This window comes from Simochromis diagramma, unplaced genomic scaffold, assembly GCF_900408965.1.
Source record: "Simochromis diagramma unplaced genomic scaffold, fSimDia1.1 OVJJ01000107.1, whole genome shotgun sequence".
Lineage (NCBI taxonomy): Eukaryota > Metazoa > Chordata > Actinopteri > Cichliformes > Cichlidae > Simochromis > Simochromis diagramma.
In genome coordinates, this window is record NW_024387209.1 from 1,324,014 (window position 1) to 1,467,560 (window position 143,547).

Here is a 143,547-nt window from a genome sequence, read left to right on the forward strand (position 1 = left end):
AAAGAATTAACACATAATGAACCAATGGAAGCATGAATGCTTGTAACAGGGCAGGCCACCATGTCTAAATCAGGGCTCGTCCTGTTCAATTAAAACACTTCTAATGTCGTACTCTTAAACAAGTAAGTGTGCTAATGAAAGAATCAAAATTAATGTTTACAATCTATTTATAATAGATAGTCACAATGGAAGTATCATTATTGCAAATGTTTTCATTTTCCTGAAGTCTATTTTTCATTCAGTCTTCACAAAAAAATACCTGTTATATTATTATTGTGATAAACAAGGTGTTTGTGGTTGTGAGTAAATTAAATGTTAAGTGGCACGAGTGTCAGTCATCTGGCTGGTAAATTTACTAACCAACAATTGTCAAATTGTATTACAGCTAACTGGCTAACGTTAGCAAAAATATTGACAGTAAACTTGCTAACATCATACATGATCTTCTGTTTGTTGGTGAGAGACAACAATAATACACTCACCAGCCACTTCAACAGTTTGTTAATACAAATCAGCCAATCAGTTGGCTGCAACTAATTGCATTTAGGCATGTAGACATGTTCAAAACAACTTGCTGAAAATGAGAAAAATGCTTTGTTGATGAAAGAATTTGGACGAGACTGGTCAATCCCGGCAGCACGGTGGTTAGCACTGTTGCCGCACAGCAAGAAGGTCCTGAGTTCAATTCCAACACCAGGCCGGGGTCTTTCTGTGTGGAGTTTGCAGGTTCTCCCCGTGTTTGCGTGGGTTCCCTCCGAGTACTCCGGCTTCCTCCCACCGTCCAAAGACATGGGGATAGGTTAATTGGAAAATCCAAATTGCCATTAGGTGTGAATGTGAGCGCGAATGGTTGTCTGTCCTTGTGTGTTGGCCCTGCGACAGACTGGCGACCTGTCCAGGGTGTACCCCGCCTCTCGCCCTATGACAGCTGGGATAGGCTCCAGCGCCCCCTGCGACCCTGAAAAGGAGAAGCGGAAGCGAATGGATGGACTGGTCAATCCCCTTGGAGCTAATAGGGAGACAGTAGTAACTCAAGTAATCACTGATCACATCCAAGGTAGCAGAAGAAGGAGAATACAGAAGAGCATTTCTGAATGCACATCAACAGATTGGGTGCCATTCCTGTCAGCTAGGAAGAGGAAACTGAAGCTACAGTTTCACATAGGCTTACAAAAATTCCACAATAAAAGACTGGAAAAACTGTTGCCTGCTCTGATGAGACACGCTGCTGTGAGATTCAGATGGCAGGGTTAGAATTTGAACAATATGAAAGCATGGATCCATCCTTCCTTATATCAAAGGTTCAGACTGGTGGTGGTGGTATAATGGCATGGGGTTATTTCCTTGGCACTTTTTCTAAACACCACAGCCTACGTGAATATTTTTTGCTGACCATGTCCATCCCTGTATGGCTTCTTCCAGCATGATAGCACAAAGCTCAAATCATCTCAAACTGGTTTCTTGAACACGACAAGGACTTCATTCTACTCAAATGGCCTCTACAACCATCAGAGCATCTTTGGGATGTGTTGGAACGGGAGATTTGCATCATGGATGAACAGCTGAAAAAAATCTGCAGCAACTGCAGTATACCAAATAAAGTGATCGTTGGATATAAACTATAGTAAAACTCTCTTTATATTCAGGCAGTACCACAAAATGTCAAAGTCACTAAATAGTCCATTATATAGTCAATAGTGAGTAATTTAGTTCTTATGTCAAACTCAAGGATGAATCCGTTCTACCATCCTTGATATCAATCTGCACCATAACTCAGGAGCTGATTTCTCTACCAGTTTGAAATTGTGCCGAGCTCCTGACTGGAATTTTGTTTGAAGCATCTCTATTTTACAGTTCACCACATTATCAATAAGTGAAGCATCGGGTGCTGTTGTGACTATAACTTACTGTTCAATCATGATCAACTGTATTGGCAAATATCAAAATATGGTCATGCATAAATAATATGGAAACACAGCAGAAGGAAAAAAAGACAAAATAACTTACATTTAAGTCAGATTAGTTTATTTATATAGCTCTGTATCACAAAATACAAATCTGTACAGCCAACAAAAGCCTCCATCCTTAGACTCTTGATTTCGATGAAGAATAGGAAATAACACCTCAAAAGGAAACATGGAGGAAAACTTGACTGATTGGTGGGGGCACCCAACCACAGGGCAATATTTGGGGTCTGACGAGTATCTCGTGTTGGTTCATTTGGGACATCATAACAACATAACACACAGTAGCCATTTTCTCTTGAGACCCCTCGGGTCGTTAGGTTTTAAATTAGGGCAGCAAACAGTAAGTTTGATGTTTGCATGAGAAGACACATTTCAGTCTAAAAGTTGAGTAGTTAGAGCTTTTATGTATTAAAGTAATTGTGTTTTATGCTTAATTTCTCAACATTTTTATGTTACAAAATAAAATCTCTGGAAATAAAGAAAAATGTTAACTTACCATAAAAGTTTCTACACATGACTGAGGTGGAAACTTTGTGCAGCTATAATGAGATTTTCAAACATTGCTGATCTCACTTCATTTGCATTTTTAATGCTATACATTCCCCTAAATCTGTCTTTTAAAGTGCTTTAAGATTAGCAAAGGTAAAGCGAGTAACAGTAGATTTTTTGTGTCCACTGTTAACACTGGACATTGCTTAAAAGGTTTTTTAAAAATAAGTTTGACTTCATTGTCTACTTTACTTAAAAGATTCAATACTATGATGAATCAGCAGCGGGAATGAAAAGTCCGTGGAGGTCCATGTGGACAGTGGTGGGGATGGAGGCTCGGGCGATCTCCTTAAACGTTTTGGCATCGAGCACGAGCATGAACGGAGAAATGCTGGGATCCGCAGAAACAATGGATGACAGGATGACTCCTGGATAAGGAAAAAATACAATGGAAATACACATTTTGCTCTATGCACATCAACCATTATTGTGGTTTCTAAATATATAAGTTTGTGTGCTTGACAGCGTAGCTCTCACCATCATCTTCCTCCACAGCTCCGGGAGATGCGACGAACACTGGCTCTGAAGGATAGCAGTCTTTCTGCACCCATTCAACGTGTTTCCTTTCAACGATGTCAAACTTGGCGATCTGTTGGGTCATAGTGTTAAAGTAGCAGACCTCAACAACCTTAAAATAGATCATCCTAATTTTGGTTCAGGCATTCACTGTCCTCACAGATTTGAGTATTCAGCACCATACTAGGCCAACAGTAACTGACGTTTTCACTTTATTCGTTTGAAAATGCTGACTGAATGATTTAGTTTGATTAGTCTAAGATTAAGATTAAGATTGTTCATCCTCATATGTGCATCTGTGGAAGTTATAGTGCATAAAATACAGCCAGCGTCGTAGTTGTTTCTAGCACTTGAAGATACCTATTGTCGTTTTCATGTAAAGAAACAGAATTTGCGTTACTGACTGATATTCAATTCAATTTTCCTACAAAACTTACAAAACTTTACCCAAAGCTGCCCCCACCCCCATCCCCCTGTTTCCGATGTTGAAATGGAGGCCTGGACCATAATTAATCCATGAAATTGGGTACATTTAAATTGGAGGGACCTTGCTTTAATTCATTTGAATGCTTATTGAAATGTTTTGCTTGTCTTGTCCTACTTTCATATAGGTCATTTAAGGCTGGAAGAAGGAGCTGGTTAATGCTTTGTCTCTGGCTTTGCATTTTACGCAAGTTGATCTTAAGGGAATCCTACTTAAAAACAAAATCCATACCATTATTTTTTCAGGCGTAAAACTGGTCAAACTCAGGACTTTGGGGTTCATGTCTTAGACTAGCTGCTTCATTATTACCATGAAATTTCATTTTCAGATGCTTTATGGACGCATTTTGACAATTTAAAAGCTTGATTATTTGAAATGAGCTTCCTCCAAGTGACAACTGAGCTCACCCTCAGAAAGAGTGGGGAGCTTGGATGCCCACATTAAAAGGAACTAATTGAGGTGGTTTAGTCATGCATCCTGGGCAAAAAAGCTTCTAGGTGCATGCCCAACTTGGAATAGACCAGCAGGCAGAACCAGGTCGTGCTGGAGAGAATATTTCTCTCAGCTGGTGTGGAAAAAGCTTGATATTCCCCCTAGGAAGGATGAAGGTAGTGGCCAGTAGAGCGAGAGCTCAACTGCTTAGACTCCTACCCTTATGACCCAGGCCCCAATAAGAAGCAGAAGATAGAAGGATAAATGTTTAGGAAAAAAATCACATTTGGTGTCCAATGTTAACTACATGGAAATGTGGTTCATGTATGTATAATTGTTCACCCCAAAAGCAATGTAATTGATTTAATAAATCGATAATCAATAATGTTGCTTCACCTTGTTGGGATGAGGAGACCACTCTAGCCTGGAGCCATAGAAATATCTGTACTTTTTAGCGTTGAATTTGTAGTTGATCCCAGGCAGCTCCAAACCTTGAAGAGGAATCAGACTCGTTAGGTGGATCAGACAGCGTTTAATGACAGTCACTTTGTGAATGACTAACCTATAAAAAGGGTGTCTGGCTGACAATAGATTGATCCGTCCTCCTGCAAAATTGCCTGAGCCGTTGTGTCAGTCAGAGTCACCAGATTAGATCCCCTGGGAGACTCCTGAAGAACAGGCACATTGTTATTTATTGATGAAATAGAATGTAAGTGTGAGTGAATCTTCACTAAATACTAACTATACCTTGTTGATGTTGAGCGGAATAACAAATCTTTGGCAGGATGGTGGGGAGAAGCTCTTATGGCTCTGGATGAAGTTGCTAGTCTCTTTTTTGATGTTCTCCAGGTAGAACATGTTGTACAGGTTGCTGTCCTTGTAGCTGATCAGGTCAAACACCACATGGCCGTCATCCTCATAGGCATTGATGTGGTGAAAAACCACCAAGGCATCGGCATGAAAACATGTGGAGATTTCCTTTCCTGTTTTTCTATTGATGATATGAAAAAAAGTCTGGAAAAGAAAACAGGTAACAGTATTACGGAAAACCTCAAATACCTGTTATAACCAGAAATGTACTAATCCATTGTTTTTTGGTTTCTTGGGAGACTTCAAATCAGCAATGAGCAATTTCTTGTTGTGGAAAATTTAAATCAGAGTCTAGTTTTACATAATAAGTAAATCCAGCAAAATAGAAAATGACAAACTCGGTATTTGCAGCATCGCTTCTATTCTGTGTTATCTCATATCTTAAGATGATTTAAATTTGTATAAATAATTTTATACTATGTTAGTGGTGCTTTTGTGCAGCGTACTTTTGTAGTACACTGTTGCCTGTTCTATTTTTGATGGCAGTGCATGCAATTATTTGGTTGGTTTCCTGGCATTTGTTCAGGCTAGAATAGATCTGCAAAAAGAAGATCTGCAATTTTTGGTACTTCACCACTGGCTTCATTTTTCAGCCCAGACGTTTCTGCTTGGTTTTAAGGAGGCAGCATGCTTTAACAGAGTGATATGTAACATTTCATGTTTTTCAATTTGTTGTGTGTGTCAGAACAATGAGGCGACTGCTGAATGTTACAGGTGTTACAGGAGTGATACATCTCCTGTTGTCACACCTGCAGGTATCAGGCTGTTGTTCTCCTTTATCTCATAGTGGACAGAAACAATTTTTTGGAGTGGCACAAATAATTTGTGTGGCGTCAAATTTGATGCAGAACAGCTGATTGTTCTGTAAATAGTTTGAAATGTTTATTTAAAAAACCGCCTTGGCTGCATTTTTAGGTAAACAGCTGCAAAAACCTTTGTTGTTTGCATAACTCAGTTACTTTTTTGAAAACAACTATATAATTAATTGCCCAACATTGGTCATTATACACTGTATTTTGCAGACAGAGTTACAGGACTCTCTCCCAGACCACAGACTCATACTCATAATACAAGTCAGAGCTTTATAAAAGAAAAGAAAGTTGTATTTTCAAAATTGGAGTTCAAGTTATTTTTACTTCCAATAGTGTTAACTAGTGGTGTAACGGATCACGGTTGATCCATAATCCGAACCGATCCCACTCCACGGTTCGACACGCACGTGATATGAAGATTCGAAAAAGAAGGGAAAAAAGTATGTGTATGGTGTGGGTGGTCAGTCTGTCAAGCCATAGTTATGATCAGCGCTAGCGGTCCAGGTGGAGGAGCAGAGGAGTTTGCGGCATTTAAGCAGCCCTTTGCTGCCCAATCCGACCGGGCTAAAGCTATTACAAAAGCTACTGGGGTGTTTAGCTGCAGACGGGAGGTCATATTCCCTTGTGCAAAACAAAGGGTTTAAACTATGATGAACGTGCTTGAGCCACGCTATGATGTCCCGTTGCGCGTCCACTTCAGTGACAAGATCGTACCGTAATGCTGTAATTTGATTATTTTAATAAACCATGTGTGACCACAGTGCACACGTCTGCTGTTGCTCACAGTGGTCCAAGGGACCGCTCAGGGAGTTAGTGTGTTCGTTTAGACACATGAAAAATTAGAGGGAACATTGTTTTTCTCTGAGTAGATTTTTTCTTAATAGCTTAAATGACAACTTATATATAATTTCACTATTAGGAGTTGATAAAAATGTGGAAGACTTACCATATCATCTTGATCAAATTTGAGGCAGCCTCCCCAGTTGACCCCCCTGAAGTAGGCAGTGGCAAGTTTGACAATATCCAGTTTGAAAGGTTGCTCCACAAACACAATGTAGTTCTCAGTCATGCCAAAGCTGTGGAAGTAGCTTGGAAAAAGTGAGGAGCGAAAAGGGACTGAACAGATCTGCTGCACTTTCCTCAGCGCTGACTTTTTGTGATTTTTATCTGAAACAGTCAACACAGTGTTGTAAGCTTTACTTTAATTGCTTGTTACTCTGTTCACTTGTCTTCATTTCTTGATTTTAAAAAGGGAGAACCAATAATTTAAAAATCATTAATGAAGTAAATGAAAGTAAATGAAGCAAATGAAAATAAAGTGAGCTACTGTGACACACACTTTGTAAATGATAGTGTAACAGTTCATATCAACTGTCTTCTTTGAGAGGTCTGATTGTGGTGTCATAAATCAATTAAACCTAAGTTGTAATCAAATGAATACGTGGCTCATGGAGCACACAATGACAAATAAGTAACTTTACTGCTGTGCGTAGGTTTACTATATTCTCAGAATGATATCTAATTACTGCTAAATAATTTATCTTGAGGATTTAAAGTTTAGGAACAGAAATAAACAGGACAGAATGAATTACTGCAGACACCTGAGGCATCAGCTGGGACTTTGAAGATCATATATTTTGGCTGGCCAAAACCAATAATAGCAGTCCCCATATTGTACGTATTGCCCTCCTCATCGTAGTGTGGATGAGCCGTTGCTAGGTTCAAGGCAATGTGGTTCCTGTAGTTTTTCTGAAATTAATACAGGGCAGTACATTTGAGGAAGGACAAATCTTTCACAGAGATGCTTGTTGCCATTATATCCAACTGTGGTGCTAAACGAAACTCATATAGTTACTTTTTACCTTTGGGCATTGAACAGTGGACCATTTAATGAAAACCTGAACCTTTTTAAAATGTTCCCAGGCAGAATGTGCAGACTAACTTACCCTGCCGATAGTTTCCAGGGTGTTAGGGTCAATCTGATTTATGTAGTTGACCTCGGAGGAAGCGTAGTAGTCCTGACCATAACGAATTATGTTGATCAAGTTGTTGTCAGTAAAGTCAGAAATTACATTCTGGAGGTGTGTGAATGCCCTGGTGAGAGAGCGTGGAAGGTTTTTTTGGGGCACACAGCTGAAATAATTCAGTATTGGTATACATTCCTAAGAAAACAAATATCCAATCAACCAAACGTCTTTAGGTAATGGTTATGCAAGTAAACCTCTTACTAACCCAGAGAATTGCATTTTGCACTTTCATGAACTGATGAATTGAAGCAGATATTCTGATTTAAAAAAAATAAACATCAGAAAAACCTCAAGTGTCTTGGTTAGTCTGTCCCAGTTTACTTAAAGTGGTCTGTACATATCTGAAATCATCAAACCCCAAATGGACCAAGACCACAAGACTTGTAAGGTTTGATTCAGATTTCTATGTTCATCCATCCGTCCATCAGTCCATCCATTCATTTAGCTCTTGTTGTATGCTAGGTAAACTAACACAGAACTGTGATATCCATCCATGATAAATTGAAGCAGAGACTTTAGATGTACTACACTTGGTCGGCTCCAGATTTAAAATCTCTTATGTCTACTAAACATAGAAAGCTAGAGTGGACAAAAGCTGAATGGGCTGAACTTGAGCTTTTTAAGTCTGTTCTGGACTGAAACTAGAAAGATCTGAAATCTGAGTATTATATATTCTGTAAGATCATGATCTGGATGGGCTTTACCTGGAGAAGATGTTTTTGCAAGGATCAGGGTAGATCATGGTGCCAAACTCAGAGACAACAATCTTGTTTGCCTTGATGTTTCTCTTATAGGTGTCGCTCTTCAGAAACTTACTTCTGTAAGTCACCTCACCTGAAATAGCAATATCAGAACATTGAACATATTCAGCAGTTACATGGACAACTGACAGTCAACAGTTAAATGATGCTGAAGGTTTATCAAAGTCTGACCATTGCTGAAGGTGAAGCTGTGGATGAGCGACAAGCCGTCAAACCAGTGGTTGTACTCAGAGTTACCCACGGAGAAAAGCCCAGGCCCGTTCCTCAGCAGGGTGCCCTGCAGCCAGGAAGGGACAGATCCTGCAGGTCAAAGGTTACAAACACCACTGTTAATGGGCTTTAAATCCATTCTTAACACAGAAGCTTTGTGAAAGCAATCTAACCAAAAGGTCCATTGTGGAGTTGTGGAACTTTTTTATCTTACTACACATTTGGGGTTTGGATTACTGTGAAGTGATCAAAAGGTTGTAAACTCCTAACTTGAAATTTTAATGGACGTTAGGTTAAGAAAGAACTGTTAACCTGAAGAGCTCAACAAAAATAAGTGATAGAGGGCCACAATCCTAATTTCAGTGATAACTGAAGCAAAGTCAGATCCACCAGAAATTAATTTATGCAAAATTAAAGCCCCATGTGTCCTTTAAATATCTCCATAAATCCATGTTTTAAAGATACCACAGTCATGATTCTTATATATAAAATGGGAAAATGGTTCTGGTTAAGGTATTGATATAAAGGAACATTTGTATTGAAGAATTTTCACTGTGAGGTAATTTTGGAGGATAATGAAATGTAACTACTAATAAACTACTCCATGATTATAATCATTAAATGGTCAGCAACTCCAGTGCCACACAACAGGTAAATAATAATAATAATAATAATAATAATAATTATAATAATATATACAGAACTTATGACTTGAGTCATCCATTCAGTCTGACACATGCAAAGCACATACAACAAACATCTACTCAGGATTTCCTCTATATGACCAATAAAAGCTGCAAAGTTTCTAATTTAACATAAACAAAACATAACAACAAATGAACATTATAACTCTGGAGGCAGATGCTAGAAAATACTTTATTCTACAGAGACTTAAACCTACACTTGCAACAAGTGGAGGTTCAAGTCTTCAGAGTTTGGCACTGCTCCCTGTTTGCTATGCATTTATCGGTGTCACATTCTACTTGGTGCAATAGAATATGTTGGTAATGTCAGCAGACAGTCTATTTAAACCTATTCTAACCTTTTGAGCTGTGTGTTTTCTTTTTGTTTGTTCAGGTGGAAACCTTCCAAAAGAGCAAGGTGAATTTATTAATGACTCTTTAAACCAACAGACTCAACATTTTACAAACTCTTTAATGGTTCAAACTTACCTATCACTTCGGCTTTCACTGGCTCTGGAGTTTCACATCCATTTCTTGAAATAATTGACTGCATGCTTTTCTTCCTGAGCTACAAGCCTCCCAGAGTGCACTGCTCCGATTGAGTCCCACCTCTGATTGAAAACACAGACAGCAGCTGACTACGTGATACTTGCAGGCTTCAGGAAACATAAGTGCAGCTGATTATGTAAGTGAGCTGGAATGGACTTTACTCGGCTTTTCGTAATAAAAGTCTGCCTGTTGGCTTACTTCAAGCACCATTTAGATGTTAATAACTGGGCTTATGTTGTCCACAGCTACATTACATTCATCAAATCAGACAAATCAAAACAACTAAAACATAATTTTTAACTATATTTTACATTTTTATTTAATTTGATCTATAGGCTCTGTCACTTTTTTGTTTTTACACAAAATTCAATTGAAACAACATATTTTTTTATTTAAAAATCCAAACTTATTTGAATGTTTTATACTATCACTATATCTCTAAACTGTCTTATTGCCAATTTTTCTTTCGCGTCTTAGCTGGATGAATCTTTAAGCTCAGGTCTGATTGATAATCTGTAAGCCAGTGATAAGAATTCTCATTATCTAAATATGAACTGTAAATTGCTGTGTTGTTCAATAGTTATGTCTAGCTTTATAGCTAGAAATATATATTTCACTTTTACAGTTTACTAAGAGGCATGACTTTGACTAACAGCAAACATTTGGATCTTTTTGGTTTAGAAACAATAATTGTTTACAGTTGATTACAGCATTAGGTGCTAATTAAATCATTGCAGCACTAATCATCATAATCCAGCTGAAACACATTTTGACTTTGTACACTATAAAAAGTCCAACACATCCTGTTTATCACCTCCACCTGCGTGTAATGTAAAGTAACAGATGTAATCTAAATCAGTTTACAACTTTACAAATGCTCTTATCGGGATATTTCTCCAGGTCAGAGTGTGTCCCGGCACTGTGTCCTAGAAATCACTCAACCTAGAATAATACATCATAGTCTAACACCTATTAGAAGCTTTGACTCAGCATTTGATTGTTATATAATGAATGACACGATTTAATCCAATCTACTTAGATTCTATATTTACCTTTTTTTCTCCTTTACATCTGTTAAATAGCTACTTTGCAGATTAAAATATTCATTCAAAATCAGAACCTCATCTTTTGGTATATAAACATCATTACAGTGATGTAATGTAGAAATGTTTTGTATATAGACCCTACTTTCACAGATGCATCAGCTGTGGACCAATACCTAGATTTGAATAAACAATTTGGCTGAAATTGATGGCAAGTCATCGGTTAGTTGAACCTCAGATTCAGGGGTTCCTGCAGGACCATTGGGTATCAGGCTTGTTGTTGTAAGCTTTGGTCTCTGTACAACTGCAATGAAAGCTTCATCTCCATCGCTTGCTATAAGGCCTATTTGTTCCTGGTAGACAGTGAACAGTCAAGGTATGGAGGATGTCACATTTTCAGATTCTTATCTTTGCGTTTTGTGGAGGATGTAGGTCTGCTGTCTTCAACAAACAACGACTTCCACTGGGTCGATGTACTGGGATGGTAGCAGCTGACTGTAAAGTTGTTGAGTTACGAATCAGCACCTCCAACTCTGAATTCATTGTTTTCAACTGGAAAAGAGTGCAGTGTCTCTTCAAGTTGTGAGTGAGAAGTATCTCAGGTCTGTTCATGAGTGAGAGGAGAGCGCAGTGAGATATTGACAGACTGGTTACTGTACCAGTCTGTTGTGGTAAAGAGACCAAGATACCTCTTGTGTGATTTTTATTTTAGCTTGTCCAACTGGGAGTAGACCACAGGTAAGACCAAAGACATACTGTAGAGATTACATCTCTCAGAGGGTGGCTGGAGAAAGTCTGAGATTGGCAGAAAATGGATGGTGGCCTAAGCAGATGCTGATACTTTGGTGCTGCTTTTTTAATTTATTTTTTGTTGTTAGTTATTCAGCCTTTGCATCAGAACAAGAAATTAAAAATAATAATTACTTACAATGTAAATAGAGAGTAACTTCTCACTCACACACCAATGTCTGACTTTCTTATGGCTACATCAGGGGTGTCCAAACTTTTTTCACTGAGGGCCACATACATAAAAATATAGGAGGGGCTGGGCCACTTAATAGAAATTAGGTATATAACCTTAACTTTAGTGTTAGAAAGTTAGAATAATCACTTAAAAGTGGTCAAATGTTATATTGTTGAATATAATTAAAGACAAAACTGCCTTCACCACAGCTTTCCATAAATGGATCTTTATTGATTTATTCATAAAAAGCTTTGGTAGCTCATTCTCAGAACAGCAGCCTCAGATTTCTTCTTAGACAGAAGATTTACAGAACAGAGAAAAAAAAAAAAAAAAAAAAAAAAAAAAAAACACAATAAAGGGGAAAATTGTCACAGATTTGCAAACCCCAAAAAACGTTGAAGCTGTTTGTGGTTTGGGGGTGTGGGCCACTCCAAAACCGCTTTGACCTTTCCAGGATCCGGTCTCAAGTTCCCCTGCTCAATTATGAATCCAAGGAAAGAAACAGTGGTTACATGAAACTCACACTTTTCTGCTTTGACAAAAAGGCGGTTTTGCAACAATCTTTGTAACACCAGTTTGACATGTCTTTCGTGCTCTGACACTGACCTGGAGAAGATGAGTATATCGTCTAGGTAGACGAAAATAAAGTGGTTGAGGAAGTCTCTGAGGACGTCATTCACGAGGGCTTGGAAGACTGCCGGGGCATTTGTTAATCCAAAAGGCATGACAAGATATTCAAAATGTCCCAGATGGGTGTTGAAGGCCGTCTTCCACTCATCCCCTGCCCTAATGCGAACCAAATGGTAAGCACTCCGGAGGTCAAGTTTACTGAACATTTTCATCCCGTGGAGAAGCTCAAACGCCGAGGTCAGCAGGGGCAGCGGGTATTTATTCTTGACAGTGATTGCATTCAAGCCCCGATAGTCAACGCATGGCCCGAGGGACTTGTCCTTCTTGTCCACGAAGAAAAATCCCGATGCCAAGGGAGAGGTCGATGGCCGAATGATTCCTGCAGCCAGTGCGTCAGTAATGTACTCCTCCATGGCTTCTCTTTCTGGCTGTGACAGGCTATAGAGTCGGCTAGTAGGCAACGGAGCTCCTGGTAACAAGTCAATGGCACAATCATAAGGCCGGTGTGGGGGAAGAGAACGAGCACGATCCTTACTAAACACCTCCACTAGTTCATGGTACACTGAAGGAACTGCTGTTAGGTCCAGAGGAGTCTGCGGGGGTGACGCAGAGGAGCCAATGGATGGGATGGCGGATTTTAAGCAAGTCATATGGCAACCCTCCCCCCCATCTAGACACACAGCCCGCCTGCCAACCAGTGGGTTATGCTGCAACAGCCATGGATAGCCCAGAACCAGAGGCGTCAGCGGAGCTTTGAAAACAAACAGACTGATTAATTCAGTGTGATTTCCAGACAAACACAGGGTGACTGGTTCAGAAACATTGGTGACATCAGGCAAACTCTGTCCGTTCAGAGATGAGGCTCAAAGAGCATGGGGCAGAGGTTCAATAGTTAGGCCCAGTTTCTTAGCGAGTGATGCATCAATAAAACTCTGTTCGGCCCCTGAGTCTATCAAAGCCTTGAGTGAGTGAGTGGTGGTGTGAGCTTAGCTGGTAACAAAAGATGAGGGGAATGAGAGATGTTTATTTCGCCCACCAGTACCCCAGTTTCTACTGGCGGGCACGCCCTTTTGCTCGTGCGGGGCAAACGGCGATTAAATGTCCGTGACGGCCGCAGTATAAACACTCACCAGCCATGAAACGGCGCTGCCTCTCCGTTGGTGTAAGCCGGGCACGTCCAATCTGCATCGGCTCCGCCTCGCCGGGGCTCACATCCATCGAGGCCGGCTGTTGTGGTGAAGCAGCACTACCGGCAAAAATCCCAACACTGAGCGGAGCACTCTGGGAAACTGAGTGTCGCGTCCCACGGCACATTCGCAGGCGCTCGTCAACATGAATGCACAGGGACATTAATGAGCTGAGAGATGATGGTAATTCCCTCGTCATGAGCTCATCCTTCAAATCCTCCGCAATATTGTTGAGCAGAACCTCCTTTACTGCCTCTTCTCTCCACCCGGTTTCTACAGCGAGAATGCAGAAGTCAACCGAGAAGTCAGCCATAGTGCGTTTACCTTGTTTCAGATTTAGTAGACGCTGTGCAGCAGCAGAGGGCCTGCCATCCCTTTCAAACACGCTTTTGAATTCAGTCAGGAAGTCGAGGTATGAGATATTCAGCAGGGTTTTCAATAGTGCCTGAGCCCACTGGAGCGCGCGGTCTCGTAACAGCTGAACAAAGAAAGCAATCCGGGCACCGTCGCTGGCATACGTCCTGTTCTGCTGGCGGAAAAACAGGGAGACTTGGGCAAGAAAACCCGAACATTTCTCCAGCTCACCTGTAAACGGCTCGGGGCTTGGCATCGTCCTCCCCGGGGCCTCTAGCCAGGCAGCGGGAGGGTCGGGGGGTGCAGCAGCGGCCTGGGGACTCGGAGATGGAGAGGGACTTACACGCGGAGATGAGTTTACGCTCGGAGAGGGCGAGCTTACCAGGGGTGTGCGCTGGGCGAGAGCCTGTGTAAGGGCGGAGAGCTCTTTATTGATATGGTGGAGCATCTTCTCGTGCCGCTCCAGCAGGGCTTCCTGAGTGAGGAGAGCCCGTTGAACAGGGTCAGAATCCGCTGAGTCCATAGTGGCTGGATCGTTCTGTCACAGATTAGTAGGCAGAGGACTCACTCGCAGGACTCTGAAGTTTAGAGAGAAGGTGAGGGTTTATTTGCAATGTGACACCAAGTGAGAATATATACATATATACAGTGGAACAGATAACACGGGGCTCCAGGAAGTAGGGCGGGGTCCGAAGGGAAGGTCCAAGACGGGGGTACACACACACTCTTCTTCCACTTGATCCGTAACTCACTCAAAATGTCCACACCAAAAAGCTCACGCTCACTCACACACATCCACAGAAATCCAGACGGCAGGGAAGACGGGCAGGGAGTCTAGAAGGCCTGTACACAGAGAGGAGAGGGGGGAACAATGTCAGGAGGAAACTCTAGGAGATCAGAGGAACACTTTCATAGGCTAGGCTACACTGACGCTTGGTAGCATGACAATCCAGCAAGGAAGCAGCCTCTCTTGCCATCTTAAGTAGTCTGCCAGGATCAGTGTGAATGAGCCACAGGTGTGTGTTCAGGGTGGGTTCAGAGGCGGGGAATCAAGGTCCAGTTCCGCCCTGGTGGGAGAGGTTAAGACAAAAAATACACACACACCACGACCTCTCCAGATCTTGAGAACCATGACAAAAATGGGACGGGTACATTTCAAGCTTGTTATTTTAGTTATTAGACTTAGCAACACACCTATTAACGTTCGTTTGAAACGATTATCAACATTAACAGACTGAATTGGACCTAATAACAGGAGTCCATATAATTTTAGTAAATTATTCTGGTGAGTATCAGCTGCGCTGGGTATGTAAATCGGGCCACCCAGCTGCGGTGCTGATCGCCACTTGTGCCAAAAATCCGGACAAATGTCACTTGATCAAGGAGCAGATCTGCATCAGATGAGATCAGCTGACTCTGCGTGTGCGTGCGCTGTGCACAGTGGTGTGTTAACAAGAAAAACGCATATAAGAAAGTGGTGCGCATTATTGATATTTGAAGCATGTGTACCTGCACGTGCATGCTTATTAACACACGGGTACTGTTGAATATATTTTTACTCACCTAAAGCGCTCGTGCTCTCGTCCACTCTCCGCAAAAAAAGTTAGCAGCTGTGCGGTGTCTGTGGCATCGGTGCTCTCATCGCATGCGATGGAGTAAAAATCAAAAGCACAGCTTTATCAGACAGTTGCAGTTTAATGTTGGCTGACGAGTCTTCGATGCGTCGCACAACTGGATTTCTGGACACGCTGACGTTGTTCAAGTCCTGCACTTTTTCCGGGCACATTATTTCGGTGACTTTAACGAGGCCGTGTTTTATGAGGTCTCCATCTGAAAAAGGCTTGCCATGTCTTGCCATGAGTTGGGCGACCTCATAGCTGGCTATTGTAGCCTTTTCCTGGACAATTTGAGCACGAAAAATATACTGTTGCTGACCCTGCAGGAGAGCTACGCTTTGCTTTAATTTCTGCTCTCTCCAGTGTCGGATGCATAGGCCTGATGTTTGGTTTCATAATGAGCTCGTACATTATACTCTTTCATAACTTCCACAGTTTCAGATCAAACAGACACACGTCCCCTTGAATTCTTTGAAGAAATATTCACTCTCCCACCGTGTCTGAAATTTTCTGCATTCACTTTCTACCTTTCGCTTCTTTGGTTCTGCCATGTTTAGTAACTGGGGGGTAAATTTCTTATGTGATTGTCCTTTTTGGTGGAGCACCTGCCTTGATCAACAGAAGCTCCCCCTGGTGTTAAAACTAAGAAGTGCAATACACTCCAGCAAAAGTTGAAGTGCGGCCATATTCTATTCTATTTATAAAATTACTTGCGGGCAAGGGCGTAGATTTGGTTTTGGCATTGGTGGGGACGGATGATTCAACCACCGAACCCTGCCCTGTTTCTCCCCCCCCCCCCCCTTTTTTTTGTCTTTGCTTCTTGATAATAAAAAAAAAGGAGAAATATACTTGCCTACATATGCTATTCTACATGCTTTTAAACCATTTAAAATTACAATTCATAGTTTTATATGTGAATTGTATAATGTTAAATTGCTTAAGTATTTTAGACTTTAGTTTACTTCAGCCATATTCCATATAAATCAGGTATCATACAAAAATAAAAATAGAGTCATGACAATAAAAGAATATGACTTAAGAAATTAACAACATTAGTTCAGTTACAGTACACCAACATCTGTTATACATTAGCACTAAGGGAACACTGAATGACCTGCTGGTTTTTGTCCATAAAACTACTCATCTAAGATGACCACAAAGTAAAGGATCTCTCGGCAAAAGTATGCAACATTTTAGGCACTATTGCTCCTATCAACTCAGTGAGCTGGGATCTTTTATTCTAAACATGAACTACTGTTACAGCAACAGACACGGACTATTGGTGTCAACTCAATGTCCGCTATGTGAAGGAGCCAAACACATGCCTGCTTCTCTTGCTAACTGAGATAAACTGCTGGCATATTGGTTTTACATCTATACTGTCCAGTGTCTCCTGGTGGACATACAGCAGCATTGTTTAATCCCATTTGAGTCATTGTTGACCTTAGCCATGTTTTTAGTCTTCTGAGAGCACTGAAGCTTCTTTCAGCCTCAGTACATGCGTTTTATCCTCAGATTAAAATTATTACTATGTGCTTGATGTGCCTCACCTTTGGCCCTGGCTCTTCCCCTCTGACTGCACTAGGACATATTGCCACATGATAAAATAACACATTGATTCGTGCCATATAAAAAGTGAGACGTGTCAATTCAGATTCTTTGTCAAACAAACACTAATGAATCAATTTACACCAGCAGCCTAACAATTGTTAATAATTATTTAGTATTAACTAGTATTTAATAAATACTAGTTAATCTATAGCACCAAATCATCAGTCACCTGTGACCTTGCCTCTTCACCTCTGTCCGAGCTACAACATGGCACAGCTGCCTCTGTCACCTGATAAATAACAGTGAGGCATTCCAAATACATGCAGTCACACATGTGCTTCAAATACAGTCATGAACCACCAGGTCATCATCCAACTTGACCTGTGATCTTGTATCACCATTGCTCTCTGAGCTCTGTGTTGGTTCTTCTGTCACCTAACAAATAGGACATACATGACAATAAGAATAAAATGTGTAGCTGCTTCAGTGTTTCTGTCAATTTGTGCAGATCTTGACTCATCAGTAATGTTTGTAGGCTGAGTGCATTTTAAAAACAATTTTTGCAAACTGCACTAAAAGGTGGAATATTTGCAAAATCATAACTACTTCATGATATTTTGTCTCAAAAATTAACCCTATGAATATGTCAGTACCATTGACTGTAGAAAACATGGACGACGCGACAGCTCCCCAAAAATGAAGCCAAAACGTCTCTATCGCCCCCTGGTGTCTGGCTACAGTATAGGTCATAAACCCCACCTCCTCCATGTTAGCGGATGGGACTGGGGTCAGACTAAAATAAATTAATTCTCCTTAGATAATTTTTTTCCAAAGATTATTTCTTTTGTTTTCAATAGTTCTCATCACGCTGATTGATGTTCAAGGGGTCTCCTTCCCCATAAGTTTGATTCTAATGATTCTACCGCGGTGATGTTAAATTGGGGTGAAACGTCATCATAAGAGCTTTGACTGACAGCTGCAGTCACGGAGAAACTTGCGTATCTCTGTTCGCGAATAGCAGATAGAGCGTAGGCTCTGAGAGGACGCACAGCGTTTACGCTACGAAAACACGACCGAGTGTTTTAACCTGACAGCCAGAGGTGTTCTTCAGTAAACTGGACTACCCGACAGAAGGACCCGAGGCCCCGCTGCACTTTTTCGGTAAATTAAACGTGTTTGTAAGCTAATCCGTAACTACCGTCCTTAGCTAGCTCCTCCTGAGACCTAGCTAGCTAAAATGAGCACTCGGCTGTCAGGGTTCGTTTAGCTGTGCAGGTGAATGAATTTACTAAAGAAATTAAGAGAAACGCCCCAGGCTGCTCAGTCACTGGCATAATACAAAGTGATGGCGAAACCTAAAAGACGGCGTCATGTCTGCTCCCTGAAGCAATCTCATAACAGTTTCAATCTATTTCAAGCCAGTTAGCACATTTCTGTTATGAAGTGCAATCATTTTTTGGCAGTAAACTTTTAAATCCTTTTATTATGAATATCACATTCTCAGATTTTCAAGAGAGACCAGACCAATAGGGCAGCAGAAATCACAAAAATAAATAAATAAATAAATAAATAACAGTTTTATGAAGATTAAAACGGTAAAAAAAAAAAATAAAAAAAAAAGAAGACTGGAATGATTATGATGTATAACACAGAATATGTATAATAACAGAGTTATAAACACACCTAGAAAACACGTGATACTTTTATTTCATCTATAACCTCTGTGCAAATTTTGTTGACTGCAAAGTGTTTATGAATATGTTTTTAAAAGCTGGTTATCTGACTGTCAGTTAATTGCAATTTAAAAGAAAGCTGATTTTTATTATTCCTAAATGGAAAAAGTCCATTATGAATTTTTGTTATGAATTTCATTTATCAGTCCACCTCCTCACTGCTCTTTCCCGGTGCAGCAGCCAGAGCTGGATCAAGCAGCCAGATGGATTCTGGAGGAAGACTAACTGCAACAAAGGGTCTCTGGGAGGCTGCTCAGGCACAGCAGCTGAAAAATCAAAGATGAAATAAAAACTGGACCTGATCATGGTGCTGGATGAGACAAAAAGTCTAGATGATAAACCAGTGTATGAATTGGTAACACTGATTATAATGATCATGTTTAGGTGGAAACTAGCGAGCTAACTTCCTGCTAACCTCTAACTCAGTTAAATTGAATAAACTCTGTTTTCATGGATGCCTGGATGTTAAACGTAATTGTTAAACCTGGTAAAGCAGCAGCGCTGATCATTTTATTAAAGATGAAAGAAGTTAAACCGTTTTTAGCTCTCAGTGATCCCTCAGTGTTCGTTTGACTTTGGGACCTGAAATATGGCAGCTTTTCACTTACACATTTTTGAACCACTCATTCATAGAAATAGTTTCCAGTCAAAGATCTGGACAGATCCACCAAGTTCACAGTAATTTTACAATTTTCTGCAGCGCAGAAAAAAAAACCCCTGAAAACATCACACCTCTGAAGTAACACATTGTGATTCATGTACAAACAACACACAATTATTGTAGATTCTTCAAAGCCTCCTTATATTCAACACTTGGGTAGGTGGTGTTATACATGCCCTCACAGCACCGGCACATCAATCATCCTATTTTCACCTTGTCACCTTCATTAAGCTGCTCTTTTTCTACAGAAGGCCCACCGCATGCATGGGGGGGAGGGGGGATACCGTGGGCCAGGGCTGTGGCATCTAATGGCTGGTTGTCAGTGTCCTTTGGAAAAGCAAGTGATTGTCCTAAAATCAGATGTCCCGGGCAGATTGATCTAGTTTGCCATGCTGGCAAAAGACCAATACACCAAGACAAACAGCCAGTTATGCTTTTTACACAGACAGCCCATTTAACCAGGGAACTTGACACAATGTATTTTTTTCTATCCTCTGTTAAATAATTCTACAAGAATTATTTAACTAGAAGAATTGTTGTACCACACATTAAAGTTTCAAATCAGTGAAAAAGCAATCGTGCCAAAGAAATGTGATGTGTTTGTTTAAGATGACTGCAATTATGGTATTAACAGAAAACACACATCTCTGTCTCTTTTCTTTTCTGTTTAGTGTTTCACTTACCTTCTAAACTCACCAAGTACTTGCACAATCCTGAGGTTTTTAGAAAAGAACATCCCAGATTAAATAAGGAGGAGATACAGACATTAAAACTAACCTTTATTACTATGATACAAAACAATATTAATGAAGTTGTTAAAATTGGTACTTCTTACACACACACACACACACACACACACATATACACACACACACACTCAGCTCATTACAAGTGTTTAAAAGTTTGAGTTGTCTGAAAAACTAAAGAAAGAAAAACACAAAAATGTTACAATACAAAAGTTGGAACTTTATTAACACCCAGAAATACAAACTGATGGGTTGATAAATATCAAGAAGACAGTACATTTCACATAAAGACTGTGCATCATTTTAAGATGAAAAAATGCAATATGGGGTCAACCAGAGGATTAATAATCAAAACTAAGGGATTCTGATATTAATACTGTACCGCCTCGAATCTCACTATAAGTTACATCTGTTGAACTGACTTCTTGCTAGCATTTCCAAGGAAGTCAAGATGAAAAAAATAAAACCTAAAAACAGAGGGTCCAATACATTTAACAGGAATTTGTCAAAAAGAACAACAAAAGTACTGACTGTTAATTTTTTATTTTTGACCCTGTAACTCAGTTATTAGTTTGAAAATAAATGTTTGTATTATGTCTTCATAAAATACTGTAAAGCTTTTGACTCTTAGGGAGTCGGGAGCTACATGACAGATGTTATTTTGAAAACTTGGATATTTGCTGTTTACCAACCGTAAGTCTGCACAACAGAAATATTGTTCTGAAACACATTAAAATACACAAGTGAAAGATGATATCTGTAATTAGAGCTGCCACGATTAGTCGAAGAGTCACGATTACGTTGACTATCAAAATCGTCGACGACTAATTTAATAGTCGACGCGTCGTTTGAAGCTTTGTAAGGTCACAAAAGACGCAGGAATAAGTAGCAGGATTTAAGAGTGTAATAACGGACTGAAACAGAAGATGGCAGCACTGCATATACAAGGATGCCAGCTGCCGTTAAACCCCGAAGAAGAAGAAGTAGCTTTGTCCCAGAATTCATAGTGCAGCCCAGCTCAGTTTCCAACAATAGTGGCAGCTAGTTAGTTTTAATATTACTCTTATTATTCTTTATGGGTCACAAAATAAACGTTTAACATATTTTCAGGCGAGACTGTAACTGTGTAAACCTCAAATATCTGCTCAGTTTATCAAGACACCACATATTTTCAAAAGCGCTCTGACGTTTTCGGAGACGTCTGTTACCCACTAGCTCGATAGCGAGCCGGGGGCAAGGCTCACTAGAGCCCGTGAGAACACCAGACTCCCGGCAAATCGTTTTCAAACCCACCGCCGTCTTTCGCTACTCAGGTTAAACATATATAGGTCACTTAGATAACTTAAAAATGTTATTGTTTGGCTTTTTTTTTTTTAGTATTTTATTTGTTCCTGAGTAAATCGGTTTGGCTGAGATTAAAGAGATTAAAGTTATAGTTTCTGTAAGCAAAGCAAAACTGTTTATGTGAAAAACTGTAAAATATAATTTCAGTGTTCTTTTTACATTTCATAAGAGTAAAATCCTTGTAGGAGTAAATGTATCCAAGCTTCTGACAGATGTGACAGATGTTTAACTTATTGTTGTTTACTTGTAGTGTACAATAAATAATCAAAAACACAGGATTATTCTGCAATGCTTCATTACTCATTAATGTTACAAATGTTGAAAGGTAAAAGTGTTCAATAAAATCCTAAATATTGCAAAATGCTGTAAGAACTCAGTTCTTCTTTCGCTGCTTTAGGACACATCCCATTATATTGACTACTGTACACACACTACTTAATATTTAAGATACAAAAAATACTGGTTTCTGTGCATGCATCTGCAGTGAAGGTGTGTGTGGTTTTGCCATGCAGCTTTTACTTACTTAGGCGCAATCAAGCACTCTTCTTCATTTTGCCTACCATGAAGTCAAGCCAAAGAAACAAGAAAAGAAAAACGATTTTTCTGGTATGAAGTATAACAGTTCCCTGAACTACCTCTGATAGTGTCCTCATCGTGATAATATTCCCTTTATTTATGATTAGTAATCTTTATCTTCAGAGGTGTGGGTGACAGTTTTAGTGTTTGCTTTAAAAACCAAAAACCAACAAAAACTCAAAGCAAAAACTTGATTGAATATTTCTCTGGACAAGAGGTCCTTGGATCGCCTCTCCGTTGTCTTTGTTGAACGCAATGAAGGCAGTGAAAGAATGGCTCACTCCTGATTGGACACTGAGCTGCACCACCTTCTCTTTCACTCCTCCACCTTGCTGTCCTCTGTGCTCTCTCTCCTCCATCTCCAGAAAACAAATCAGTCTGAGCACCAAACCTGTGGACTGTTAGTCTGCAGATAAGGAGGAAAACACACAGAATTCTCATGTTTGTCATTTTTCATACCGTATTATTATAGTATATTAGTTTACCAGTCCAACAGATTTATGTTCCCAAATGTATTAGCTCTTTATTATTTCTTTCTTTTCTTTACTTTGAAATTATTACAATCAGAACAGACAGGACTGGGGGATGGGGAAAGAGAAAGATGAAGAAAAGAGAAGTTGGGAAGAGGCTCAACAAAAGGAGATGGAAAGCAAACAATAGGGGAAGAGAGACACAGAGGGAGAAGACACTAAAAATCTGTTTGATCACCTGCTGGGAAAATAAAAACAAGCAAAAAGAGAAAAACACAGTAGCGAAACCACAACAAAAACCAACATAAGCACAAGTAAATAATAAATATCTCCACATCCCGGAGCGGCCTGATCGAGCCACAGGGGCCACCGGGAGTGAGCCAGTACATACCCATACCCAGCTTCTCCTCTCAGCCCTTCTGCCCAAGATGGCGAACAGAGAAAAGGGGTGTGAAGACTCCATAACCATTGACTGTAGAAAACAGTCAAATGGTCAGTACCACTAGGATGAAATTATTGTGTCACCAACATTTTAACGTTAGACATATAATTTTAACAGCCTCTGTAAACTAATGTCCTGGCTTGCTCGAGGCTGCAGTTTTCTCTGACAGTTTCAATCAAAATTAGAAACACTACTCTGGGAGACTGAGATAACTAACAGTGCTGCCTGTTCAGTTAGTTTCCAAAACACGTTATTCATGGTTACATACAGTTTTAGACTGATGTGGGCCAAAGCCTAGCATAGCCTGTAACGTTATTGTGACGGACACATTTTATGAGTGAACTTGACTTTAAGCGACTTACAGGTTTCTTTGAAAAAAACTTTCTTATATCCAGGATCTTCCTTTTTGCTGCCGTCCTCCTCGCAGCGCAGGTTTGCCGCTGCTAAAACTAAACAGAGCTCCCTGAAAGGCACAGCCAATCACATTGGCCAGATTTTGTCACATGACGTAGGACTCCAGTAGAGAACGTAATTTAACTCTTTCTGCACCGCTGGGTGAATGAGACGTTGACAGATCGTTTTTTCTTTCTATCGGGTTTGTTTTTCTTTACTCGCAGAGATCAAATTATTGGTGGGGACATGTCCCTTCCGTCCATGCCAAATCTACGCCCTTGCTTGCGGGCCAATTAAAAATGGACCGCGGCCGGAGTTTGGACACCCCTGGGCTACATCCATTTTTTATATGCAAAATATAAATGGTTATAATGTATAAATGTAGTAATTGATCCATGTATTTTAATAAAAAAAAAGAAGTCCAGATGAAGAAGCCACATACAGACTGTTTTGGATGAAAAATGACGTTTATTACAAACACAGAGAGCTGTTAGCAGTCAGTTAGCAGCTGTTAGTTCTGTACAAATAACACTGGTTGATTGGTTAGTTGAGTTTGCCAGTCGGCAACAAGGCTGGGTCTCAAACAGCACCCTATGCCTTTGTAGTGTACTATTTTTCATCCTAAACCTTAGTACACTACCTTTCACCTCAAACCATTCATAGTGCACTGATTTCTAAGCTGTGTGCTATTTCCAAACTTATAACACCTCTATAGTGCACAGTTATCCATCTTAAACCTTTAATCATGGTCCACATTTTATTTTAAGCTTTACTTTGTAGCACCTTCATTGTGAAATACATTTAACTTTCAAACTCTTCATAATGCACAGCTTTCCACCTGTTGGAGTTCCTTTTGAAATGCTCGGCAATCAAATCGAAACCCTTCTGGTGCACTCCGAGTTCCAAAGTTGTGACCTTGCTCATGTTTTAAGCATTTTGAACACTATAATCATTTTTTTTTTTTTTTTGCATTGACAGTTATCACACTGACACAAAATCCTTTGCCAGCTCTGTAAAAGGAACAAAGTGGCATCTGTTTTTAAGGGTCATTCACCTGACGAATGTCATGTTGATGTTAAGTAGCTTGAAGGTCTTTAAGGACTCGATATTAACTTATATTTTAGACAGTCATAATTTGTATTTGCATGTTTATGTGAAGAAGTGGATGTTGGTATTTATAATGACTATTACAAGACATTAACACTGTCTTTTTCTGCTTTTTCACTACAAACTTGGACATTTGTGTAATTTGTTTCCAGTTTCCTGAAAAGGCCTGCTGCTGTTTAGTTGCAAATTAACAAGTATTTTGAAGAAACCAGTTTATCCCCAATTATGAAGGAAAAAGAGTAACTAATCATCATATTCAACATTTTAATAATAATAATAATAATAAAAGAAAATTCAGTATCAGGGAGTATGAGAAATAGTTTGTATACTGACATCTGTTTCCTTAAAAAGATGAGAAACAGTAGATTGGTCACACTATACTGTTTTGTTTTACTGTTTCTCTTGTGAGAAATCAGCACTATAGAGTTTTATCAGTCTAAAATACTAAAGAAAAGAATTTACACTGCTGAACGGAAGCTCAGATACAGCAGGGATAACCGCTAGCAAGGATGTTTTTTTTTTTTTTAGAGAACAGATGTCAGTTTATTAACTATTTTTCAGCCAGTATACAACAGGCAGACAGGAACGCTTCCCCTCATAATTACAGCCACGAATTACAAACTGTTTAACAAATGTGATAAAATGTTGTGTAATTTGCAGCTAAACGTTAGATTTTTAATATAATATTTAAGAGATTTGACACAAAATTACCCAGTAAAGTAAATGTTGCCAAACAGCGTAATATTTAACCCAAAGTACCATCTTGAACCAGAAAGTTATGGACAATCTGATGTCCACCATTCAGCTTAGAAAAATATTTGAAACAGACTGAATCAAAGCTATGCTGCCAAACATAGTTTGACATTTAGTAGAAAGCCAGGTTTGCAGTAGCTGGGACAAAAAGTCTAATGAATGTCATAGTCAAGTGCCATCGGTGTGTGTTGCCCTTTAAGAAAACATTAGGTTTCCTTCAAGTCTGTCTTAATATACTAGTCCCAATCACATTCCATATGCACATTAAGAGAAGCTTTAGTAACATATTTTCCTTTGAAACCTGCACAGGAATCAGGTGTTTCTTGGTTTCTGTTGTAGCTTTTTTTTTTTTTTTTTTTACCAAAAAAGATCCCAAACAAATTTAATAATCTGGAAATGCTACAAGCTACCTATTTCATTGGGCATTTATTGTTTACAAATGCAAATACAGTTTAAACAGCTAAATCATAGATGGTTAATAGTTTTGAGATTTGTATTCTGTATTTGATTTCTTGATCCTTAAAAAATGATCCAGAAAGGACAGACTGAGCTTAAGCTATATGCGTATATCACCATATGTTGATGATGTGATTCTGTTTTATTACCAAATTACACAAATCACTTCAAACCCACCCTAAAGGTCCAGCTAAGTGACTTCAAAATAACTAAGGTGAAACTTTGCAGACAGCTACACTATAGTCATCTGTCACTCAACAAGGCCCCACCCCTAATAACGCAAACATTAAGCCTTAATGCAGTTTAAACATGTGAGTTATGAACTAAATTCAGCCCCATACAATTGTTATAAAGGGGGAAACTAGACCAAAACTGTTTTCTGTAGCAGGCGGAAGTTGGACATTTTAACATGGGAGACTAAGTATAGGGACTCATTTTTGCAGCATCAAGTGGACATTAGAGGAACTGAAAGTTTTGTTAGTGTCATTATAATTCTGCTAACAGAAACCAGAAAGCTGTTGCCAACAGGTTGTACATTTTTAGATCAGTTTAAAGAAGTTATATTAAGATAGACTTGAAAGAACTCAAACTTTTCCTTTAACACCAGTTAAATCATTCATAGTTTGCTTCATAGCACACTATCCTCCACCCTAACCGCTCTTTAGTGCACCTGACAGGCTGCGCAGCTCCTTAAGGACCGGGGTGTTGTCTGAGAATGGCACCAGAGAAACAGAGAGAGACAGAGAGAGAGGTAGAGAGAGAGAGAGACAGATAGAGAGAGACAGGTAGAGAGCGTGCTGAAGGTTACAGCTTCGGTTTTAGTAGAAACAGACAGTCACAGTAGGTTGGGCTGCTGAGAGACAGACCGGTTCAGTGTCCACAGTACATAGAGTAGCAGTTGGACGTCTGGTCTATATACAGGAACGAGAAATGCATAATCAGAATATCAAACTAACCAAAGCTGAGGCCGCCTTGTTGACTGGAGAAAGACAGAGAAGGGGCGGGGCGGGAGGAGGGCGGCAGCAGCTCTGGTTTGCTATAAAAACCAACCAAACGAATAAACAAACAAAAAATGGTGTCACCGCAAACACAACGATTCGTCATGGCAACGCTACACCGGGACACCACCTAACTGTCGGTGGAAAAACACACACACACACATAGGACGGCGTTACTAACACACGCACACACACGCTCTCCCTCGCTCTCATGCACACGCACGCAGTTATTAATATGACAAACATTTTCTCTCATTTTTTTTCTCTCTATTAAGGTGAAAAACAGATTCTATTATTCTTAATTATCTTCATAGTAATCTTCATCTGCATCTTCATCATAGCATTGGTGTGTGTATGAAGTGTGTGTGTGTGTGTGTCCTCAGTCTCTTTATACACACTATTAACAGAACGACGCATAGAGAACTCAGTTCTGATTGGCTGATAGGTCTTTTTGCCTCTTCTCGTCCAGGAGGCTTTCATTTATTTATTTTTTTGACTGTCTTTTCTTCCTGGAGTCCCCGTCTGGATGGTGGTGATGATGACTGTAATGATGGTCATATGACCTTCCCTTCCACTGACCCACGGAGAACAGTTTGTGAAGTCATAAGAGTGGGTTATTGGTTGCTTGGACCCTGACGGCAGCGTCTGATAGAACGAGGTGAAGAGCTGTGTTCTGGCTGAATGTTAAAGCACCAGGAATGAGGGAGGATACTAACAGTACCTGCTGCTGGGAGAGTGTATGTGTGTGTGTGTGTGTTTAAAGTCTAAAATGCTGAACAGTAATCAGGGTCTGAAACATGTCAGGAAACCTTCAGAGCATAAATGATGGCAGTGTCTACCTCTCCAGTTCCTAACCCTCTGATGGGTCACAGCACTGTTACATAAAGAGACAACAATGGAAAAAAATGTTAAGGTAGAGATTACTTTGTGAAAGAGAAAACTCTGAGCTGGTCCTGAAATCTGAGCAGGATGCCTGTTGAACTCCTCACTTTTGGGTTTTTTTTAAGCCTAACTGAGGATGGACACCAAACTCTCTGGAGAGATTTGTTGTCTGTCGTAGGAAAACCTCAGGAGGCCCCCAATAAGAACTGGACCAGCCGAGATTAGTCCATTGACTCTGGAGTCTCTTGACACCATTGACAGTCAAAATGGAGGGAAATGTTACTACTGCTATTTGTGCTGTTTTGCTGAATCGATATGGTTCAACTTTATTACTGAAGAAAGTGATGGAGTCGGTTATGCTTTGGAAGGAAGCAGTTTTCCTTATAGTTTCAAACACCGCAATCCACTCACTGTATTTGCATGAGAAACACGAGGCAAATCTTTGCTTTCCATTTGGATTGAGTTCACCACAAAGACCCACTTATATCCCCCACGTGTGAACAAGATCCTGAGATTCTACATCAATCAACTACAACTCAAACACTATCTGTCCTTTTCTATTCATAGCCAACTGTGAATAGTGACCAAAGAGAGACCAAGGACCAATATTGGATACGAGTATCCAAGTATGCTCCAGCTCCACTGTTACACACTTTGAGGATCCATGAAGTTGCTATGGAGGGTTGCCCCTTGGACCCAGATGTAATATTAAGGATATTCTGCAATGCTTAAAACTTTCACATAATTCCTAATGATTGTTTCTGAAAAATCTCATCAGGTGAGAAAATGAGAAAGTGGAGGAGACATATTTTTGTCCAAAGTGTCAGACACGCAGACATTGCCATCGTCATGTTTACCTTTTTGCTGCACAAATATTTCCCAACATGCTTTTGACCCATTTTGCATTTAGTATTTGGAGTGCTGTCATTGTGTTTGTGTATGTACTAATAGTAAACCAGATTCTGACCCTGCTGCCAGTGTGTGTTTGTTCATGTGTATATGTCAGTGTGTGTTGAGCACGCTGCGTGGCACCCAGCCCTCGGCGGCTGGCGAATCGCTGTTGGCCGGCCGATAGACCAGACTCTGACCCTGCTGGTTGGACGCCAGAATCTGAACCTTCTCCCCCCGAAACACAGAGATCTCATCCTCCCGCACCGCCACGAAGTCCTGCAGCACCAGAACCAGTTCCTGAAGGGTCAAAGGTCATATGGTCTGATGTAAGAAAGTTTTTCAAGAACTTATGGTACACAAGGAAAGTGAAAGGAGGGATTCAAACCTGATCTTCCTGTTCACTGTCAGGAGGGGGCTGAGTTGCGTGACCGTTGGGAGTTGGCGGTGCAGATGGCGGCCTTCCTGATGACAGTGGCCGTGTCACAGAGATCACACCCTCCTTCCTCTGATACTCAATAGGAGACTGGAGAGCTGTGGGCACAGATTAGATGTAGTATGGATATGCATGAGCTGTTTCAGTGAGATTTAAGGTGATTTATAGAGATCTAGGAATGTTGGAGGGTTGTTCACAAAAATGATACTTTTGATTGATTCAAGGAGTTTTCAAGGAGGTTGTAAGGAAGACATTTTTGGGAAATTTGGAAATTGGATTCATTTGGCATTAAACAAAGATTAAACAGCTTGCAGAGGATTTGAGACTTCGGAAGGTATTCTAAGATTTCAAGGGTGACTTAAGGGGGGTTTATGTTAACACAAGCCCAACGTTACTAACATAACAGAGATGTTTAAGGGTGGTTTGGGGAAATTAAGGCTATTTAAATATGGTTTAAGGATATTTAGGGTAAAACAAAAAGTATTTGAGGAATATGAGAAAGATAATAAAAGATGTTCCATTGAGATTCAGTAGCATTTCAGTTGAATAAGAGATTTCAAAATCAGTGGTGATCCAATGACAATGAAAGGGAATTTTCCAAGGAGAATTAAGGATATTTTAGGACAGGTAACGTAATGGATATTTCAGATATTTCAGGAATGTTTTTGACAAGGTTTTTACCTGACAGGAAGTTGTTCTGGGCATCCAGCAGGGAAGCAATGGTCTCTACCCAGGTCATCTTTATGCTGGCAGAAGATGCCTGGAGCGTGAAGCGCTCCGCCGACCCACGAGACCACAACACAAACTTACAGGGATCACCGTCCACGCTGTCCTGCATTGCCAGATAACTCACCTGAACACAAACAATAACACAATTACTCCTAATTCAGACCTCAAGACGGTGTCGAGTCTAAACAGTGCTGACCAGTCTGACCTTTATGCTGTTCTTGAACTGGTATCCTGGGTTGTTGGAGCCTTTGCGCAGCAGTTCGCTAAAGATGATGATCTGCTCGAACAGAAAAACTCTGCGCTCTTTGCTGCGAGACAGAACGCCTCCGTCCTGCTCCCAAACACAGAAAGTCTCCTGCTGCAGCAGCTTCCCCTGAGACGTTAGCTTTCCCTGGAAAGCACGAGGAGGTGAGTGAAGAAAGAAAGACAGATGGATAAGAGTCCAGGTACCCTGCAGCAAACTTTACATTTCCAGGAAATCAGCAAAAGTAAATTGTGTACATGCCTCATATATGTCATTGTTAATTGTTTGTATTGTGCTTTCTACACACATTTCTAATTTTTTTGAATTAATATGTGCCTGAAACAGGTAAATTGCACACAAACTACTTGAGAAGCTGTTGTTGTAGAGCTCGGTAGCAGCACCCACAACAACATTATTATGCCGTGTGTGCTGTTATCAATGTAATATGGTGTTCCTCTGGGTTCTGTTCATTGTCCTTCATCTCTGTGTGGCTCAGTTCTGCTTTTTGTCCCATTTTGTGTTAGTAGACCAAAATGCAAACTTAAAATTTGAAATATTATCACATTTCTTTCAGAGCTTTCAGTGTTAATTAGCATGAAATCAATTATGTTACTATGTTGTCCTAGTGACAACAAATTGCTAACAAAACAAATCAGCCGGACAGGTGGACAGACAGGTGTACCTCGTATCCCTGCAGGCGTCCCAGGTTCATCATGTCATTGCAGCGTTTTGGAACCAATGACATCAGCTCCACCGCTTTCTGTACACAGACCACACACACAGTTACTAAATATTACAAAAGTTTGTGTTAGTCCTCAGGGCGATGATTCACCATCTCATGTAAATCATTTATAACGATCTTCACTATGCCAGAAGCAGCAGCAGCTCTTTGCTGTCTCCTGCTAGTTGGTTATGAGACAGAAACAGCTGTCTGCTGAAGAACAAAACTCTGTTTGTTGTCTATTAGAGTTTTTTTTTTTACAACTCTTAGCAAAGCTAAAAAAATAAATATCTATTTTTTACAAAACATTTAACAAAGTTTAAAAGTCACAAGAATTTGAATGAAAATATAATAAATTCAGTAAATAAACTGTTTCCCAGAATGTAGATCCTTTGTGCCTTTGTGTATTATCAGAACAGTTTGTGGCACAACACAACTGTTTTTATATTATCAAACTAAAACTGATCAATAACAAAAAACACGAACAAAGCTGTGGTTCAGTTGTTTGATGTTTCTGAAAGCTTATGAGATGATTTACAGAAAAGGAAAGCAAAGAAACAAAACTTACCTCAATCTCCTCACAGTCCAGCCCTGCCTTCGACGTATACTTGAGGAAATCCTGATGAACAAACAGAAAAAATATAAGTGTTTGAATGTCAGCCAAAGTCCTAGTGTGTCCTTAAAGTGTAACATCAGAAAATATCTTAAAATACACGCTGGTATGATGAACTGATGAGTTTATCTCTGATTTCTCACAAAAAGCTCTACCCAAAAGTACAAAATTTATGCCATTACAAGGAAGGCTGTCATTGTAAACCAATCAGAGCGCACAGGTAATAACTGTTAAGGGAGTTAATAAAACAACCCACACATTTCTTGCCTGAGTTGAGTCCCAAATAATTTCTGAGTCTAATACTAAACCATGTCAAATCATGGCTAATTTCAAAGACAACATCAGAATGAGTCAATTCAAGTCTTGAGGTCGGCTCCAACTCAAAAACAACAAATCCCAAGTTGCATCCCGAGTTGTGTCCTGAATCAAGTCCCTCAATAAAACTCCAGTAAAAACTCCACCTGACCGAAGTTCTAATCCAAGCCTGGAGCAAGAGCCAATAGGTCTGTGCGATATGATCAAAATCTCATATCCCGATAGAAGACATTTCTCATCCCGATAACGATATAATTCACAAAATAGTGCATTTTCTGTAAATTCTGTGAATCTCTGGCACTCGATGCGTTTTCAGCTGGGCGTCCTGTACCTGGAGTGGAGTGTTTTGACCGATGCATGAAACTATATTTATTTTTAGTTGTATTTTAAGTTGTATAAGTTGTATTACATGACATGACATGTTGCGAGAAAAAGCCTTTTCTAACGTTTGAGTCTAAGGTTTATTTTGAGCACCTGACGGCTCTTTTTTGCTTCTCATCTGTAAACTCTCTTCATACTTTTTCATGTAACTCTTGCGCTGGTAGAAGAAAAAATTCACACTAGTGAAATTTAATTTCTTCATCCGATATATTTTGCCCTGAGAGCCAACCAGTCTATAATCAAGATCAGCACCTCCGGTCAAATTCCAAATTTAGCTTGGTTTTTAGTTTTATGCCATTGTCAGGGAAATACACAAAACCCTAATAACCCTAATAATAAAAGAACCTTTGTACCACATTTAGCTACTGGGTAATTGTCTTCTATGGTCTCTGGGCAGATGCATTTTTAAGCAGGATATAAAATACCCAAACTTACTCCACAGATACCAGCAATTCCATTGTAACATTCAGGTTCCACCAAAAATGCATTAAATATATTTTAAAATCAATGTTTCATTTAAGCAGTTAGTGTAAACACAAATCATGTTGACAGGTTCTTCACAGACCTTGAGCAGCAGCTGGTATTTGGTGATTCTCTGGATTGGTTTGATCAGATAATCACTGATGGACATCCTGCAGCTGATCTCATGCTGGATTTCCTACAGACAGACAGGCAGAGACAGAGATAGAAGGTCTGGTTCAGTTTCAGTTTTTGGCTGATTTTTACTATAGCAAGGTCCATTCAAGAACGTGCATTTTAGGAAATCCTGCTCTTTCGATTTTTTTCCCTTTTTTAACTTTTAAGATAGTAATGTTTAAAAAAAATCAGGAAAGGAAAAATAAAAGAAACTATTACAGGTTGATTTGATTATTTGTTTATGGCTTGGTGAACTGAAAACAACTTTCCATTGATGTGGATAATAAAGTTATTCTATTCTATTCTATAAGATAATCATAAAAAAAAACAACAGAAAAGAATAGCCAAGTATAGAAATGAAAAAAAAAAAAAGAAAAGCGACGCATTACCTCGAAATAGGTCTCGTACTCAATGACGATGAACTCTGACCTTGGCTTATTCTGACAGTAAACCACATACATGTGTAGACGACGCTCCTGTAAAAAACAAGAAAGTAAAAAAGAAATAGTTGTATTAGGTCTTCAACACATCCTGAGTCAAGTCCCAAGCAAATAACAAGAAGTCCTGAGTTCTGTGATAACTCAAATCCTATGTAAAGACAACAACTCGAGCCAAGTTCAACCTCAGGAGCAAGTCATGAATTTAGAATTGAGCCCCATGTTGTTGTAGCTTCTGAGTTATTCAGCTCATGCTAGACCTTGACTCTCACCAGGTACTGGAACACAAACTTGTTTGGGACCAGCGAGGAGGTTCCCTCTAAGGCAGAAGGGAACAGGAACACACAGACGTAAACAAAGCTCTTAGAACATGTGGTTATCCTAACTGGGCCTTCATCAAATCAGTGAAAATGCAGAGGAAAGAATGCCAGACACCAACTAGGGAGAAACAGAACGACAACAACTTTTTCTGTTCCTGTATCATGTTTATTGGAAATTTTCTCCAAGCATGGCATCCCAGTGCACTTCAGACGTAGCAAATCTAGCAGACAAAAACTGGCTCATTGCAAGGACAAAACTCCTAAAAGCAAGATGAACAACATGGTATGCAGTGCAGTGAGGAGGGCCTGGACCCTTTTATAGAAGAAACCAAACAGCCACTCTATAAATGTATGGTACAACATGGAGGAGTCATCTCAACAGGAAAAGACTCACCTGCATTTAAAAAACATTGGTCACTCTTTCCAGGAAACCACTTTGGACTAGGAAGACATGTTCCCAGGCACGTCAACCCCCCGCTCACTTCAGTAGGTCACTGATGGTTTGAGGCAAGGTCTCACAGTGGTTTCAGTGGTAACCCCAGATCATGGTAATGATCCACATCTTTGTTCACATCTTAGATCATGTGAATATTCAAATAATCAATTGTGGGTCTAAGCCAGGACAAACAAGTCAAGTCCTAATGCAGGGACAAGCTGAGTCTTAAGTGGACAATTGAGTGAAACTTTGAACAAAGTTCTAAGCCAAGCCATAAAAAGTAATGAGCCAAGTCCTATTTGAATCCTGATTCCTATCTTGAGACAAAAATAAATAAATTGAGCCCTGAATCTAGTTCTAAATGAAGCCCAAAGTCAAGACAAATGAGTTCTGAGTTGAGTCCCTGAGGTCTCAGGTCAGAGCCATGCTATATATTCTGTTTTGAACAAGTCATTTTGTTTGTAGAACTCACATGTCTGATGAAGAGGTCTGCGAGCAGGTCGTGATTCTGAATACAACGCTCTAACTCCACCAGGAAGAAGCTGAAACAGAAAAACACCCAGTGAGCATCTTTGTGTATATAATGAAGTGTGTTTGTTCACGTGTGCATTTGTGGCACGGACTCGCGGTGCCAGTCGTAGATCTGCTGGATATTGCCGAAGACAATCTTGTCTTTTCCTCTCATCTCCTCTGGAATCCCTCTGACCTCCAGCCGGGACATGAAGCCCTGAGAAACGTCAGCAGAGAACATGTCGTACGTTTAGATTGACATTTGTAGGGTCTTTTGGGTGGAGCGTCAGTAGGTCCTTTCTTTCAGTGTGATGTTTGTGTCTCACCTCAACTATCACTCCCAGATCTTTTACATAGTCCTTCTCTGATTGGACCATCTCATTAACGACAAACCTGCACACACAGAACCACAAAATTCAAGTCTCCTTAAAAATGCATTCAAAACTTGGACTTTGTAATAAATTTGGGTTTGTCTTACATGCGTCCTCTTAGTGCTTTATTTCTCTGCTCCGTGTCTGATTCATTTGATCCCTGATCTGAGTCTAGAGCCTGAAGAAATAGAAAAGGCTGAAATTAAAAGAGTTCTGTGTAACCTCAGAAAACTGTAATCTTTTATTGATGACAAGAAAACAGCGTGAATACTGTACACAGTTTGAAAGCTGAAGGCACCGCCTTGTACTTTTAAATACACTAGGAATCACAAGCAAGCCAGTAATCTGATAGTGTTCTATTGAGGCGATACGTTACTATGAGATCTTTAAGATAAGATGGGGCCTGATCAGTCAAGACCTTATATGTGAGGAGAAAGATTTTTAAATATAATTGTGGATACAACAGAGAGCCAATGAAGAGAAGCCATTACAGGAGAAATATGGTCTCACAGTTTTCTTGCTGCAACATTGTGGATAAAATGAAGTCTTTTCAGGGATCTTTTAGGACAGCCTGATAATAATTGCAATAGTCCATCATAGAGGTAACACATATTGAACTAGTTGTTCAGCATCACTCTGAGACAGGATGTTTAGAAATGTCGAAATACAGCAAGAAAAAAACAGTACGACATCTCTTACAGTGTGCCTTTACGGACATATCTGGTCAAGATTCCTAACAGGAAGCCATGGTAATGCCATCCAGAGTCAGTATCTGCTTAGACACCATGCTTCCAAGGTTTTTAAGACCAAGTTCAGTAACCTCCATTTTTCCAAATTTAGATAAAGGAATTATATGCCATGGAGGCTTTCAGGCCTTGAAGACATGCCTGTAGTTTAATTAATTGATTTGTATCAACTAGTTTCATAGGTACCTACAGCTGGGTATCAACTCCAACAACGAAAATGTATGCTGTTTCCTAAGAATATTACCTGTATGTATACAATGAAAAGTACCGATCCCAACACAAGAACCTACAGAACTCCATGAGTAACTCTCTTTAGTAACACGAAGAAACTGAAATGTACCAGATGGATATGACCCAAACCAGTGCAGGGTATTTATGTAACTATGAGGTCCACTGGCAGGAGACATATGAGGATCACTGGTATCTTCCACTAGTGCTCTATCTGTGCTGCATGCAACTCTGAATCAGGACTGAAAACTCTTCAAATAAACCACTCTTCTGTATAAAAACATTTAGTTTATTTTTGTAGTTATTCAAAAAGTTTTCTGAAGAGGTTTTTTACCTCGTGACTAAAGCAGCAAATACAATATTAAGAAATTTATGGCACATTCATCTTCAGCCATTAAACATTTCTAGCTTTAAACAGAGCCACTCTTACCTCAGGATTGTTAGGGTCTTTGATGATCTGCATTGGGGGTGGTAGAGGGGTGTGACTTTCTTCCTCTGGCTCCTCCTCCCCACCACTATGCCCTGCCTCCTCCTTCCTCGCCTTCTACATAATTTAAGAAGCAATTAGTTTATGTTATCATTATTACTATTTTGTGTCTTTAACCCATCATTTGGATGGGTGTCTACACACCATTTGCGCATTTCCTGTGAGGGGTGTGGTCATCTCTGTCCTGTTGTCCCGCCTCCTCGTCCTGATTGGCGGTTTCTTCTGTCCATCTGCTTTTCCCTGACTCAGCCTCCGCACCGGACTAGTCAACCAGCGCTGCAGCAACAGTTAATGTAGTTACCGTTATTGATGCCACTGAGTATTGTATCACCAAGGCTACGGTTCATACAGCTGGTACAAATAGGACTAAAAACTCAGGAGTCCAGAGTTACCTGTGATACGAGCTTCATCAATGTCACCCAGCACGTTACAAATGTGTTCATCTGGTTTTAAACTACATTTTAGTTCATAGTGTGCTGATAGGATGTGCTGAGAACTGCATGAATCCAGTCCAAGTTTAACATATGAAGAGCAATTTGTGGAGATTTTCTTGATCTACAGAAGGTTTTCCACTATCTGTTTTTTAAAAGAGCTTCTCTTAACTATTTAAAACACAACCTTAAAATAAATTTTGGCTCTTCACCAACAATTTTACTTTTCTTTTATATATTTTTTAACACTCATTTATGCACAAAACAAGATTCAGCTATGATTACACATCAACACTCATACAATTTAGACACAATGATAAAAACTGAGGAAACATTTCCTGTGAGCTAATGCTTCCAACTTTAATAATCCACTACATTTAAGGGGGAGCTATTTAAAGTTACAGTATCAAATGCTCATTTTAACCAAAGTTTCAGATTTCATGTAATGATGTGAACATATGCAAAAGTAAATATTATGAACCCAGAGCTCAATCCTTATGACTGCTCTGAATGCTGTGTTTCCAAAATGACACCTTGGCAGCTCTGGATGCTGCCCCCTCAGCAAGTTTTCAGAAAGATGCCCAAGTAGAAGTAAAAAAGTTTGTGGACTGATGGGAGACAGAAGCTAAAGCAGACTGTCTGAGACACAAATGAACTGCTTTTCTAAGACAAAGAAGGATTATTTTTAGCTGTGAATAATGCAAAGCCACTGGAGTGGAGTCCTAGAATAAAAACAAACACAATAACTCCTCTTTAGTATTTTTGACCATAAACCACAGCATTAACAAATCACAACAAACACACAAAGTGCATATCTGCAACCCACAATTAAGATAACTAAAGCCCTCTGACTGTAGGTTAATATCCCGGCCAGAATCAACTGAATTCGTTTTTATGGTTTCGTTTTTGTTTTCATGTTTTGTTTTCAATCAGTTTCATTTTCGTATAATTTTTATTAGTTTCAGTGTTACTTTTAGTTACGTTGTGATGACCTGGTTCATGTTTGTCGAACTGTAAGATTTAAAAAACATTCAGACCAACAATAGAAATATTTGAGTCAAAGCCATGTAGACATCCCACTCTCCACAGATGAACCAAAGCCTCCTCAAGCTGCTTTATGTTAACACATTTGACCCAAATTCTCCCATTTCAGTTCACAGCGAGCTGTTACCTTTAGAGTGTTCCCGGTTCCAGAGCCGCTCCGCTTCGCCCCCGGTGAGCCCACAGCGCCTCCTGCTGGAGCCCCTCCCACTCCAAACACTGTGGGAGAGGTGGCACCTGAGAGAAGAAAAGGCAGGGAGGGGTCAGAGGTGAGTTTTAGTGCAGTCTTTTCTGAGTGCAATGGGTAATCAGAGTTATTACTGTGGTCTCACTTTGGCTAGTAGTCTGAGTCTGGAGGCCTGAACTTTCAGAGCTGTACAAACTCGACTCTGCAGACACAAAGAAAAACAGATTATCAATCAATCAATCAATCTTTATTTATAAAGCACTTTTCATACAGAAAAAATGTAGCACAAAGTGCTTTACATAGTTAAAAGCAGCCCACCCCACCCTCCAACTCACTCCCCACACTCTCAATACACATATATCCCCCCACCCCCACCCACACACACATACACACACGCGCACACTTAAAGAGTAAAAATTGGGCTGGGCTCGCATGAGCCAAGTGAGGAAACATTATAACAGAGAGCCGTCTGCACCGGGAGCCGGTCACAGACCGCAGCCTCCGGGCTGGGCACACAGCAGGAGGGAGGCCAAGGAGCCCCCCAACCAGGCTGAGAGGACCCCAGAGACCAGCAGCCACGGTCAATAACAGCCCCGGTGCAGAGAGCGCCCTCCGAGGAAACACTGGAGATATGACGCAATACGATATATACAGGGTAAAATGATAAAATAAATAAGATAAATAAGAACAGGATACAATATAAATATAAATATAAATAGAGTAAGAAGATTAAAAAATGAATAAGAATAAAATCAAAAAATATTAGGTAAATCCTAAATTAATAATAGAATAACAGGATAGAATAAATAAGCATAAAAAATAAATAAACGCTAAGTAAAAGCTAAATTAAAAAGGTGGGTCTTGAGCCTGTTCTTAAAAACATGTACGTTCTCTGCGGCCCTGAGCTCCTCCGGCAGGCTGTTCCACAGACGAGGACCGTACCACTGAAAAGCTGCCTCTCCGTGAGTATGTGTCCTGACTTTAGGGACAATCAAAAGGTCAGTACCAGAGGACCTCAGGGTCCGCGAGGGTTCGTATGGTAAAAGCAGATCTGAGAGATAAGAAGGCCCAAGACCATTAAGACATTTAAAAACCAATAAAAGAACTTTAAAATCGATCCTGAAACACACGGGGAGCCAGTGCAGCGATTCTAAAACCGGTGTAATGTGGGCCCGCCCTCTGGTCTTCGTCAGCACACGAGCTGCCGAGTTTTGCAAAAGTTGTAAAGTTGAAATATTCTTCTTAGGAAGACCAGAGAGCAGGGCATTACAGTAATCAATGCGACTGGTAATAAAAGCATGCATCAGCATCTCCGTGTTGGCCCGAGAGAGAATAGGGCGGACTCTGGCTATATTATCAGCCGAGCAGGGTGATATGACCAAAAATATTTATCACGATATACATTTGAAAATTTGTGATAATGATATAACTGACGATATAATTGACACTAGACAAAATACTTTACAACTCCACAACTTTATTAGTGGAAAAAAAAATCAATGTATTTTCACTAAACCAAGCAGCTGTTTTTTATGTGCATTAAAGTTATATATAAAAAAACAATCAGTGCAAATGCAAATTCCTTGCTGACAGTTTAACCAAAAGGCGTTTTACCCACATTCTATCGCAATATTTCATTTTCTTATTGTAGCCCAACATTATACCGGTATTACCGTGAACGGTATGCTATGGCCCAGCCCTAATTATCAGACTGTTAACAAGAAAAAACTGGACTGGAAATACCAGAAGGTGTGAGGTTAAATGAGAAAAACAGAAACTACTGTGAAGCCCGAAAGACACAAATAACACAGTTTCTTCTTCTTCTTTAGCAGAAGACTAAAAATTGTTGTATTAAGTTATATGAACACTTCTGGAAATCTAATTTCATGCTTTTTAAGCCCTCAACAAGGAAAATTTAACAACCTTAACTCAGCAAAAAAGCATGCACACCAGTCATGAAAGATAGTTGGTTTCTTTGAAGTAAGGAGGTATGAGGGACTTACTGATAGCTAGTTACCCTAGCTTAATTTAATTTTAATAGAATCTTTCGTTTAAACCTAAAGTTTAAAGTGATTCACAAGTAAAACCCTAAACCACACAGAAAAGTGAGCAAAATAACAAAAAAGGCACAGAGACAGGACTCACAAAGAACCTGACGAATGAATGAATAAAGTATTAGCATAAAACTACAAACACAAACAAAAAAATCTCAAAAACTAGTGCATTAGTGCATTACAATATGATTTTGAAAACAGACCAATAAAATAATATTACATGTAAATATATGTGAGCATCTATGACTTAAAAGTTAATGCTTTACTTGTGAAAGTACAAAAACCTGCAAAATAAACAATAAATAAATATACAAACTGAGATTAAAAGAATCCAGTATGTTCAGCACACATGAAATAATGAATAAAAGTGATTAAAGATGACTCCATTAATAACAATTAATAAATGCAGACACACTGATTATGATAGATTAGAACTGATATTTATTTTAATGACTTAAAATCAGCTGTAGAGTAGGTGTGTGGTATATTTAGATATACGCTGCCTTATTTGACCTCAGACAAGTTGTTACAACACTTTGCAGCCAGCAGAGCCCACTGACGGCAGCGTTTTACCTCAGAACAATTGAACTCCCGCTGCCTCCGCTTTGGTGAACCACTAAATAACAGTATTTAGTGCAAGTAACTCTGACACATGAGATCTACTGGAATCAATATTTTACTGTAGAAGGAAGAGTTTGGGCACAAAGACTTCTTTGAGGGTGTTGTTTGAAGTTTTTCCCTTAGTTTATGTTTGAATGAGAATAATTAAATATTCAAAACGACCCTGGTGGAATTTTCTAACTAAGAAGCAGCTTCATGTAGTTATCTTGCATTGTGTCCAAGACTAAAGTTTATTTAATTCTTATGTAATGGGACAATGTTCACTACATTTACTGTACCCCAAACTAAAGTCATTAGTTAATTATTTCTTTTTTATGGCCGTCACTGAGAGCAGACAACCTTCTGATGACATTTTTCAAGACTTCCCGTCAGTGTTTCCATGTTCTGATTCATGCACGTGTATCAGATAATAACAGCAGCCCACGTCACGAGGTTGGTGGTGTCGGGGCAAATCATTTCAGATTTTCAGAGACCCGAGTTCGAATCATACACGCAACAGATTTTTACAAATGATTTGTATTTTTGCAAAGATGTTATTTTGTTACATGTAACAAAATGTAAAATGTTACTTTTTTATGGAATCTGGTCAAATGAAATACATTCAGGTTACACTGAGCACATTTTCCTTAAAGAGTGAGCATTTGAATAAATAAATATTTGACTGATTTTGTGTATTTCAGTTGTGTTTTACCCAGAATTATTTTTTTAAAGGTGTTATTACTTAAAAATATGACTTTCAGTCAGGTTTAGGCATTACAAACTCCTGTGTTGGATTTACAAAAAACCCCCGCTTGTTTGGGCTAAAATACAACTTCCAGATCTTTAAAGCTTTATTTCTTGGTTGCCGTGGTGATGCTTACCCGCTCTTTCTGGACAAAATCCATGCGTTTGACATTAAACTGGGTTTCTTATTGAAAGGTGACAATCGTCTCCATGCACACAAAATAAAAGACTTGAATCTGACAAATGGTTGAATGTTGCCCCTCGGCAAGCTTCCAGAAGTCCACCAATCAGAAGAAAGTGTGGAAGGGCGACATCAAAGACATAGGAACAAAAACATCTTGTTCTGGCACATCCTGATCAACAGTTTTGACCATACATTAGGAAACTTTGCTCAGTCAAAATTATATTAACCTGGCAGGTGTGGATGGAAACAGGCATTCATTTGCTTGTTCTCTCAAATTTGGTTTTATGTTGATGAAACTCTGCTGATTTCCTAACATTCATGTGGATTCAGTCTCAGTGTAAAATCATGCTTTACAAACTGTGACTGTCTGACATTTTTGTTGTTTGCCAGCTGAAAACAACAGCAAGAGATTCTTATTACGGACAGACCTCTGCTGATTATTGTGGATATGAATATGGCTGCTTAAAACTCAAACAAATCCACCAGTTAGTCAGTCTGATTATTGTAAAATAATCACTGAAGGACACACACACACACACACCTACTGTCTGCACTGTGTTACTTTGTGTGTGTGTGAGGTCTTTCATACAAAAAAGGAAAACCTGCGTGTCCTGTTCACGACACACACACACACACACGCATATTCACACATCGTTCACATTCTTGCAGCGCTGTTTGCTGTAAAGGCACACACACACACACACACACACACACACACACACACACACACACACCTATTACTTATTAACCATTGCACACCCATATATTTTCTCCAACACCCGTCACTCTCTCTCTCTTTCTGTCTCTCTCTCACTCTCTCAGTGTGAACCCACCTCGCTCGTCCTCTCGCTCGTGCACAATCCATTCCCAAATGCCTGAACAATCCCAGCATGCACCTCTGCCCCGCCGCATGCTTCCACATCAGTCCATTCAGAGAGATATTAAGAAAGAGGCAGACTGACTGACAGAGGTGTTTCTCTGTTCTCAGCTGAATGACACTAAACAAGAGTCAGAGGTCTGGGGGTGGAGCCACAGCATCTAAACCCACAGAGGGTGGGTTTAGATGCTGTGGGGGAGTGGCTTATAGAGTAATAGTAATAATAAACTAACACAAATCAATTACAATGATAAATGTAATAAAATAAATAACCTATGAATGAAAAGAAAAAAACTTAAAATAATTTAAAATAAAAATAAGAGAAGTAAAAATAAAATGGTAGAGTAATAAAAGTACTACATAAAATCAAGTGAAATATAAACAAAGTGAGAAAAAACACTACATAAAATGAATAAAATATAATAATAATAAAACCAAATTAGAAAATTATAAAAAAAAATTTTTTTTACAATAGGTAAAATGATATGAAAAATAAAACAAGTTTATTTGGAACAAAATATAAAATAAAACTCCATAAAACACAAAACAAAGCATGAATAAAAATAAACACGAGTGCTAAAAAGGAGTTTATTTTTAACTAAAGCTTCTATTGTTTGTAACGAGGAAGAACACCCAGCGGGTCGCCACACACACACACACACACACACACACACACATACACATACACAGTCAGGATGATAAACTGTAGATTCCTGTCTGTGTGAAACTCCTTCAGGTCAATGTTTAACCATGTGTGTGTGTGTGTGTGTGTGGGTGCGCATTTCAAACACCTTGCCAAACCAGATTACAGATTAAAGTTGGGACAAAGTTGCCTCACAGGTCGAGGCCACGCTCAGTGCTGTGGTCAGTTTTCTGTTTCCACTGAAACTACATCGGCATTTTTGTTCTGTGTCATGTTACTCATAGTAAAAACGATTAAAAAGGCAATATGTGTTACTCGACATTGTCATGATCCAGAGTTTGTGACTTCGTGTTTATGTTTTAGTAGTTATTATTATTCTGGGTTTTGTTTTCATGTTCCTATGTGTTCCCCAGTCTGTGTGAAGTTTTTGCGTTGTGTCATTGGGTGTATGTGTTTCCTGTTTTATTTTGAAGGTCTGCGTCTTATGTGAGTGTTTTCAGTTGCCTCCCTAGTCTCGTCACGTTAATCACTCCCAGCTGTGTCCCCCACCTGTGTGTGTTCTCCCTGTGTTCTCTGAGTGTTTTTAAGTCTTGTCTTCTGTCTTAGTCGTTGCTGGTTCGTCTGTGTTGTTTCCCCTTGGTCTACCTGCGTCTCTCCGTATGTATTTCCCCGGACCTCCCTGCATCTTCGTTTCTGGTTTGTTTTGTTAGTTTTACCCAGTTTAGGTTTCCGGTTTCATGTTCACCCACCATTGCTGTTTGTACCCACTCCTGTAAATAAATACTCACCTGCACCAGAGCTGCCGCCTTTTGGGTCCTTTCTACAACTCCACATGTCTGCCACACCGGACGTGACAGACATGACAAGTCTGTTTCTCGTTTTGTTATGTATTGAAACTTGTGTGAAGTATGTTAGCTGCTTGGATTCATTTATTTTCCTTCTGTGGAGTACTACTTATGTTGAGAGAGTTGAAGACACACATATTTCTGTATTACACCTTCTTCCAGCTGTTTATTAGATTTATAGTGTGCAAATTATGTATTAATGCAATTTGCACTGCTCTCTGGCACAATGAGAGTTTTACTTTTTATTCATTTTTAACTTAAACTAATTTTATTTTGTTTTCTTTGGGGGTTTTTTTTTTGGTATCTGTAAAACAGTAAAAGGCCCTACTATGCATCTGTGGTGCTTTTATTTTTATTCATTGTAGACTCCATCAATAAAGCTACAATAGATGACTAGTCACTCCTGTTACAATGAAGTCTGTGTGTTGGCTAATCGTAAAAAATCTACACAGCCTGTGTTTGTTGTCTGATGACAAAATTCACGAAATTATAACACACTTCTTAGAGAATACAGTGAATTTTCAAAATAAAATGTTCAGTACAGTGTCCCCTAGAGACAAAGCACGTATAAACTCCAAAACACGTACAAACTCCAAAACACAACGGAAGTGCTCCAGGACGCTAGGGGCAGTGTTTTGGAGTTTTGCAAAAAAAGGCAAGTTTGTTGCAAACACATGTAGTTGGATACCGGCAGAAAACACCAGCAAGGATAGAACAACCACGCTTTATAAGAAAGGTAATGTGAAAACTGTTGTTTGTTTCATTTGTTTTTAATTACTCTGAACTAGAGATGGCATGATACCACTTTTTTATGTCCAATACCGATATCATAAATTTGGATATCTGCCGATACCGATATGAATCTGATATAGTGTATTTTTTAATCAATAAAACAGTTTTTTTAATATCTTGCTGCTTTTTGTATAAGTTCATACTCAAGTTAAAAAAAACAAAACACTAAAGCTATTCTGTTATACCTGTATGCAAAAAATACACTGCACCCAAAATATTTCATAGTTCAGCAATACTGATCAATCTAATAAACTTAAACCTACACCATCCTCCCTATTCTGGTATTTTAAAGAGTACTTAGGTTGCTTAATATTTCTTCTAACTAATAGGGTTCTAAAACTCCCAGCAAAAAAAAAAAAAAAAAAAAAAAAAATAGGGAACCACCCACCCTCCACCTCATGATGCTTAATTGACGTAATCAACTATAATTTGATGCCGTGTGAAAAAAAAAATACACAGAAATCAGTTATTTTCCAAGAATAATTAAATAGATTCAACATCTTTCTTCAACAGAATTGCAGATTGAACAAATGGTATCTTCCCAAATGAAAAAGTACTATAGCTTACTAGGGTATATTGGACTTAATAGTCACTATATACAGTAATGGACTTCTATACATTTTACATCATTTTAAAACTTTGGGTGTAAGATTCGGATAATTATTTATTAAAAGCTCGACATTTTAAATGAGAATAAGAAAGAAAAGTATGTCTTTGTGCCCCCTTTTCCCTGTTAATGCCCTATCGGCCCCCCTGGCTAAACTTTGCTAGATCCGCCCCTGCACAGTTACCAGCGTCAGCTACGTAGAAAAAGATCCTGGTGTAGAAAGTAATTAAATAAATTCTAACAACAGCTTATCAAGCTTAAACGTGCTGCTGTTGTTCAGCCGCTGGTTTCCTCTTTCTGGCGCGAAGTGAGCGATAAACAAACAAGAGAGACGGACTCGCGACAGAAAAACTGATCAGCTGATCATTGATCAGTTTCATGATTGAAGTAGCAGCAGGAGAGGGAGGGAGAGAGAGAGAGAGGCACTCGCTCCATATATCGGTTGTTAAGCTTAACGCAGGAATGCTTTACAAACATTCAGAGATGAACTTACACACTTGCTTTACTTCTCCCTGGGATCACTTCCTCGGAGATGAAATGCCGGATTGCTAGTGAGGCTACAAATACACACAGCCGCTCTATCACGTGACCCGTACTGCTGCTATGTGCTACGGCTATGAGCCGAGTTACGCCATGTCGCAAGTTTTGTGAGGTGCTTTTTTGATATTTAATGGATCGGATTACATTTTTTTATTTTTCTCCGATATCCGATCCAGTAATTTAGGTCAGTATCGGACCGATACCGATACGTAATATCGGATCGGTCCATCTCTACTATGAACGCTTGGTTCATGGTGGAGTCAAATCTGACGTTAACAGTGAGGTTCTCTCTGTGCTTTGCTCAGAGAGAACCTCAACACTGCCCCTAGCGTCCTGGAGCACTTCCATTGTGTTTTGGAGTTTGTACGTGCTTTGTCTCTAGCGGCCACCTTAGCCTCAGTGCAGGATAAACGCTCTCCTTAAATACTCCCAGTGGGATTTGTAGCTGTAATAAGGATGGAACAATTCGTCATTACAGACGCACCTGTGATTATACTGACTTTGTATTTAGTAGGACTTAGAAAGGTTATGTTGGCGTGAAGTTTGTGAATGGCCGGTCTATAGTACACCTCACAGTGATGGACATCACACTAGTGCAGGACAGACCGTGGTATCCACAGTCTCTGCTAGGTTCAGTTTTAGGGCTCCAGGGATAATTTTCCATGTAAGCTGATGATGCTCTTCAGTGTCAGCTGCAGGTCTGCTTCGCAATTTGCAGAAAGTTAGACACAGGAAAAACAGAAAATCAAGTTGATTTACAAAATAAAAGACCCTCCGCAATTTTAGATGCATCAGAAATGCATCTGTTGTAAAGAAGAAGAAAAAAACACTGTCAGGCAAGCAAAATATGCCCTGTGTATCCCTGTGGTTATGCATTTCCCTGTTTCCTATGCATTACACTGTACCTCTGAGCAGAAGCATCCTGTCTGGAAACAAGAATCTACTGTTCCTAAAATGAGTCAGTTCCCCTGAATAGACTGCTACACTAGATGTTGGCAGGAGTCTTCCCTCCTGCGAAACCCCACGTTAACACCTTCTTTTGCTGACATTTGGTTTGTTCCACAGGTTGCACAGCTGGAGGTGTTGGCAATACTGGAAACTATCATTATGGTCAAGAGGTTTTATATATAATAAACTTTTTTGAAGACTTGTGGTTTAGTGCAGCGGTCCCCAACCTTTTTTGCGCCACGGAGCGGTTTATGCCCGACAATATTTTCACGGACCGGCCTTTAAGGTGTCGCAGATAAATATAACAAAATAAAACTAGTACTGGTACCGAAAAAAAGAAGATTTATTCATAACACATGTGAAAAGACCAAGGAAAACAGAGTTAACAATAAAAACGATAACAAAATAACGCTGAAAACCGATATAAACTCTGAAAAAGGGGCTAATCAAACATCCTAAATTTGTCTTATATTTAGATCAAAAAGATGGAAATATCTCATTGCAGGCTTGTGTGATGATCAGAGTTGTGATTAACGGTTCAGTTTTCCAGAAGCTTATAGCCAAAGCTGCATTTTGAGATGTTTCCTCATTACTGTGGACCATCTCCTTGAAGCTCATAAAGCTGTGATGTTAATGTGAAGCGGCAGAGTCTGACAGACACAAAGCGCATTTAATTTTTCATGCTCAGCTATGGGACAAGCACTCAAGGACTCAAGTGTGTTTACAACTTTACAAACATGGATTTAAATATTTAGGTGGCACAGAGAGAGAGCGAGGATGTGGGACACATACAGCGTGAGGATGTTTAAAATTGCCTCTGGCTAAACAGGAAGTGACATCGAGCAAACAAGGGATGTGCTGCAGCAGTTTAAAAATGACCACGCTGTTGTTTTAGAAGGTATGTTTTCTCAGGAATCACTTTTTTACATGTTTTCCTGCACATGGCAGTTAGAGCATCATTAATATCTGTGATTACAGTCAGGTCCCTTTGGGGCTGATGGGAACACAGGCAATAAGTTCTCTGGGTACTCACCCCTCCCGGCGCTCACAGTGGAGGAGTTAGAGGTGGAGGTGATGGTGGTAGAGGATGAGTTGCAGGAGGAGGAGGTGGTGGTGCTTGTAGAAGAGGTGCTAGAGGATGTGGTGGAGGCTGGGAGCAGTCCCTCCATATCGGCTGCACTGTGGGAGTGCGACAGGCAGAGGGTGCTCATGGGCAGTAGACCCTCCTGTGAGGAAACACAGCAGCGATGTTAGAGGGATGGTTGAGCATCAAAAAAACAAGGAAACCCTCTCACACACTTTAACGGTACTTATGGCTATAAGTTCTTGCCTTTGTTACACGTGGGGACCTTCATTATATTTGTCACTTATGGGGACATTTGTTGCTAATCTGCTTAACAGCCCCCTTTGACTCAGTGAGCGTGTCACTGGTTTTAATGGTTAGATAGAAATCTGAGGTTCTTGTGTCTGGGGTCATTCATTACATCAGTTGTCCAGCCCATCATATAAAATAATCTGCTAATTTTCTAAGCTCAACCGGTTTGTTTCTTTCATCTAAAGTCCCTCAGTAAAAATCAGACTTTTACTGGCACACGATACTTTGGATCTATTAGTAGACCCTTTAGTGCTTTTCTCATTCCCTCAGCTGCTCTGGACCACGGCAGGGAACTTAATCCGGAAACTTTAAAGCTTTCTTACCAACTTCCTTTAATCCAAAAGGGACATTAAAAAGATCAGAACTTCTTAATGTATAACTTGAAGTAGAAAGAATTTAAAAAAAAAAAGAAAAGAAAAATGTTTCAGACCACAAGGACAGTCAAAGTTAATATGTTTAAAGATAAATTGGCATCATAGAAACAGATATCTTCTATCAGGAAGTCAAGTTTGCCAAATGCTGTGAAACAATGTGTAAGAAAAAAGTATGAATATAATTCTGCAGAGATAAATATTTTAATTCTGTTTTATTTATATAGCACCAAATCACAACAACAGTTGCCTCAAGGTGCTTAATATTGCAAGGCAAAGACAATAATACAGGGAAAACCCCAATAATCAGACAACTCCCTATGAGTAAGCACTTGGCAACAGTGGGAAGGAAAAACTCTGTTTTAATAGGAAGAAACCTCCAGCAGGACGAGGCTCAGGGAGGGGTGGCCATCTGTCACAACTGGTGGGGGTTGATGGGGCAAGACAGGAAGTTTTGCTACATGTGGGGACATTTAGTTTGTTTATTATTTGCTGGGATGTTTGTTTTGTCTTCTGGATGCTAATTACCTGTTGAGGTGTTTGATCTGTGGTTCTGACCAGACACCACCCGGGCCGATCTGCTGAGCGCTCCACCAGTTCCACTGTCTGACCGCAGCGAACGCTGATCTCTCCCGGTCCTCCGGCAGAGAAATCCAACAACACCACGACTAACTCGCAGCCTCCTGACAGCTGCACGCAGACAGGTAGGACAGATTATTTACAGGCGGAAGGTGTCACCGCCGTGTTGTTAAACGATTATAACAGCATCATTAGCATCAGTGCTCCAAGCTCTGAGAGAAGCAGACATTCATTCGCACTCAGTATGCAGAGAGGTGTCTCCTGGAGTCCATGACCTCACTCCCATGCAGCTCACTGGGAGCGTACAACCTCTATTTCTCCAAATGATAAAACCAGGAAAATTCAGAATAAAGTGAGGGAGCAGTCTGAGATATGACTTTATTCCCTGCAGACGGCTAAAAATAAGACTTAACGTGTTTCAAGCTGCAGGGCAGGAATGAGTTCCAGATTACAAAGACACTAAATACAATATAAACTATTAATAAAGAACAAAGTCTCAGATAACTTCAAGACTATGAGCTCTGCCTATAAAGTTCAACAGTGTGGAGATGTTTGTCTTGATGCATGCTCAAACATCCAGGTGAGGAAATCCCAGAATGCTGATTCTGTTCATCTGAAAAAGGGTCAACTTTCTTTTCTCCTGAGAGCTAATAAGCTGCTTCTATATCCACGTAATCTATGGTCAATATGCAAACATATAGAAACACGAATCAAGCTTTTCTGGCTTCTCAGCCAACCAAAAAGCCGTCTGTTGGGTTTAAATGACTCGAACTGAGAGCTGATGAGTGAAAGTCACTTCAATTCAACAGAAACATGACCAAACCACAAACCACGAAAGCCTCTCATATCATCCAAAAACAACCTTTCTCTGATTGGCCCAGAGAGCAGCATAAAACATCATGTGATCTGGTCACCGTGGTTACCGCTGACTGTGAGCTCCAACACGTGGGCTGCAGCTGGAAGAGAAAACACTTGTAGCGTCCGCAGGGAATGAGACGGGTGTTCCCCAAAAAATCCAACACAGATGTGAACAGATGTGTGCGTTCAGGGAGGAAGCAAAGGTCTGTCAGAAAGGTCAGAGGTCGCTGTATCAACTGTCACAGTGATCTCAAAGACTGACAGAGAGCCCAAAAAGTTGGACAGGACAGACGGATATATTTCCAATAAGGAACCAGGTTGCAGTACTCATATTATTTTATTCACACGTATACTGGTATTTATTAATTAATTAATTTGCATTCATTTAATTAGCTATAAAACAGGGATTTTTCAGAAAGTTTCTAAATACTTTTATGTTATTTTATCTTTAAACATGAAAAAAAAACTTTTCAGATAATTAATTTTTATATTTAATTTTTATTTTGTAAAAATTTAATTTTTAATTTTATCTTTTCTAAAACTGTAAAATTGTATTTTTAATCCAAAGATTTATTTTAAAATAAAAGGTTTATTTAAAATACTAATTTAAAAGTAGTGTTTTCAATGTTAACTTTGTGTATAACATAATATTTTGATTGTAATTTACATTTTTTTTTTATTTTTTATCTTTATTGAAATAGTTGTATATAATTTTTTTATTATATCTAAAATGTTTATTTTGCATTTTTTTCTGACATCTTATTAAGATTTACCTTTTTGGTGGATTTTATTTTTCATAAACATTTAATTTTTTTCTAGTAATCTTCTGAATACTCATATTGTAAGGATAAATTCATGAAAATGCAGAAATGTTCCTTATTTAAATGTTTTCTTGCTCTGATGGATCAATTTAGACTCGTTATTATTGTCGCCACTTACATGCTGTCCCTTTAACTCCTCACAGTGACAAAAAAAGTGTATTTTTTCTTTTTCACCGTGTTATAGTCACCAACGCAGTAAAAAAATAAAGTCGTCCACCTTCCTCTCTTAACTGTCTCACAAATCAGAGCACAAGCCAGCAGGGTCAGAGTTTCCAAGGTCAGAGGTCACTGCCACTGGCCCCACTAATGAAAAACAGGTAAAATAAATGAAACGTACCTCATCAGGAGAGCAGAGCAGTGAAAGTTTCTTGAAGGAGTCCGACCATGAATAGTGGAAACTCCCTCAAGCACACCAAAAACACACACCCAGCCAGCTGCAGCAGCAGTGAGGTCATACGACTGCTCGACACACCCTCTCACAGCGTGTCTGTGAGTGTGCGTGCGACTGTGTGTGTGTGTTACCTTGTCGCTGTCTGCGGTGTTTTGTGACGTTCGGGAGGCGATGGAGACGGTGTCGGGTTGACTGCTGGCATCACCCAGACTGTCTGCGTCCTCGCTCGTCTCCCTGAAACAAACAAAAACATTCGGGTTGTGTTCTAGGGTTCAAAATACTCTCACAGGTCAAAAGTATGTGGACGCTACATGCGATCTTTTAATCTAGTTTGTTTTCCTCGTCAGTCTGCGCTTCTTATTTCTTCTACTATAAGTCTGAAGCACATTTTCCTTTATTGACTAAGACATCAAATATTTTCTTCCTCTTGGGTAGGAAAAGTCAGGAAATGATATAAAAGGTCTGTTAACATTTCTAAAAGCTTAAGAGGTTGTCCATAACTTTCCTGATTTATCCAACCAACAGCTCAAACCCAGGAGCAATAAAGGTTTCAGATTTAACTGGCTATGTTTAAAACGTTCGGTCACTTTTATGTAAGGGCTCCTGTAATATTACAGTAATAAGGACATTTCCATGTCCTGCTTGCTTCATAAACACAAATGGAAAAAACCTTTGACTCGATCCAACATGAGAAACTCATGAATATCCTTCATGAGCTGGGACTTCGTGGATGCCACATTCGATTGATTGGAAACCTGTAATGGTTTCAGAGACCAGGTGTACTCCAAGTGGAAGTAAACTTAAGTCTGACACAAACAGTTTTTATATATTAAGCATATAAATCTTAATAGCAGAAATAAAATAAGTGCTTTCTCACTGGAGTTTGGAGTTCAAATATTAGCAGCACTGAGAATTAGGGCTGTCGATATAACAGGTCAGGAGTCAGTATTACTGTGTGGGCCATCAGGCCATCTGTGTGAGCTGACCTGCGGTTGATGCTGCGCTGTCGCCCCAGCGTGGGGTTGGGGGTCTTGGGGAGGGGGATGGGCTCCCTAAGTGCCCCCCGCAAGTGACCCCGCCTCTCCTGGATCACCTGCCGAATGCTACGAACCCACTCCTGCTTCAGCTCCAAAGATGATGCCTAAAAGTAAACAAAAAGAAGGATTATTCCTTAGATCGAACCATCACTGTATGAATGTTTACTTACTCATTCATTGACAGGAGCACACACCTTTAGGACTGTCTTGTTGTCTGAGGTTGGCGTTCGTCCAACCCACAGTGCAAACTTACAGGGGTCGCCCTCTATGTGCTCTGTTACACCGAGCTCAGAGGTCTGAGACAGAGACAAGAAGTAAGAGAAACTTTGTAGAATATCTTCAGCCAAATTAGTTCCATTTGTACTTTTTTGATTTGAACGGAGCAAAGCTGGACGTTGTCCTTACCCTCAGCCTGCTCTTGTAGATGTATTTGGTCCGTCCAGACGAGTCTTTGATCTCCTTGCTGAAGATGAGTGACAACTCGAACAGGAAGAGGTGTCGGTCCCGCCCCTTTCTGATCAAAGACTTCGGCTCCCAAACCAGGAAGGAGTCCTGCAGCAGGAGCTCGCCCTGAACATCCAGACCATCCTCCACACCTGCAAGATACAAGACAGTGAGGAGCCTCCAAGACATTTCTGTCAAGTTTTGCTTTTAGTTTTAACCTTTTAAAGTTTATACATTACTTTACAAAAGTCTTGAGCGACTCCCCGTTGCTTTTTACTTACTAAAATGTGAAATAGGTGCAGTGATTTATTTGAACATGTCCAAACACACATGCAAATACAGCTTTTACTATTTTAACGAGCTTGAAAGTCAATATTTGGTGTGACCACCTTTATTCTCCAGCACAGACTGAACTCTCTTAGGCAGCTTTCTTGTCCATTTCTTTAAGTCGTCTTCAGGAATAGTTCTCCAGGCTTCTTGAAGGACATTCAAAGCTCTTCTTTGGATGTTTCAGCCTTTCGTTCTGTTCTCTGTCAACATGATCCCACACTGCTTCAATAATGTTGAGGTCCAGGCTCTGGGGAGTCCAATCTATTAATTAATTATTAATTAATTTCCTATCTGGGTCAGAATCTGATGATATTTTCTGTGTTGATAATTTATCAATTTTAGCACCATCTCCAACACCACTGGCTCCAAACCATGACAGAGCCTCTACCATGTTTTACAGATGACTGTAAACTGTTTTACCTCTCTGCTGCCAAACCGTGTTATCTTTTGGTGTTTTTCACAGATTCAGATAAAGAAATGAGAGCAGATGTGGTTTTTTAACAAAGTGTTTAAAGACATAATTTAAAATTGGCTCTCTGCTAAGTTGTCACATGAGTTCGGTGCATTTTATGCTTGAATGATTCAAAGGTCACTGCTAAGTGTCTTAGCAAAGAAGAAATTCTTCTGAAAAGCCTGGTGAGACCTTCAGAAAGCCTGGAAAACTATCGATTAAGACCACTTAAAAATAACACAAAAAGCTTCACTTCCTGGAAGCAGAATATAAAGAAATGATACATCATACAGTACTGTATGAAGTTCTTCATTAGGTAACGACCGGAACAATTCATAATATGTCCTGACTTCATGTGAAAAATATTCTGTGTTACCTTCCAGCATGCTAACGTGCATAGCATCGTTTGCTCTCTTTGGGACGCTCAGCATCACATCCAGGCCTTCCTTTATCTCGCCTTTTCCCTCCTCACAGCACGCTAGCAGCTCCTGCATCACATTAACACATATACAGGTTCATCAGTTTTTTCCCTGGAAAATGAAGTGCTGAACTCTGTGAGAAATCTTCACAGTTAAAAAAAGATGTTTGAGTTTTATATTATAATGGTTTGGTGGTGATTTTAATATTTTTAAAAAACTGCAAAAGAAGTTGTATAAAAGAGTAGCGCATTTCTCCATGTTTAAAATATATGATTGCAGATATTTTAGATAATTAAGCCCAAACCTGCCCCCCAAAAAAGCCAGATATTCCCACAAACCTGCCAAAAAACAAAGAGCATGTCGCCATAAATACGCTAAGAAATAAACAAAATATCTCCTTATAACTGCCAAAAAACAAACAAACAACCAAGATGTCCTCATATGCCTGCCAGAAACAGTCATATGTCCCAATAAAGGCACCAAAAACAAGCCAAATATCCCCAGAAACCCGCCAGCAAGATGTTCGCCAAAGCTCACCAAAAAACAAGCAAGATGTTGCCATAAACCCACCAAACAAACAAGCCAAATATCTCAAACCTGTTCAAAAAGAAAAGCATAATGTCCCCATAATCCCCCCCCCCCCAAACACACACACACACACACACACACACACACACACACACACACACACACACACACACACACACACACAGAAACAATTAACTGATGAGAAAAGTGTTTATAGAGGTCAAGTGAGGAGTCATTTCCTCATAGACTTCCATAGAATCAGCCTTAGTTTTACAACAGAAGTCACCTCCCTCATGGCCATCAGCAAAAAATAGGGCAACCCTGCAGAAGCTTCACTTTGTATATTTCTTCACTTCTCTGGTTTGAAGTATTAAAGAGTTTGAAAAACAGTTAAAACATCACCCTGAACAGACAAAGTGGCAACATAAAGAAATGAAGCTCAGTCTAAAGGGGGTTACGTGTTCGGCACCTTCAGCCTCCTGCTGCTGCTGAGTTACAACAAAGTTTTCAAACTGACACGAAGCGCTTTTCATTCATTATTCCAGGCACACACGCTGTGTCCTCTGGGCTCCATATAAAGTATTCGGGATTGAAAGCTGTGCTCAGAAAAAATCCTCTGAGGCGCCGTGTTTTCCAAACAGCCAGAGGGATGAAACATTTCCGAGGCTTCCTCTAAATTTAACAGCCTTCTAAACAAAAACAGTTTGGAGCTCTGTGGGAAACACTTCGTTCTCGTGTGTTTTGAATGTGGGGGAAACGTAAAAGAAATTCAGGGCGTACCTTGAGCAGCAGCTGGTATTTGGTGATCCTCTGAACAGGCTTGATGAGAGCCGAAGAGATGGAGTTTGCTAGACCGTGTCTTCTCTGGACCTCCTGTACACACAAAATAAAATGTTAGAGATCATATAAAAGATCATTAATCAAGCTTTAAACCAGTCCAATAAAATTCAAACCACGTTTGTTGGTGACTCACAGGGAGAGCTGAAGAAAACACACTTTGTTTTATGGTCCCATAAGCTCTTTTTTATCTTCTTGGTTATGTTTCCTATGGTTGCATTTATTTTTATTTATTTCTCTTATATTAGTATTACAGGGGAAACTGAACCAAGTAAATAGTAAACTGTACTGTAAACTCAAGAACTGATGTTTTGGGAGCTTGAAAAGTGGATTTGTTGAATTCCAAACACATCATGAAATAGCACAAACTTGGCCTATTTTTGCAGTTTTCTTTGGGCCACAGTTAGCCTTGACTGGTGACCAGTTCAGGGTGAGTCTGGTTGTCTCAGTTCAACCACAGGTCCATGTTATTTGGGCCAGAAGTCACGTGTCTTGTGGCATTTGGACGATAGATGGCTAAAAAACATTTAGCAGTGCTGTAATTTAGCCACAAATAGCCCAACGTGTATGCCATCTGTGATTTAAACATGGTTTCTAACAGTGTGTTACAGATGTGGCCTATGTTCATCCATCAATATCAGAATAAAGAACCAGACAAAAGTTGTAATGCTGTTTTATTTGTTCAACTCTTACAGTTTACAGTAGGCTAGATCAGTCAAAGATGCTGAGGTTGATGACTTTTGTGGTGGAAACCCAGATATGCTAAACCAAATTTCCAGTTCCTTGTTTATTTGTTACTTAATTTAAGCCTCTAATTAGTCACAGGAGACTGGATGTCCATAAACTGAATTCATGTCAGGCTGTCGAGATAGGTTGGTTCTCTGGATGGTGAAAATCTTGGATAATTTGCGTGTCCTTCCATCTGTGTTAATCTATTAACTTCCACCAGCTTGCTGGTGAACATTTTAGCAGTAGTGCTGGGTTGTGTTTTAGAAACATGCTCGAAGGTGTTAAATGTCAAATCAAGTCTCTTACAGGCATTTTGGCCTTGGAGTTCTTCTATTGTAAGATTTCCATTCAGCAAGAAGGAATTCTTCATAAAGAAGGGTAGATGTGAAACTAACTCTAAAGACGCCGCCTGGATAATATTAGGAGGTTAACAAATGCTTTTACCAACATTTTTCCAAGATCTTTTTCTGTGATCCGACTTTTCACGGGAAACTGTATCTAGGGAAATCTAGACCATTTAGCTTTTCTTCTTTCTGTTGGCTCAGTGTCTAAACCTCATAGTCAAACATGGTGACTGACTGATGGAGTGTACTTCTGGTGTGGTGGAACTAATCTCTGGGTTGGTTGATACTTTGTTTTGTCTCTTGGGGAACGGTAATGACAAAACTGCTAGAATCACAGATATCTGAATGTTGGGCTCTAAATGAGACAACTGATCCCAGGTAGAACTTATTTTTTTCCACAGTGAATTGAGGGAGCTTGGTTTCGCCAGCTTAGTTTACATTTCTGTGGCATTAAGTGTCACATTCACAAATTTCCAACCCCAAAGTTTCAAAGTCTGCTGAAGAAGATGAAGCTGCCAGGTTTTGCTTGACATGAGTCCAGAAAACACAGGAAAGTCGTAAACATAGCTGTGTTTTAGTGAAATCCAAACTTGCTTTCATTGATGAAACTCTTATATATTTAAAAAATAATATTTGGAATGAAGATAAATAAAGTGCTACCCAACTAAACTACTGGCTAATATTAGGTTGTTAAGTTGATGTTTGTGGTGTTTGAAAAAGACCTCAAAGAACGCCACGCCATGTTGTTGGATGAGTAAACTGGAGTCTGGTTTGTTCCTGCAGTACGTCACGTACATGTGGAACTTATCGGCCTGATAGGGAAATAAACACAGATTAATCATTAGCTCCGTAGGTTTAAAATAAATAATCAACTTGAAATCTAAAAAAAAAGAATCATACCCAGGTGACAAAGCAGTGTCCAACATCCTCAGGAAGCTGTTCATAGTTTTCCAGCTCCTTCAGGAAAATACTGCAAAAACACAGAGAAAATATTAATTTTCTCTAAATGTATTTTAATATTCTTTTAATCACAGTTATGGACCTATGATATCTAAACATGTAGTTTGGAGATGTTTACAACTCATAGATGTCCTGGATGTTTCCTAATGTAATACATCCATTAGAATATTGCAGTGTTATCGCACATTTAGCAGGATATTTAGTGGTACCTGTTGTGGAACTCGTAGATATCCTGGATGTTTCCAAACACAATATCGTCCTTGTTTACAAGGCCAGGCGGGACGTCCTCTGAGCCGCTCGTCATCTCCCACAGGTATGTCTGCAGCAGGTAATCGTATTAACAGCAGGAAGTACAATTTAGTATTATGTAGTACTGTGTTGCGTCACATCCAGTAATCAGAACCCACGAATTCTGAAAATATACCTCAATACACTCCTGCAGATCTCTGACATAGACTCTTTCTGTCTGAAGGAGCTCAGCCATGATGTACCTGAGGACACACACAGGTGTTATCAGAGTACAGCAGTAGTACTGCTACCAGTAATATCTATACTAATATCAGTAATATCAGAGTACTCACTCTTTCTTGCGGGCGGAACGTCTCTTCTCATCGCTGACTTGGTGGCTCGGATCGGACAGGTTGACTTCGGGGTCGGAGTCTGACAGACTGTTGGGGATCAGCTCGAGCTCCAAGTCCTTATTATCCTGAGAGGAAAACTATACAAAGTAAACTCACTAAAACACACATACATTTATATTTATTTTTAATATACATTTTCTAAATCTTAATAATCATAGAAGTACAGCAACAGATCTGCCTTCTAATTTCACACATTTGCAGCTTGTATGTTGCTAATAATTCAAAAAGCTGCATTTGTATGATATAGTCCTTCAAATTATTCAATCATAACCTGTTTTACATGGAAATAAACTTTAAATGCAAAGGTTCACACATAAGTAAATGTTGATGTGTTTATTGCAAAAACACTAAGAATCACATCTCACTCACTCACATGTTTTCGCTTTCAAATGTGGAGAGTTCCTGCTCCACAGTCAGTACTTGTGTCGTTTACCTGCGAGCAGCCTCCCAGTGCCGTCTCCAGCAGGTGCCGGTACTGCCCCATCCTGACGGTGAAGTCCCGGTAGCGTTTGTCAACCGTAGAAACACAACGACGGAGCTCAGTGCGGTGGGCGTGGCCTTTAGCCAGCATGCTCTCGGCCAGCTGTATTAGCAGGTGAACCTTTTCCTGCGTATGCTGACAGAAACAAGGTCATAGTTTAGTTAAATTCAACCTCACAACAACATGTGGCTTGCTAGCACTTTTCCTGATTTTAATCATATTCAGGACACAAAATGGAGCTGGGAAATACTTTAATATCCATAAAAATGGTAAATCCAACTGATTTTCTGAATTTTGTTGGGTTGTTCTACGTCTCTCGTGGTCTCTTTGTAGCTGTTCAGTATCTCCTTGATCACAATACGTCTCTTAGCGGTTGTTTTGCATCTCATAATGGCCTTTTGTTTCTCTTTAAGGGATTTTCTGGCATCTTTCTCTGTGCACAAACAATCAACACTGAAGAGTAAAGTGCTCACCTATTAAGACTTAGTCTGCATTATGAGAGCATATGGTTTCTTTGACTGACAGGTGGACTGGTACACAGATGGCCTTAGTTCATAGCTGTTTGCTGCTCTGCTTTTGTGAGCATCAAACAAAATATTAACAGTCTTTTCAAACAGATGCTTTGGCTAGAGGGTCATTGGCCCCTCAGCGTGTGCATCATAAGGCTGCTGAGCAATCCAAACATGAGCTCAGACTACATTAACTAATTAATTATCTTACTAGGAAGTACTGTTCATAGAAAGTGATAAAAATATGATATACATTTCAATAAACTATGGAAAAAAACACACCTTGGCAGAAATGCAGAACTCCCTGTGTTGGATCTGCAGTTCTTGCGTCTCAGCCACTGTCGCCCCAGGTGATGTGTGTGTGGCCAGGTAGTGGTCCCCTGACTGTTGTAGCCAATCCAGAGCCTGCAACAAAAAGACACATTAGACAGATGTCCTTCAACAACTCAAAGTCAGCATTTCCAAAATATGATGCGAACACCCAGAGAGTATGCGAGACTTTTCATGCAACACAATTACTGTGTTAACTGATTAGTATTTTGACCTACTCAACAACAGAAAACTGAAAAATGCATCATGCTGGACAAAACAACAGCACAATGTTTCAAATGACAAAATATTTAATTTACTATCATGTAAGATTGAAAAAGGAAGCAACTTTGTATGCTTGAGAATCAAAGTTGTTAGATACAGTAGCTTGTCTGTTGAAACAGACCACATGAGCCAGCTGTCAGTGGTCATAATGTTATGTTACACCCGATCAGTGTATATGATTTGCTGATTTTGTTGTTAATGAGCATGAATAACAGTGCTAATAATTTAGCAGACCGCATCTACCTGCTGAGCGTGGCTCTGGAACATCAGATACTGCTGGCATTGATCCAGTCTACGTTTCTTTAAAGTCCAGAAATGAAGAACTCTGTTTTCTCTCTGGAGGAGCTCACTGAGGATACCTGAGTGCACAGACACATCTGGGTAAGTCGAATTACCACTATAGTTTACCATTAAGTGTGGTGTTCCTCAAGAAGTGATCCCAGCTCCACTGTAATTCTGTATTTACACCAACAAATGCTTGAATATTTCTCATGTATATATTTTTGTTCACCTTTGACCTGTTGCTCGGGCACCCTGGAGTGCCCAGTGACCTCTGCAACCCCTGTTACCCCGGAGACGGTGACACTGTGTCCAGAGATGGTCGCCATGGTGACACTGTTACGGTGAATGTACTTGAGGAACACTTCGGCGTTCCGTCTGGCCAGAGTGCAGGCCTGTCGATGACCAACACCACAGACATTATGAGAAAAAGACATGGCACTCGAATAAGCCCAAATATATCTATGATCGATCATTACTGCCGACAGTTTCAGCATTGTGGGAGGCTTGGCTCACTCCATCCAAAATCAAACTTTATTACCAGGTTTAGTAAAGTTTAACTTGTCATTTTCTCCACAAGCACTTACAAATAATTGCTCAAATAGTTACCAAGATGCATGCCAAGTAGAAAGACTTGATTAGGGAAGTACTTTGATAACACTTGTACGATTGCCCCAGATCGTACAACTTTCATAAATGCTCTGGTCAAAATAAACAAATGAGGACAACTCATGCTGGATGTTTTGGGACTGCTAAATTTAATACAATGAGAACTTTCCATGACCATTGAACAAGAAAAATGTTCAAAATAAATAAATGTATTCAACTTTATTCAAGTATCCTATTAATAGGATATGTCACTAAAGCCTGCCCATGACCGATTACAGCAGTTGATTGGACTTGTTTTCAGCGTAAAATATTAGCAATGCTCAGCTTCTATTTTGGAGTTTGTGGTGGTTTTCCAGAGCTCCTCACCTTCAGAAACGCCTCCTTCTGTTCCATGTGTTTGCTGATGAGTGGCACCAGTTGCTCCGGCTGTCTTTCTCCTCCTGCACACCAGTCCTCCTCCCTGCGGTACTCCTGCTCCAGACTCTCCAGGACACCACACACCTGGAAACAGGCAGGTACACACTTGAAGAAACACAGTATACTACAAATTTTCCGGCTGACTGTAGTTTAAATTTTAAATATTTGCACAACCTAAAAAGTAAGTTTGTAAAAACAATGTGTTCTATAGTTAAAGTATTACAATTATTTTTCATTTAAGATAATTATAATATATTACGAGTTTGCTAACCACTCGGTTAAGTTCTTGGCACCGTTTATTTATCAGACGCAGTTACAGTCTCTCGTTACCTGCTGTGATGTCCTGTAGAAGGCAGCAGATGCGTTAACTAATTTAAGTCTGTCTTCAATCCTCAGCATCAGAGTCTGCCAGTGTAGCGCCACCGTCTGGGCACAAGACCTCACTGCATCTGGGTCATAATGACCTGACCTAAGGAGGAAAGCGCAGATGTCAGTTGTTAAACAGACTAATGGCTGGCCTTCCTGAAAAAATGCAACATTTTCATCATTTAACGTTAAATAATGAAAATGAATATTATAAAAATGATTCTTTTACAGTTTGGGAAATGTGAGCTCTCTCTAACACAGAACACCAGAAGGTGACAGATGATCAAAGCTTTTGCTTTGATTGATTCATTTCCGGAAATATTGTGAAGTATAATATAATTTTATGAATTACAATAACAGTTAGCAGTACATACATGGGGTTATGTAACTTTTGTACAAAGGGTTACTATGTACTTGATAAAGCATTGCTATGTCTGTATTTAAGACTTTATAAAAATGTTTTTAAGCCAGATTTTACTGGAAATTAATGAGACCAGTGGTTAATAATTTGATATTTGCAGCTAATTAGCATTAATAATAATAGATTAACTAACCTGACCAAGAGCTCTGCTCTCTGCTGCAGAGCCAGGGCCACCTGGTGGGTCCTCTGCAGGGAGTCAGCATGAAGGAGAGACTGGAGAAAAAGACAAGGCACAGCACATCCACTTCATTTCCGTTAATCCGTCGGGAGGACTTTGTGTGTGAGAGTCCCTGTTGTTGTGGTAACCTCTAAAGCTGACTGCTGTGATGGACTGCAAACACATCAGACTCATCCTCTGCATGAGGGCAGGGTCATTTATTCGCTGTCATGCAGGGTTTCCCACAGGAATCCATTTAGCTGAGCTGGTAAGCTGCTCAGATTTTGATGCATTTCATGTTGTGATAACCTGAAGTCTGAAGAACAGTCACACATATTTACATCTATACATCTATATGTAAATTACTCAGAAAGGGCAATGTTATGGTAAGGCTATAAATACTTTCTTCTTAAAATACTGAACAGATATTTTTTTAGTGTTTGTTACTGTCTTGTGTTTTTTTTTTTTAGAAAAACTGTTAAGAGATGTTTCTATATTTTTTTCTGTAGAGTGGAGAAAATCCATATTTATATGCTGTTTAGAAACCTGATATCTTAGCATAGTTTTGATGTAGAAGCCATTTAATAATTCTCCTTTTTATTACTTCTTCTAATTGGAGTGTACAGTTTGCATATTGTGTGCAATAACCTCTATGGCCTGTTGGAGGCGCTCATGCTCCCTTTGCAGTTGCTCAGCTTCAGACAAACAGCTGGAATTCAACATGCAGGAAGATAACATGACCTCCCCCTCAGAGATCCAACCCAGCACCTGAGACAGATACACAGGGACGGATACAGGTCAGCATCATCACCTTTAGTCCCCACTTGGCAGCTGGCACATGTTCATCTGTGTGTGTTACCTGTTTAACCTGGCTCTGCAGGTGTCTCAGCTGCAGATTCTGTTCCAGATGTGTGTGTATGAGATCTGCAATCTGCTGCAGCTCCTTCTGTTTCTCCTGCAGGAGGTGCTGCAGCTCCTCCACCTGAGAGGAGATTCCTCCTTCTGCCTCAGACAGCTCGATACCTGACACACACACACACACACACACACACACATACAGATACACATTTTAGACCTAGACGGCGTTTTGGCTGCTAACATCCCCACAAGTACATTAAGACAGCTGTTTGTGTATATCTCTGTTCATATGTGTATGGATGCATGAACCGATGCAGGGTTTTGTCTGTGTGTCTCCATGGCAAATTCAATACGCTGGTTTCTATGGGGACCAGCTGTGTGCTTCAGAGAACAGTTTCCATGGCAACCCCATCCCCCTTTCCCCCCCCCCCCATTATCCTCGGTGCCCCCCCCCCCTTTCTCCCTCCTAATATCATCACTGTGTTACTGAAGTGGTCAGACGGAGGCTACGCAGGAGCATGAAATGTGCTGACTGATTTCTATTTTATTCTGCTGCATTCAATTCTCTTCTATTCTGTGGAGGTTAAACATAATCAACATGCCATTGTATTGCAACTGTCCTGCACTATTCTGCTTCGTGCCCGTTCGGCCTTTTGCCAGCTTTGCTGTTTGACGCCATCAAAGCCCTCATTAGCCCCTCAAGGAAAGCCAAAACCCCCTCAAGTACAGCTACAAGCCCTGGATTGAAACCAGAAAACCTGGAAGCACTTCAAGGACCACATAGCCTGTTTCAGTATCATCACTACCCCTTCAGTTGTCTCTGCAAACCAACCAGTCCAACAGAACCTTTTAAAGACAGGATTCTCAAAGTGTGACTGGAAACAACTTCTTCGGTCCTTGACTAAATGAAAAATGAAATACCTGAATTTAATTCAGTCACACTGCATTTCATACTCAGCAGCAGCAGTACTTTATTGCAGACATTACAGAACATGCAAAAGTTTTTTTTAACCACTTAATATTCTCGCAGTGAACAGCGACCCATATAGAGTTAGGTTTATTGTTTGGGTTTGGTGAACGTCCACCCAAACTATAAAACATTTGAAATGTCTGAAATGTTATAAAACAATTGAAATGTAACATCTATTTGGCTAAAACCAACCCCAACCCTGACCCTAGACAGGTCAGTACTGAGCTGGTGAAGTTCAACGGTTAATATATAAAGCTGGTGTAAACAAATATAATATCCACCTTGCTGGTTAAAGAAATTATAATCCAGGTCAAATATTAGAATTATCATAATAATCATAAAGCAACCTCTGAACTGGCAAATTTCAAAAATTAATACTTGTACTTGGAAACCTATTTGGGTACATAACTGTCAGGGATCTCTGGAACCTCGAGTACCTTCAAATGATCACCAGATGCCCAAGATATCTGGAGCCCCCTCATGGAAATGTTAAAAATCACAACCCACAATTACTTCAGAAACTACTGAGCCCCACAGGGCGACACTAACTAAAACACAGAGGGCATGATTAAATGTCTCAAGGTCCTTTCTTTGAGGGAATATCCCCAGCCACTAGCAATCTTCTTTAGAAATCCCTTAAAGAATAATTAAATAAATAAGCAAAATCCAATTAAGGGATTTCCACAATCCCCTAAGTAACTTCTAAACACACTCAAGGATCACTAGAAAACACTTTAAGACACCTGGAGCACATCAGTGATACACTATCAGAAATCAGTACCACTTACTTATAACTATGGGGAGCTCATGAGGGCTTTGGTCTAGCGTGGCATTATTCATGGTGTCCATACACAGATCTTAGAATCTCTTAGGTATTGTAAACCACATTACCCGGATTTTATTAAATACCTTTATGTCCCCAAACCCTATCTCTGGAAACTATAGAGAAAACCTCTCAGCTGCTAACAATAAAACCCCACTAATGACTGAAGAGCCCCTAAACTAAAGTATTTACTGCAGCCCATTAATAACCTCTTAAATTCAAAATTCATATCACCTTTCATTTCTTGTGCCTTACCACAGGACTCAATCTTGGGTCCCCTTTTCTAAGCCGACATTACGTCACTGAAGAACATGATGTATGTTTCTGTCGATATGTTTCAGTTTAATTGACTGCCTCAGCCAGCAAAAGTAAACTACATGAGAGTGAATTTCTTACCTGATGCCACAACCTCTGTGATGTACTGTTGAAGGTCATGGCCTTGCTGGATGACCTCATAAATCATGTTGTTCATAGCCAGCCTTCGTTCCATGTGCCTGCAATTCAATCACCAATCTATGAATCAAAGCCTGCGTCAAGAGTCATCATTGTGTCGAGTGAGGGCGATGACATCATCTTGGCCTGCTTACCTGTGAATGCGCTGCTGTGCTAATGTTAGTGCCTCGGGGGTCGCCTCCACTAGACGTGACTGACCCAGTGCTAACTTATCCTGGGCCAGCTTGTCCTGGTTTGCATCTGCTAGCCTTGTTGATGCTATTTTCTCGGTGGAGAAGTCCTGGGACTGTTTCTGCAAGTCTTGTTTCCAGGCGTCCATTTCCCCAGTAACCTGGAAAACACAATCATGAAGTTCACCTTTCCAACCTCACGCAAGGAGGGAAAATTTGTATGGAAAAGTAGAATGTAAATGAACCTCCAGCGTGCACTGCTGCAATATGCGCAGCTGTAAGTAAACATCAAGTCGGATCTTCCTCTGATGGAAAAGTTCCTCCAACTGAACGTGAGACTCCTCCAGCTGTTGCAGCACTGACTCCACATGGGCCACCGAGCTGCCCTGGGGCCTGAAACAAACCCACCCACTCGTTATAGGAATATGTAAACATTCAAAAAGCTACAAATAAAAATGCCCTGACCTGAAAAAAAATACATTCTTGCAGGATATACAAATCGAAAAACAAATGCACCTACACACATTAGTCAAATCTTACACAAAGGCACCCACCAACACCCAGTGCAGGCCTCTGAGTTTGCATGAACACTGAAACAAATACACAGGCTGCAAAACGCCATAAAGAACAAACACAAAGTCTATGTAAACCTGAAAACAAACACAACTATAATTATAATAGAAATCAGCATCACACAGGCCTCTTAACTGCCCTGTCTAGTGAAAACAAATGCCAACACAACAATTAAATCCACAAACAAACACAAGAGTGTAAGGGTCATATATAGATCATTATATACTGTACTCATGGAACATTTGGACTCTTTTCCCCCAGGAAATAAGAATTTAACACTTTATTATTGTTTATTAGTTCTGTGTGTAGTAATAAACATTTTCATCCATACATTTTTTACCCACTCATGCAGGACTGGCTAGTTAGGACATCAATTTAAGCAGACTCAAAAACCCAGCTACCTCCTCCAGCACCTAGATTCTGCCCCCAGGGTCTGCTCCTAATTGGACATGCACCTTAAAGGCATCCAGGAGGTGTCCTAGTGAAATACCAGAACCATTTCAACTGGTTCTTTTAATAAAAAGGAGTAGTGAGTCTCTTCTGAGCTCCTCTCTAATTACCTCACCCTATTTCAAAAGGGAGAGCCCAGACACACTCATTCTCATCTCATTATTTCGATCACTGCCCACAGCTGGTGGTCACAGGTGAGCGCAGGAATGCAGATCAAACAGTAAATCAACAGCTTTACCTTTATGGTCAACTGTGTTTTTACCACAGAGACCAGTTCATTTTCAATTCATGAATTTCTTAATTTCTCCCAAACACAAAATTTGTCTTGCAATCAATTCCACACAAACTTAACATAATCTACCTCCGTGGTTTTCAGACTTTTTGTTTTCAATGCACACCAAGGGGCAAGCGAAATTTCAAAGCTAAGATGTACTTATACCCATAAACAACTGATCCATATGATCAATTCTTCTGACTTCACTATTTAATCAAACCAGTCTTGGGCATGATACATATTTTGTAGTGAACTCTACAAGCGTGCATACACATCCTTATCACACAGTTTCAGATAAAGCAACAAACAAGCAGTCTTACTGCCTCAGGTTTTGATACAGCAAACTTTAGAAGTGGGTAAAGTTTCTCTTTGAAGAATGTTTGGTTTCCAGTTGCCTCTTAGGCTCACTCAGCACCATGTCGGCATTTGTTAACATCTCCCAGCAAATAATCCACTTCGGGTGAAGGCTGTTCTTGTGATTTTAAGCACAATATTGTGTTTTACCTCATCAGAAAATAGTTCTTCTCACTATCAGTTGGGGCCTTTGATATACTAATACAGTCTTCATTTTCATGCATCACTTCTTGTACAGATACGGTAATCACTTTGTTTGATACAAATTCCTAAGGTGCACATTAACATTCTGTATAATCCAGAAAATAAAAGCACCTGCGTAATCCACATAGAAGAGAAAACAAACAAACCCATACATTTCACAAAACTCGAAAAACAAACACACACACATTCCCCATAATCCAGAGAAAACCCACACACATTCTACGTGACCCGAAAAACACAACATTTGGTTCACAAAGTTGGTGCATATGGACTTTCTAAATAATCAAGTAAAACAAACAAAGCCACACAGACCAGACCAGACAGGTTCAGAGAGCTGTTTGCAGAACACATCTAGATCTTCAATAATGACATGCACTAGTAAGCAGTGCAGCACTGTGGCTTAAAACAAACACACCCACTGTGTATGTGTGTGTGTACCTCAGTTGCAGGATGAGGTCTTCTCCCTCCCGGATGACACTCATCGCAGCTTCCTGTAGGTCAGGGTTAGAGCTCGGGTTAGTGTGAGGGTTAGAGGTGAACAGGGGTCAGGTGCGGGTGTTAGGTTGTTATGACGGGGTTAGACTTAAGGTCAGAGGTCACAGCTGGGCTGTTACCTGTGTGTTGGCCTGTTGCTGCTGCTGCTGGCTTATGAGAGTCTGAAGAGCCTCCACAGTGTCTGGGCAGACGAGGACATCTGAGGAGAGCTGTTTCTGGAGTCCATCCATCCACGCTGAGAGCTGGAGGAGAAGAAGAGAGGAAGACCAGCTACTGTTAATAATATTACCTCTGACGAGTGGTTACAAAGTGTGTGTCAATGTGTATTACCTCCTTTGTATGCGTGTAGAAAGACACAGCGAGATCCAGCAGCAGCTTCCTCTGTTCAACACGCTGGATAAAGGCCTGTGATATGTAAACAGTGTAAACCACACATTCACAGCATATAAACTACAACACAGCCCCGCCTTCTCCCCTCCCTTCAACAGACTCACCTGCATGCGGAGCTCCAGGTCTCGGGCCGCCTGGTAAATCTCCTCCTCTTCACACTCTCCAGACTGAGCCAGCTGGTCTGCTGCCTCCAGAAGCTTCTCCGCGTTGGTGTATGTGTTCTAAGAAAGAGGAAGAAATTAGCACGCTGCAGCTGCACTTAAAGATCAACTATATGTGGGTCTTGAGCCTACGGTACCTGTGCGACCTGCTGGAAGTCGTCGTGGCGTTTCTGCAGCGCTCGTGCTCGGTGCAGAGATTTCCCCACGCCAGTGTGTTTGTTCAGGAAAACCTCACCATGCTGCTCCACCCAGTCCAACACCTGGGAGACAGACATGTGGAGGTTAACCTGAATCTCAGATCTTTTTTCTCCTGAGCTCAGAATTTTTGAATGGTACACAACTTTGATTATACAAATGCACAAAAATATCTAAGATTTTAGATAATTTATAAAACAAAGAAACCCAAACATTTAATATAATGTGTGGCTATAAGAATTTTAGTTTGGACATTGAAGTGGATTCTTCAGAATCTGGCTCTGAATATACATCCATATTCCAAACTGGATCAGCATCTACATTTTTTGGTCATACCTGTTTAACATCCTGCTGAAACACACACAGCTGCAGGCGCTGATGGAGGCGGAGCTTGCGGTGTTGCCATGCCCTCTCCACTTCATGGTGACCCTGCAAAACAGAGGACAGTCTGTATCACTCCACGTATCTTGCTGTCTGCACATTGGATGTGGAGGATGTGAGACAGGTCACGGAGGGACATACCTGCATCACTTGGTGGAGAACTCCCATGATGCTGTGTGTGGCGGCAGTGAAGTCAGGTTTGGGCACTGATTCGTCAGAATCTGATGCTGGGCAGCGCTGGAGGACATCCAGTAATGCTTTACCGCTCTCGCTGACCTGAAGAAGGACAGGTGTTGATAAACAAAGAGACAGACAGCTGTCTAGCACACACAGGATTTGAGAGCACAGACAGGCATGTACCTGTGTGTAGTTTGCAGAGATCTCTTCATTGAGCTCCTGGTGTTTTTTGACAGCAGCTTCCAGCTCTGCTGTCGCCGATGGCAGTGACCCTTCAGAGCACACTTGAACCCAGCCCTCCACCCGATGCAGGAACTAAACAGGGAGAGACAGACAAGTAGGTTTTTTGACATGAGAACATCACCTGACTGTTGCAGTGTCATATAAGAGGAGACAAGTATGGTAATATAAATCAATACGGGTCACCTGTTCTGCCCCCTGGTGGAAGCCGGTTGCCATGGCGAGCGTGTTGCTGCGCTCTTCCAGTGCCGTGGTCAGGGACTTCCAGTCTTCCTGTAATTTTGACGAAACCATGGCGATCCGTTCTGCACCATAATGACCAGCCTCTGCGAGCCTCGCCGCCACAGTGACAACGCTGTCCACGTTCACGCTGCCATTCTGCACAAACACAAACATGTCGATTCAGCTCATTAAAATCACTCTGTACATAAACACACACACAAATACATGTGCACTCGCTGACTGACCATGCAGTTGGCGGTGAAGTGCTGGTGTTGTGTCTGGAGGTCTACAGCGTGCTGGTGGTTCTGACCGACCTCCACCAGGCTCTGCATGAACAGCTCTTTACTGTGACCGATCCACTCGGACATCTAAGACAGAGGGAGACAGAAAGGTTAGCATCCAGCTATCTGTCCAGGATGCTAAGGTTGATGTGAATAAAACAAAAGATTAAGAAGCGTTAATGTAAGGGACATCAAACTGAAAGTGAGAGATTGAAAACTTAAATTTGATGGACACAATACATAATACAATGAAATGCAGAGCATCATAAAAGATGGCAAACTTGGTGCAAAAGTTATTGCATTTAATTTAAGCACCATGAAACTCATTACAAACTTAATGTAAAGGATGCCAAACAATGTGTGAAAAAGCGAGGTTAGGCAATGCAAAAGTAGCTCAAAAAACCATTTCCAGTGTTACCATCCAGAGGCTCAACAGACATTAACTCTGCGAGAAGGATCGTTATAAAATCTTTATTCATTTCTGTACTTTACTCTAAGGGCTGACATCTTCTCCTGCCTGAAACACATGTCACCTAATTTGCAACATGTCAACTGTGATTTGCAGCTTTGTTCTCATGAAAACAAACATGATGTTTGTCGACACATGGGAGAACCCCCCAGAACTTAAGTCAGTCTTTCGAGAAATGTGACAGCACGTACATTAACAGAGCAAACAAATTTTTTTTTTTTTCATTCTGCTTCCAACCCGTTAGGTTTCATACTTGCTTATCACAACATAAACCTCACCTTGGTGGCGTCCTGCTCAAAGAGGTGTAGCTGCAGCGCCTGGTCCAGGTGCAGCTTCTTGTCACTCCAGCTCTGCAGGAGGTGGGTGCGAGCCGCCTGCAGTCGGTCCAGCAGGGACGAAACCTTTGGAGCCACGCTCTGGAAGTCCGCCCCACCTGAGAGCCAGCTGCCATGGCTGCCGCCACCCCCACCACCTTCATTAGAGGTGTCACCGTGTGAAGGGCCAAGGCGCATACGTTGGAGTAAACACCGGCCTTCTCGGTCAAGTGCATCAACTGGTGCTGTGGCAATAGTATTACGGAGACGACCATGTTCCTCAAGAAGTCTAGAGAGAGAAACATGGAGGGAGACTTGGCTTTAATGACCTTTGAAAGAGCTAATTTGCCAAGAAGGTTTGCAGTTTTAAAGGAAGTGTTCCAGATCCACACCAAAATCTAACGGGTGCTTTCTTTGCCTGTGCGCCAACTCGGAAGTTTCATGAAATCTCACTGGAATTGTGTGTAATTTTGTAGGTAAGCGGTTAAGATTATATGGTAAACACGAGAGAAAAAAAACACTCACTTGCGGGCCTCATCAACATCCTGCGGCTCTGGTATGCGGTTCAGTCCGGCCTCTAGCTGTTCCAGCTGGGCCAGCAGCTGTGTGGCGGCCCCTGAGAACTCCTCCAGGCCCAGGCGTAGCTCAGTCCACTCTACATGGTCATACTCCAATGAGCCGCCGAGGTCAGAGGTCAACTGGGAGGGGTCGACAAGCCGGGACAGACCCTCCACGGACACCAGGCTTGTCTGGAGACAGAAACAGGTTACTGCATACTGCAGGGGAATGTCAAGAACTGAGTAGTTGTACTATAGACAGGAGAACGGTGGCTAAGCTGTCATCCCTGATGGACAACATCTCCCACCCCATGCAGGAGACTCTGACAGCACTGAGCAGCTCCTTCAGTGGCTGCAGCACCCACGATGTGGGACGGAGAGATTTCGCAGGTCTTTCCTCCCCACTGCTGTTAGACTCCACAACAAAGACTCCAATTGATCAAACACACACATCCACACATGTGCAATAACACTAAGTGCAATACTCTTTTTCTGACAAAGTTGTATTTTTACTCAGTTGTATAAAGCATTTGTATTCTATTTTTATGCTATTGTATATTTTATTCTATTTATTCAACGGTATATAGTATTTTATTTTATTCTATTCTGTACAGTTGTGTACAGTATTTTATTCTTATTGTATTCTAATTTTTGCTATATAACTTTTGCACTGTCCACTTCCTGCTGTGACAAAACAAATTTCCCACGTGTGGGACTAATAAAGGTCATCTTATATCTTATCTTATAGTACACACAGGTTGTAAGTAGTAGCAGTAACTTCTGTAACATGAGCACTTCATTTAGGTGTAGTGTTAGTATGTGATAAAGGGGTAATTTTAGAAGAACATCTAACATTAGTGGTTTTTCACTTGGGCACAGTAGTCAGTGGAGCAGTACTCTTCTTAGCAGTAGTAATACTTCATTTAAAAGTCAGTGCACTCAGTTTAACAGTACTGCCTGTAGAAGCGCTTCAGGTGGCATCAGCAGGAGAACTGGCACTTAAGGTAATGACAGCTGATCTTCACTGTGCAGTAACGCACCTCGAAGCTGAGCTTGGCACTGCCCAGGTTGGTCTTGTGTTTCTGCCAGAAGGTGTCAGGTTTGATGAGCAGCGCTGTGTGGATGTTGGAGGAAAATGACTCCTGCAGCGTTCGCAGTACTGGCTTCACACTGTCCCACTTACTGCCGCGCATGTCCACCACCACGGTGAAGCCACGAGCACGCACATCCTCACTGACAGAAAGACACACAGATGCAAAAGTTGGTAATACGATCCAGGTACTATTTTTTCTACAAAGATTTGACCCACGTTAGTTAGTAGTAGTAGCTCCTCCAAGTCTTGGCTGGTTAAGACATTTCTTTAAAGATAGCTTAAGTCAAAGATGCTAAATACTATTTGAGGATATGACTTGATAACTGGAATTTCCTGAACAGGAATTTACACTGTTATTTTTTGGCATTTTACTGGATTTTTTCCTGATAGTGCATTAAAATTTAAAAAAATACAAAATACAAAAGGTTTTACACAGTGCTTCAACAAACAATCAAAAAACAAAATACTCAAACAAAAAGAAAAGGAGAATAAACAAACGCCAGTGACGACTGAGGGAACATATGTAATAAACAGCACATCTGAAAGATGACAACCAGACAAAGGACATAAAAGACAATATCATTTTCAATGACAAAAACCAACTCTATAAAAGTTAAAGTCGTTGACTGTTTCTGTGAGGTCATTCTAGGTGGAGGGGTCCTGCAAAAGCACAATTTTAAAAGGACCCACCCGAGGCTATCAGGCCACAAGCTGGCTCATTTAGTCTCAGCGTTTCTGCTATAAGGCTCGGGGCTAGACATGCTTTAAAAGTGATGAGGAAAATCTTGAAATCAAATCTATAACATGTGGGAAGACAAAAGAGAGAAGCCAGGATCCGGGAGACGTGATGCCATCTGCTAATACATGCCAAGCTGCTGCATTTCAAACTAGAGAGGACAGAACTGCCACGGTCAAGCCCGTAACACTATAAAGGCTTGGATGTGTTTTTCCAGGTGTGAATTTAAAAGCCTTAGTTTAATTTTGAAAACAGGTCTTAATTCGACAACCGTGGGTCGGATCAAACTGAGCTCGTAAATTTCTGGTATTTGTAAACATGGTTTCAAAGAAACTTTCATTTGAGTACTACAGTTTGTAGGATTAAACAATAAGACTGAACTATCTGATTTTCAATTATTCAGCTAAAGAAAACTTTGTATCATCCAACAGTTTTAAACTACAGCTAGGCTTTTGGACAGTTCACCTGTGTGTCGTCTACATAGCAATGAAATTTAGCTGAATAGAAGCTTATAAATACAAAATAAAATAGCACCTAAAAAGGAACCTTGTGTTACTCCACAGTAATTGTAACCTGTAGATGACCTTTAGTTGACTATGTTGACATAAAAGGGTTTTTCTATAAGACTGAAAGCAGCCAACACTTGCTTAAGCCCCTAAGAGCCTTTTGGCCTTCAAAACAGTGAAGGCAGTGAGTCATTACAGAAATCAGTGTTTTTATGATCTATAATGGTAAAATTAACAATCCCAATTCACAAAACTGTGTCTATTCATAACATTTTGACAAAGTATATATACTACGTACCCCAGGCTAACTAATATTTAGGTAAGCTCTGCAAAACAGCTCTACCTGGGTATCGTGGACAGGTAAGTGACCAGCCGACTGAGGTCCTCCTGTTTTATTCGATCATGATTGGTCCTCGCAGGGAAGGTCAGGATTGGTCCACCTCGTTTGTCCCGTCCACCTGGAAAACACATAGAGCAGTTACTCAAACTGAGTTACATGAAGACTAAGCTGGGATAAAACCTGCAGCAGTATTATTGTTTTTCTATTTTCTTTGCTTGTTTGTTTTTACCCGATACGAAGGCCACTTTCTCTCTGAGCACCGTCAGGACATCGACTGCCCGGACACACTCGGCTTTACCAGAACCTGAAAGACAGATAGAGGAAATCTTGAGCTGCTGGCTTTTGTCTAGTCCAGCTAGAGATCTACCACCATAGGAACCCCAAATCAAAGGTGAAACACAAACACTCTTCAAGCCCCCTTTATCAATGGCCTACTTTTTTTCTGATTGGCCAACATGTCTATTGTTGAAATATTTCTAATCACATTATTTTCAGCAGCTTTCTTCACTTCACCACCAACTTTCTATCAGTGGGGCATTGTGAAATTGGCATGAATACTGTGTCACCCACACTACCGACCACACTGGGATGCCGTCATGTAAAAATATTACTAACAGTGGTCAAAAACTCCACACTGACTTATCGTTCCAGCTCAAGATATTTGAGTGGGACCAGTGTGGTGAAAAACACCTACAGGCTGATGCTATTATCACTCATCAATTTTTCAGTTCATGTCAAGTTTAAAAAGTTAGGAAATAAAGGACAAGGAAACATCAAACTACTTCCTCTCATCTACCAAAATCAGGCTTCAGCGCGAGGAGCTGACAGACATTTCAATTAAAAAGCTCCTGCAGCTCAGGGAGCATGTCTTTGTGTACTTGTATGCCTATATTTGTGAGGACTGTGCTGAATTTAAGACCCTGTGAGGACATTATCTCTGAAAAAACCCACAAAGGTCTGTTTTCAGGGGTTGAGATGTGCTTTTAACATTTGATCAGGTTTAGGTTTGTCATGGTTTAGGAGCCTGAAAACACATTTTGTCATTGGCGGTCCCCACAAAGCTAGGAGTACAAACATAAGTGTGTGTTGCAGACGGCCTCCCATGTGCGTCAGATCATCCTCCACAGCGGGGAGAAAGCTAATCCAACACACACACACACACACACAATGAAGGCATTAAACGTCTCACATTAGCAGCTCAACGAGCAGCAATAACCCTCAGAGAGAAAACCTAAAAACAGGAAGAAGAGAAACACTTCTCCAACTTAAGCTCCCTCCTTGCAGCACCCTATTTCTCCTTCTCCATCCGTGTCTGTCAGACTGACCCAGACTGACTTATTAACTAATCAGCTTCAGACCCCTGATAATCCATCAAGGGTTTTAGTCAGGCCACACCCATGTGTGATAATAACCCAAATAACCTACACATAAATTCACTGTGATAAGAATATTTACTTCAAACAGAAAGTAGAAAAGCCCCAAAAGACTATGGGAATGACTGAAGACTAAATGTGATTTAAACCATAGGCTGTTACAAAAATAAACCATCCAAATTATGGAGTTCATTTTCAATATTTTCTGCAAAAAAATCAACCAACAACAATAACAGAAGTCAAACTGTGTTCTACCTTCAGATGACTAATGAGCTGCACTGTTTTGCATCCGGTCCCCATGTGGAAAAATACCCTGATTTGGTCAATGAATCTGTAAGCAGACCTCTTCATTTTAGCTTTCACCAACAGCTATTTTTACCAAAGGAAGGACAAACATCAACAGCACTGTGCCTCCTTTCTCTTCCTTTATGGTTAGAACTCCCTAATCTTCACCTAACGGTGCGGGGTACCTGTAGTATATCTGCTGATTTCCATGTTTGCATCCATGAGCCCTACATGGCCTGTGTAGGTTTTTGGTCATCCAGGTCATGGAAGTCTTATGCTCTTGAGTTGACAGCAACTAGACATATTTTTTGATTCTTGATTCTCATTCAGAGGGCTTCTTCAGTTCGAAAGGCTCACGGCGAGTCCTAGGTATTTAAGCTCTAGTGGGATTAGAAAAGTCCCTAATGACCTATATACTTTGCTTCACAACTTTGCTCATATATTTATTAAACAACTAAGCTAAAGACAGGGTGGGTGAACGGTTATTAGGACCACCTCCAGGGTCACAACTCCACTAAAGGCTATATACCTGGGATTCCTCACCAGCTGTTAGAGCTGAAAAAAACAAAAACAAAAACAAAACACTTGGATGAGAAATTAAATATTTTGATGAATCTAAAAATGAGTTACAGTTTCCTTCAGTTCAAACAATTGTAAACAATCCCTTTAAGGCTCTTTTTATATGTGAATAACCATGAAGAAAAACATCTTGGAAAATATAAAATTTCCCAGTGCTTAGACCCTGCAGGAGTAATTTGTAGACTTGCAGTGAATTACTGAAGACTTTACTAACTGTCTTTTGGAAATGGGAAGATGCATGTTTAATGACAATTGGGTTTAGAATAACTGTTTCTCTTGGTGATTAAACTCAGCCTTGCTGCTTTCAGATGACTGCTGAGCTACACTGTTTTAATCCTTTTCCCATGTGGCAAAATACCCAGACTTCTTCTGTTCCATAAGTCGAGTCTTATAATAGAAAGTCAAAAGAACTTGATTGTTTTTTCCATATTTGAAAGAATGCTAGGTTCTGCTTGGGTCTGAGTAACTGTAAATTTTATCATTCGATGCTGAGTGGGAGGGTCCATGTGGACGCCCACATGCCTGCCAGTTTTTGTGACTGTACAAACTCATCTGCAGAGACTTTGAATTACTATGCACCGACTATGCTTGTGCCCCAGGCAGCAGACTTCAAGTGGACTTCAAAAGAAATATAACAGGAGTGACTACTCAACTGTGGCATCTCCAGCTGTCCGTGTTCTCGACAGAGTATAATAAGGGCTAGCTTCTCACCTTCAGTCAGGAGCCCTTGGTGCCACATTGTACCTCTGCAGTGTAACTGTTCAACGTGCAAGGTTACCAAAGCAAACTAGAATAGTCAACACAAACCATCATCTTTACTTACATCTCTACAAGAAAATGGTCTGCACTTCATGATCCGGCAAAAACGAAGAACCTAAACAAGCAACATGCTAAAACAAAGCTGCCTGGTGTCCAGGCTAACAATCAGTCTTTCAAGTAGGTGTTTGCTCTCATCTGAGACTCAGAATGGATTGGACCGGACATCAAAGGCTATAATGCGCTATGAAGACAACTTTCCACTGTTCTTTGGTCAAAGTAGCTAAAGGTCATTTGCTCAAGAAAGAAACTTGAGATTGAGATCAGGGGTATAGTTGCAGCTCAGTAAAAGCAAGCGGTGGTGAGCCATCTTCACTAAATCAATCAATAGTATTAATATTTTAAGGAAACCCCACCTATTGAATAATAAAATAAGATATAAAAGTCCATTTAAACATTAATTGACTATATCCACTGTATCCTACAGAGGGCAGTGGTGGGCTTGAGACTGTCTCAGCTGATGTTGGGTACAAAAGACTTCAGCCTTCAATAGAGCTGCAGCAATTACGCTTGGTTAATGATTACTGGAACCAGCTAATGGACAGAAAATCAATCAGCATCTAGTTTAACATTCTGATAAGTAGTTTTTCAAAGATTTCATAGTTTGTGCTTCCCATACAGGAGAACTGGCCACTGTTCCTCAGCTGACATGATAGCAAATTACTTTTGAGTGTTAAACTCAGAAAGCAGATATTTGTTGATGTGATTTTGAGCTCTGTGAGAATCTCTGTATGGTTAATCAATCAGTCGATTAGTAAATTAATCTACGCTGAAAATCATGGTTAGTTGCAGTGGTGGGCTTCAAGCTGTGGATCAAATACATTTGGGAATCAGTGTCCAATGTTTAAATTAAAATGCAAAATCATTCAATTTGAATTTAGTTGCATCCCATTAAAAGAACCTAAACTCCAGTTCCTGCTCTGATTTCTTTAGCCTGAGATGAGCTTCCCAATGTGCTGCAACTGATGGTTTTTATTTCTGTGATAAATCATCAATAAGAACACTGAGAGCAGGCAGTTCTTTATCGCTGCTGATAACCGAGTTAAACTCCACACTCCTGCTCTTCACTTGCTGCTGTTTGTCGTGAATTAGCCGAATTTGAAAAAAAAAGATGATGAATGTGTTGGAGTGGGTGGACCTGTTGTTAATATATGGCAGCTCTGAGAGCAGAAGCTAACAGCCTGCAGATGCTAATGAGTCGCTGGTGGGTGTTTGAGGTCTGTTCGAGTGTAAATACAACTGAACCTGGCACGTTCTGCCACATCTGATTGATCCTCGATCGGTTGTCAATCAAGGTGACACCATCGAGATTTGGAGGAGGGATTTCCACTCTGATAAAGCTGTCTGACACCAATAAAACACTCACTCTCTCAGTCAGTCACAAGCTGAAAATAGCGGCTGTGCAGAGCACATGAAAAGCCTTCAGAGGAACTTGCTGTCAGTCTGTCAGGACTCATCACACTGATTACACAACAAAAACTAATGAATATATTTCCCCGCAGTGTCCTCTGAATCTCTAAAATGTCAGCCTCGTGGATTTGAAGACATCGCAGTCCGAGGCCAAAAATACAACATTACTTTCTTTTTCTGAGTGACCTTGGTGCCATTTCTCTGCTTGTAAAAACAGCCTCGAGACATCCAGTTTTTATGTTGCCCAAAATGAACTACACTGACATATAGCCTGATCTGAGAAAGAGCTACAAACACTGTTACTCACAGCCGTTCCATCGTGAATGCAGCTTCATTCACAGAAAAATCACACAAACTGCTTTACAGTTTTTACCATCAGCTGCTCCATAATAAAAGTCTGCCAAATACTTCACAATAAAAGTCTGTCAGTTTCTTCACAATAAAAGTCTGTAAGATGCTTTACAATAAAAATCTGTCAGCTGTTTCACAATCAAAATTAATCAAGTACTTTAAAGTAAGTCTTTCCGCTGCTTCACAATAAAAATCTGTCAAATACTTCACAATAAAAGTCTGTCAGCTTCTTCACAATAGAAATTTGCCAAATACTTCACAATAAAAGTCTGCCAGCTGTTTCACAATCAAAATCTGTCAATGACTTTACAATAAAGGTCTGTCAGCTGCTTCACAATAAAAGTCTGTAAGATGCTTTACAATAAAAATGTGTCAAATACTTCACAATAAAAGTAAATACTTCACAATAAAAGTCTGTCAGCAGCTTCCCAATGAAATGCCATCAATACTTCACATTAAAAGTCTGTATACTGCTTCATGCTCCTATGTGAAATAATGAAATTCTTTTAGCCTCAGTGTTTCTACTTTCCATTAGTTGCATTGTGTAACTTGCTGTTACTGACAGTGCTGTCAGTGGTTTTGCTAAAATATCTTCTTCCATAATGTTCACAGCAGCTGATTACTGTACATTTAAACCTACACTTGTTCTACTCAAACACCATTTAGCTGATTTCTTGTTACTGTACGCTATTTGACTTCTGCAAGTTATTATTATTCCTACTTTGTCTTACAGCTATAACCTTCCTGGAACACGACACAGCCCCACGTTGGTTGCTTGCCAGTTAAAATGTGATAATGTGTGACTGAACACAGCGTAAAAGCATAAAATCAACTGATAAAGAGCCCTGAGATCATTAAAGATCATCTGGATTGTTTGTATGTAACTGAAAGCAGAGATGCTGTAATTCATAATGACGCTGATGAGATGCAGTTTTCCTTCATGGTCAATTGCCTGATAACAGTCTAGCAGAAAAGATAAGTACATCACATCCATTTAGCAGCGCTTTTGTCCAAAACATGAAGAGGCTGCTGGGACTGAGCAACCAACCCTGTGAACGATGGCCAACCTGCTCTAAACCACTGAGCTACAGCTGTGGCAAATATTTAAATTACCACAGGGAGCTTGCCAAACAGACACCACAGGTCCCTTTGGGGACCCGTGGGGCTGTGTCCCACTTTTCCCTGCTGGTAATCCAGCTTTTCCTATATCCATATGTTAGGTTTGTAGTCATTTTAACCCATGGCTGGGTTATTTTATTTTTTTATTTATCCAACACTTTAGTTTTAGGTTTTAATATGCAATGGAAGAAATCAGAAGAAATTTCTAATTCTGCTTTCTGTCAGAAATGTTTCCCATAACCCTCAAAATTCAGGTCAGTTTGCCTGCTGAGCACATGTCCTGAACCATATCTGACTGGTGCTGCTCTTTACATCTTCACATAGATTTTCTTGCTACTATCAGCAAAACATTAGCAAGGTTGTCGAGCCATATCCTTGTAAAGCCTCCTCAGTGTTCCTTATATTCTGTACATCCCAGCATATTTAATTGGAACAACAAAGCCTTTAATGCCTTTTGACATTTGTGTGGTTCTAAAAACACAGTCTGGTTTGTCTCATGGATGGTCTGCTTGGTTAATGCATGCCTCTGTGCAACAGCCACTTTTTGCAGTTCTGTTTTATTTTCTTCTGGTTTCTAGTTTTATTGGTTGTGTTTATTATCATTAGTTTAGCTGCCATTAGAAATTATTATATGTTTTATTCCTTTGAGGCACTGATTTCAGGAATTCTACTTCTTCCTAGATTCCTTGCTGGCCTAATTTTGCTCTTTTGAAGAGATTTCGTGAAGAAACAAGTTTCACTCTTGTAGCTGAACAATATTTGGCTCTTACTATGCTATGTTTGATTCATCAAAATGAATCCCAACCACTACTGAAGGGCAGCAGTGAAATTTGTGAAGCTAATAAGGCTGTTTGGTCCACTAGCCTTAGGCTTTATTATGCTTATTCATAGTCATATCATACCACAGTTTGTGAACTGTAGACTAAGGTCGCATTTCACTATATTAAATTATCTTCGGATTGGTTTTTCAACTATCTTTTCAATCTTTCGGTAAGTAAACGTTTACAAAATATTTTTTTCAAGTTCACTGTGATGTCCTGTTTTCTCAGACCAACAGTCTGAGATTCAATAAAGGAAAGCTGCAAGTATATCCGAGAAGCTTTTATTAATTTTTTTTTTTAAGTGTCATTATGCAGCTCCTAATTACCTCTGCCAAGGTCATGAAAATAGTTGTATGTTCAAATATGAGAAGCTGATTAACTGATCATCAAAAAAAGCTTCTGATTACTTTCATTATTCAGTACACATTCTGAAATTACCTCCGCCAAGGTTAAGTCCTCTGAAGAATTAAACAAAATCTACGGCGCCAGCTCACAGAAATGTTTGTGGAGACGTAAAGCGTGCTAAATTTTGGCGTATAAGCCTCAGTCAGACAGCCATGTGTAGCCCTTATCCACTCAGAAAAATAGAGACCAGTCGATAAACACAGAGTTTATTCCATCACTGGTGGGCAAGTTGGTTTACGGTACCTCTCAAAAGGTATACGGTGCTACACTAAAAACACTGATTGTGATTGATTTGGTCGCTAATAGATTGAGATGGTGGCCTACAATTTGCATGGAAAACACTGACTTGTCTGCAAAAACTCACCATTTACTCTCTGAGTGCTTTTAAAACTGTACAAAGTGCAGTACAAACTGTATCTCTTCAAAGTAAAAGTCTTACTGTCGCAACCAACATGTTTCAAAAAGGTGAACATTCTCAATCACAGTCAAACTTTTCACAGCTTCAGTGCTTCTTGGCAAGTAGTTGGCAAGTGTTTGCAAACAAGATGGTGTTCAATGACAAACAATGGGCAACTGCAGTAATCTTAGAGCACCTAAAACAATCACAAAAAGGTTTTTGATGCACCACCATATACCGCTTTGCAACCAACCAACTGCCAGCAACCACCAACTAGTTCTCTAATGACCAGTGTTTATTGGGTCTTTAGCCGATCTCTAGGATTAAAGCTGGAGGTGTGTTTAGACAAGTAACTTCTGAATCATCTATCCATTTTCGTCATGGGGTATGCTGAATTCCTTAGATCAAGGTGAGTTCAAAGAAAAAGTTCAAACTTTTCCTGAGGCCACAATTTTTTTTTCCAGCTGGGACTAAATTTGGCACAGATGATCTTCAGACCAATCCTGACAGAAGTTATCAGATGGATTTGGGATATCAAAAGCACCAGTCAATCACAGACAATCAAAGGGTCATATCACAGCAAGACATTACACTATCCTAACCAGCTTTAACTGGTGGACCATTTTTAGGAAGCACAACCAATTCACCAATTATACCCCCCGAAACCCTAAAAGATGACACTAGAGAACTTAATGTCTGGTTTCACTATAAATGAATCTGTTAACTCTGGTTTTATTTCATTATTTAGCCCATAAAGCAACAAGAAACCAAGCCAGTGGCAGAGAAAAGCAGTAAATCTTTCAAAATGACAATAAGTCTTCTGGGCTTCATTTGCCTTAATATCACTTTTTCATTATATTAAGAAAAATTAAGACTAATATGTGCTGTATTAAACCCATCCACCATACATGGTTCAGATGGACACCCTGCTGTAGTGCAGATTTGCGGTACTTGTACTTCAAGTATTTCCTTTTCATGTTAACTCGTCCCTCCACTGCGGCTTTATTTAGATCAAGCACATTTTCATCCTCTGTAGTACGAGGATTCGCTGCTTCTCCTTTTTCCCTTTTTGCTTTTTTTCAGCCACCTCACACAGCCAAAGAGGAAATCATCAGTGGATTGATCAGCGGGGAAAATAATTAGCTGCAGTCCTGATCATTAAAATAAATAAGAAACAATCACACGTTCATCTCAGAAAAGCTTCAGGAAAGACAGAAAATCCATTACATTTGCTAAGTGATGGATCATTTTTTGTGTCATTTTTAATTAAACATTTTCAGGCAGCAGCTTCTTAAATGTGGATGTTGAACATTCTCCAATTTCTGTGATATTATGTCAAATTTGGGTTTTTTTGTTTTTAACAGCTTATCCAGCTTAAGGAGATGGAAGTTGGAGGGGTGAAAGGTGACCCAACAGTCATAATAACTGTTATGACTGCTGGGTGATAACAGCCTCTGTTTTTCTGTATGTCCAGATATATACACTAAAATAGTTGATTATTCCCAGATTCCCAGATGGGCTGGTAGTAGTTACCACTGGTTGGAGCCTCTCAAATATGTCCTTCGAGGTTTTCTGTCTGCAGGTTTATATAAAAATTTACAGCCTGATTGCACAGCAGCCAAAAGCACAAACACGGTCCAGATGTCCTGTTCGGGGACTCCATTTAGCTGCTTTACTGAGCTGGGCTGCCTGGGTCGCCATCTACCTGTCAGTCAAAGAGGCCACACCCCTCACAATGCAAACTTTAAGCCTCTACAGCAGCTGCAACCATGTGTATTTCTGTTGTACAGGTAGATATTTTAACATGGGAGTCTATGAGGACTGACTCACTGCTGGAGCCTGCCTCCAGTGGACGTTTGGGAAACTGCAGTTTTTGGTGCTCTATCTGCATTTGCCTGGAAAGACGATTGTTTGACGATTGTTTGAGCAAACTTTGTAAAAAAAAAAAGAAAAAAGAAAAAAGAAAAAAGAGACAGAGAGAGATCAAAACGAGCTGGAGGAGCAGCTTGCCTCCAACATATAGACCTCAGTGTGTTCATGGGGTCGGTTGGGGGGGCTGGAGGTTTCGGGGGCTCCTGCACAGCTCCTGCTGCCTCCACCTCTAGATACAGTGTTTCAGTGTTAGAATATAAAATACACACACACTACATTACATCACACACATGTTCAATAAGCAAGGAGGCCTTCCCATAATCCTCCTTGGTGGGACCCCCTACACACACACACATCTGAGCGACAGGACAGAGAGATGCTGACACACACACACATTCATGGTATGTAGCATATAGGGCACACACACACTGAGTCAATGGGCGGATGTGGAGGCATCATGGCGACAGCAGCTCTCTCTCTCACACAAACTCACTCACACACACACACACACACACACACACCCTACCTGCCGTCGCCAGGCCGTCCGGGCCCGCTTCTCCTCCTCCATCCACCGGATTCATCCTCCCTCCTCCTCCTCGCGCTGCTCCGCCGCCCTCCTCCTCCTCGCGCTCTCTCCTCCGTTATGTACCGTCGCTCGCTCCGCTCCTCGCGCCTCCTCCCTGCCTACCCGTCCATCCCTGCTGCTTTACATCAGATCGGGTCGGTGCAGGCTCGGTCGGATGTGTTCCCCTCCTCCCGGTACCGATCACTGCTGCATCCTCCCCGGCTCAGCCTCGACTGTCCTCCTCCTCTTCCTCCTCCTCTTGCTGCTGCTGTTCTTACGTTACCGTGATCCCGCGCGGCATCGCATCACATCACGTCACCGTTACTGCCTCCGTTACCGTTACTGCCCCCGGTATCCCCCCCCTCAGTCTCTCTCTCTCGCCTCCTGTCGGTCCAGGCGGACGGACGTTCTGTGTCGGTGTGTGTCTCAGCACGCAGGCGCACCGGAGAGATGGAGGGGGGCGCTATGCACGAGGGCTGCAGCATCTGCTGCACCGCTCCCCACCCCCTGCTCACCCCCCGTTACTATAACGTTAAGGCTGCCGTCGGTACTACGAGCGCGGCTCCCGTTAACGTGACGGAGGCTGACGCCATCGGCTTACTCAGCCTCCACTTTATTATATTATATTAAATTATATTAATTATAATATATTTATTATATTATCCTCTTATTTAACATATTTATTTTAAACTCTATTATATTTAGAGTATTTCATATCATTTTTAACATTATTTTAAATATATAATTATTTTATCACACATTTTTATTTTTTAATTATATTAATTTTTTTATTTTCACTTTATAATATGTCGTATTAGATTAATTGTTTTTTCTTGTTTATATTTTCTAGATACTTTTTATTATTGCAGATTATTTTAGATTTAGGTTAAAATTTTTATATCATAATTAAAAAATATATATTGTTTTGTGTGTATTACTTTTTAAATTACGTTATGTTTACATTAAATTAATCGTATAACTTTTATCGCATTTTTTAATTATATTAGAATTTAATTTTAAAACATATATTATATGCTAATATCATTTTATTATTGTAGGCATATTTAATATTTTCTAGATTTTTCTAGATTATGTATTATTCGCATATTATAGACGTTTTCCATCATATACTTTCTTATATATTATTTTATATTATATTAACATATATTTTTATCCATCCATATTCTTATTTATAAATTCAGGGTCCAGGGGAGACTGAAGCCTTTCCCAGCAGTCATAGAACTGGTATATACCCTGGAGAGAACCCACAGCGGGACAACACTCCACACAGACAAAACACAGTAGGTCCTGGACTCAAACCCAAAACTTTCTTGATGTGGGCCAACAATGCTAAACACTGCACTGCTCTGCTGTTTTCATTCTTTAGATTATATTCTTGTTATACTGAATGCTGTTAGCAATGAAATCCCTTTTTTTTAATGTGCAAACAATAGATCGTTAAATCATAAATGAATTAACATAAGCAATTATAATAATGATAATAACACACTTGTGAGATGTTCTCCAACAAATCAGAAAGTTAAAGATTTATTTCACATGACTCAGAAAACGCAAAGAGGTCACACACAGCTGCAAAAGTCTGAAGGGAAAAGATAGCAAACCTCCTCAGAAATGAAGAGAAAATAAAGTGCGAAGAAATGTACAATAATGTGTTTGAAGTGAAGCTGAGCAGCAGAGGAACCTACACAGCTGAATGAATAAAGCTGCAGCGCCACCTGCAGGAGAGAGAAGCAAACAGCAGACTGACCTCAAACTGCGGGATTAAAACCAAACAGGATAAATGAGTAATCACAGCAACAGGGTTTCACCTTTAAATCAGTTTAGTTTATCATTTTTAATCTCCTTTTACTCGGAAAATAAATTGTTATTCTATTCATTAAGCTGCACAACTACTTTCTTATTTTAATATCTGACCATCTTTGTGAAATTTTTAGAATATATTTCATGCACTTCTAATATTTTTCTATTCATTTAATAATTTTAATAAAAAATTTTTTAAACAGCATTAAATATACATAAGTTATAATGAATTAAATAACAATAGACTTTCTAAAAATAAAGTTTTTTTTTTTTTTTACTTTTTAAACCTTATTATTAGACTTATTAATTCTTATACAGTTAACTTTTTTTCTTTCAATTTGTTGATATCTTTTAATATGGAATTTTTTGTATTTTTAACTGTGCTTTATTTTTTCCACAATATTATAATTATATATCTTGTATTATTATATTATAATATAATTTTTTTTAATTTTTCACATATATTAAAATACTAATAATTATATATCTTGAAAGTATAGCAGAAGTTTTTGATGATTACTTGATTTTTACAACACATAAATTGTGTTAAAATATTTCACTAATTTCACCAAATGCCACTTGCAATATTTAAAATTCATTTTAAGACATGAAAAAAAAAATTATTTTCACTTTAATTTTTTATTTATATTTTTGTTATTTTAACATGTTTAAACGTTTAAATAAAGATTTGGATTGAAGTTGTTTTTTTCCTGAATGAAACTTTACTGCAGAGGGGTGTGTGCCGTCGCTGCGTCATGACGTCATGTTACCGTAGAAACAGAGGAGTCGTTTGCTTACTCTGTGCTAACAGCTAACAGAACTAGCTCGTTGGATACTAGTCGCCGTTTCTTGAGTTTTTAAGTGAAGGTTTGTAACTCAGCGAGTGACCATAAGTGCTATGTAGACGGCTAATGTAACCGCTTGAGTCACTCAGTGGTATCAAACTGTTAGATGAGACGACAAACACGAGTCAGGTGAGGCTCTGCAGACACACCGGAAACACTTCTGTCTGTATTAGCTTTAGCGGGGCTTTACTTTGTGTACCTGTACTTTAAAGCCACTTTACCTGAGAGCGTGTTGCACCATCACACAGAATTTCAGATGGAAATGAGAGCACTTTTTTATAGTGCACTGATTTCCTGCATTATGAATTTTATCTCTACAGAGACCGAAGAAGGTCATTTCGAGACGTTCTAAGACTATAATATTTATACCCTTTATATGAACTCCTAAATAGATTTTTTTCACACTTTGGGACTTTTTTTTTACTCTTAAAAGTTTAACCTAAGTGCTTCTGTCAACATTTTTAATATTATTTTGTAATTTGTGGAACGTTTAAAAGGTTTAACGGTTTGGAAATATTTAAACACATTAGGAATAGTTGAACTAATATATTAAAAAACTATTTTTGGTGTCTAAGATTTAGGTATGTTAATTCTTGTAATTAGAAGTTTTAATTCTATTTTAATCACTTTAATCAATTTAGCTGCTAGAGCGCCCCCCCTCCCCCCCCAAAAGTGACAAATTTAATGTACTGTATATATAAATGAAATATAAGTTAATAAAAATGCTAACAAATTTAAATGAACAGAAATGATTGTAATCTTTTAAACGGTTATAGTTTATTTTACCATTTCTATCTGCAATAAAAGGTAAAGAACCCCCTTTTATTTTTAGCTTAATTTAACATTTAATGTTTTGAAAAATTTAATACAGACTTAATGTTTCAAATAAAATTACTGTATTTTTTAAAATATAATTGAAATGCTATCAAATTGCTATTTTAATGTTTTATTATTTATCATTCTTTTTAAAAACAAAATTATGGTATTTATGTTTTGTATCAGATATTTTGGAAATTATTGTTTTGTGTTTACAGGAAGTTGCAGGTGATGGAGGTGAAGAAGAAGCCTGAGGAAGAGGAGAATGAGCTGGTGTTGGAGCTGAAGAGGCAGCTGGAGAATGAACACCTGACCCCGGTGGAAAAACTCAGACTGCTGAATGATAGCTTAAACAGTGAGAGGCTCACTTCCTGTCAGTTCCTCTGTCAAACAAATTTTCAGAATAAGAGCATGTACAACTCTTTTTATCTTACATTTCCTGTGTTAGATGCTCTGAACTCGGCAGCTGTCCACGTGAACAGTGGCGAGCTGACTCGGCTGAAGTCTCAGCTGTATCTGAGCGGCGTGCTGATCCACTGCGTCCGTGTTCTGTCTCTGCATCCCAGCAGCCTGTGGGGCGACCTGAGCGCCGCTGCTACACTGGCCCACCTCACCAGGTAACCTGAGATCACAGCTTCACTTTAAACTGAGGATTTATTTGAAGGAGGATGGAGATCCCACACCTGTCTGTCTGTCTGCAGCTCCTGCTGTGTGGGGGTGGAGCCTGGCCCACACTCTGAGACCTTTCATCGGCTCTTCTTGCCGTCAGTCGTGGATGCTCTGCTGTCATTGGCTGCTCAGCTGGTGAACCGAGTGGAGGTGAGAAGCTTGATTTGGTGGATGTTTGAGCCGAGCTGCAGTCAGATTGAGGATGTAAATCTTTCTGTGTGTGTGTGTGTGTGTGTGTGTGTGTGTGTCAGAATGTGTCTCTCCTCAGGAAGGTGATGGACTCTGTCGGCTGGCTGCTCGCCGCTCACACTCACCTAACAGAGAAAGGTCAGCTGACTATTAAACCTGCAGCTTTCAGTACTAAAAAGACCCACGGGAACTGTGTTTAACCTTACTGTGTTTGTGTGTGTGTGTCTAGTCCTCAGCTCCATCCACTATGAGCAGATCCAGGTGTGTGATGATGTCACTGTGTCTCTGCTCTGTGTCCAGATGTGGATTCAAACCTGCACGGCCAACAGGTAACACACCACCTCCTGTCTGTGACTGTGTCAATAAAGTTTATTCAGACGGACCCCGTCTGTCACATCACTGACCTGTAAGAAAGAAGCATCTGAAAACTTTAGATTAAAATGTTGTCACTACTGAGCTTGTTCTTCTCCCTGCAGCAACTTCCTGTCTGGGTTGAGCGACGATTCCATACTTCTGCTGCTCAACGAGGCCATTGGCCAATTAGCTCTCAGTTCTGACTCTACGGTGGGAGGGGCCTCCCTCAGATTGATCCTCCTTATGGCCAGTCAGCTGGGCCGCTGCCTCCGGCCCCTCCTCCTCAGCTTCAGAGGTCAGTAGTCTCTTGAGGGCTGTGTGCCAATCCAGGGGCAGCATCCTGAATGCATCGGAAGACCCAGCCCACGTAGACCACGAAGGCCAGGTCCAAAGACCGAGAAGGCCGGAAGTGCAAGGCTGTTGCGTCACCGCTGTCTCAGCGGAGTTTAATAAACTCAGCTGTCTGCTTTTGGCTATCTAAAATATAACAGGACATTGGAGTAAATTCTAGACCATCTCACACTTCTGTTTAATCAGTTTTCTGTTTAACGTTTATTCAGCTGTGTGAAAACTATAACTTTAACCTCAGCCAAACCGATTTATTAAACAATAACATATGACTTCTATATCATGTTTAACCTGAGTAGCGAAAGACTGCGCAGGGTCAGAAAACAATGTGATGGGAGTCCAGTATTCTGGTCGGCTCTAGTGAGCCTTGACCACCTGGTCAGCTATCAAGCTGGTGGGTAACAGAGGTCTCCAAAAATGTCACAGCAATTTTGCAAATATGTGATGTCTCGATAAACCAAGCAGCTATTTGAACTTTACACAGCTACATTTTCGCCTGAAAAAATGTTAAAAGTTTATTTTGTGACCCAGAAAGAGTAATTGTAAGAGCCAATTAAAGGTTAATTTTATTGGTACTGGTAAAATGATTAGAGGACAAATATATATGTTTGATGTTAAGAGTATAATTCTAGTTGATTTTAAAATACTGTTTGTTAAATGTATAGAATAGAGAAGTGCAACATTCTAAAGTGCTTTTTAGTATTTTGGGCTTCCGGCGCACTGTAGTTACGTAGTTGAGGAGTTGGATAAGCTGGAAGCGACACAGTTTTTTGACCGAGTCTTGCCATGTAAACTAAAAGTGTCAATAAACATATTGTTTGCAAGAAGGATACTTGGACTTGCTCGCGTTTCAATGCATGTTGCCGGACTGACTCCTAACGGCGGTACAGAAGAGTGAAATAGGGACGGAGTGCCGCCGCTACATAAGTCAAAAAACTAGCTTCACCGACATGTGGAGGATCGGCTGCACGGCGCTCGGACGGAAGGGAGCAGCCTAACGGAAAGTAAGAGGCACTGCTTAAGGATGCTGGCACCAAACCGAATAATTCTTTGGATTATTCTGTAGAAGAAGGTAACAAACTCTCTTATTACTTCGTGCAGTAAGAAGAAAAAGACGTTTTTCGGAGGCTTGTTAAGTCTGGTGGAAAACGAAAGTGAAACTTAACTGCCTGCTATCGTCAAACCCGATCTCTTTTTTCTTTCTTTGTCTGTGGGACTGCATGTTGTAAAACAAGATTTGATGCGGTCTATGCGGAGTTTTTGGCATGTTATGAAGATGGTTTACACTATGTCTATTAAAGATTCTAAGCAGAAGACAAATAGTGCATGCTACTTGAGCCAATAAACCCCTGCAACTTATAAGATGGCGGAGGAAAGAGAGGTGGGAAGAACATGCAAGTTAACAGAGAAAGCTTTGGAAGAAAAATTACACAGATGGATTGCCTTAAGAAGACGAACATTAGGAACAATCACAGGCAAAATAAAGGAGATAATGATATTGATGAGTGATGCTCAGAACCTTCAAAATGTGAATGAAGTAATGGAAAGTGACTTTGCATTGGCTCTGAATGAGTTTCACGGTCACAATAACCAGGTTAAGAGCCTTTTGTCTGAAGAAGAAAAAATATTTGACCAGGACAATTGGTTTGAGCCCAAAATGACATCTATAAGAGAGTTTATGCAAACAACAAAGAAATGGATCGCAGAGGATCATAAGCATATGATTCCAAATGAAGCTGAGCAGCAGGAGCACATTACAGATGACTTGGAAGAAGCTGTTAACCCAGATGACAGCGCATCACAGGTTGGAGCTAGAAAGGATGCACTTCACAGCTCGCGTGGGTCTCAAGTCAGCCGAGCATCTACAACATCTAGAGTTTCCTCCACTCGTGCTAAACAGGAGGCAGAACACGCAGCCTTGCTGGAACGAGCCGCAGCATTGAAGAAAAGGCAAGAACTTGAGTTGGAGTTGGCCAGGATTAGGCAACATCTTGAGCTGGAAACAGCAAGAGTCAAAGCGGAAAAGGAAGAGTTAGAGTTGGAGACTGCATTGGCGGAAAGTCAAGCAAAATTAAAGGTGCTCAAAGAATATGAAAGATCTGAAGATGGTCTGAGCAGTTATGTGTCAATACAAAGATCGCAAGGTCGAGAAGTTAAAAAGGAAAGAGTTGGCATAATGCTCCCACAACAAGCTGATGTGAGTAGTCACGCTAATTCACAAGTGCAAAACTCACAGGTACCACAACTGTCTCATCCAGTCTCCACTCATGGGCTTAATGCTCACGTTGACAGAAGTGATGATCTATTGTCAGTCATGCAGAAACAGAATGTAATCACTGAGTTACTTGTGAAACAGCAGCAGTTGGCTCAGTTGCCATCAAAGGACATTCCTGTTTTTAAAGGTGATGCACTACAGTATAAGGCCTTCATAAGAGCCTTTGAACATGCAATAGAGCAAAAGACTGATAACGATCAAGATAAGCTGTATTTTTTGGAACAGTTCACTGCTGGCGAACCACAGGAGCTAATTCGCAGTTGTGTACACATGACTCCTAGCAAAGGTTACCGTGAGGCCAGACGGTTGCTACATAAGCACTATGGTGATGAGCTAAGGATCGCAAGCGCATTCATTGAGAAAGCACTCAAATGGCCGCAAGTGAAAAATGACGATGCAAAGGCATTAAATGCCTATGCTATGTTCCTGACTGGCTGTCGCAACACCATGGAGGATGTTGAATTTTTGGAAGAGATGGATAATCCAACCAATCTACGCACAGTGATATCCAAGCTGCCCTACAAAACCAGAGAACGTTGGCGCGTAGAAGCATTTGAACTCCAAGAAAAGAGGGGCAAAAGAGCAAGATTTGCAGATTTGGTGAACTTTATAGACCGCCAGGCTAAAATAGCTATGGATCCACTCTTTGGTAATATCCCAGACAACCGTGCAGCGACAAGTGGAAAGACTGACCAAAAGGAAAAATATCCAGCAAAGAAGGAGTTTCGAGGAAGCAGTTTTGCCACCAACATTTCCGCCGAGAACAAAAGACTGCAAAAAACAAACGTTAAAACTGAAAATTCAATCAAGACAGCAAGTGCCTTTGAGAAGCCATGTTTGTATTGTCAGCAGCCTCACACTCTTGCTTCTTGTGGAAAGATCAAGAATCAACCACACAAAGAACGTGTGGATTTCTTAAAGTCAAAGGGACTCTGTTTTGGATGTTTGGTTTATGGGCATCTCAGCAAGTTCTGCAAGCGCAGAATGGAATGTAAAGAGTGTTCACTAAAGCACCCAGACATTCTGCACATGGGGAAAAAAGAAAGTTCTGTGGAAGCAGAAAGGAAGGATGTTACTGATGGTAATGAGGCACCTTGTGCTCAAGTTCCTGTCAGTCAAGAGACTTGTGGGCTTACAGGGGCCGGAGAAGAGGAGTGTGTGCTCTCTATAGTACCAGTCAAGATCAAATCTAAAATGAGTGATAAATATATAGAGACATATGCCTTTTTGGACCCGGGAAGCACGGCAACATTCTGCACGGAAGATCTGCAAAGGAAACTGAATGTTAAAGGAAAGCCTACACGGATACTTCTAAGTACCATGAGTCAAGAAAAACCAGGAGAACAGAAACTCATGAACAGTTTTGTTATATCAGACCTGGAAGTGTGTGGGTTGGAAGATTCCAAGTTCGTTGACTTACCCAAGGTGTTCACTCACACTAGTATACCTGTGAGTAGTGGAAACATACCCAAGCAGTCAGACATCCAGAAGTGGCCTTATCTACATGAAGTGAGGCTACCAGAGATAGAGGCTAATGTAGACCTGCTTATAGGAGCCAACTGTGCAAAAGCAATGGAGCCATGGCGTGTCATTAATGGACATAATGGAGGTCCTTATGCAGTGAAGACCACCATTGGATGGGTTGTGAATGGACCCATAAGAAAAGAACTAAATGACTCAGAAAACAAAGAACCACATTTCTCAGTGAGCCGAATCTCCTTAGTGGAAGTTGAGAAGCTACTGGTCCAACAGTATAACATCGATTTTTCAGAACGTAATTATGATGACAAAGAGGAAATGTCACAAGAAGACAAACAGTTTCTACGAGCAGTAGAAAAGACAACGACCTTCGAAAATGGACACTATAACATTGGATTGCCACTTAAGAATGAGAATCTTCAAATGCCAAACAATCATTGTGTTGCGGAGCAGCGGATAGCATGTTTGTTCAGGAAGTTTAAGAAGAATCCTCAGTTTTTTGAAGATTATAAGTGCTTCATGGAAAACATCATCACCAAGGGCTATGCAGTTCCAGTGCCAGACCACCAGTTGAGCCGTGACGACAACAGAGTGTTCTATATACCACACCATGGGGTGTACCACCCGAAGAAGAGAAAGTTACGGGTCGTGTTCGACTGTACGGCTTCATACCAGGATATGTCTCTAAACAAGGAGTTACTGCAGGGACCGGATCTGACTAACACACTGGTGGGTGTTCTTTTAAGATTCCGTGAAGAGCCAGTAGCGCTGATGGCAGACATTGAATCAATGTTTTACCAAGTCAACGTACCAGAAAGAGATGCTGATCTTCTTCGTTTTCTCTGGTGGCCAGATGGCAAGCTGGAGGAGCCCATGAAGGAATATAGGATGATGGTGCACCTCTTTGGAGCTACTTCCTCACCAAGTGTCGCCTCATATGCGCTAAGAAGAACGGCAGAAGATCACAAGGAAGAAGCATCTCCAGAAGCTGTTCAGACAGTTCTGTGCAACTTCTACGTAGATGACTGTCTTAAAAGTGTAGCTACAGAAGAGGCTGCAGTGAAATTAGTCAGTGATCTTCGTGCTCTGTGTACAAGTGGAGGGTTTACATTAACAAAATGGACAAGTAACAGTAGGAAAGTGTTGATGTCAATTCCTGAAGAACACAGAGCCAACGAGGTGAAAGATCTGGATCTTAGGCATGACACTTTGCCAGTTGAGAGAACTCTAGGTGTACAGTGGAACACAGAAACAGATAACTTCACTTACACTATAAGGTTGCAAGACAAGCCAATGACACGAAGAGGCATTTTGTCAGTCATTAATTCAATTTATGACCCTCTTGGCTTTCTAGCACCAGTCATCTTGCCTGCAAAGCTTTTGTTGAAAGATCTCTGTAACGAGCAGCATGGTTGGGACAAGGAGATCAATGAAAAGCATGCAAAAGTTTGGAAAAAATGGAAAGAAGACATTGTACTCCTCTCCAACTTCCATGTGAGTAGATGCCTAAAGCCTACAGGTTTCGGATGTACTGTTGTTGCGCAGTTGCACCATTTTTCCGATGCTTCAGATTACGCATATGGAACTGTCTCTTACCTGTTGATGGAAAATAGACAAGGCAAGAGACATTGTGCCTTTCTCATTGGGAAATCCAGAGTTTCTCCGCTCAAGCAAGTCACAATTCCTAGGCTTGAGCTGACTGCAGCAGTGATTTCAGTGAGGATGGACAGATTACTGCGACAAGAACTTCAAGTTCCTCTGCAACAATCAGTCTTCTGGACGGACAGCACAATTGTGCTTAGATACATTGATAGTGAAACATCTCGCTTCAAAACATTTGTTGCAAATAGAGTTTCACTGATTCGAGAAGCAACCAAGCCATCGCAATGGAAGTATGTGACATCGGCAGAAAATCCTGCAGATCAAGCAAGCAGAGGCTTAAAGGCAAAAGATCTGTTGGAAGGAGGTTCATGGATTCACGGGCCGAACTATCTTCTAGACGAAAACGAATGGCCAGAACAGCCAGTGAGAAAGAAGGAAAACCTTCAAAATGATCCAGAAGTCAAGACTTCAGCAACGGTTAATATACTGACAGTTGAGGAAGGCATGGAACCAATGAAACGTGTGATAGACTACTATTCGGACTGGAATAAACTGAAAAGAGCAGTAGCCTGGATAATGAAGCTAAGGAAGGTGCTGTGGATGTTAAAAGAAGAAAGAAAACAGTACTCAAAAATAGTCCAGGAAAATGAAAATGATCCTGAAAAGCAAAGGTTAAAGTTGCAAGGGCACATGAGGACATTTAAATCTGCAATGGGAAAGAAAGCGCTTGCTTTGGAGGATCTTGAGGCTGCCGAATCAGTAATTGTTCGTTTCAGCCAGAAACAACATCATGGAGAGGAGATCAAAATCCTACAGGAGGGAGGACAGCTCAGTTGTAGCAGCCAGCTGTTCAAATTAGACCCAGTTCTTCGGGATGGGATGCTGAGAGTTGGCGGCAGACTCAATAAATCAGGCTTGCCAGAAAATGCTAAACAACCAGCAATTCTTTCTAAACACAGCAAAATCTCTGAAATCATTTTGAGAGACATCCATCAACGAACTGGTCACTGTGGTCGCAATTATGTGCTGGCGCAATTGCGATGCAGATATTGGATTCCTCAAGCCAATTCGGCAATTAGAAAGATAATCAACAAATGTCAAACTTGCCGTAGGATTTCTGGAAGGGTTGGTGAGCAGAAGATGGCAGACTTACCTGAAGACCGTCTTCTACCAGACAAACCTCCGTTTACAAACACTGGTGTCGACTACTTTGGCCCATTTGATGTCAAGCGGGGCCGGGGTACTGTCAAAAGATATGGTGTCATGTTTACCTGCCTCACTCTCAGAGCTGTGCATATTGAAGTTGCAGACAGTCTTGACACAGACTCCTGTATCAACGCGATTCGACGTTTCATCTGCAGAAGAGGTCAAGTTACCATCATGAGGTCAGATAACGGCACAAACTTTGTGGCAGCGGAAAGGGAGTTGAGGGAAGCCATTCAAAGACTGGATAACGACAAAATAGAAAGAGTCCTACAACCAAAAGGTATAAAGTGGATTTTTAACAGCCCGGCTGCTTCACATCAAGGTGGAGTTTGGGAGAGACAAATTCGAACAGTGCGTCGAATTCTCAGCGCTCTCTTGAAGGAACAAGTGCCAAATGAAGATTGTCTTCATACAATAATGTGTGAGATTGAAAGCATCATTAATGGCAGACCTCTCACAAGCATCTCAGAAGACATAAATGACGTTGAAGCTTTAACGCCGAGCCATCTGTTGCTGCTTAAGTCACAGCCCCTCATGCCTCCAGGTGTCTTCAACAAAAATGATGCATACACCAGAAAAAGATGGAGACAGGTTCAATATCTAGCAGATTTGTTTTGGACCAGATGGACTCGTGAATATCTTCCACTTCTGCAGGAGCGCCAGAAGTGGCTGAAACCAAGAAGAAACTTCGTGGTCGGAGATCTTGTGCTGCTGGTGGACAGTTCTTCTCCACGCAACTCCTGGCTCATGGGGAGAGTGGTTGAGACGCTGCCAGACTCAAGTGGAACAGTCCGAAGATTGAAAGTAAAAACTAAAAGCAACATCCTGGAAAGACCTGTTAACAAGTTGTGTCTTCTGGAGGAGGCTTCATCCGAGCGATGAAGAGAAAGAATGTTTGTTCATGGACATTACAATTAGGTTGGCTCTTAATGATTAATGTGTAAGTTAGTAATTGTTTAGTTCTCTCGCCTAACCAATTAGGGGCCGGATGATGTAAGAGCCAATTAAAGGTTAATTTTATTGGTACTGGTAAAATGATTAGAGGACAAATATATATGTTTGATGTTAAGAGTATCCACAGTATTTCTGATTTCGCGCCATTACCCCGATTCATAGCGGAAGCCGGTTTTTTACTTCCGCTTGCGCTGTTGTTGACAGTTGCGGGGTTACACCTTCACTGTTGATAAAGATTTCTCTCACTGCAGTTTCTTTTACCTGGAGTAAATGGCAACACATCGAAGGTGGATACACAGTAGAGATGTTTTAAAAAGCAGCGAGGACAGTTCAGTTGCAGTGCCTCACCCGTCACTTCTCACGGAGTGGGTAGATGACATGAAACTATGGCCCGATGTTAGCTACATCGACATTATTAATTACCTTGTATTTTCCGAAGGCGTTGATGGCGAGGAATTACGTAATTACAAGAGCAGCGAGGCGTATAATTACCTGCACAGCAACAAAATTGATCAAGTACTGCTCAACAAACAAGGCGACTTTATTTTTCTTAAAGCAGCTGTAGAGCCGAGCCAGAGTATTAATCAAGCGAAACACTTAGCATGGGCAATGCTAAGAGAAAGTGGAGTAGTGGAGACAGTCGGCTGTTCCTGTATCGCCGGATTAGGGAGATCATGTAGTCATGCGGCTGCTATTCTGTGGAAGGTATATCACTTATCTGGATATCACAATGTTTAAATCACTGAAACAGAAACACTGGACTGGTCAAAGGCTGTGATTAAGGAGTCACGCTACTGCCATCTAGCCAAGTATTACGTGGAGCACTGTTTACATGTGAAAGCCACTTGTTAACTTTGGGCTGTATGCTGTACAATCACATGAAGATAAAATATAAAAAAAAATATAAAAGACTGCACATTAAGGTCAAATTTACAAGACAAGAAAAACTATAGTTATAAGAAGTGACACAGGGTAGTACATGTTTGTTTATATATATGTATATTTGTACACACACACACACACTACTTTGAAAAAACTTAGACTGTGGGTGTATATTTCTGCATCAGTAACTGACTATTAATATGAAATGGATAATATGGGTGACTTTGCCAGTGTTTATATCTGTTTTGGATATGATTCAGGTGTATTGACCCAGGGTCATATCTATAACATGCAGGACACCAACCGTGTACTGCTTTTGTTAGTGTAAACTTCCTCATTATGTTAAATCTACTATTGACAGTGAGAAAAAACTATTAATGTTTGTTACAGGTGCAGAATGCTGCGATCAGTGGAAAGACAGGGCTTGCGTGTACAGACGAGCAGCGCAGGTGGAATGCAGGGACAGCAAAGAACCTTGAACCTAAACGTCTAAGCCAGATAAACTTCAGACATCACAGGGCAGAGCAGCAGTATGATGTGAACTCCCGGACTGCAGTGACACAATCTCTCCCTAACACACCATATCACCTTACACATCAAGACTTTATTGACAGTGTTAGCAAAGCACCAGTGAAGCCACTTTTCCTCCTCAAGAACACATTAATTGGAAAGTGTTACAATGCCTCGCCATCTGCAGGTCCTCACCGCAACAGTAAAGTTGATGAGCAATTTTTTCAGCCACACCAAGCACACAGTTACAAACTAAGCTGTAATCCATGCAGGGCATTCTACCAGGCATATATTCAAGTTTCTGAAGAGCAAGCAGAACAATTACAAGAAGAAACAAAAGAGCAAAGTGCATCTGATTTGTGGCACAACTGCAGGAAAATCAGACTTACAGCAAGCTCTGCTAAAAAAGTTCCAGTACGTGCCACCACAAAAAATGACAAATTTTTATCTGAGCACATGTACCCTTCCTTTCGTGGGAATTATGAAACAAACTATGGTAAAGAAAATGAAGTTAGAGCTTGTCATCAGCTGAAAGAACAGGGTATGAACATCCTTCACATGGGTAGTGTTATCAGCATCCAGGAGCCATGGCTCTCTGCGAGTCCTGACGGGGTCATTGACTCAGATGTGCTTCTAGAAATAAAATGTCCTGTGCCAACTTATCCTTCACTCACGAAGCAGCTTACCCAGAAATGCAGCGATATCAAACTGGTAGATGGAGAGCTGCAGCTGCAGAAAACTGGCAGCAGAGGCTATTACATGCAAGTGCAACTTACAATGTTTTGCACAGGGCTCAAGACTGCCACACTTGTGATCTGGACACCTACTGAGCATGTTTCATTTACAGTGCAATATGATGAAGCATTTGTAAAGGAACAAGTAAAACGCTTGAGAGGATTTTACTTCTCATATTTCTTACCTCGACTTGTAGAGGAGTATGCAGCAGGACGGTTTCAGTTAAATGAGAGATACTTGAAGATAATGGGCAAGGTTTAATGCATGTTACAACTATAAATGGGACAGTCAGACACCAACATGTCTGCAGAGTTTGGTCTCTGTCTTGTGAATGAAAGGAGACATTCAATATGAAATCTGTTAAATATTTCAATACAACTAAAATGTACGTAGTTGCAAGATATGGTGGGAAATGAATGACAAACTGACAACATTAAATGTTGTGAATAGTTCTGTATTTCTGTAATCTTCCAACACAAAAAAATGTCAAGAATGCACAACTAATTATTGTAGATTTGAGAAAAACTTTTTTTTTTTCATTTAAGAAATTTATCACATTGTGGTTGAATAAAAAAGTAATAATTGTTCAATTGATTGATTGCTATATATATATATATATATATATATATATATATATATGCATATGCACACACTGTGTCACATAACCTTTCTTCTAGAACACAAGATATAAAAGTGAGACCTGGAATTATTTACTCTCTACATATATGTACATCAAATTTTAAAATAATTACATTACACTACACAACTTTCTGTCTTTTACCCACTCATGCAGGACTGGCTAGTTAGGACATCAATTTAAGCAGACTCAAAAACCCAGCTACCTCCTCCAGCACCTAGATTCTGCCCCAGGGTCTGCTCCTAATTGGACATGCACCTTAAAGGCATCCAGGAGGTGTCCTAGTGAAATACCAGAACCATTTCAACTGGTTCTTTTAATAAAAAGGAGTAGTGAGTCTCTTCTGAGCTCCTCTCTAATTACCTCACCCTATTTCAAAAGGGAGCCCAGACACACTCATTCTCATCTCATTATTTCGATCACTGCCCACAGCTGGTGGTCACAGGTGAGCGCAGGAATGCAGATCAAACAGTAAATCAACTTTACCTTTATGGTCAACTGTGTTTTTACCACAGAGACCAGTTCATTTTCAATTCATGAATTTCTTAATTTCTCCCAAACACAAATTTGTCTTGCAATCAATTCCACACTTAACATAATCTACCTCCGTGGTTTTCAGACTTTTGTTTTCAATGCACACCAAGGGGCAAGCGAAATTTCAAAGCTAAGATGTACTTATACCCATAAACAACTGATCCATATGATCAATTCTTCTGACTTCACTATTTAATCAAACCAGTCTTGGGCATGATACATATTTTGTAGTGAACTCTACAAGCGTGCATACACATCCTTATCACACAGTTTCAGATAAAGCAACAAACAAGCAGTCTTACTGCCTCAGGTTTTGATACAGCAACTTTAGAAGTGGGTAAAGTTTCTCTTTGAAGAATGTTTGGTTTCCAGTTGCCTCTTAGGCTCACTCAGCACCATGTCGGCATTTGTTAACATCTCCCAGCAAATAATCCACTTCGGGTGAAGGCTGTTCTTGTGATTTTAAGCACAATATTGTGTTTTTACCTCATCAGAAAATAGTTCTTCTCACTATCAGTTGGGGCCTTTGATATACTAATACAGTCTTCATTTTCATGCATCACTTCTTGTACAGATACGGTAATCACTTTTGTTTGATACAAATTCCTAAGGTGCACATTAACATTCTTTATAATCCAGAAAATAAAAGCACCTGCGTAATCCACATAGAAGAGAAAACAAACAAACCCATACATTTCACAAAACTCGAAAAACAAACACACACACATTCCCCATACCAGAGAAAACCCACACACATTCTACGTGACCCGAAAAACACAACATTTGGTTCACAAAGTTGGTGCATATGGACTTTCTAAATAATCAAGTAAAACAAACAAAGCCACACAGACCAGACCAGACAGGTTCAGAGAGCTGTTTGCAGAACACATCTAGATCTTCAATAATGACATGCACTAATAAGCAGTGCAGCACTGTGGCTTAAAACAAACACACCCACTGTGTATGTGTGTGTGTACCTCAGTTGCAGGATGAGGTCTTCTCCCTCCCGGATGACACTCATCGCAGCTTCCTGTAGGTCAGGGTTAGAGCTCGGGTTAGTGTGAGGGTTAGAGGTGAACAGGGGTCAGGTGCGGGTGTTAGGTTGTTATGACGGGGTTAGACTTAAGGTCAGAGGTCACAGCTGGGCTGTTACCTGTGTGTTGGCCTGTTGCTGCTGCTGCTGGCTTATGAGAGTCTGAAGAGCCTCCACAGTGTCTGGGCAGACGAGGACATCTGAGGAGAGCTGTTTCTGGAGTCCATCCATCCACGCTGAGATGGAGGAGAAGAAGAGAGGAAGACCAGCTACTGTTAATAATACCTCTGACGAGTGGTTACAAAGTGTGTGTCAATGTGTATTACCTCCTTTGTATGCGTGTAGAAAGACACAGCGAGATCCAGCAGCAGCTTCCTCTGTTCAACACGCTGGATAAAGGCCTGTGATATGTAAACAGTGTAAACCACACATTCACAGCATATAAACTACAACACAGCCCCGCCTTCTCCCCCCCTTCAACAGACCACCTGCATGCGGAGCTCCAGGTCTCGGGCCGCCTGGTAAATCTCCTCCTCTTCACACTCTCCAGACTGAGCCAGCTGGTCTGCTGCCTCCAGAAGCTTCTCCGCGTTGGTGTATGTGTTCTAAGAAAGAGGAAGAAATTAGTACGCTGCAGCTGCACTTAAAGATCAACTATATGTGGGTCTTGAGCCTACGGTACCTGTGCGACCTGCTGGAAGTCGTCGTGGCGTTTCTGCAGCGCTCGTGCTCGGTGCAGAGATTTCCCCACGCCAGTGTGTTTGTTCAGGAAAACCTCACCATGCTGCTCCACCCAGTCCAACACCTGGGAGACAGACATGTGGAGGTTAACCTGAATCTCAGATCTTTTTTCTCCTGAGCTCAGAATTTTTGAATGGTACACAACTTTGATTATACAAATGCACAAAAAATCTAAGATTTTAGATAATTTATAAAAAAAGAAACCCAAACATTTAATATAATGTGTGGCTATAAAATTTTAGTTTGGACATTGAAGTGGATTCTTCAGAATCTGGCTCTGAATATACATCCATATTCCAAACTGGATCAGCATCTACATTTTTTGGTCATACCTGTTTAACATCCTGCTGAAACACACACAGCTGCAGGCGCTGATGGAGGCGGAGCTTGCGGTGTTGCCATGCCCTCTCCACTTCATGGTGACCCTGCAAAACAGAGGACAGTCTGTATCACTCCACGTATCTTGCTGTCTGCACATTGGATGTGGAGGATGTGAGACAGGTCACGGAGGGACATACCTGCATCACTTGGTGGAGAACTCCCATGATGCTGTGTGTGGCGGCAGTGAAGTCAGGTTTGGGCACTGATTCGTCAGAATCTGATGCTGGGCAGCGCTGGAGGACATCCAGTAATGCTTTACCGCTCTCGCTGACCTGAAGAAGGACAGGTGTGATAAACAAAGAGACAGACAGCTGTCTAGCACACACAGGATTTGAGAGCACAGACAGGCATGTACCTGTGTGTAGTTTGCAGAGATCTCTTCATTGAGCTCCTGGTGTTTTTTTACAGCAGCTTCCAGCTCTGCTGTCGCCGATGGCAGTGACCCTTCAGAGCACACTTGAACCCAGCCCTCCACCCGATGCAGGAACTAAACAGGGAGAGACAGACAAGTAGGTTTTTTGACATGAGAACATCACCTGACTGTTGCAGTGTCATATAAGAGGAGACAAGTATGGTAATATAAATCAATACGGGTCACCTGTTCTGCCCCCTGGTGGAAGCCGGTTGCCATGGCGAGCGTGTTGCTGCGCTCTTCCAGTGCCGTGGTCAGGGACTTCCAGTCTTCCTGTAATTTTGACGAAACCATGGCGATCCGTTCTGCACCATAATGACCAGCCTCTGCGAGCCTCGCTGCCACAGTGACAACGCTGTCCACGTTCACGCTGCCATTCTGCACAAACACAAACATGTCGATTCAGCTCATTAAAATCACTCTGTCCATAAACACACACACAAATACATGTGCACTCGCTGACTGACCATGCAGTTGGCGGTGAAGTGCTGGTGTTGTGTCTGGAGGTCTAACAGCGTGCTGGTGGTTCTGACCGACCTCCACCAGGCTCTGCATGAACAGCTCTTTACTGTGACCGATCCACTCGGACATCTAAGACAGAGGGAGACAGAAAGGTTAGCATCCAGCTATCTGTCCAGGATGCTAAGGTTGATGTGAATAAAACAAAAGATTAAGAAGCGTTAATGTAAGGGACATCAAACTGAAAGTGAGAGATTGAAAAACTTAAATTTGATGGACACAATACATAATACAATGAAATGCAGAGCATCATAAAAGATGGCAAACTTGGTGCAAAAAGTTAGTGCATTTAATTTAAGCACCATGAAACTCATTACAAACTTAATGTAAAGGATGCCAAACAATGTGTGAAAAAGCGAGGTTAGGCAATGCAAAAGTAGCTCTCAAAAAACCATTTCCAGTGTTACCATCCAGAGGCTCAACAGACATTAACTCTGCGAGAAAGGATCGTTATAAATCTTTATTCATTTCTGTACTTTACTCTAAGGGCTGACATCTCTCCTGCCTGAAACACATGTCACCTAATTTGCAACATGTCAACTGTGATTTGCAGCTTTGTTCTCATGAAAACAAACATGATGTTTGTTCGACACATGGGAAGAACCCCCCAGAACTTAAGTCAGTCTTTCGAGAAATGTGACAGCAACGTACATTACAGAGCAAACAAATTTTTTTTTTTCATTCTGCTTCCAACCCTTAGGTTTCATACTTGCTTTATCACAAACATAAACCGCACCTTGGTGGCGTCCTGCTCAAAGAGGTGTAGCTGCAGTGCCTGGTCCAGGTGCAGCTTCTTGTCACTCCAGCTCTGCAGGAGGTGGGTGCGAGCCGCCTGCATTCGGTCCAGCAGGGACGAAAACCTTTGGAGCCACGCTCTGGAAGTCCGCCCCACCTGAGAGCCAGCTGCCATGGCTGCCGCCACCCCCCACCACCTTCATTAGAGGTGTCACCGTGTGAAGGGCCAAGGCGCATACGTTGGAGTAAACAACCGGCCTTCTCGGTCAAGTGCATCAACTGGTGCTGTGGCAATAGTATTACGGAGACGACCAATGTTCCTCAAGAAGTCTAGAGAGAGAAACATGGAGGGAGAACTTGGCTTTATGACCTTTGAAGAAGCTAATTTGCCAAGAAGGTTTTGCAGTTTTAAAGGAAAGTGTTCCAGATCCACACCAAAATCTACGGGTGCTTTCTTTGCCTGTGCGCCAACTTGGAAGTTTCATGAAATCTCACTGGAATTGTGTGTATTTTGTAGGTAAGCGTGTTAAGATTATATGGTAAACACGAGAGAAAAAAAAACACTCACTTGCGGGCCTCATCAACATCCTGCGGCTCTGGTATGCGGTTCAGTCCGGCCTCTTGCTGTTCCAGCTGGGCCAGCAGCTGTGTGGCGGCCCCTGAGAACTCCTCCAGGCCCAGGCGTAGCTCAGTCCACTCTACATGTCATACTCCAATGAGCCGCCCGAAGGTCAGAGGTCAACTGGGAGGGGTCGACAAGCCGGGACAGACCCTCCACGGACACCAGGGCGTGTCTGGAGACAGAAACAGGTTACTGCATACTGCAGGGGAATGTCAAGAACTGAGTAGTTTGTACTATAGACAGGAGAACGGTGGCTAGCTGTCACCCCTGATGGACAACAGTCTCCCACCCAATGCAGGAGACTCTGACAAGCACTGAGCAGCTCCTTCAGTGGCTGCGGCACCCACGATGTGGGACGGAGAGATGTTCGCAGGTCTTTCCTCCCACTGCTGTTAGACTCCACAACAAAAGACTCCAATTGATCAAACACACACATCCACACATTTGCAATAACACTAAGTGCAATACTCTTTTTCTGACAAAGTTGTATTTTTACTCAGTTGTATAAAGCATTTGTATTCTATTTTTATGCTATTGTATATTTATTCTATTTATTCAACGGTATATAGTATTTTATTTTATTCTATTCTGTACAGTTGTGTACAGTATTTTATTCTTATTGTATTCTAATTTTTGCTATATAACTTTTTGCACTGTCCACTTCCTGCTGTGACAAAACAAATTTCCCACGTGTGGGACTAATAAAGGTCATCTTATCTTATCTTATCTTATCTTATCTTATCTTATAGTACACACAGGTTGTAAGTAGTAGCAGTAACTTCTGTAACATGAGCACTTCATTTAGGTGTAGTGTTAGTATGTGATAAAGGGGTAATTTTAGAAGAACATCTAACATTAGTGGTTTTTCACTTGGGCACAGTAGTCAGTGGAGCAGTACTCTTCTTAGCAGTAGTAATACTTCATTTAAAAGTCAGTGCACTCAGTTTAACAGTACTGCCTGTAGAAGCGCTTCAGGTGGCATCAGCAGGAGAACTGGCACTTAAGGTAATGACAGCTGATCTTCACTGTGCAGTAACGCACCTCGAAGCTGAGCTTGGCACTGCCCAGGTTGGTCTTGTGTTTCTGCCAGAAGGGTGTCAGGTTTGATGAGCAGCGCTGTGTGGATGTTGGAGGAAAATGACTCCTGCAGCGTTTCGCAGTACTGGCTTCACACTGTCCCACTTACTGCCGCGCATGTCCACCACCACGGTGAAGCCACGAGCACGCACATCCTCACTGACAGAAAGACACACAGATGCAAAAGCTGGTAATACGATCCAGGTACTATTTTTTCTACAAAGATTTGACCCACGTTAGTTAGTAGTAGTAGCTCCTCCAAGTCTTGGCTGGTTAAGACATTTCTTTAAAGATAGCTTAAGTCAAGATGCTAAATACTATTTGAGGATATGACTTGATAACTGGAATTTCCTGAACAGGAATTTACACTGTTATTTTTTGGCATTTTACTGGGATTTTTTCCTGATAGTGCATTAAAATTTAAAAAAATACAAAATACAAAAGGTTTTACACAGTGCTTCAACAAACAATCAAAAAACAAAATACTCAAACAAAAAGAAAAGGAGAATAAACAAACGCCAGTGACGACTGAGGGAACATATGTAATAAAACAGCACATCTGAAAGATGACAACCAGACAAAGGACATAAAAGACAATATCATTTTCAATGACAAAAACCAACTCTATAAAAGTTAAAGTCGTTGACTGTTTCTGTGAGGTCATTCTAGGTGGAGGGGTCCTGCAAAAGCACAATTTTAAAAGGACCCACCCGAGGCTATCAGGCCACAAGCTGGCTCATTTAGTCTCAGCGTTTCTGCTATAAGGCTCGGGGCTAGACATGCTTTAAAAGTGATGAGGAAAATCTTGAAATCAAATCTATAACATGTGGGAAGACAAAAGAGAGAAGCCAGGATCCGGGAGACGTGATGCCATCTGCTAATACATGCCAAGCTGCTGCATTTCAAACTAGAGAGGACAGAACTGCCACGGTCAAGCCCGTAACACTATAAAGGCTTGGATGTGTTTTTCCAGGTGTGAATTTAAAAGCCTTAGTTTAATTTTGAAAACAGGTCTTAATTCGACAACCGTGGGTCGGATCAAACTGAGCTCGTAAATTTCTGGTATTTGTAAACATGGTTTCAAAGAACTTTCATTTGAGTACTACAGTTTGTAGGATTAAACAATAAGACTGAACTATCTGATTTTCAATTATTCAGCTAAAGAAAACTTTGTATCATCCAACAGTTTTAAACTACAGCTAGGCTTTTGGACAGTTCACCTGTGTGTCGTCTACATAGCAATGAAATTTAGCTGAATAGAAGCTTATAAATACAAAATAAAATAGCACCTAAAAAGGAACCTTGTGTTACTCCACAGTAATTGTAACCTGTAGATGACCTTTAGTTGACTATGTTGACATAAAAGGGTTTTTCTATAAGACTGAAAGCAGCCAACACTTGCTTAAGCCCCTAAGAGCCTTTTGGCCTTCAAAACAGTGAAGGCAGTGAGTCATTACAGAAATCAGTGTTTTTATGATCTATAATGGTAAAATTAACAATCCCAATTCACAAAACTGTGTCTATTCATAACATTTTGACAAAGTATATATACTACGTACCCCAGGCTAACTAATATTTAGGTAAGCTCTGCAAAACAGCTCTACCTGGGTATCGTGGACAGGTAAGTGACCAGCCGACTGAGGTCCTCCTGTTTTATTCGATCATGATTGGTCCTCGCAGGGAAGGTCAGGATTGGTCCACCTCGTTTGTCCCGTCCACCTGGAAAAACACATAGAGCAGTTACTCAAACTGAGTTACATGAAGACTAAGCTGGGATAAAACCTGCAGCAGTATTAGTGTTTTTCTATTTTCTTTGCTTGTTTGTTTTTACCCGATACGAAGGCCACTTTCTCTCTGAGCACCGTCAGGACATCGACTGCCCGGACACACTCGGCTTTACCAGAACCTGAAAGACAGATAGAGGAAATCTTGAGCTGCTGGCTTTTGTCTAGTCCAGCTAGAGATCTACCACCATAGGAACCCCAAATCAAAGGTGAAACACAAACACTCTTCAAGCCCCCTTTATCAATGGCCTACTTTTTTTCTGATTGGCCAACATGTCTATTGTTGAAATATTTCTAATCACATTATTTTCAGCAGCTTTCTTCACTTCACCACCAACTTTCTATCAGTGGGGCATTGTGAAATTGGCATGAATACTGTGTCACCCACACTACCGACCACACTGGGATGCCGTCATGTAAAAATATTACTAACAGTGGTCAAAAACTCCACACTGACTTATCGTTCCAGCTCAAGATATTTGAGTGGGACCAGTGTGGTGAAAAACACCTACAGGCTGATGCTATTATCACTCATCAATTTTTCAGTTCATGTCAAGTTTAAAAAGTTAGGAAATAAAGGACAAGGAAACATCAAACTACTTCCTCTCATCTACCAAAATCAGGCTTCAGCGCGAGGAGCTGACAGACATTTCAATTAAAAAGCTCCTGCAGCTCAGGGAGCATGTCTTTGTGTACTTGTATGCCTATATTTGTGAGGACTGTGCTGAATTTAAGACCCTGTGAGGACATTATCTCTGAAAAAACCCACAAAGGTCTGTTTTCAGGGGTTGAGATGTGCTTTTAACATTTGATCAGGTTTAGGTTTGTCATGGTTTAGGAGCCTGAAAACACATTTTGTCATTGGCGGTCCCCACAAAGCTAGGAGTACAAACATAAGTGTGTGTTGCAGACGGCCTCCCATGTGCGTCAGATCATCCTCCACAGCGGGGAGAAAGCTAATCCAACACACACACACACACACACACACACACAATGAAGGCATTAAACGTCTCACATTAGCAGCTCAACGAGCAGCAATAACCCTCAGAGAGAAAACCTAAAAACAGGAAGAAGAGAAACACTTCTCCAACTTAAGCTCCCTCCTTGCAGCACCCTATTTCTCCTTCTCCATCCGTGTCTGTCAGACTGACCCAGACTGACTTATTAACTAATCAGCTTCAGACCCCTGATAATCCATCAAGGGTTTTAGTCAGGCCACACCCATGTGTGATAATAACCCAAATAACCTACACATAAATTCACTGTGATAAGAATATTTACTTCAAACAGAAAGTAGAAAAGCCCCAAAAGACTATGGGAATGACTGAAGACTAAATGTGATTTAAACCATAGGCTGTTACAAAAATAAACCATCCAAATTATGGAGTTCATTTTCAATATTTTCTGCAAAAAAATCAACCAACAACAATAACAGAAGTCAAACTGTGTTCTACCTTCAGATGACTAATGAGCTGCACTGTTTTGCATCCGGTCCCCATGTGGAAAAATACCCTGATTTGGTCAATGAATCTGTAAGCAGACCTCTTCATTTTAGCTTTCACCAACAGCTATTTTTACCAAAGGAAGGACAAACATCAACAGCACTGTGCCTCCTTTCTCTTCCTTTATGGTTAGAACTCCCTAATCTTCACCTAACGGTGCGGGGTACCTGTAGTATATCTGCTGATTTCCATGTTTGCATCCATGAGCCCTACATGGCCTGTGTAGGTTTTTGGTCATCCAGGTCATGGAAGTCTTATGCTCTTGAGTTGACAGCAACTAGACATATTTTTTGATTCTTGATTCTCATTCAGAGGGCTTCTTCAGTTTCGAAAGGCTCACGGCGAGTCCTAGGTATTTAAGCTCTAGTGGGATTAGAAAAGTCCCTAATGACCTATATACTTTGCTTCACAACTTTGCTCATATATTTATTAAACAACTAAGCTAAAGACAGGGTGGGTGAACGGTTATTAGGACCACCTCCAGGGTCACAACTCCACTAAAGGCTATATACCTGGGATTCCTCACCAGCTGTTAGAGCTGAAAAAAACAAAAACAAAAACAAAACACTTGGATGAGAAATTAAATATTTTGATGAATCTAAAAATGAGTTACAGTTTCCTTCAGTTCAAACAATTGTAAACAATCCCTTTAAGGCTCTTTTTATGTGAATAACCATGAAGAAAAACATCTTGGAAAATATAAAATTTCCCAGTGCTTAGACCCTGCAGGAGTAATTTGTAGACTTGCAGTGAATTACTGAAGACTTTACTAACTGTCTTTTGGAAATGGGAAGATGCATGTTTAATGACAATTGGGTTTAGAATAACTGTTTCTCTTGGTGATTAAACTCAGCCTTGCTGCTTTCAGATGACTGCTGAGCTACACTGTTTTAATCCTTTTCCCATGTGGCAAAATACCCAGACTTCTTCTGTTCCATAAGTCGAGTCGTATAATAGAAAGTCAAAAGAACTTGATTGTTTTTTCCATATTTGAAAGAATGCTAGGTTCTGCTTGGGTCTGAGTAACTGTAAATTTTATCATTCGATGCTGAGTGGGAGGGTCCATGTGGACGCCCACATGCCTGCCAGTTTTTGTGACTGTACAAACTCATCTGCAGAGACTTTGAATTACTATGCACCGACTATGCTTGTGCCCCAGGCAGCAGACTTCAAGTGGACTTCAAAAGAAATATAACAGGAGTGACTACTCAACTGTGGCATCTCCAGCTGTCCGTGTTCTCGACAGAGTATAATAAGGGCTAGCTTCTCACCTTCAGTCAGGAGCCCTTGGTGCCACATTGTACCTCTGCAGTGTAACTGTTCAACGTGCAAGGTTACCAAAGCAAACTAGAATAGTCAACACAAACCATCATCTTTACTTACATCTCTACAAGAAAATGGTCTGCACTTCATGATCCGGCAAAAACGAAGAACCTAAACAAGCAACATGCTAAAACAAAGCTGCCTGGTGTCCAGGCTAACAATCAGTCTTTCAAGTAGGTGTTTGCTCTCATCTGAGACTCAGAATGGATTGGACCGGACATCAAAGGCTATAATGCGCTATGAAGACAACTTTCCACTGTTCTTTGGTCAAAGTAGCTAAAGGTCATTTGCTCAAGAAAGAAACTTGAGATTGAGATCAGGGGTATAGTTGCAGCTCAGTAAAAGCAAGCGGTGGTGAGCCATCTTCACTAAATCAATCAATAGTATTAATATTTTAAGGAAACCCCACCTATTGAATAATAAAATAAGATATAAAGTCCATTTAAACATTAATTGACTATATCCACTGTATCCTACAGAGGGCAGTGGTGGGCTTGAGACTGTCTCAGCTGATGTTGGGTACAAAAGACTTCAGCCTTCAATAGAGCTGCAGCAATTACGCTTGGTTAATGATTACTGGAACCAGCTAATGGACAGAAAATCAATCAGCATCTAGTTTAACATTCTGATAAGTAGTTTTTCAAAGATTTCATAGTTTGTGCTTCCCATACAGGAGAACTGGCCACTGTTCCTCAGCTGACATGATAGCAAATTACTTTTGAGTGTTAAACTCAGAAAGCAGATATTTGTTGATGTGATTTTGAGCTCTGTGAGAATCTCTGTATGGTTAATCAATCAGTCGATTAGTAAATTAATCTACGCTGAAAATCATGGTTAGTTGCAGTGGTGGGCTTCAAGCTGTGGATCAAATACATTTGGGAATCAGTGTCCAATGTTTAAATTAAAATGCAAAATCATTCAATTTGAATTTAGTTGCATCCCATTAAAAGAACCTAAACTCCAGTTCCTGATCTGATTTCTTTAGCCTGAGATGAGCTTCCCAATGTGCTGCAACTGATGGTTTTTATTTCTGTGATAAATCATCAATAAGAACACTGAGAGCAGGCAGTTCTTTATCGCTGCTGATAACCGAGTTAAACTCCACACTCCTGCTCTTCACTTGCTGCTGTTTGTCGTGAATTAGCCGAATTTGAAAAAAAAAGATGATGAATGTGTTGGAGTGGGTGGACCTGTTGTTAATATATGGCAGCTCTGAGAGCAGAAGCTAACAGCCTGCAGACGCTAATGAGTCGCTGGTGGGTGTTTGAGGTCTGTTCGAGTGTAAATACAACTGAACCTGGCACGTTCTGCCACATCTGATTGATCCTCGATCGGTTGTCAATCAAGGTGACACCATCGAGATTTGGAGGAGGGATTTCCACTCTGATAAAGCTGTCTGACACCAATAAAACACTCACTCTCTGAGTCAGTCACAAGCTGAAAATAGCGGCTGTGCAGAGCACATGAAAAGCCTTCAGAGGAACTTGCTGTCAGTCTGTCAGGACTCATCACACTGATTACACAACAAAAACTAATGAATATATTTCCCCGCAGTGTCCTCTGAATCTCTAAAATGTCAGCCTCGTGGATTTGAAGACATCGCAGTCCGAGGCCAAAAATACAACATTACTTTCTTTTTCTGAGTGACCTTGGTGCCATTTCTCTGCTTGTAAAAACAGCCTCGAGACATCCAGTTTTTATGTTGCCCAAAATGAACTACACTGACATATAGCCTGATCTGAGAAAGAGCTACAAACACTGTTACTCACAGCCGTTCCATCGTGAATGCAGCTTCATTCACAGAAAAATCACACAAACTGCTTTACAGTTTTTACCATCAGCTGCTCCATAATAAAGTCTGCCAAATACTTCACAATAAAAGTCTGTCAGTTTCTTCACAATAAAAGTCTGTAAGATGCTTTACAATAAAAATCTGTCAGCTGTTTCACAATCAAAATTAATCAAGTACTTTAAAGTAAGTCTTTCCGCTGCTTCACAATAAAAATCTGTCAAATACTTCACAATAAAAGTCTGTCAGCTTCTTCACAATAGAAATTTGCCAAATACTTCACAATAAAAGTCTGCCAGCTGTTTCACAATCAAAATCTGTCAATGACTTTACAATAAAGGTCTGTCAGCTGCTTCACAATAAAAGTCTGTAAGATGCTTTACAATAAAAATGTGTCAAATACTTCACAATAAAAGTAAATACTTCACAATAAAAGTCTGTCAGCAGCTTCCCAATGAAATGCCATCAATACTTCACATTAAAAGTCTGTATACTGCTTCATGCTCCTATGTGAAATAATGAAATTCTTTTAGCCTCAGTGTTTCTACTTTCCATTAGTTGCATTGTGTAACTTGCTGTTACTGACAGTGCTGTCAGTGGTTTTGCTAAAATATCTTCTTCCATAATGTTCACAGCAGCTGATTACTGTACATTTAAACCTACACTTGTTCTACTCAAACACCATTTAGCTGATTTCTTGTTACTGTACGCTATTTGACTTCTGCAAGTTATTATTATTCCTACTTTGTCTTACAGCTATAACCTTCCTGGAACACGACACAGCCCCACGTTGGTTGCTTGCCAGTTAAAATGTGATAATGTGTGACTGAACACAGCGTAAAAGCATAAAATCAACTGATAAAGAGCCCTGAGATCATTAAAGATCATCTGGATTGTTTGTATGTAACTGAAAGCAGAGATGCTGTAATTCATAATGACGCTGATGAGATGCAGTTTTCCTTCATGGTCAATTGCCTGATAACAGTCTAGCAGAAAAGATAAGTACATCACATCCATTTAGCAGCGCTTTTGTCCAAAACATGAAGAGGCTGCTGGGACTGAGCAACCAACCCTGTGAACGATGGCCAACCTGCTCTAAACCACTGAGCTACAGCTGTGGCAAATATTTAAATTACCACAGGGAGCTTGCCAAACAGACACCACAGGTCCCTTTGGGGACCCGTGGGGCTGTGTCCCACTTTTCCCTGCTGGTAATCCAGCTTTTCCTATATCCATATGTTAGGTTTGTAGGCATTTTAACCCATGGCTGGGTTATTTTATTTTTTTATTTATCCAACACTTTATTTTTAGGTTTTAATATGCAATGGAAGAAATCAGAAGAAATTTCTAATTCTGCTTTCTGTCAGAAATGTTTCCCATAACCCTCAAAATTCAGGTCAGTTTGCCTGCTGAGCACATGTCCTGAACCATATCTGACTGGTGCTGCTCTTTACATCTTCACATAGATTTTCTTGCTACTATCAGCAAAACATTAGCAAGGTTGTCGAGCCATATCCTTGTAAAGCCTCCTCAGTGTTCCTTATATTCTGTACATCCCAGCATATTTAATTGGAACAACAAAGCCTTTAATGCCTTTTGACATTTGTGTGGTTCTAAAAACACAGTCTGGTTTGTCTCATGGATGGTCTGCTTGGTTAATGCATGCCTCTGTGCAACAGCCACTTTTTGCAGTTCTGTTTTATTTTCTTCTGGTTTCTAGTTTTATTGGTTGTGTTTATTATCATTAGTTTAGCTGCCATTAGAAATTATTATATGTTTTATTCCTTTGAGGCACTGATTTCAGGAATTCTACTTCTTCCTAGATTCCTTGCTGGCCTAATTTTGCTCTTTTGAAGAGATTTCGTGAAGAAACAAGTTTCACTCTTGTAGCTGAACAATATTTGGCTCTTACTATGCTATGTTTGATTCATCAAAATGAATCCCAACCACTACTGAAGGGCAGCAGTGAAATTTGTGAAGCTAATAAGGCTGTTTGGTCCACTAGCCTTAGGCTTTATTATGCTTATTCATAGTCATATCATACCACAGTTTGTGAACTGTAGACTAAGGTCGCATTTCACTATATTAAATTATCTTCGGATTGGTTTTTCAACTATCTTTTCAATCTTTCGGTAAGTAAACGTTTACAAAATATTTTTTTCAAGTTCACTGTGATGTCCTGTTTTCTCAGACCAACAGTCTGAGATTCAATAAAGGAAAGCTGCAAGTATATCCGAGAAGCTTTTATTAATTTTTTTTTTTAAGTGTCATTATGCAGCTCCTAATTACCTCTGCCAAGGTCATGAAAATAGTTGTATGTTCAAATATGAGAAGCTGATTAACTGATCATCAAAAAAAGCTTCTGATTACTTTCATTATTCAGTACACATTCTGAAATTACCTCCGCCAAGGTTAAGTCCTCTGAAGAATTAAACAAAATCTACGGCGCCAGCTCACAGAAATGTTTGTGGAGACGTAAAGCGTGCTAAATTTTGGCGTATAAGCCTCAGTCAGACAGCCATGTGTAGCCCTTATCCACTCAGAAAAATAGAGACCAGTCGATAAACACAGAGTTTATTCCATCACTGGTGGGCAAGTTGGTTTACGGTACCTCTCAAAAGGTATACGGTGCTACACTAAAAACACTGATTGTGATTGATTTGGTCGCTAATAGATTGAGATGGTGGCCTACAATTTGCATGGAAAACACTGACTTGTCTGCAAAAACTCACCATTTACTCTCTGAGTGCTTTTAAAACTGTACAAAGTGCAGTACAAACTGTATCTCTTCAAAGTAAAAGTCTTACTGTCGCAACCAACATGTTTCAAAAAGGTGAACATTCTCAATCACAGTCAAACTTTCACAGCTTCAGTGCTTCTTGGCAAGTAGTTGGCAAGTGTTTGCAAACAAGATGGTGTTCAATGACAAACAATGGGCAACTGCAGTAATCTTAGAGCACCTAAAACAATCACAAAAAGGTTTTTGATGCACCACCATATACCGCTTTGCAACCAACCAACTGCCAGCAACCACCAACTAGTTCTCTAATGACCAGTGTTTATTGGGTCTTTAGCCGATCTCTAGGATTAAAGCTGGAGGTGTGGTTTAGACAAGTAACTTCTGAATCATCTATCCATTTTCGTCATGGGGTATGCTGAATTCCTTAGATCAAGGTGAGTTCAAAGAAAAAGTTCAAACTTTTCCTGAGGCCACAATTTTTTTTCCAGCTGGGACTAAATTTGGCACAGATGATCTTCAGACCAATCCTGACAGAAGTTATCAGATGGATTTGGGATATCAAAAGCACCAGTCAATCACAGACAATCAAAGGGTCATATCACAGCAAGACATTACACTATCCTAACCAGCTTTAACTGGTGGACCATTTTTAGGAAGCACAACCAATTCACCAATTATACCCCCCGAAACCCTAAAAGATGACACTAGAGAACTTAATGTCTGGTTTCACTATAAATGAATCTGTTAACTCTGGTTTTATTTCATTATTTAGCCCATAAAGCAACAAGAAACCAAGCCAGTGGCAGAGAAAAGCAGTAAATCTTTCAAAATGACAATAAGTCTTCTGGGCTTCATTTGCCTTAATATCACTTTTTCATTATATTAAGAAAAATTAAGACTAATATGTGCTGTATTAAACCCATCCACCTACTATACATGGTTCAGATGGACACCCTGCTGTAGTGCAGATTTGCGGTACTTGTACTTCAAGTATTTCCTTTTCATGTTAACTCGTCCCTCCACTGCGGCTTTATTTAGATCAAGCACATTTTCATCCTCTGTAGTACGAGGATTCGCTGCTTCTCCTTTTTCCCTTTTTGCTTTTTTTCAGCCACCTCACACAGCCAAAGAGGAAATCATCAGTGGATTGATCAGCGGGGAAAATAATTAGCTGCAGTCCTGATCATTAAAATAAATAAGAAACAATCACACGTTCATCTCAGAAAAGCTTCAGGAAAGACAGAAAATCCATTACATTTGCTAAGTGATGGATCATTTTTTGTGTCATTTTTAATTAAACATTTTCAGGCAGCAGCTTCTTAAATGTGGATGTTGAACATTCTCCAATTTCTGTGATATTATGTCAAATTTGGGTTTTTTTGTTTTTAACAGCTTATCCAGCTTAAGGAGATGGAAGTTGGAGGGGTGAAAGGTGACCCAACAGTCATAATAACTGTTATGACTGCTGGGTGATAACAGCCTCTGTTTTTCTGTATGTCCAGATATATACACTAAAATAGTTGATTATTCCCAGATTCCCAGATGGGCTGGTAGTAGTTACCACTGGTTGGAGCCTCTCAAATATGTCCTTCGAGGTTTTCTGTCTGCAGGTTTATATAAAAATTTACAGCCTGATTGCACAGCAGCCAAAAGCACAAACACGGTCCAGATGTCCTGTTCGGGGACTCCATTTAGCTGCTTTACTGAGCTGGGCTGCCTGGGTCGCCATCTACCTGTCAGTCAAAGAGGCCACACCCCTCACAATGCAAACTTTAAGCCTCTACAGCAGCTGCAACCATGTGTATTTCTGTTGTACAGGTAGATATTTTAACATGGGAGTCTATGAGGACTGACTCACTGCTGGAGCCTGCCTCCAGTGGACGTTTGGGGAACTGCAGTTTTTGGTGCTCTATCTGCATTTGCCTGGAAAGACGATTGTTTGACGATTGTTTGAGCAAACTTTGTAAAAAAAAAAAAGAAAAAAGAAAAAAGAAAAAAGAGACAGAGAGAGATCAAAACGAGCTGGAGGAGCAGCTTGCCTCCAACATATAGACCTCAGTGTGTTCATGGGGTCGGTTGGGGGGGGCTGGAGGTTTCGGGGGCTCCTGCACAGCTCCTGCTGCCTCCACCTCTAGATACAGTGTTTCAGTGTTAGAATATAAAATACACACACACTACATTACATCACACACATGTTCAATAAGCAAGGAGGCCTTCCCATAATCCTCCTTGGTGGGACCCCCTACACACACACACATCTGAGCGACAGGACAGAGAGATGCTGACACACACACACATTCATGGTATGTAGCATATAGGGCACACACACACTGAGTCAATGGGCGGATGTGGAGGCATCATGGCGACAGCAGCTCTCTCTCTCACACAAACTCACTCACACACACACACACACACACACACACACACACCCTACCTGCCGTCGCCAGGCCGTCCGGGCCCGCTTCTCCTCCTCCATCCACCGGATTCATCCTCCCTCCTCCTCCTCGCGCTGCTCCGCCGCCCTCCTCCTCCTCGCGCTCTCTCCTCCGTTATGTACCGTCGCTCGCTCCGCTCCTCGCGCCTCCTCCCTGCCTACCCGTCAATCCCTGCTGCTTTACATCAGATCGGGTCGGTGCAGGCTCGGTCGGATGTGTTCCCCTCCTCCCGGTACCGATCACTGCTGCATCCTCCCCGGCTCAGCCTCGACTGTCCTCCTCCTCTTCCTCCTCCTCTTGCTGCTGCTGTTCTTACGTTACCCGTGATCCGCGCGGCATCGCATCACATCACGTCACCGTTACTGCCTCCGTTACCGTTACTGCCCCCGGTATCCCCCCCCTCAGTCTCTCTCTCTCTCCTCCTGTCGGTCCAGGCGGACGGACGTTCTGTGTCGGTGTGTGTCTCAGCACGCAGGCGCACCGGAGAGATGGAGGGGGGCGCTATGCACGAGGGCTGCAGCATCTGCTGCACCGCTCCCCACCCCCTGCTCACCCCCCGTTACTATAACGTTAAGGCTGCCGTCGGTACTACGAGCGCGGCTCCCGTTAACGTGACGGAGGCTGACGCCATCGGCTTACTCAGCCTCCACTTTATTATATTATATTAAATTATATTAATTATAATATATTTATTATATTATCCTCTTATTTAACATATTTATTTTAACTCTATTATATTTAGAGTATTTCATATCATTTTTAACATTATTTTAAATATATAATTATTTTATCACACATTTTTATTTTTTAATTATATTAATTTTTTTATTTTCACTTTATAATATGTCGTATTAGATTAATTGTTTTTTCTTGTTTATATTTTCTAGATACTTTTTATTATTGCAGATTATTTTAGATTTAGATTAAATTTTTTATATCATAATTAAAAAATATATATTGTTTTGTGTGTATTACTTTTTAAATTACGTTATGTTTACATTAAATTAATCGTATAACTTTTATCGCATTTTTTAATTATATTAGAATTTAATTTTAAAACATATATTATATGCTAATATCATTTTATTATTGTAGGCATATTTAATATTTTCTAGATTTTTCTAGATTATGTATTATTCGCATATTATAGACGTTTTCCATCATATACTTTCTTATATATTATTTTATATTATATTAACATATATTTTTATCCATCCATATTCTTATTTATAAATTCAGGGTCCAGGGGAGACTGAAGCCTTTCCCAGCAGTCATAGAACTGGTATATACCCTGGAGAGAACCCACAGCGGGACAACACTCCACACAGACAAAACACAGTAGGTCCTGGACTCAAACCCAAAACTTTCTTGATGTGGGCCAACAATGCTAAACACTGCACTGCTCTGCTGTTTTCATTCTTTAGATTATATTCTTGTTATACTGAATGCTGTTAGCAATGAAATCCCTTTATTAATGTGCAAACAATAGATCGTTAAATCATAAATGAATTAACATAAGCAATTATAATAATGATAATAACACACTTGTGAGATGTTCTCCAACAAATCAGAAAGTTAAAGATTTATTTCACATGACTCAGAAAACGCAAAGAGGTCACACACAGCTGCAAAAGTCTGAAGGGAAAAGATAGCAAACCTCCTCAGAAATGAAGAGAAAATAAAGTGCGAAGAAATGTACAATAATGTGTTTGAAGTGAAGCTGAGCAGCAGAGGAACCTACACAGCTGAATGAATAAAGCTGCAGCGCCACCTGCAGGAGAGAGAAGCAAACAGCAGACTGACCTCAAACTGCGGGATTAAAACCAAACAGGATAAATGAGTAATCACAGCAACAGGGTTTCACCTTTAAATCAGTTTAGTTTATCATTTTTAATCTCCTTTTACTCGGAAAATAAATTGTTATTCTATTCATTAAGCTGCACAACTACTTTCTTATTTTAATATCTGACCATCTTTGTGAAATTTTTAGAATATATTTCATGCACTTCTAATATTTTTCTATTCATTTAATAATTTTAATAAAAAAAAATTTAAACAGCATTAAATATACATAAGTTATAATGAATTAAATAACAATAGACTTTCTAAAAATAAAGTTGGTTTTTTTTTTTACTTTTTAAACCTTATTATTAGACTTATTAATTCTTATACAGTTAACTTTTTTTCTTTCAATTTGTTGATATCTTTTAATATGGAATTTTTTGTATTTTTAACTGTGCTTTATTTTTTCCACAATATTATAATTATATATCTTGTATTATTATATTATAATATAATTTTTTTTAATTTTTCACATATATTAAAATACTAATAATTATATATCTTGAAAGTATAGCAGAAGTTTTTGATGATTACTTGATTTTTACAACACATAAATTGTGTTAAAATATTTCACTAATTTCACCAAATGCCACTTGCAATATTTAAAATTAATTTTAAGACATGAAAAAAAAATTATTTTCACTTTAATTTTTTATTTATATTTTTGTTATTTTAACATGTTTAAACGTTTAAATAAAGATTTGGATTGAAGTTGTTTTTTTCCTGAATGAAACTTTACTGCAGAGGGGTGTGTGCCGTCGCTGCGTCATGACGTCATGTTACCGTAGAAACAGAGGAGTCGTTTGCTTACTCTGTGCTAACAGCTAACAGAACTAGCTCGTTGGATACTAGTCGCCGTTTCTTGAGTTTTTAAGTGAAGGTTTGTAACTCAGCGAGTGACCATAAGTGCTATGTAGACGGCTAATGTAACCGCTTGAGTCACTCAGTGGTATCAAACTGTTAGCTGAGACGACAAACACGAGTCAGGTGAGGCTCTGCAGACACACCGGAAACACTTCTGTCTGTATTAGCTTTAGCGGGGCTTTACTTTGTGTACCTGTACTTTAAAGCCACTTTACCTGAGAGCGTGTTGCACCATCACACAGAATTTCAGATGGAAATGAGAGCACTTTTTTATAGTGCACTGATTTCCTGCATTATGAATTTTATCTCTACAGAGACCGAAGAAGGTCATTTCGAGACGTTCTAAGACTATAATATTTATACCCTTTATATGAACTCCTAAATAGATTTTTTTCACACTTTGGGACTTTTTTTTAACTCTTAAAAGTTTAACCTAAGTGCTTCTGTCAACATTTTTAATATTATTTTGTAATTTGTGGAACGTTTAAAAGGTTTAACGGTTTGGAAATATTTAAACACATTAGGAATAGTTGAACTAATATATTAAAAAACTATTTTTGGTGTCTAAGATTTAGGTATGTTAATTCTTGTAATTAGAAGTTTTAATTCTATTTTAATCACTTTAATCAATTTAGCTGCTAGAGCGCCCCCCCTCCCCCCCCAAAAGTGACAAATTTAATGTACTGTATATATAAATGAAATATAAGTTAATAAAAATGCTAACAAATTTAAATGAACAGAAATGATTGTAATCTTTTAAACGGTTATAGTTTATTTTACCATTTCTATCTGCAATAAAAGGTAAAGAACCCCCTTTTATTTTTAGCTTAATTTAACATTTAATGTTTTGAAAAATTTAATACAGACTTAATGTTTCAAATAAAATTACTGTATTTTTTAAAATATAATTGAAATGCTATCAAATTGCTATTTTAATGTTTTTATTATTTATCATTCTTTTTAAAAACAAAATTATGGTATTTATGTTTTGTATCAGATATTTTGGAAATTATTGTTTTGTGTTTACAGGAAGTTGCAGGTGATGGAGGTGAAGAAGAAGCCTGAGGAAGAGGAGAATGAGCTGGTGTTGGAGCTGAAGAGGCAGCTGGAGAATGAACACCTGACCCCGGTGGAAAAACTCAGACTGCTGAATGATAGCTTAAACAGTGAGAGGCTCACTTCCTGTCAGTTCCTCTGTCAAACAAATTTTCAGAATAAGAGCATGTACAACTCTTTTTATCTTACATTTCCTGTGTTAGATGCTCTGAACTCGGCAGCTGTCCACGTGAACAGTGGCGAGCTGACTCGGCTGAAGTCTCAGCTGTATCTGAGCGGCGTGCTGATCCACTGCGTCCGTGTTCTGTCTCTGCATCCCAGCAGCCTGTGGGGCGACCTGAGCGCCGCTGCTACACTGGCCCACCTCACCAGGTAACCTGAGATCACAGCTTCACTTTAAACTGAGGATTTATTTGAAGGAGGATGGAGATCCCACACCTGTCTGTCTGTCTGCAGCTCCTGCTGTGTGGGGGTGGAGCCTGGCCCACACTCTGAGACCTTTCATCGGCTCTTCTTGCCGTCAGTCGTGGATGCTCTGCTGTCATTGGCTGCTCAGCTGGTGAACCGAGTGGAGGTGAGAAGCTTGATTTGGTGGATGTTTGAGCCGAGCTGCAGTCAGATTGAGGATGTAAATCTTTCTGTGTGTGTGTGTGTGTGTGTGTGTGTGTGTCAGAATGTGTCTCTCCTCAGGAAGGTGATGGACTCTGTCGGCTGGCTGCTCGCCGCTCACACTCACCTAACAGAGAAAGGTCAGCTGACTATTAAACCTGCAGCTTTCAGTACTAAAAAGACCCACGGGAACTGTGTTTAACCTTACTGTGTTTGTGTGTGTGTGTCTAGTCCTCAGCTCCATCCACTATGAGCAGATCCAGGTGTGTGATGATGTCACTGTGTCTCTGCTCTGTGTCCAGATGTGGATTCAAACCTGCACGGCCAACAGGTAACACACCACCTCCTGTCTGTGACTGTGTCAATAAAGTTTATTCAGACGGACCCCGTCTGTCACATCACTGACCTGTAAAAAAGAAGCATCTGAAAACTTTAGATTAAAATGTTGTCACTACTGAGCTTGTTCTTCTCCCTGCAGCAACTTCCTGTCTGGGTTGAGCGACGATTCCATACTTCTGCTGCTCAACGAGGCCATTGGCCAATTAGCTCTCAGTTCTGACTCTACGGTGGGAGGGGCCTCCCTCAGATTGATCCTCCTTATGGCCAGTCAGCTGGGCCGCTGCCTCCGGCCCCTCCTCCTCAGCTTCAGAGGTCAGTAGTCTCTTGAGGGCTGTGTGCCAATCCAGGGGCAGCATCCTGAATGCATCGGAAGACCCAGCCCACGTAGACCACGAAGGCCAGGTCCAAAGACCGAGAAGGCCGGAAGTGCAAGGCTGTTGCGTCACCGCTGTCTCAGCGGAGTTTAATAAACTCAGCTGTCTGCTTTTGGCTATCTAAAATATAACAGGACATTGGAGTAAATTCTAGACCATCTCACACTTCTGTTTAATCAGTTTTCTGTTTAACGTTTATTCAGCTGTGTGAAAACTATAACTTTAACCTCAGCCAAACCGATTTATTAAACCATAACATATGACTTCTATATCATGTTTAACCTGAGTAGCGAAAGACTGCGCAGGGTCAGAAAACAATGTGATGGGAGTCCAGTATTCTGGTCGGCTCTAGTGAGCCTTGACCACCTGGTCAGCTATCAAGCTGGTGGGTAACAGAGGTCTCCAAAAATGTCACAGCAATTTTGCAAATATGTGATGTCTCGATAAACCAAGCAGCTATTTGAACTTTACACAGCTACATTTTCGCCTGAAAAAATGTTAAAAGTTTATTTTGTGACCCAGAAAGAGTAATATTTCAAACTCTTTAGCCTCGCTCCTCTGCCATTGCGGTGTTTGAAAAGTATTTCTATATTATTATAAAAATATTATAAATAATAATTTAATTAATAAAGATTAATAAGAGTAATATTACAACTAAGTAGCTCCCACCATTGTTGGAAACTGGAATTGGTTGGGCTGCGCTATGAATTCTGGGCCACGAAGGATACACCCGACCCATCCTTCAAATTCGGGGAAATGAAGGATGCATTTGTTGGCTGCATTTGGAGCAGCCTTCGAACTGGGACAGCATTCGTCGCCTGGCTGTGACGTAATCGGCCTTCCAATGCAGCCTCCGAAGGATGCAGCTGAATTGGGACATAGCACATGTGTAAGTGTGTCACAGCAGCCGAAAGGTCAGAGGTCACTGTGTGTTTGTGCGTCTGCAGGTCTGGACAGCCTGCTGCACAAAGACTGGAGAGGGCGGGGCTTCGACCGGGGCATTGATCAGCTGATCGCTCTTATCCAATCAGAGAAGGATGTCGTTAGTCAAACACAGGTGGGTCCGCTTTGTTAATTATTAAAGTCATAAAAATATTTTTGTTCTGACATTGTTTTTAAAGGAAAAAAATAATTCTCTGCTAAATTTTAAGTGTATTCAAAATATTTTATTGGTTTATTTAATATTTTTATTTATTTCTCAAACAAAAATATATTTTTAAATGTTTTTTTTATTATTTACATTTTTTCTAACATTATATGTAAAAACATTGTCAAAAATAAAACCGATTTTTAAAAATATATATTTTTAGTATTCTTTCATTTTAAATGTTTTTATGTTAACAAAAAAATGTAGTATTTAATTGTTTTTCAAATACAAATTTAAACAAGTTTTCAATTAAATAAAATATATTAATTTTATTATTAGTTATTTAATTAAAACTATATTTTTATATTTAAGTGCTTTATTTGGGATATTAAAATAATTATTTTTAATTTCATTAACAAAATATACTTTGGTAGCTTAAATTTTTCTCTCTCATTATTTTAAAACATTTGACGCTGTAAAGCTGAATATGGATTATATTGTTTACCTATTTTATTGAAATAATAATTTTATTTACTTATTCTTTTATTTGTCTCCTGGATGTAGGACAGATTATTTCCTGCCATATAAATAAATTTAAAAAAGCATGAGAGAGAATACTTGGCTTGACCTCTGACCCCTGCTGTCTATGTGCAGGGGAGTAGTGAGCATGTGCAGGCGGCATGTGTGATCCAAGCAGCCTGGAGGTCGTATAAGACCAGACGCAGAGTGAAGAGTCTCAACAGAGCCGTCAGTGTCCTGCAGAGGAAGTACAGGTGACTACTTCCTGTTGTTTAGCCAACATGAGAGCACAGAAGCCCCGCCTACCTTAAACCAATTATCAAACTGGAGGTTTCAAACTGTAAGACTTCATGGCAAACTAATCTAGAATTTAATTTTTCAGACAGAACTGATGGGGCCCAGTATAAGATGAATATATAATAAATAGGGATTATTTTAAACTGTGAATCATGCAAAGCTACATTAAAAGAGTCAGAGGATTAAAAAAACAAAAGAGCTGGAAACAAGCAGGAGCTTGGATCAAAGCAACCTCACAGATGCCTATAGTTCAACCTGTATGTGTTTGTGTGTCAGGGCTCGGAGAAGGGAGCAGCAGCAGCAGAAGGAGGCGCAGCTGTGGGAGGAGGAGCTCAAGTATCAGGTGAACCTTTCTGATTCATATGACAAAACTGTTAATTCTTCTATTCTTCTAAATCCCCCTTAGCTATTCCCAGAGTTACATTTTTAATTTGAAGGCTGTGTGTGTTATATTTACTAAAGCTTGTTCGCCGTGCTGTTTTCAGGTGTGTGTGAGACGTCAGCAGGCGAGGAGGAGGTTCCACCAGAAACAGAGACAGCTGCTGCAGCTGCTCCCAGCAGGTGAGAGACACAAAGCACCTGAAACCACGAGGCAATGTAGAAATCACTAAACCTTAAACTCCCTCCTGTTCAGACTCAGAGCGCCATCTCTCTGGGTTTGTCTTTAGTTTCTGTTAAACTCATGAAGTCTGCGTTTTAGAAAGAAAGAATTCCTGAGAGCAGATTTTAAAATCTTATAAAGGAGACGCCTGTACCTCACAGGGTTTATAATCTCCAACTTTCCTGCACAGCCCAATATTTCTGTCATGAAGTTTAGTGTTCGTTTTTCAGCTAAACCGCTACGATGATTCATCTAAATGAAATGAATCCTCAATGCCCTGCGACAGACTGGGGACCAGTCCAGGATGTACCCTGCCTCTTGCATTAAGGCAGCTGGGATAGGCTCCAGCCCCCCCCCCCCAGCGCAACCCTGAAAAAGATAAGCGGATGGATGGATATGGATGGAAATCATAATGAAAGAGAGTCTGGGGACATTCTTGTGTTCTCATGTGAAGATTTGTTTCAAAATAATGAAAAAAAAATTTGTTCAGTGAAGGCTGAACAGAAGTTTGATTTAGGGTTCTGCTTTTAACTGGTGGGATCGTGGTTGGTTTCAAACACCTGACTCTGTGTTTGTTTGTTCAGACCAGGTGCAGTCATACCTGCAGGAGTGCGAGAATCGAGCCGCTGTGGTGATCCAGAGCTTCTGGCGAGGCTTCAGAGAGAGACGACACTACAGCAGCACGCAGCGGCACATGCTCAGACGAGAGCGAGCTGTCAGGATGCTGCAGAGAGGGGTACACACACACACACACACACACATCTGTTAAGTTGTATTCTCTGGAGCTGGTTACTCTTTACTCCGTCTTCTCTTACGTTTCTTTCAGATGCGTCGCTTTCTACAGAAACGACGAGCAGCAAAAGTCCCGCCCCTCCCTCCTTTCTGGATTGGTCAGAAAGGTTTGACAGACAGCCGGAGGGCGGAGCTAAAGCGGCAGGTGAATGAGTACATCGCTACACATCAGGTACGAGATTGATTTCAAAAAGTCCTCAACAGTTACCCATGATGTTTTGCACGCTACTGATTTGTGTGTGTGTGTTTGTGTCTGTGCGTGTGTGTGTGTGTGTGTGTGTGTGTGTGTGTGTGTGTTTGTGTCTGTGTGTGCGCCCTCAGTCGTTCCGTGTGTCTCCTGAGGAGTGTTCCTGCCTCCATGATGAGGTACAGCTGCTGCTGCTGTCAGTGCTGCAGACAGGAGCTCAGCAGAGGATGGAGGAGCAGCGGGTAGAGGCACTGCTGGCTCACGTGCACACACAGCTGGAGCTGCTCCGAGGTCCCTCACACACTCACACACAGCTTCACACATCTGGAGTTAAACTGAGATCAGTCGGATCAGTTAATAACAGTTGATCAATTAGTAACCAGTAAACATGTTGGCTCTACAGATGCTCCGCCCCTCTCTGTTGTCACAGACACAGATGCTGACACCTTCCTGAGCCCGTCAGGTCCCGTCGCTGCTCGTGCCCGTGACGCCCACAACGCCATGCTCCAGGCGAGCCGGCTACCCTGGTGGAGGATGCTGGGAGACACGGACACAGGTCGTGTGGATCCATTGGGCTCCACCCACCTGCCTGAGCTGGAGGAAGAGCTGGGAGGACTGTACATAGGAGGGACAGTGGCGGACAAGAAACAGACTCAGGTGGACGAAGTCAAACTGTAACGTGATCTCTCAGGTGAAATATGGACTCGCGCATCTGCTGACGAGGAAATGTTCTTATAAACATAGACTGTAAATAAAGGTTGGACATTACCCATTGTAAGTGTTTGTGTTTGGATGAGAGAATGGAGTGCTAAGCTATTAACTCAGCCTACACTGTATAGGACCATCACACAGACCTGATGCCTGCTAATTAGTGGTCAGTAACATCCAAATAAAATCCTAGAATTCCACTCTCCAAAACTGGAATATTTGGTATTGTTGTTAACCACTAAGCAGCCATGTTAGTCTATCAGAAATGCTTGAAAACGGCTCCGACAGCACAAATATGTTTGAAGGTCCGGTACAGGGCTTCCAGTTAGCTAAGGTGAAACCTAGCAAACAGCTAGAAGCTGCCTATCAGTCAAACAGCCCACACCCCTAATTCAATTAAATTCTGTTTTATTTATATTGCGCCAAATCACAGCAACAGCTGCCACAAGGAGCTTTATATTGTAAGGTAAAGACAGTAATCCTACTCTTATCTCCAAATATACTACTGCTGGGCGATTTTAACATCCACATGGACAACACATCAAATTCAGTCACAAGAGATTTTATATCCTGTCTGGACAATTTTGGCTTACACCAATATATGGACGTTCCCACACACTCCAAAGGACACATTTTGGATCTTGTTTGCTGTATTGGTGTCACCCCTAAGAATTGTGCTGTATTGGACATGCCTTTTTCAGACCATAAATTAGTTTTATTCAATGCTAGTCACCCACTATACAAAAATTAACAAAACCGCTCAATTACTTTTAGAAATATTAGGGGCATTGATCTATCAGCTCTTTCCCATGGTATTAATAATTTACCTACCAACTCTGTTTCTGTCTCTCGCTATGCGCCATGGTACTCATCTGAACTTCGCCAACTTAAAACTACTGGACGCCGCCTGGAACATCTCTCCAGGAAAACAGGACTTGCTATTCACAAGGACATGTATCTCAGTCATATATAACATTATAAAGAAGCTATTCATCATGCTAAATCTGCTTACTACACCTCTGTTATTGAATCCACTGAAGGAAACACTCGCACTTTGTTTTCTACATTGCATAATATTGTTAAACCCCCAGATACCTTTGCCATACATACACACTCTGCCGCAGTTTGCAACAAATTTATGGATTTTTTTTTTCACCAAGCTTGAGAATCTTTACCAACAATTGCCCTCGTCCTGTGATTTGGTCAATTGTTCTGCATTTTTTGTCCTTCTCAGCTGTCATTCTCTCTATCCAATTTTGAACTTCCCACAATAACTCAGCTATCTTCCATAATTACTAACTTAAAGTCATCATCGTGTAAACTTGATCCACTCTCGACAAATCTTGTTAAACTCTCATTCCCGTCTCTTGCCCCACTGATTGCTAATATCGTACACTCCTCTCTTATATCTGGTTCTGTTCCTTCTTCTCTTAAAACTGCAATAATAACCCCAATACTGAAAAAGAATGGTTCAGATCCCTCCAATCTAAATAATTTCAGGCCAATTTCAAATCTCCCTTTCCTAGCAAAAATTGTTGAAAAGATAGTGACTGCACAGGTTCATCATCATCTCACTGGAAATAACTTGTACAAACAGTTTCAGTCCGGCTTCCGTTCATGTCACAGTACAGAAACAGCCCTAGTAAAAATCACCAATGATCTTCTGCTTGCAGCTGATTCTGGACTTATATCCATCCTCATTCTCCTTGACCTTACAGCAGCTTTCGATACTATCTTCCACCGCATCCTCCTTCACAGATTAGCATCTATTGGCATCGATGGTACAGTACTCGCCTGGTTTACTTCTTATATCTCTGGCCACTCACAGTTTGTTCAATTACTTCCTCACAGATCAGTATCTACTCCAGTTAATTCCGGTGTACCCCAAGGCTCTGTCCTGGGTCCTTTACTTTTTATCATCTATCTCCTACCCCTAGGTAATATTTTTAGGAAGCATAACATCCAGTTTCACTGCTACCGAGATGACACCCAGCTCTACCTATCCTCCAAACCCACAGCTACTCTCCCACCCACATCCATTTCTGACTGTTTAAGTGAAATCAAGGTCTGGTTTACTCACAACTTTCTTAAACTTAATGGCAATAAAACAGAATTCATTTTAATAGGCACCAGATCAAAACTGACTACAGTTCCAACCAGTCTTTCGTTATCCATTGATAACTCTGATGTCACACCCTCCCCTCAGGTTAAGAGTCTTGGTGTCATTCTCAATAGCACTCTGTCCTTCACAGCACATATAAATAATACCACTCGGTCTTCCTACTTTCATCTTCGTAATATTAACCGTCTTCGTCCCTCACTCACACCACACAGTACGCCATACTTGTCAATGCTCTTGTCACATCTCGTCTGGATTACTGTAATTCTCTTCTCTATGGTCTACCTCATAAATCCCTCCATAAATGGCAGTTAGTTCAAAATACAGCTGCTCGTATTATTTCCAGAACTAGATCCACTGAACATATAACACCTGTTCTTAAACAGCTCCATTGGCTCCCAATTCACCTCCGTGTCAATTTCAAGATCCTGCTTCTCACTTTCAAAGCGCTTCATAACCTTGCTCCTCCATATCTATCCGATCTTCTTCATACATACTCGCCCCTTCGTACACTCCGCTCTTCTTCAGCTTCCCTTCTGTCTGTTCCACCTGCTCGCCTGACTACCATTAGACTCAGAGCCTTTAGTTGTTCTGCCCCGAGACTTTGGAATGCACTTCCACTTGCTCTCCGGACCGTCTCACCACTTTTAAATCACGTCTCAAAACTCATCTATTTAAAATTGCATACACCTGATCTGTCTTAGGCCATTTTTACCTTGCTCAGTTTTTATATTTGTTTTTATACTTTTATGACTGTTTATGTCTTTTATCTTACCATGTTTGCTATATATACATTTTTCTTATGTTTTTATGGTATTGTTTACGTGTTACTGTAAGGTGACCTTGAGAGTGTGAAAGGTGCCTATAAATAAAATGTATTATTATTAATAGTAGTAGTAATACAAGGAAAACAGAGAAAACCCCAACAATAAAATGCTAATTTATTAGCCTTAATACAATTTAAACAGGGGTTATAAATAAACTCACCTCGTGTACAGCTGTTCTGAAGGAGGAAATTAGCTTTAGACATCAAAGACGGACTCCTGATGGAAGCAGATAATAAACTCTCTGTTTAAAAGTCCTTGTAACCCATTTTCCTACACAACCCAGAATGCACCCTGACAGGTTGGTGGAAAACATCCACTCAGATTTTTTTTATTGCTGCTTTTATTGCATTAATCTTAATCAGACACCAGAGGGAGCCACTCCTATAGCCCAGCAGCATGCTGGGAAGAGGATTTCTCTCCTGGCTGAAAGAAGGATGAAGAAGAGGAGGGTGAGAGGCGCTTGTTTTTTCTTCCCTGCACAGCAATCGAAGAACGGCGTTTGTTTCACTTTTTAAAGTTTAAAATGATTGAAGTCATTAAAGTTCCTCAAACAGCTGGAGGTTTCAGGAAACTCCTCCTCCTTATCTTTCTCCTCCTCCTCCTCTTCCTGATGCGCTGTGATGTCAGAGGCGCTCCAGCATGCAGAGCCGGGTATCGATCGCTCTCATTGATTATTGACCGAGCCTGACGGGGAGCAGGGGCTCAACAGATGTTACATAAACAGTTGTTGAGCGTGTTGGAGGGAAACAGCTGCAAGAGAGCGACGCTGCAGACGAGCAGGTAGGACATCGCTTCTTATTTTACACTGCTGTCTTCATCATCATCTTCAGTAAAACTCACGTGTGAAAACTCACTTCTTTTACACTCATCTACAGTAATGTGAAGCTAAAGTACAGTTAATAAATCAGCATTTATCATGAAATCCTCAATCAAAGCAGGACTTTTATTAATAATAAGTTTAAAAACAGGACTTTTTGACCCATGTGTTATAATGTAATACATATATAGGTAATGCTGTAAATACTAGTTAGTACATCTTTAATTTCCTTTCTTTGTGTTTTTTACTTAATTACAGTACCAAACCAAACGTTTGTGGGGAATAAATGGAAAATAATTGGGGTCAAGATTTTCAGGGACCCAAACTTTGATTGGTTCCCTCATGTTGGGCTCTGCTGAGGAAGTTGGTGTATCAGAGCTGCAGATCTGAAGGGGTTAAATTCAGAAGAATTTTAAGAGGCAGGCTTTTCATTTCAATCCGTGTTCTTATTTCCCTCCTCCACCTCTCCCCATCCACAGGTCTCCTCTCCTCTTCCTCAGGACCTCTTCTTTTTTCTCCAGAGATGCCAGGGACTCTTCCCAGGTTCCCCAGCTTGCCACGGGGGGTCACCATGCCGGCACTGCTGAACTCTTTGCCCCGAGGCATCAACCCTCCCAGTTTACCCAGAGGAATCACCATGCCCAGTATGCCCACTCTGCCCAGTTTACCCAGTATGCCCCGTGGCGTGACCATACCCAGCTTGCCCAGGGGGATGTCGCTGCCGAGGGCTGCCATGCCGGCCGTAACTGAGGCTCCAAGGCGGCTGCTGCAGGACTGCTGCTCTGTGCTGGACCACCAGACACCCGGAGGTAACGGATACAGCGAATACACTGGCTGCTTCACATTACGACTCCAACAATGTTTGTGAGGAGGACGTCTTTGAATCAAACAGATAAAGGATGGGTGTACTTTTAAATTCTTAAAACAGAAGCCAAAGCAGAAGTACCTTTAATTTTCTTATTAATATTCCCCATGACCTTGGTAAACACTTTCCTGATGTGTTTATACACTCAGTCTTTAGTTTTGGGTCTAACTAAATAAAAAAATGAAGTCCACTGTGTAAACTTTGATCTCAATAGAATCAGGAAAGAGGAATAACTGGCTAACAACTTAAGACTTATGCAGGAGACTTAACTGGGATAAATAGATGCAGCCAAGCCTAACAAGAATAACATATAATATTATGAATTTAGGTTTAGTGCAAGTTATTGTTGATAAACAGAGCTTTTAAATTACATCCCACTGTGGATCAACAGTCTTTTGATAGCATTACTTTCATGGTCCAAAGTTCTGGAAATTAGATCATATAATATAGAAGATCAGCCCAACTGCTGCTCCGACTCGACTTCGACATTTTGAATGAGCATCTAACACTTAATTATCTTTTCATATTTTTACTGAATATATGTGGATTTTTTTTTATCACACTAGATCTCAACACAACCCAATAAAACTACCATCAGACCGATCGTCTTTTTCAAAAGAGAAAAACATCAAATACTTTCTGTCCTAATACTGTCTTTTTTCCCCACATAGGCTCACTTATTAAGTCTAAAACATGTAAGCAACATTATATTAAACAGCCAGAAAGTGAGCGATAATTTAAGAGAAGAAGACAAATGAATGTCAGTTTCAGTTTTGTTCCCTTTCTGCAGTAAAAACAGAGCAGATGAATGTTTTCAGTTCTGCAGGTTTCTGATATTTATTTTTTTCATTTTCGGTTGGAATGATGAATAAATCCAGAGCAGATTATAGAGCGCTGAGCTGCTGCACATGGCCCGGATCTCTCTCTCTCTCTCTCACACACACACACACACACACACACACACACACACACACACACACACACACACACACACACACAGAAAAGTCTTTCAGGGTTAAGAGCCTGTGGGAGTATAAATACTACACTGTTAAATCTGTCTTATTTCATTTTAACAAACTCGTTAACAAACAGCATCTTTTTGTTTTATTTTAAATCTTTAATCTGGAGTTAAACAGCTAACATGCAAAAGCATTTTCAACATTGTCCTCTGACACTTAATCTGACCATCGAGATACGAGCTTTATAACTGACGGTGAATGAAAGGAGGCGGGGCCACATCAGTGTGTATGTGTGTGGAGGATTAACCACAAGTGTGTGTGTGTGTGTGTGGTGGATGTGACAGTGTAGATGTGAGCTGAACGAGTCATCCTTATGTACGGTAAGAACAATTCTTTTTATTTATTAAGCCTTATCTCAAAATAAATAGAAACAGATTTAAAGATCAAACAGAGGCATAAATGAAGCTTCACTTAGTCCTGAAAAGATGTGCGACAGTTCACCTCTGCATCAGCTTCTCTCCTCAAATCTACCTGTTAGTCATGATGTCAATGTATTTTAAAGGGACAACTTACTGGATGTGTTTTTTTCTAGTTTAACAGTTTCAAACAAATGTTATGAAGGTAATAATAATAACATTAATAATAATAAAATTAATTACAGCTGCAAGCAGTGATAATTGGGCGTATCAAGGCACGCTGGGATTAAAGTGTTTCCTGTAGGCATGTGGATTTCTGATTGGCTGTTGCAGAAACGTAATGTTTATTACAAAAACTGTGTGACGTTAAAGGAACGCCCGCTAGTTGTTCATTGTGTTGCTGTGAATAATGTTAACATAGTGTCACAGCAGTACCTGATAGAGTCACAGCCTTTAATGTATTGATTGACGTTTTTGGACACGCCCCTCACAAACTGAGACCCCAATTTGAGCAAATTTTTGAAAAATTACTTTTTAAAATAGTATTCGATGTCATTAAAACAATTCTGTTTAGAAAAAGTGTTAAAATACACTAGTTACCACTTCTTTTAAAGGTTTCTTGGTTGCCATGGTGATGGCTCTCAGAAGAGTGTCTTTAACATGTTGGAAGTATGACCAAATTTCATACATGTACCTGAAACACGGCAGCAGGGCTCCTGTGTTGTATAATAAAATAGAGACATTTTCACAAATCACAAAGTGCAAAATTCTGAGCATGTTAAGCCAGTGGACTCTTTTTCTTCAATGCAGATAGAGTTTTTTCTTATTTTAAGTTGAATGAATGAACTACTGATTTGAGTCATTAAAAGTTGGTTCATTTTAATTGTGTGTGTGTTTCTTTTATTTAATTATCCCTAATACGTCAACTGTTTGTCAATTTATCAGTCAGGTTTTGTTGGCTGTAGTGTTTAATTTACTGAAGCCTAAAATATATTTGTGTTTATAATATCAAATAGTTCAAGAGAAGAGTCTTTGTTACTTTACTTAATTATGTGAGGATCCGTAATCATCTCTCAATGATCTGATGATGACCATTATTCTTATTATTCTTATTAACAAAACAAATAAAAACCAAACATACCACTCTCATGGGATTTATCATATCATATATTGTAACTAATAATTCATCTGAACAACAAAATAAACAGTAAAAAAAATACAATTTAAAACCAAGTCATGAAAAAGCTCTCAGAAAAGTATGATCTGCTGGTTCTGCAGGGTCTGAAGGTCCAAACATGCCACCTGTCCTGGTTTTTGAGTCTGAACAGCATGCTCGCAGTGACAGTGCGGATTCTTTAACTCTGCTAACTAAAAAACACAAGCAATATAAACACATTACATAACAAACCACTGCAGGATTAAGATGTGGTCTCACTGCTGCATTGTGTGTGTGTGTGTGGTGTGTGCGTGCACTCGTAGGCCTGTTGTTGTGAGAACCACATCTTTTTGCAGAGTCTTCACTTTAGGACAGTTTTGGTTTACAGATTCAGGTTTGAATCAGGTTTATGTTCAGTGTGTCATTCAGGGGTCTCATAAAGTCAGGAAGACGAGCGTTTGTGTGTTGTGCTGGCAGCTGACCAGTGGCAGATCTCTTGTCTCCTTTAATCCCCCAAAAGCCGTGACGCCGAACATGGAGAGAGATGAAAATCAAAGAAAATCTATAAACGTCCAGTACAATACATAAACTCGACTGCCCACTTTAGGCTGTTACAAACATTTTTTAAAAACTCACTACTGAAAACAGGTTTTTATTATAATTCAACTTGCTTCAGTTTTTGTGTCTTTTTGTATTTAGTATATTATATATTTACAAACAAATGAAATTATAAAAATGGCTCCACAGTTTTCTTGCTCCAACAGAGGCTGAATGTTATTATTATTATTAACTATCAAAAACAATGGAAAAGAAAAAATTCTCATTTTCAGAATTCCTAAAAAAAGTCCATTCCTTAATAACGCAGATATATCCTAAAAATTGTGAATATTTTAAATCAAAGATCAACATTTTAATTTATTAAAATTATTAGAGGACATTTTAAATATGGAAATGTTTCTCTGAAGCCTGCTGTGATTCAGACTTTGTTTCAAATACATTGTAACTGAAGGGGGAAATTGAAACGTGTCTCTGTGTTCAGGGCTGTGTGGTTGCTGCTGGGCCCTTCGGCCACGCTACAAGCGGCTGGTCGACAACATTTTCCCAGAAGACCCTGAGGTAAACACCTGTACATCTACACCGCACAGTCTTTACATTTATTTTAGTGCTTCAGTATCAAATGTAATCAAAATCCAAAAATGTCATCTTTATTTCACATATTCATGAAGTATCAATAAGCTACACAGTAACAACATCTCTGTGTGTATTTGTGTGTGTGCGATCAGGAAGGGCTGGTGAAAGCCAACATGGAGAAGTTGACCTTCTTCGCTCTGTCTGCTCCGGAGAAGCTCGACCGCATTGCTGCGTACCTGTCAGAGCGTCTGACCAGAGAGCTGAACCGCCACCGCTACGGGTCAGTACACACAGACACACTAAAGCCCACACAGATGGCCTTAAAATCATTATGCTAACTGGCAGCTTAAATGAATAAAATTCTACTTAAAAATCATTGAAAAAAGACATTCAGAAATCAGGATCTAGAGTATCCCTGTAAAGCAATCAGCAGTTCAGGTCTTTTAAGTATTTAAGATCTTTTAAGTATTACAAGCTTCACACTTCTCTGAAATCAGCCCACCTTCTCTAGAGGAGTGACTGATCTCAGGGGTTTAAAATATGACACACACATGTTTAACAGCAATGTGATTTTTTTTCGCCCCTCTCAGGTATGTGTGCATAGCGATGGAGGCGATGGAGCAGCTGTTGCTTGCATGTCACTGTCAGAGCATCAACCTGCTGGTGGAGAGTTTTCTCAGCACACTGCGTCTACTGCTGGAGGCTGACAAACCACACCTCCACATACTCGCCACCAACTCTGTATGTAACACCCTGCAACAGTGGACAGCATTTAAAAGCTTTGAGATCTTGGTAAAGTGTTCATGGGTTTGCAGTAAAGGAAACATTTACTAATCACAAGCTGCAGTAGTGATGTTAATTTGTTAATGATTATTTGTTAATTTGACCATTCACCAGTCTTTTAACATTCATTAAGTTTCATGTATTATGTGTATGAGGCGATCGTGGCTCAAGAGTTGGGCGTTCGTCTTGTAATCATAAGGTTGCCGGTTCGAGCCCCGGCTCCGACAGTCTCAGTCGTTGTGTCCTTGGGCAAGACACTTCACCCGTTACCTATTGGTGGTGGTCAGAGGGCCCGGTGGCGCCAGTGTCTGGCAGCCTCGCCTCTGTCAGTGCGCCCCAGGGCGGCTGTGGCTACAATGTAGCTTGCCATCACCAGTGTGTGAATGGGTGGATGATTGTGTATAGTGTAAAGCGCTTTGGGGTCCTTAAGACCAAGTAAAGCGCTATACAGACCATTTACCATTATGAGGAACTGCAAGCATTTCATCTAATGAAGGAATGTAAAATCTCTTAATTTACAAAGTAGAAGTTGTATCACAGTAGGAATGTTTCTCGGAACTGTCAATTAAAAGGTTAATTAATTATCCATAAGTTTAATTTATATATTTGTTTTTTAAGTAGATCTAAGTTCAAATTAAAGGGCAAACTATAAGTAAAATTTACATTTGAAATTTCTTTTAATACTCAAAATTGAGCAGTTTTACTTCTGCTTGGGGAATTTGGAAAATATGATCTTATTATTTCTAAATTTGTTTCTTGTTTTAACTGTATGTATTCATGTGTAGTTGCTTTTCAATGTGTTTTGATGGATTAAGAGGCTCATTTTGTGTGTTGCATAGTTTGTAAAGTTTGCAAACATCGAGGAGGACACACCGTCATATCACCGGAGCTACGACTTCTTCGTGTCTCGCTTCAGTGAGATGTGTCACTCTGATCACGAAGACCTTGACACCAGAAACAAGTCAGTTCTGAGGTTTAACTTTGACTTGATACGAACTCACAGACACTATTTAAGAAGGGTATACAATTGTGAGTGCCCGAACACAAATAATCAACAATTTTAGTAATCAACCGTTTGATTAGATATGTAAGCATCCTCAGGTTATGCCTTTTCATATGTCAAAGATTTTTTTATATCAGCAAATTGTTGAATAGTGTTGATGATGCATGGAGCACGTTTCTCTCTGTATAAGAGGAATACTCCAAAATTATGAACAGTTTCATAAAACAAACAGCAAAACAAAACTCAGCTCCAGAGTCTGGAGATGAACGTGTACTTAGTGTGATTGTGGGTAAACTTATGAAGTTTGTGTGTGTTTAGGATCCGTGTGTCGGGGATCCGCGGGCTGCAGGGCGTGGTGAGGAAGACGGTAGACGATGAGTTGCAGGTGAACATCTGGGAGCCGCGTCACATGGAGCAGATTGTCCCTGCCCTGCTGGTCAATCTGCAGCAACACTCACAAAACGACAGGTATAGACATGTATTAATGCTAACACTCTCGTACACCTACACGTTTTACTGCTAGATAAATAAAGTGACATCTGTGTTTAGGATTATATTTAAAAGCACTGCCGTTGGTTCCCACATTCAGCTGGTGACACTCTGTTCTAAACATCAGCTAATTTTGAGATTTTGTCAAATTGATAAGAAATTGAATACGTTTGCTATGCTGTTTATGGTGCTGTTAAATCATGTGGTCAAATAAAACAAAGCCAAAAGTCACTGAAAGTACATTTAAACAGTTAAATTTACTCAGAATATTGTATGAGATTTGGTTAGTGGCTTGTTTTCAGCTTTTCCCTCTTTGTTTGTTCAGCGGATCTCCAGCAGAGCAGACAGAGGTTTGTTTCAGGGAGCTGCTGTGCCGAGCTGCTTATGGACACATTAACAACGCTATCAAACCAGTGCTCATGTAAGATATACACTATATTTATAGTACAATAGTAGTATTACTCCTTACGAAAGCAGAGTGCTTTGTATTAAGTACGAAGAAAAAGATTAACAAAGATTTAATAATTTCTTTGAAGTATGGAGTCAAAACATCAAACACTCAATCAAAATAGATAGAAAGAAAGTATCTAACTTCCTTCGACTCTATCTGCTGATATTTACACATATTCATATATAATACTGTTGGACTCTATTATGGTGACTTTGCAGTTCAAAATGATGCTTATTTATCTTGCACATACCTTCATGCTGAACCTCTGGTTATCGTTTATTCTGAGTAGCTGTACTAATAGAGGTCAAAATCAGTAGTAGCAGCAGTATTTATTTAGTTTCTAGTATATATGATATGCTATAATAATATATCATTACATACAGATTGCTGGACTGTCTTTCAGGCACCTGGACAGTCACAGTCTTTGGCAGGGACGAGGGTTTGCTGTTCAGTGTTTTCAGATCATCATGTACTCTATTCAGGTTTGTTATTACACTGATAATCCTGTATATACTGCACTATAGTAATAGTTGTCATTTCATACAGCAAGTTAAATGAATAAATTTAAATTACCTCAGCTTTAAAGTAACATATATTTAAATGCCCTTCAAAGGAACTTAAAGGAAATACTCTTAGACTGTAAAGTTAAATACGTATCTGTAGAAAGAATGAACTTACTTATTTTAACTGTGTGTACTTAATTTGAGTACTTTAGGACGTGCTTTAGCTTAAACATAATTACTTTATTCAGTTTAGTTTTGTAAATGTATGATAACATAATTTTAAATAAAATTTAACTGCTGTTATATTTATGTAACAATAATGTCAACTTAATCATGTTAATTTCTTTCTTAATTATTAGAAAGTACTGTAGTACCGTATTTCCCGGACTACAAAGCGCACCCGAATATTAGCCGCACAAGCTAAAATCAGGGGAAAATCCTGTTTTGTACATGCATTAGCCGCACCTCACTAAAAGCAGCGGGTGTTTCAATGTTGACTTATCATATGTAAGAGAATATGCACAAAGCGAATTCTCAGGAAAGAGATGGCTGTTTGGAGACACACCCCTTTTATTAATATTTTGAAAAACAAGGTATGGGTACATATTTGCATAACTTTTTACATATATGTACAAGTAGCGGTAATTACAAGTACGAACATGTACTGTGCTTCATAAATGAGTAACAAATGTAGTACATAACAATAACCTACAGCACACCAGAAAAATAGATCCGGCCTACCTTTTAGGCTCAGGTGCAGTGACACGGCTTTAACAAGAAGAAAAGTCAGTCATTCACCACCATCTTTCTGTTCTTCCTGCACACTAAAACCACCAAAGTCCTCTTCTTCAGTGTCGGAAACGAACAGGCTCAGGATGGCTTCGTCATCCACTCTCCGCTTCTCTCCTTCGTTGTCACTTTCAAAACCAAAGAAATCCTCGTTGTCAGTGTCAGAGTCGAACACCCTCAGAAGGGCCGTGACAGTGTCCTCCTCTCCATCATGCAGCAGTCCAGCCCTTTGAAATTCGTTGGTCATCGTGGATGTTTTCACACTTTTCCACGCTGTCAGAATCCACTGGTGGAGTTTATCGCCGCTCGTCATCCACGCCTCCCACTGAACGCGTAGCGCTACTTTGAAGTTTGTTTTTCGCGCTACTTCGTACGGCACTATGTTGCCTGGCAGACGGACATGTGACCAACATACCACTCTTGAACCCCGATCCTTCTGCCAGGCAACGTAGTGCCGTACAACAGCGGAACAAACAACACAAATCGTCTTATGATATGACAAAAATCATGGACAATCCACAGAAAAGCCGCACCTGACTAAAAGCCGCAGGTTTCAAAGCTTGTGCAAAAAGTAGCGGCTTATAGCCCGACAATTACAGTATTTAATATTATTTAATATTATAGTTTAAGTATTGAAAAATAAGAATAACAAGTTTAACCTACGATTAACTTAACAAAATGCATTTGTTAAAGCATTTAAGCAGAATTACTTAATCTTAATCTTACTGTAGAGTAACTGAAAGTTAATTTAAATGTATTTTCAACATAGTTAAATCTACAAAGTTGAACTAATAATTATTATTTTAAGTACAAAATGTGGGAAATAAATAATAATAAACACTGCTAATGGTACATTCGTTTTACTCATCCTACATTTACCTCTAAAGCACTTAACTGTCCCCAGCTGTACTGGCTATATTACGTGTCACTCCACCTGTTATTCTGTAACTGAACTGAACTCTTGGTCAGTCCCAGCATTCCCACCTGGTCATCCAGCAGCTGTTGGGTCACCTGGATGCCAACAGCAGGAGTCCAGCTTCAGTCAGAGCTGGGATTGTGGAGGTCCTGTCTGAAGCAGCCGTTATAGAAGCGACTGGATCTGTCGGTGAGCCTCCAGCTCACACACACATCTGTTTATATATACACAGAAATGCTTAATGTTACTTATACTGTACTCTGCAGGTCCCACAGTGTTGGAGGTGTTCAACACGTTACTGCGACAGCTCAGGCAGAGCGTGGACTACCAGCTGACTGGTTACTATGACAATGGTGGTAAACATAAAACCAGCTCGATTGAAGAGAAAAAACTGCAGGATGCCGTCATTAAAACTATTGGTGTGTTCATTCTGGTATTTAAGCGCTTTTTTGCATTAAAGGTGACAAACTTTTCTTTGTACTTTTCATTTTATTTACTTCATTTGAGCTGATGTTACCTCATGACATTTCAGGATCCTTTGCCAACACACTGCCTATTTACCAGAGGTCAGAGGTCATGCTGTTCATCATGGGGAAGATTCCTGTTCCTGGTATCTACCCAGCCTTGGGTTCACCCAACTCCGGGTACCATTCACATTAACTTTCTGTGCTCTCTATTGCCTGTAGTTAACACTGTACTCACCTAGTATTTGACAAAATACTCGTAAAACACCTTAATTTTGTGAAATAATATTCTTGACTCAGGTTTGAAGGCAGCAGGATGATACAGGTGATGCTGCTGAAGTCTCTCCTCCAGGTGAGTTCTCTTTAAAACTCTCCAGCTCTGCTCTTACCTTTTGAAAGCACACAGTTAAAATAATAAAGGAAAACCTGGAGGGTCGGTGAAGTGCAAATTTACAGTGGATTTTGAGATAATCAAAATGAAATGGTGTTTAGTTTATTGGTTTATCAGATAAACAGCAGGTAAAACTGATTCTACACTCGCCGATTAAAGTCGTATGACTGAATAAAGCTGAATAACGTATGTCTCTAAAAGTTGATTCTGTTCATCTGGACGTAGCATTTTGTGGGAGAAACGTTTCGTCACTCATCCAAGTGACTTCTTCAGTCTCAGCTGACTGCAGGTTTCCCTAATCTTATAAACAGTACATTTGCATAATGACTGAAACCAGCCCACTGAAGGAACAATGGGCTGGGAGGTCAGTTCCTTAATCTTAATTATGCAAATTCTCATGACCATTGACCAATTGACCACAACCACTGACCAAAACCCACTGATCAATGGCCATGTGTACCATTCACAGAGAGTTGGGGAATGGCTGCAATCACAGCATTGTAAGATGGTGACAGATGTACCCTTAGGCCCCCTCCAAGATTCAGAGACGATCTTTCCCTTTTCACGTAAATGGCCTCCTTGACTCCGCGCTCAAACCAGCGTTCCTCCCTGTCCAGGATGTGTACATCCTCATCATTGAAAGAGTGTCCACTGGCCTGTAGGTGTGACTAGACTGCAGAGTCCTGGCCTGACGAGGTAGCTCTTCTGTGTTGTGCCATCAGCTTCGCCAGAGGTTGTTTGGTTTCCCTGATGTATAAATCCTGGCAATCCTCCTGGCCCTTAACAGCGTACACTATGTTACTCTGTTTGTGTCGGGGGACCCGATCCTTGGGGTGGACCAATTTTTAGCACAGCGTGTTTTGGGGTTTAAAAGCCACAGACACCCGGTGTTTAGAAAAAATGCGTCTCAGCTGTTCTGATACTCCTGACACATACGGGATCACTACATGTTTTCGCTTGGGCAGCGGTTGTCCTTCTCTCCTGGATCGGCTGGAGCTTTCTTTTGGCGCCTTCCCAGCTTTGACAAAAGTCCAGATGGGATAACCACATTTACTCAGGGCTTTCTTGATGTGCTGTTCTTCTGCCTCCCTGGCCGCTGTGTCTGTGGGGATGGTGAGATTTGATTTTCACCCAGGTGTCATCCACATATCTGAACCAATGGCTTGGTGGTGTTCCAGGGTAGGATAACAAAGCCCTCTTTTCCACTTCTTCCATGTACAAATTGGCCACGATGGGTGAAACTGGGGAGCCCATGGCACACCCATGTTTCTGCCTGTGGAACTGACCCTTGTATGTGAAGTAGGTGGAATTAAGACACAGTTCCAAAAGCAAACACACTTGGTCGATGCTGAGAGTGGTCCTCCCACAAAACGCTACGTCCAGATGAACAGAATCCACTTTTGGAGATTTACTTACCTGGATGATTGAGCATGCATCAAGATGAATAACGTATGGTTCAGGTAAATCTGAATTTACAGCACTTAAGGCTCATCTTTGTAATCTTTGAAGCTGTATTCATGCAAGCTTAAATAACATTTTCCTGTCAGTGTGACGTGCTCGCTGTCCTTCCTCTGTGCCTCAGGTGTCGGAGCATTACGAAAGTAGCAACCTGCTGACGGCGCTGCCCTCGTCTTTCCTGGAGCCTCTGCTGTCCTTCACGCTGATGGAGGATCCGGAGATCCGCCTGCTTGTTCTGTCCATCCTCACCTCGCTCATTGACAGACGCCACAACGCCTCCCGGCTCACCACAGCCAGGTCACACTTCCACAGAGACAACACCACCACTACCAGAGACTAATGACCCATGTGGAGAATAATGAGTTGTAAAGAGCTCCACCCGGTGGCAGGGGGATGTCACTGCAGACCTGCTGATTGTCTTTAGCTTGTGATGAAAATAATGTAAATACTTCCACTTTTCTCTCATTAAAAGATGATCTGCAATAATCATTTTAAAGGAGGATCACATAGCATTGTTGGTCATTCTAAAAAGGTTGGAGGCATTTCAGATTATTTAAACAAAGATACTGCTTTACACACATTTTTACAACAGGCTTGAAAGAATCAGTGAATCTGCCTTATAAGACTGTTGTTCAGTCTCTACCTTAAATTCAAAATTAAAGTCATGGCCAGATGCATTTTATTTAAAGTGCTCCTATGGTTCCCTCACCCATAGAGCCCGCATGGCTGTTCATTTTGATCCTACCATTGTGGATTTATTATAGCAGAAAACTGAAAAATAGCATTTGTCTAAAGGCCTTAACTGACCTGTTGAGTATCGATAAGTTATTGGTTATGTGTCTACAGTGTGGCATTTGATGTCTCATCCTTGGAAATGAAAGAGGACAGATGCTCTCGACAGGACAACCTGTTCATGAGGAAGGTAAGCTCACATCATCAGAGACACCACGAATGATGTCACTAGTTCGGAGGTTCGAGGTTGGAAGAATTTATTTCAGAGATTTACACCAAGATTTGATCAGATGGCTTTTAAAGGCAGGGATAAAACGGGTGGTCTTAAGTGTACATCATGATATTTGCACATTTCAGCATGATGTGTTTGTGTTCATGCAGCATGCTCAGCGTCTCTACAGACACGTCTACCTGGCCTCTAGGGAGGAGAACAGTGGACGCAGCCACTACCAAGCCCTCTTCACCCTATTGGCTGTTCTAAGTGTGGAATTGGCCAATGAGGAGGTTGTGGTGGATCTGATTCGACTGATCCTGGCTCTGCAGGTAGGCAGAACCTCTGTGATATGATTTAAAGGCCCGTGTAGGGGCAAAGCTTAGTTTATTAATGTTGCAGTGTGTGGTGTTTACAAATAAACAATAAATAAAATAGCACATTGCTTCTTCCTCTCCCTTTAACTTTCCTGTGATTGGCTGCACAGGAGATGACTCTTTCCAATCAGGAGTGTCTGTCAGTGTTTAATCGCTGTGGGATCCACGCCCTCTGCGCCGCCTTCCTCAACCTGCTGTCACAACTTGGCCCGCCTCCAACACTCCACCAGCACATCACTCAGGTGAAGTCGGTGTAAGTGTGTGTGTGTGAGAACATGAGAAACAAAGGTGTTTGTTAGCACAACATCACAGACTGTGTGTTTGTTTTGGATCTTCAGGTGATAGAAAGTCGACAGAAGGATGCTCCTCACCTGCTGCCCGAAGTCATGTTTTGTGACAAACCCAGGTAGAGCGAGAGGCGCACTAATTGATTGTATTAAAACATTATAAAATTTAAAACTTTAGTTAGAAATAAGAGTAGAAATTCAACCAGACACCCACATATTTACATAATCGAAAAGCAGAATAAATATTGTCAGGTTAGCCCCATTTTAAAGTAAAAAAAACAAATAAAATATATTATTTTATGTTATTGAGTTATGTAATTACACTTTACTAAAGTGTTGAAACTCTAGTAGAAAAAGCATAAAACCATCAACTATTAAACAGTACCATGCTGACCTTATATTGTTCTCAATATTCTTAATAATATACTTGTTATGGTTGATTCTGGTAACTCGCAGTATAGACAAAATCAATCCAATCAATCGTGCAACTAGTCAGCTCACGACTGTGGCAACTGTTCCTCCTACATATTCTCTGATCCGCTGCAAGCCGTGGGGTTGCCAGGTGCTGAGGCAAACAGTATGTAAAAGTCACTCTGCTCACTCAGTAACTGCAGGGCTCCTAGCATTAGCATCACCACAAAAGTGTACACCAAGGGCTTCATAGCACAGGTTTCTGTTGTCAAGCGGCTCCTGTAGGTGTAGTGTGCAGGTGGCCCAGTTCTTCTGTCCAATGTACATTTATACAGATTCAATTGTTTAGCTTGGTTGTACCTCAGCTTTGTTTGTCTAGCACCA

At 40.4% G+C, this 143,547-nt stretch overlaps 6 protein-coding genes, 1 long non-coding RNA gene and 1 pseudogene across 9 annotated transcripts in view; 4 read left to right on the plus strand and 4 right to left on the minus strand.

Moving 5' to 3' along the window:
* Positions 1 to 1,672: 1,672 nt before the first annotated feature.
* Positions 1,673 to 10,127, minus strand: bco1l (beta-carotene oxygenase 1, like). Its single transcript, XM_040051729.1, has 11 exons — positions 9,801 to 10,127; positions 8,590 to 8,718; positions 8,362 to 8,491; positions 7,577 to 7,724; positions 7,232 to 7,379; positions 6,577 to 6,797; positions 4,696 to 4,962; positions 4,511 to 4,616; positions 4,345 to 4,439; positions 2,994 to 3,105; positions 1,673 to 2,884 (listed from the first exon to the last, which is right to left on the minus strand). Exons 1-11 carry the CDS (start codon positions 9,862 to 9,864, stop codon positions 2,724 to 2,726), a joined length of 1,581 nt encoding a protein of 526 aa, XP_039907663.1. The 5' UTR covers positions 9,865 to 10,127; the 3' UTR covers positions 1,673 to 2,723.
* An 11,633-nt stretch (positions 10,128 to 21,760) lies between these two features.
* Positions 21,761 to 23,582, minus strand: LOC120746319. The gene is made up of 3 exons (XR_005698819.1): positions 23,540 to 23,582; positions 23,127 to 23,207; positions 21,761 to 22,671 (listed from the first exon to the last, which is right to left on the minus strand). It is a non-coding gene; the product is annotated as an uncharacterized LOC120746319 (long non-coding RNA).
* Positions 23,583 to 24,018: 436 nt separating this feature from the next.
* LOC120746267 (kalirin-like) lies at positions 24,019 to 83,763 on the minus strand. Of its 3 annotated transcripts, none has more exons than XM_040051666.1 (57): positions 83,346 to 83,763; positions 73,621 to 73,695; positions 73,395 to 73,509; positions 71,757 to 71,949; positions 70,685 to 70,908; positions 70,124 to 70,448; positions 69,341 to 69,463; positions 69,060 to 69,251; positions 68,817 to 68,948; positions 68,598 to 68,732; positions 68,412 to 68,504; positions 68,018 to 68,140; positions 67,824 to 67,940; positions 67,660 to 67,734; positions 67,449 to 67,571; positions 67,273 to 67,325; positions 65,225 to 65,372; positions 64,944 to 65,140; positions 64,753 to 64,850; positions 62,565 to 62,728; positions 62,354 to 62,473; positions 61,682 to 61,761; positions 61,092 to 61,230; positions 60,711 to 60,845; positions 59,968 to 60,130; positions 59,700 to 59,815; positions 59,145 to 59,267; positions 58,306 to 58,488; positions 57,813 to 57,937; positions 57,656 to 57,722; positions 57,441 to 57,550; positions 57,172 to 57,241; positions 56,994 to 57,083; positions 55,142 to 55,234; positions 53,791 to 53,902; positions 52,595 to 52,785; positions 52,384 to 52,485; positions 52,139 to 52,293; positions 51,284 to 51,386; positions 49,032 to 49,193; positions 47,791 to 47,983; positions 38,069 to 38,125; positions 37,867 to 37,973; positions 36,409 to 36,540; positions 36,208 to 36,321; positions 34,911 to 34,981; positions 34,759 to 34,825; positions 34,546 to 34,649; positions 34,395 to 34,464; positions 33,119 to 33,205; positions 32,659 to 32,751; positions 31,353 to 31,403; positions 30,746 to 30,823; positions 30,025 to 30,210; positions 29,772 to 29,943; positions 29,043 to 29,188; positions 24,019 to 28,954 (listed from the first exon to the last, which is right to left on the minus strand). In XM_040051666.1, exons 1-57 carry the CDS (start codon positions 83,398 to 83,400, stop codon positions 28,769 to 28,771), a joined length of 7,113 nt encoding a protein of 2,370 aa, XP_039907600.1. In that variant the 5' UTR covers positions 83,401 to 83,763; the 3' UTR covers positions 24,019 to 28,768. The 3 variants fall into 3 exon arrangements, with proteins under 3 accessions (XP_039907600.1, XP_039907599.1, XP_039907598.1); XM_040051665.1 differs by having other exon boundaries at positions 36,208 to 36,318; positions 57,813 to 57,949; XM_040051664.1 differs by having other exon boundaries at positions 57,813 to 57,949.
* A 2,173-nt stretch (positions 83,764 to 85,936) lies between these two features.
* On the plus strand, positions 85,937 to 88,549 carry LOC120746305 (IQ calmodulin-binding motif-containing protein 1). Its single transcript, XM_040051750.1, has 7 exons — positions 85,937 to 86,179; positions 87,085 to 87,221; positions 87,315 to 87,483; positions 87,568 to 87,685; positions 87,787 to 87,862; positions 87,954 to 88,053; positions 88,201 to 88,549. The coding sequence occupies exons 1-7, from the start codon at positions 86,157 to 86,159 to the stop codon at positions 88,379 to 88,381; spliced, it is 804 nt and encodes a 267-aa protein (XP_039907684.1). The 5' UTR covers positions 85,937 to 86,156; the 3' UTR covers positions 88,382 to 88,549.
* A 70-nt stretch (positions 88,550 to 88,619) lies between these two features.
* LOC120746268 lies at positions 88,620 to 97,668 on the plus strand. Its single transcript, XM_040051667.1, has 2 exons — positions 88,620 to 96,647; positions 97,215 to 97,668. The coding sequence occupies exon 1, from the start codon at positions 89,790 to 89,792 to the stop codon at positions 95,868 to 95,870; it is 6,081 nt and encodes a 2,026-aa protein (XP_039907601.1). The 5' UTR covers positions 88,620 to 89,789; the 3' UTR covers positions 95,871 to 96,647; positions 97,215 to 97,668.
* A 2,880-nt stretch (positions 97,669 to 100,548) lies between these two features.
* LOC120746041 lies at positions 100,549 to 116,387 on the minus strand (annotated as a pseudogene).
* Positions 116,388 to 118,923: 2,536 nt separating this feature from the next.
* On the plus strand, positions 118,924 to 125,668 carry iqcb1 (IQ motif containing B1). Its single transcript, XM_040051723.1, has 15 exons — positions 118,924 to 119,162; positions 120,069 to 120,205; positions 120,299 to 120,467; positions 120,552 to 120,669; positions 120,769 to 120,844; positions 120,936 to 121,035; positions 121,183 to 121,355; positions 122,365 to 122,474; positions 123,159 to 123,277; positions 123,597 to 123,663; positions 123,806 to 123,881; positions 124,506 to 124,657; positions 124,748 to 124,885; positions 125,035 to 125,191; positions 125,304 to 125,668. The coding sequence occupies exons 2-15, from the start codon at positions 120,082 to 120,084 to the stop codon at positions 125,576 to 125,578; spliced, it is 1,854 nt and encodes a 617-aa protein (XP_039907657.1). The 5' UTR covers positions 118,924 to 119,162; positions 120,069 to 120,081; the 3' UTR covers positions 125,579 to 125,668.
* Positions 125,669 to 133,636: 7,968 nt separating this feature from the next.
* The window catches only part of LOC120746285 (protein EFR3 homolog B-like), a 14,399-nt gene continuing 4,488 nt past the window's right edge, over positions 133,637 to 143,547 (plus strand). The window contains exons 1-16 of the mRNA XM_040051715.1: positions 133,637 to 133,883; positions 134,051 to 134,178; positions 134,489 to 134,639; positions 135,521 to 135,642; positions 136,003 to 136,152; positions 136,499 to 136,594; positions 137,028 to 137,106; positions 138,886 to 139,021; positions 139,099 to 139,251; positions 139,365 to 139,476; positions 139,597 to 139,648; positions 141,270 to 141,442; positions 141,992 to 142,067; positions 142,259 to 142,420; positions 142,576 to 142,707; positions 142,804 to 142,871. Of these exons, the coding sequence (XP_039907649.1) occupies positions 134,072 to 134,178; positions 134,489 to 134,639; positions 135,521 to 135,642; positions 136,003 to 136,152; positions 136,499 to 136,594; positions 137,028 to 137,106; positions 138,886 to 139,021; positions 139,099 to 139,251; positions 139,365 to 139,476; positions 139,597 to 139,648; positions 141,270 to 141,442; positions 141,992 to 142,067; positions 142,259 to 142,420; positions 142,576 to 142,707; positions 142,804 to 142,871 (1,769 nt within the window). The 5' untranslated portion in view covers positions 133,637 to 133,883; positions 134,051 to 134,071. The remainder of the gene's footprint in view (positions 133,884 to 134,050; positions 134,179 to 134,488; positions 134,640 to 135,520; positions 135,643 to 136,002; positions 136,153 to 136,498; positions 136,595 to 137,027; positions 137,107 to 138,885; positions 139,022 to 139,098; positions 139,252 to 139,364; positions 139,477 to 139,596; positions 139,649 to 141,269; positions 141,443 to 141,991; positions 142,068 to 142,258; positions 142,421 to 142,575; positions 142,708 to 142,803; positions 142,872 to 143,547) is intronic.

Bases quoted from the DNA above. Each gene is read 5' to 3' on its own strand.
- iqcb1 (XM_040051723.1), top strand. From the start codon at position 120,082: ATGGAGGTGAAGAAGAAGCCTGAGGAAGAGGAGAATGAGCTGGTGTTG. The intron at 121,356-122,364 runs GTCAGTAGTCTC...GTGCGTCTGCAG, and splicing joins CCTCCTCCTCAGCTTCAGAG to GTCTGGACAGCCTGCTGCAC. The intron at 122,475-123,158 runs GTGGGTCCGCTT...GTCTATGTGCAG, and splicing joins ATGTCGTTAGTCAAACACAG to GGGAGTAGTGAGCATGTGCA.
- LOC120746267 (XM_040051664.1), bottom strand. From the start codon at position 83,400: ATGAATCCGGTGGATGGAGGAGGAGAAGCGGGCCCGGACGGCCTGGCG. The intron at 57,950-58,305 runs GTAAACGACACA...TACTTTGTATAG, and splicing joins CACTGGGAGGCTGCTCGCAG to TTTTCCTCTCAGGATAATAA. The intron at 30,211-30,745 runs GTACACCTGTCT...CGTGCTTTCCAG, and splicing joins GACGCCTGCAGGGATACGAG to GGAAAGCTAACGTCTCAGGG.
- bco1l (XM_040051729.1), bottom strand. From the start codon at position 9,864: ATGCAGTCAATTATTTCAAGAAATGGATGTGAAACTCCAGAGCCAGTG. The intron at 8,492-8,589 runs GTCAGACTTTGA...TTGCTATTTCAG, and splicing joins CAGCTTCACCTTCAGCAATG to GTGAGGTGACTTACAGAAGT. The intron at 6,798-7,231 runs GTGTCTGCAGTA...TGACTGTTTCAG, and splicing joins AGTCCCAGCTGATGCCTCAG to ATAAAAATCACAAAAAGTCA.
- LOC120746268 (XM_040051667.1), top strand. From the start codon at position 89,790: ATGGCGGAGGAAAGAGAGGTGGGAAGAACATGCAAGTTAACAGAGAAA.
- LOC120746305 (XM_040051750.1), top strand. From the start codon at position 86,157: ATGAGACGACAAACACGAGTCAG. The intron at 87,484-87,567 runs GTAACCTGAGAT...GTCTGTCTGCAG, and splicing joins ACACTGGCCCACCTCACCAG to CTCCTGCTGTGTGGGGGTGG. The intron at 88,054-88,200 runs GTAACACACCAC...TTCTCCCTGCAG, and splicing joins CAAACCTGCACGGCCAACAG to CAACTTCCTGTCTGGGTTGA.